This window comes from Chanodichthys erythropterus, chromosome 12 (genome assembly GCF_024489055.1).
Source record: "Chanodichthys erythropterus isolate Z2021 chromosome 12, ASM2448905v1, whole genome shotgun sequence".
Lineage (NCBI taxonomy): Eukaryota > Metazoa > Chordata > Actinopteri > Cypriniformes > Xenocyprididae > Chanodichthys > Chanodichthys erythropterus.
In genome coordinates, this window is record NC_090232.1 from 48,059,061 (window position 1) to 48,165,354 (window position 106,294).

At 40.3% G+C, this 106,294-nt stretch overlaps 2 protein-coding genes across 6 annotated transcripts in view; one reads left to right on the forward strand and one right to left on the reverse strand.

Annotated features, from left to right (window-relative positions):
• The first annotated feature begins 3,538 nt into the window (after positions 1-3,538).
• On the forward strand, positions 3,539-68,902 carry LOC137031495 (complement C3-like). 2 transcript variants are annotated; one of them, XM_067402482.1, is made up of 41 exons: positions 3,539-3,619; positions 3,693-3,888; positions 3,974-4,142; positions 4,325-4,398; positions 4,575-4,663; positions 4,855-4,934; positions 6,171-6,258; positions 17,934-18,036; positions 21,580-21,700; positions 21,821-21,936; positions 22,042-22,188; positions 22,329-22,532; positions 22,673-22,864; positions 22,989-23,099; positions 24,105-24,257; positions 24,329-24,458; positions 24,609-24,653; positions 27,246-27,348; positions 27,587-27,675; positions 27,781-27,920; positions 28,134-28,346; positions 28,478-28,538; positions 29,613-29,696; positions 31,218-31,421; positions 39,425-39,500; positions 40,694-40,853; positions 41,323-41,418; positions 57,801-57,957; positions 58,148-58,311; positions 58,389-58,547; positions 58,724-58,783; positions 58,861-58,951; positions 59,049-59,097; positions 59,675-59,765; positions 59,980-60,069; positions 67,216-67,321; positions 67,507-67,593; positions 67,828-67,908; positions 67,993-68,076; positions 68,186-68,324; positions 68,578-68,902. In XM_067402482.1, exons 1-41 carry the CDS (start codon positions 3,549-3,551, stop codon positions 68,717-68,719), a joined length of 4,815 nt encoding a protein of 1,604 aa, XP_067258583.1. In that variant the 5' UTR covers positions 3,539-3,548; the 3' UTR covers positions 68,720-68,902. The 2 variants fall into 2 exon arrangements, with proteins under 2 accessions (XP_067258583.1, XP_067258584.1); XM_067402483.1 differs by lacking the exon at positions 22,989-23,099.
• A 28,386-nt stretch (positions 68,903-97,288) lies between these two features.
• gcgrb (glucagon receptor b) overlaps positions 97,289-106,294 on the reverse strand; it is a 65,042-nt gene continuing 56,036 nt past the window's right edge. For all 4 annotated transcript variants that reach the window (XM_067403082.1, XM_067403083.1, XM_067403084.1 and 1 more), the window contains 6 exons: positions 103,743-103,812; positions 101,656-101,744; positions 101,438-101,582; positions 101,271-101,312; positions 100,504-100,825; positions 97,289-99,649 (listed from right to left, as the gene is read on the reverse strand). In XM_067403082.1, coding sequence (XP_067259183.1) covers positions 99,531-99,649; positions 100,504-100,825; positions 101,271-101,312; positions 101,438-101,582; positions 101,656-101,744; positions 103,743-103,812 — 787 coding nt within the window. In that variant the 3' untranslated portion in view covers positions 97,289-99,530. The remainder of the gene's footprint in view (positions 99,650-100,503; positions 100,826-101,270; positions 101,313-101,437; positions 101,583-101,655; positions 101,745-103,742; positions 103,813-106,294) is intronic.

The window sequence follows — 106,294 nt, forward strand, 5'->3', positions numbered from 1 at the left end:
GACATTGTACGACGTCGACAAAAACTTTAGACGCATTTGTTATTGAATTGGCTGACATCGACTGAAATTCAAAAAACATTAAATACACTTACTTCTTCTGGAGGTGACGTTGGATCGCGAACAGTAGGCAACGATCCACACTTGAGGATTAACTTTGAAGCAAGACCTGCTTTGAATTGACCCTCGTTCTCAAAACAGTCAGTCAAAAAATGATTCACGCAAACATAAACGCATTTTGGAATTTTGAGTGGCGCCTTTCCTTCGTAAATAAAATCCATCCACTGCGTTTTCAGTGGCTCTGATGTCGGAAGTAAGTGAAAACTACTATGTTCATTATTACATCCCACAACAGAACACTTATTTTTCTTAGGAGACATTACCGGCTGTCGTTGAAACAATGGAGGATGGTTGACAGATCACCGACGGCGGGGTCTATGCCAAAGCCAGATTGTCAATCAAACCACGTGGGTGGGGCTTAGCGCAATTCTACGTCACAGTGAGAGCAATCTTAGAACAGGGTGTTCTGAGACAGTGCTTATGAATTATTGAGATTGTAAAAAAAACACTGGGTGGATTTTTCTCATTCTAGGGTGGTTTTGCTCACACACTACCAACACACATTTATGGTCAAACACCATGTAAAAGTGAATTTTGCATAATAGGTGCTCTTTAAAACCTCTGACTCAAACTAAATAAACAACTTCTGTGACTTCCATTGAGATCACACAGACAGACATCTGCGTGCGTGACTGCGTTAATGTTCATACGAACACCGTGATTATAAACGCACGCTGTTATCTGTTTTTATTTAGTTTTTTATTCTAATTGATTTTATCTAATCTATAATTTGATCATTTGATCTAATTGTATCTATCTAATAATGTATCTATTTTATCTATCTATCCTTCTTAAAGAACAAACATGTCAAGAATATTTTGCAGGCTGGTTAAGTGACTTGATTGGTGAAAAAAAAAATTACAAATTAGGTTAATAGTCACTGCTGACATATTTTATTGTCCGTACTGATTTTAGCCTTTAAAAATGGCTCATATTCACACTGAACCATGACAATGTATTAATCATTATTTTATCTTTTTTTTTTCTCCCCAAAGCTCCAAGCTGACAAATGATGACAGCAAAATAAAAAATAAAAATTCCTAGGTAATTGTGGTCTCCTACCTTTCTCATGAATGTCCAGTACACTACATAGTTATTGATCCAGTGTGTGGAACTAGATTTTAGGAATATATGCTGCTACCAATGCCAAATAAAATGCATGTACACATACAAGAGTGACATTATCCTTTATTAAAGGATAGGCTAAAAAACAAACTGCAATAATATATATATATTCTTCAGACCTCTGACAGCAATATGAACAGCAGTCTTCATAATAACAGTAAAATAACAGTAGCCATAATTAGATGAATGGAAATATAGTATTTTAATGCAAGATAATTAAACTGATGCAACATATTTACAGAAGACCATGGAGTGACTGTAAAAACAAAAACAAACAAAAAAAACAACAACATTAATTTCTAGATTGACAGTGGAACTAACTGATAAATCACTAAGATTAATCTTGGATCAGAATAAATCTCCATAGTAACTTAATATGGCTTAATTTAGCCTGCCCTCATGCAACTGAGTTAAGGCTAAATTCTGTCAGGATAATGTTCACTGAGGATTTTTCTGTATGTTGTACATTTCAGCATCTATCTGGTGGATCCAAAATGGTCAATATTCATGCATTTTATTCATATTTATCAATATTACTTTTGATATTCTCCTACTCCATATATTAATTCTCATCATATTTTCAAGTATTGTACCCTTTATGGTTATTCTTCTTTTATATTTAAGAGTATGTATGCTTGTTCAGTTGTTCTTCAAGTGTTCCAATGTGACTGGACTCCAAAAACTGGACGCCTGCCAAGTACTGCAGAAGCGATGGTGTTTTCAGAATTAGTTGCTCATTTGAATTTGATGTACCTTTTATATCAAAGTATGTCTGTTTCCATTTCTTCAGACATGTGATAATGCAAGATCTGCAAAATTCCGTAAAGGTTGTCAAAACAACCCCTATATCTATTTTTTTGACATTTGACCAGTCTATGAAGTAATGCATAAGTCCATTTGACCTTTTCTTATTAGAGGCCTGGGTCTTTGATTGTTTAGTTTTCCTTTGCTTTTCTTTTCTTTGCTTTGCTCTTTTTGTTTCTCACATCTCTTCTGCATCTTCATCTTCTGCTTCTTCTCTTCTATCTCTCATTTCATTCTGCAAATATCTTAATTTTGTTCCTTCTTTCTGTATATTCTGATCTATTAGATACAACACTCTGGATTTTACAATACTCTAGATTTTGTGATTAACTATTAATTACTTAATGCATTTTTTTGTTTCTATAATTTTTAATTAATACATTTGTTATTCCTTATTCAATTTTTCTCTCGGACATAATTATTGCTGGACTGCCTGGATCTCATTTTCTCAAGTTTTTGCATCACTATCCAAACAGAGTTTTATACCTGTAAATGTTATTATTTTAATTTATTTTACATGCAAAGATGAAAAAGTCGGCAATAGTTTTTATTTTATATAATTATTCTACAAGTATCTGTATTTTATGTCTGTATCAAAGAGCAGCTCAAGTGTCTCAGTGGGAAACACAGTCTCCTCACAACAAGAAGGTCTCTGGTTCGAGTCTCAGCTGAGCCAGAAATCTTTCCTTCAGATCTGGTTTCTCTCACAATCCACAGTTGTGTGAATTACAGATGCTGAGCTGTTTAGGCTAAAGGTGTGAACTTGTTTTTTTTACTGCCTATGGATGGATCCGTGGCTGAGGTTTTTATTTATTGTATTTTATTTTTTCTGGACATAACTTTGCTTAGTGGGTTGTAGCATCTCTATTCCTTGCAATCAAATACCACACATCGACGGCATCTGGTTTTGTGGCTGTCATATCCAGCCTGGAAACCCGTTTTGAAAAAGTGAAAGGGGGGCTTGAGCCCCTCCTCTTTAATTGTGAAAGTGAAAGTATCCTTTTCGGTAGTATCGTGACCCCCTTCCGGAACACGATTTCGCTCCTGCCCCCGCGGAGGTCTGCGCACGCCACTGTTTGGTGTCCTATTCCCGATATGATCAGGGCACAGCATCCCATCACTGACATCCCTACAGTGCACTGACCAGGGCTGCGTTTCCCAAAAGCATCGTAAGCTTAAGTTGATCGTAGCTCCATTGGTTTCAATTGAGATTGTATTGGGTCTCTCTGCTGTTTGTCACTGGAGTAATTAATAACAATAGGACTAACCAATTTTTGGGGAGGGAGAGGAGATATTTTGGAAAACGTCTTTAAATTGCATGTTTTTTGTGGTTTTCATTAAACTCAGACATACTATGTGTGATTTCCAGTAAAACCAAATGCAAACAAAAAAAGCAAACAAAGAGAAATAGCAGTTTGGACTCTGAGGGTCACAGAGGCGGGTATAAATCTGAGCTGCTGCAGGTTCACAGACACTCACAGGAAGAGACACAGACAGACAGGATGGACGTGAAGCTGCTGTGGCTGACTGTTGTTCTTCTCTCCTCACCCCTCCTCACACTGTGTGACCCGCTGTGAGTATTAAACACACCGTTTGCTCATAGAGTTTCTTATAGATCTGTTTTTGATCTGATTTGTTCTCCTCAGGTTTGTTCTGTCAGCTCCTAATTTGCTGGGAGTGGGTTCCTCAGAGAACGTGTTTGTGGAGGCTCAGGATTATTCTGGAGGAGCTTTTGATGTAAAGATCACAGTGAAGAAGCACCCAAAGAAAGACAAGGAGATACTGTCCAAATCAGTGACACTGACTGCAGACAACAATTACCAGATCCTTACAGATATAAAGGTGAGAGCTCCATAGACAGTTATGTCTCATTCTCATTATTCTGTTATCAGCTATCATTCAGATTGACTGATTATCTGTTATTCAGATTCCTGATGATCAGAACTTCTTCTCTGATGATCCTCTGGAGAAGCATTATGTGGTTCTTCAAGCTCAATTTCCATCCAAAACTCTGGAGAAAGTGGTCATGGTCTCATTCCAGTCTGGATATATATTTGTACAGACAGACAAGCCCATCTACACGCCTGCTAGCACAGGTATGATTCAGTGAAAACGTGAAAATATATAACACACAATGTGAATTTTAATCAACATGTTATCAGCATGACATAACCTTGTTAATTATTAAACTGCTATCAGTGCTGCATGTATCAGGGTTTGAATCTGAGGGAAAACATCTGAACTCATGTAGCAGTTTTCACTTTGATTTCTTTTGCAGTTTATTACAGGATTTTCTCTCTGACGCCCAACATGAAACCACTCAGTCAGACTGGAATCACGGTGGAAATCATGGTACACACTTATAATAGAGCACACTATTATAATATATTATTATATAATACTTTTATAATATAATAGTATAATATATTATACTATTATACATTTATGACATTCCAGCTGTAATCAGCATCATTACACTGTTGATCTCAGCAAACACAGTGTTAATGCTGATTTCTGTGTTTCTCAAGAATCCACAAGGCATCACAGTTTCATCAGAGAAGATATATCCACGGAAAGGGATGAGGTCTGGAAGATACAGCATTCCTGAGATTGCCAGGTGACGACTGAACCTGCTCAACCTGAGTGAACTGGATTTAATGATTCATGATGTCATCATCAGGATAATAACTATCTACACACAACACGGCTAATACTCATAGATGTGATCTGTGTTATAAGATTGATTTGATCTGTTGTATGATGCTTATTTATAATTTGTTTAAATGTTTTGAAATGTTTTTGTTTCAGTCCTGGGATGTGGAAGGTGGTCACTCGGTACACAAACACTCCTCAGAAGACGTTTACAGACTTTGAGGTCAAAGAATATGGTAAGATGTGTGTCAACAAACTGTATGTTGTGTAAATGCAATAAAAACTATGATGTATGAATTAGGGATGTCCAGATCCGATCACGTGATCGGAAATCGGGCCCGATCATGTGGTTTCAGACTCGATTGGAATCGGACATTACCTCCCGATCAGGACTCGAATATATATGTATTAGAGGTGCAACGGTTATCGGTAAAAAAATCAAACCATGCGGTTCTCCACTTACGGTTCGGTACGCACTGCACCGCGGTCCATCTCGAATGACGACGCATTGGTTAATATGTTTTATTTAAAATAGCAATGTGGAAAACAGACAGAGTTCAGATAATGTATGTTTCAGTCGATGGATGCACAAAACGTTACAACAACGATAATCAGAAAGCATGGACAAAACAGTCACTCTTTTGTAAACTGTTAACTGCGAGTGCCATCTGCTCTAATGTCCAGTCATTTACGACGTCATCACCCAGGTGTTGATAGCGCGCGAGCGCAGGTGAGACCTGAACAGCACACGTTGCTGTCTGTGTTTAAACTAACTCATTTAAGCCTTGCTGATTTAAACCTTAAAGAACAAGACGCGAAAGAGAACTTGCACGCACTGAGATTAAGCGCTGACTTATTCCAGTCAGCGCGCAAATACTGAGTTCTCTTTCAAGTCTTGCGCTTCGGCGGCCACATTCATACAAAAATTATGTCAACATGCCCGTCCTAGCGAGTATCCTAGCAAACATAGTCTGTTATGTCTTAAGTGAACGTATAATAATCGAGAAAGACAGCGCATGTGGAACAGTATATGTACTGGATCGTGCATGTCTTAAAGGGAAAACAAATATTCCTGTTGCCTGTATTTAATGTTAAATCAAACAATAAATAACAAAGAAATTACTCACTGCTCTTGACTGAATAGTTTTTGTAACTTCAATAATGATTAATCTTTATTTATTTTACACAGTAAAGATAATATGCAGTGATAGGCTATTTTATATTTGATTACTATTTGATTACTGTTAGATACCTGAAAAACCTTAAAAGCACTGTTCCTGGATCTGTTTTTTCGCTCCTCTTTATTTCTTTTTTATGTATAGGCTATTATAGAAGTATCGGATCGGGACTCGGTATCGGCAGATACTCAAAATCAAATGACTCGGACTCGAGGGCAAAAAAACGTGATCGGGACATCCCTAGTATGAATATATTTATTTATTTGTGTGTCTTTTCTCTGGTTTGGTTTATAGTGCCTTCAACATTGGAAGTGAAATTAAAACCCAGTAAGTCGTTCTTCTATGTGGATGATCAGAGTCTGACAGTCGACATTGAAGCCAAGTAAGACAACATATGTTCTGCTTCACTGTATTGGAAATTAATGTGTCAACACACTGATTTAAAACAGATTTGTATGTAAACTACAAAATAATGTACAGTGAGCAACCAAAACTTTTCATGAGTGTTTGAGATAATATAATAGTATAACTTCTAAAGTAACAAAGACATTTATCTTAGTCTCAAAAGGTATATTTTTTTTATTATCTATTTTACTGGTAGTATGAATATTATTTCAGTTCTGTCAGTCCCTTCTCAATAGATTTGCCCTACATAATATGTGGTTACACTTCAAATAATTAATAAATTATGGTTAACATTTAAATGGTTTTGTAGGAGCCATTTATAGTATTGTAAAGTTTTTGTTGTCCACTGATTGGCGCTGTGACGTCTTATAATTAGAGCACCTGGGTAACAAGAAGTGTGTGCAATGAAGTATGAGAGGCATATTTCAGACTTTCCTCTTACACTCACTATCAAAGCTGACACACTATCAAACTTCAAGGAAGTGACATCTTTGTTCCTTGGACGTTTCTGGTTTAGTTGTCGAGTGCATTTAAAACATCTGCGGGAGGCACTTGATGCACAGTTGGATTGTGATCATTTATTTCTGCTATTAAAAATGTCAAATATCAAAAGGGGAGCAAAAGATGTTGCTCACTGGTTAGATGCTCCCTCAGTCCAGGAACTAACCTACACTGGGAAATTAAAGTGATGAGATATCTAAAAAAAAGACATGACTCCTGCATTAAAGCAGTGAAGTGATAGGGCTGGATATCAACTAGCAACTCTTTGAAATGCAGCAAACATTTTGTGAATAAGGTTTTTTTTACTATCAAATTATTTGTATTTCTTTATTTTAACTGTTTAGGTATGAAGTAACATAATTTGAGCTAGCAATGTGGCTCTGTCATTGTTTAAATATATAGCAGCTATCTACTTAGTGTTTTGGTATGCGAGAGAGAGAATAGGGAGGCTACTGTGTCAAAATGATTGATGGTGACCTTTTGAACTATGTCCCATGGGGGACCACCCATGATGTTACCCCTCCCTTCACGTTGACCGTTCAATCACCCTTGACCTTTGACACTGGAGATATCCTCAGGCAATATAACTGACAGTGTATGTTTGAATAACGATGTTGTCCTGTGGAGTTTGGTTGTCTTCTGGGTGTATAAATTGTAGATGGGTTGTTTATAAACTTGACAGCTGGTATTTGAAGTCTTGGGTGGGTAATGGGTGTAGCAGATGTGTCAGCATCCGTATTCCATTTCATGTTTGTATAAATAGTGAGCGTGGTGTTCTGTGCAAACAGAAAAGAGTTGTGAAACATAGCTAGTTCATACTCACCTAAAACCCCCGAGATGGAATGGGATGAAGACATGATGAAAAGTCTGACTCTGGCTCCGAAAAAAAAAAGAGCGCTGGCATGTCTATTTGACAAATTTTCTCCACGAGAATAAGGAGTATGTGAGAGACGAATTTAGGTTGAATAGTAAACGTCTATTCGGTTACATATTCCATAAACCGTCTCGAGTTGTCACACTCTACACCGCTGACAGCGCCGGTGAATTTACACCGGAAAGAGACCCCTGTCTGGTATTTCCTGAAAAGGACTGGACTTTATTCCACACGTGTGTGGAAAGATCTGGATGACTATGGAGAAAGGCCTTTGTACATCGCGGAGTGGGGCGGAGTAACACCGAATTTCCGGTACCAAGTGGTGGGTGATCACTCTAATAAGAATCCGGATGAGTGCATTTACATATTCTGCTGTAAAGACAAGACGAAGCTCAGCGATGTCTCAGGAGTAATCGTACAAAATGATCATCTCGACATGTACGAAATGCAATTTTTGTTCAAGTGGTGCGATCGGGATCTGCTGAGTTGTCTTTTTTCAATCATAAACAAAATGTTCAAATGGTGTGACATGCGTGATGGCTACAATAAAGTTAAAATGCAGCTGTTCCACCCTGAGAGATGCGCGTGCAGTGGCACATACTCTCTGCCGTCCCCGCCCATTCACTACAGCCATAAAAAGTGCTGCAAGCCAGTCCCACCCCGCACAACAGCTTTATAAGCCATGTCTCAACACGATGCTCCAGGCTGCAGCTACAATCCTTCTTTCGACCATGGTCCTGACCCACCTGATGACAACGATGGTGATAATATTCAGCCAGACGAACCCGGAACATCTGCTGCCAGTAAAAAATGGTTAGATAAATTCTGCAAAGAACTTGGACATCACAACCTGAGTTACCTATCTGGTCTGTCTGACACACCCTCTACCTCAACCGACAAGGAGATCGATGCCCCAGACGGATGCTTCACCGACCTCGGATTCAAAATCATCAAAGCTCTGATTGCTGTACTCCTGCAACAACTCATCGATGAAAAGCTGAAGGAGGACTGTGAAGGCTGTGCGATAAATCATCCCAGCCAACTGCAACATTCATGCCTGTTTGAACCACCCACCTACTTTTTCGACTCTCACTTTGACGAGCTGACCTGCAAACTGTTTAAACCTGATCTCCGAACCATCATAGCCTATGCCCTACACCGGTCTGGTTTAAAGTCTCATCCTCAGAGAATTCAAGGAGCAGCCGGAGCTATTCTGCACAAATTAAAAGACGAACCATTCATAGCTGCAAAGCTACAAGAAATCAGAGAGAAACTTCTGGACAAATCCTATGAGAAAGTGGTGCACGACACCGTCAATCTCTGGAAAGGTTTCTCACTTGTGAATGGAGAGTGAGCCAGACTCCTCCACCACCACCGCCACCATGGGTGCTGTATGTAGCCAAAGGAGCATCATAGAATTTCTGTTTAAAAGTCATTACTGGAAAAGATGATCCAAGATGCACCCGATTCAGATGAAGATGAAGATGATATTGATGATGATGATGAGGATGTGAATCAAATCTCAAGAAATACATGTGTCATATAAGAGGACTGGCAGATTCATGGGAAGATTTGACAAACATATGTGTTAAAGGAACCCAACCACATTGTGAGATGATACGAAATGTTCTGGATGTGATGACTCAATGTAGCGAAGAGTTTCGCCACAGTGACATCCTCTGTATCTTTACCTATGTAACAGATGTTTGTGTTGAAGTGACTAGAAAACGTGGTGTTGATGCTTTCACCATGCGTGATATTATTGAAACAACGGTCAACTATGTCCTAGACCGTGATTTGAAGGCATGCCGAGATTTTCTTTTCTGGCTAGACTACATGTAATGTCATTATAACACTTTACTTACTTAGTATGTATTTCCATTCTATTCTATTCTTATTTAGTGCATGCAGTCCTTATGTAATCGCATTTCAATTTATTCTTGTATTCCTGATTATTTAGATCATACGATCATTATGTAACCCCCATTTCAATTTATACATATTTAGATCATACGGTCATCATGTATCTTGTTTTAAATATTTTCTTTTATCATCTGTAACGTCATTACATTGAATTTTAATAAATGATTGATTCACTCCAGTTGTATGTCTTATTGTTTGCATAGGTTGAAACAACAACATGTCGGAGCTTATGAAAAAAGTTTATTACACGCTGTCCAACCCCGGTTCTTTAGGAGGTAAAAAACGATTAAAAGATGCCATCTTAAAGGAATGCGGAGTGCATCTAAAGCCGAGTTCAGACTGCACGATTTTAGCCCCGATTTTGGCTCGCCGACAGGTTTTGAGAAATCGCCGTCAAATGCCCGAAATCACAGGCAAATCGGTGCTCGTTCACGCGAGTGACAATCACGCAGTGTGAATGAGCAAAGACGCGATCTGATAGAATCGCCGACGATTCGCCGACGCCTGTGAGATATTTGGCATGCTAAATATCTGGACCTTTCAAAATCCTGCTGTGTGAAAAGTGTTCTGACTGAAAACTACATCGGCGATGACCGACAGCCAATGAGAGAGCAAGATACAGAGCACCGGGGAGTTCGGGGAGGAGTTATAGACCACAATATCAGCAAGCATGGCTTCGTACACATAAACATTACAATTCTATCAAACAGAAACAAAGCACAAACATTTGCTTGACCATCCGCAACAGCAGCACATTGAAAAGTTATGTATTTAGCTCCAACTGTCGTTGCAGAACACACAATCCTTGTACTTTGCGTCTCCCCAAACATTTCCTCCGTATTCTTCTTTTCTTTGTATTGTTTTCGCTGCAAATCAGCGCACAGGCAATTCGTATTTCAAGCTTCATGCGGGCTACTATTTTTAATAATAATCCCACCGTGTGTCTCAATCAGCTCCCTAGTTCAGTAGTCAGGGCACTGATCAGGGTATCAGCCACATTCACTTTCATTATGTACTGATTCACTACCTAGGGAGCTAGGGAGCTGATTGAGACGCAGGGCCAGTCTCACGTGAGAACTCTGGTCTTGCGCACGTTGTTTCCTTGTCAAGTCTCGCGTGTGTTTGGTTGTGAAACGTAGTTTGCGTGCCAGACAGAGTTGTCGGCGATTCTTCCTATTGTAAAGTCATGCAGTGTGAAACCTTCTGTCGCCGATCCATCGTGCAGTTTGAACACAGCAGCGACTGAATGCTGGCCAAGATAGTCATGCAGTGTGAAAAGAACAGTGACCAGACTACTTTGAAAATCGTGCAGTCTGAACTTAAGCGATAAGCAGGTTTCAGATTGGTTGGCCGGGGAGGATGCTTACACATTACACAGAACCGCTCCTATAAAATACATACGTAATAGAGTTGTAGTGTACGGAGTGGATACCCAGTTCCAAGCGGATCTCGTTGACATGTCGGCATATTCCAAGGAAAATTATGATAAAAAATATATGTTAACATGTATTGATGTTTTTAGCAAGTACGCCTGGGCTCGTGTGCTAAAAAATAAAAGTGGACTCGAGGTTACTAAAGCGTTTAAGTCTATTCTCAAAGAGGGTCGCGTACCGCAGAAATTGCAGACGGATCAGGGGAAGGAATTTTTCAACAAACATTTTCAAGATGTAATGAAAAAGCATGACATTAATCATTTCGCACCTGCTACGGATTTGAAAGCCAGCGTTGTGGAACGTTTTAATAGAACGCTAAAAAGTCGAATGTGGAGATTTTTAACAGCTACAAATTCTTGGCGATATATAGATGTTTTACAAGATATTATGCAGGGATACAACACCAGTTATCATCGAAGTATTAGGATGAGACCGGTGGACGTCAACAAAGAAAATGAGGCTCTGGTGTTTCAAAATCTGTACGGAGATGTAAAGAAAAATTAAAAACCTGTATTTAAATATAAAGTCGGAGACGTTGTTCGAATTTCTAAAGTGTGAGGTCCATTTGCCAAAGGATATGAACAGAACTACACAGAAGAATTTTTCACTATTGCCTCATGTATCCCGCGTCAACCGCCCGTATACAGACTGTCTGATTATGACGGGGAGGTAATCGACTGAGTTTTTTATGAAAAAGAGTTACAAAAAATAATTGTGAGTGAAAACAAAGCATTCAAGGTAGAAAAGATTTTAGGGGAGAAAAAACAGGGGAGATCCACGCTTGTATTAGTGAAATGGTTAGGATGGCCTTCAAAATTTAATAGCTATATAGACAAACGCCTTAAAACACATCAACCACACACGATAAGATCATTTTAGTAAAAGGGGTTACCATGGACGACAATGGTTTCTATGTTACGCTACTGTGCAACGCTTCTTTGTCAGTTTATCCTGAAAACTGTATATCTAGTTACAAAACAAGGTTAGCGAGCCCTATCAGCTTGAAAGGTAAATGGGAAGTCGCTCTCGTTGAAATTTAATATACTAGAAGTTGGTACACCTTTAACGACAATGATGGACTTTTTATCCTACACGCTGCCCCCTTACCACACACAAACAAATCCGGTGAAAAGGTATTTAAAGAGATATTAATGTTTACTGTATCAAGGAATATACAAATAGATGGCGGGTACTACAATAACCTTTGTGAGGTGACCCGTACAATAAATAATGCTCTCGGATCATCGGGTGTATTGACTCACGACACTTTAAAAAAGAAAGTGTATCTGCTTGCGAAACCTAACATCACTTTATCCTTCTTTGGGAAACTGGCCACTATTTTAGGTGTGAAACCGGATGATCCTTTTGGACGTTCGGCCTACCATAAAGATGCTGATTTTACAAGGAGTACAATTACGTACGCTCAACCGATATCAGAGCAGGTTTCTATACGATGTACGTATACACCGACATTATCCAATATCAATCGGTCGGTGATTCGTATGTCCCCCTTTTGAGATGCATACATATAACGAGTGAAAACAACAATATTGTCAGTGTTAGATACGGCAAACCCCATTACGCATCGATCAACAAGGAGTTCATCACAGACATTACCATAGAACTGAAGGACGACCAAAACCGTGAAATACCATTTTCTTACGGGAACGTCATTGTAAAACTTCACTTTAAACCGGTGAAACAATCTATTTTTTAACAAAATGTCATATTATAACCCACGCGGGATGGATGCTACGGAATATGTTAACTATTACCAAAATCAGGCCGGAGCGGGGCTACCCGGATATGCAGGAGGGGGTGTTATGTATGGGGCGGGGCTCTGTGGACTTTTCAGAGGATTGTTTAGGATGGCCATACCTTTGTTGAAAAGGGGATTCAGTATTGCCCACCTAAAATCGGCCGCTAAAAATATAGTAACCGATGTCGTCGCAAACGCGTTGTCAAAATCATATAACGATAACACCAAACCTCAAGACGGCTCGGGTCTAATGATCATGACCCGTAATAGAATGTCTAAACCGCCGGGTATAAGGAGGCGTGGTCATTCAATAAAGAAAACAAAGCGTAGACCTAAGAAGCACTCAGTCGTGCACAGAAAGCGTAAGAAGAGTGTAAAGCGAAACGTATCAATTAAGAGAACCATATTCTAACATGGCCTTACTTCACCGCATGTCAGCAGAATGTATCAAGTCCGAGTTGGATTTATTTACGGTTCCTCTGACGCAAACAGTTATTGAGAGAAACGGGTATTTAGAAGTACCCCCTTTATCGGCTATATCTGATTCTTCACCTTTGGAGTTTTTTATAGCTGGAACCGGAGAAGATTACATCGATCTAAATAACACATTGTTGTACCTACGTCTTAAAATCACAAGACCTAATGGTGCAGATTTAGCAAATGATGCAAAGGTCGGACTGATAAATTACCCAGGGGCTACTATATTTTCACAAGTCGATGTGAGTCTCGGTGATCGATTGATATCTCAGAGTTCAAGCACATATGCTTATCGATGTATCATCGAGAGTCTCATCAACTACAGTAAAGATGCGCTGGAATCGCTTTTCTCCGCAGGGCTGTTTTACAAAGACACAGCCGGTCATATGGATGAGACCGACCCTGGCGGTGATAACCAGGGATTGACAAAGAGGGCTTCTTACACAGCTAACAGTCGAATGGTGGAACTGTTGGCGCCTATACACAGCGATATATTCTTTCAGGAAAAGTTAATGTTGAATGGTGTGGACATTAAAATACGTATGATCAGAGCCAAAGACGAATTCTGCCTTCTGAGAGGCGGTGATGCGGTGTACAAATTAAATATTCAGTCAGCGAGCCTATTCGTCAAGAAAGTCACTATATCACCGCCTGTGAGACTGGGACATGCCCAGGCATTACTCTCGAGCACAGCCAAGTATCCGATAGATCGGGTTTGCTTGAAAAATTTCTCCATACCGGCTGGATGAATATATTCTTTAAAAAAAAAAAAAAATTCTTATTCATATATTATTTCTTAATTTTCATCCGTTTAAAGAGAAGAAATATCATTTGATTCAGTCATTTTATGAAATTATTGATTAATATAAGACCATAAGATTAACTAGGAATGTTTAAGTGTAAAAATACCTTTGCACTCGCAATGTTTAAAATGAGTTGTTTTATTAATATATTTGTTTTTCACATTTGTTAACAGTTTTAATCTTTTTTTGTTTATTCTTTTTCACATGATACAATTTTAAACAGTGACCGCTAGATGTCCTCCGAGTTCCACGTGCGTGACAGAGCACACCATCTGTTTTGGGTGTGTTTTTGTATGAGTACATAAGCTTGTCAAAAAGACACGGCTTAATTTATGACATTTTTTCCCAAGGGAGTAATTTTATCTTTTGCGCGTGAAAAACATGTTTTTTTCCTACTGAAAACACTATATTGACAAAACTTGACTTGATATTTTACGACCGGAGAAAAGCAGTGACAAATTTAGTTTTTTCGAGGATAATTTATTTTTTAAAACTGTTCAGAAACGGAATGTCGCGGAAATCTGATATTCTAAGGTAAATAACCATGAATGTTTTTTTCTCTCTGCCTTTCTGAGATTGTCTTAATGTGTGTGTGTTATCTGAACAAACGAATTGAAAGATGATTATATAATATCCGTTCTCATTTATGTAATCTATGTTTGTATCATTGAAAATGTAGCGCTATATGTAGATTAAAGATCAGACCATTGAATAATCATAATTTGAGTTACATAATCACATGCGTTATTGATAGTTTTATACCACAGTTTTAGTGGTATTTAAAGATAAGAAATATACATGATATGAAAAATATCAATTGTGAAAGAAAAAATGTTTAAATGTGAAATAATTCGTAATGTTTAACATTGAGAGTTTGTTCAACATTGTTTAACATTGAGAGTTTTAATTGACATTTGTTTTCTCTGTGACCGCTAGATGTCTTCCGAGTTCCGCTCGCGTGTGACAGAGTGCAGCATCTGTTTCGGAGATCAAATGCGTGAACATATAGGTTGACATTTTTCCCAAGGGGGTTATTTTATCTTTTGCGCATGAAAATATGTGTTTTTACCTACTGATAAACAACAGTTATTTAGGACCGGAGAAAAGCAGTGACAATTTTGTTTTTTCGAGGATAATTTATTTTTTTAAAACTGTTCAGAAACGGAATGTCGCGGAGATCTGATATTCTAAGGTAAATAACCACAAATGTTCTCTGTCTCTTTGAGATTTTCTTTATGTGTGTGTGTGTGTGTGTGTGTGTTATCTCATCAAATGCATTGACGGATGATTAAACTATTTTATTAGATTATATACCCATTCTCATTTATGTAATCTATGTTTGTATCATTGAAAACGTAGCGCTATATGTAGATTAAAGATCAGTCCGTTGAATAATCTCATACTTTGAGTTACATTCATGCATAATCACTTGTGTCATAGATAATCAAACACTGATTGGAACCCAATACAGAAATAAGATATAAAAGTTTATGGTTGAAATATTTTTATCTATTAAAATACACACGTGTTGGAAAAAAATGTCCTCTTCTCTGAACCAGTTTCACCAAGTTGTGAGAAGAGCTGCACTTTAAGAGCTTTAAACTTTAAGCATTTTTTTAATTATTATTATTTTAAACATTTCCTTGACTCAGTAGAACTCATGCGGTCACGCAAGTCTCTTTTCTCCATGAGAAAAATGTAAAAAGGTTTTATACACTCAGGTAAAAACTTTTACATTGTTTTATTTCATTTGTGATCAAGTAGTTTATTTTAAACCAATTTATAGATCATTGATTTTACTCTCTCTCTCTCTCTGTTTCTCCTCTTACAACCAGAGGTGTGAAATCTGAGACTGCTTGTGCATGGGGGTGGGATGGCGGGCTGTGTGTGTGTGTGTGTGTGTGTGTGGGGTGGGTGGGTGTGAGAGAGAGACTGACTGTCTAGCTCTACACTAATAATGATGTTTATTGTTTGTCATATCATGATCATCCTGATTATAATTTATCCATTTTTCACACATGTGGTCAACAGATCAGTCGGGTTCAAATAACAACTATATAAATACAACCTGACAGTTCAATATCAATCATTCTGCAAAACCAACCCCCATAGGAATATTCATACCGGACACAATAAAAAAATGATTTATTATGACAGGTGCCATTAATCATTTTGACACAATAGCCTCCCTATTCTCTCTCTTATGCATTTAGTGGAGAAAGCTTTATTTGCATTTCATTTCTAAATATTCTGTAGGCTATAGTTAGGAAAGTAGCAGTTCTCAGTAGGTGTTTAGCCATCTAGTCAGCTGAAAAATGCAATTAGTAACACGTTACAGTAGCGTTGTACTGTGTAACATTAGCTAACTGCATTAGTTTACTAAAGATAATGGTAAACATTTGTATCACTTATTAAGCTTGGCTACAATTAGCCAACGATGCACTAAACAATAACAGTAAGGTTATTATGCGTTAAATTTTTTATTCTGTTAATATTTTTTCTGTTGAAAGACAAACATAGATATTGATGTCACAGATGTATATTTACTCAGTAATCCACTATTTTGTAGAGGGGGGTCAAAATGACCATTTTCATCTGAGATTTGGAGCAAATCTACACTGGTGTAAAAATGACTTTACAAAGATGGCAGCAGCATTATTTTATTTTTACACACACATTGGTAGGTCTATTAGTAAAATCTGTTGACTTTAGTGATCTCTGTTTCATTATATGTCAACAGTCACAGTTCAAAAAGGGCAAAAAGCACTTCTTGTGAGTTTGCTGTAACTCAAGAAGTATTAAAGATATGTTCATATCCTTTTAGATTCTGGTTCTTAACAAACTTTCCTTTTAGTATCTTCATTTTAAAGTCCCTTGATGATCCAATCCCAGAGACATGGAGATCTTAATGTGGCTCCATGAGTAAATTGGTCAATTGTACACATTTTCAGTGGTCAAAAACCAAATGTGGTTCACTTTGCATACAGCTGATACTTATTTTTTTTTGTTTTAAAGAGGAATAGAGGCCATTAAAGTCCACCATAAGGAGAATAATCCTGGAATGCTTTCATCAAAAACTTTTTTTTTTTTTCTACTGAAGAAAGAAAGACATGAACATCTTGGATGACATGGGAGTGAGTAAATTATCAGGAAAAGTTTATTTGAAAGTGAACTAATCCTTTAAGAAGGTCTATAGGAGTCTAGAGCTAGTGCACATGAGAATGAACCTTATTCAAGGCTCGAAGCTAAGGAATTTGTCTGCTGGCCCGGTCGGCCAGTGGATCAGATTTTTACTTGCCCTGCCAACAATTTCACTGGCCCCACAATGATGTGTGAGTTGATGAATGTTTATGTGAATAAATTCAATTCAAGTGATCAATTCCTTGAATGAACTTTTTGAAGCGTCAGCATTTCTGTTGCAAAGGCAGTCTATGGAGGGACAGAATTTCATCAAAAAGATCTTCATTTGTGTTCTGAAGATGAACAAAAGTATTACGGGTTTGGAATAACATGAGGGTGAGTAATTAATGACAGCATTTTCATTTTTGGGAGAATTAACCCTTTAATCTGACAACAAAAGCAAATGGGGGGAAAAAATCACTCATTGCTCTTGACTAATAACTACTGTAATATGTTTAATTTGCCACTCTTTGACTTTGAAAACCTCTGGGTTACACCAGCAAAAGTAAATTCTGTCAGAACAGAAAAAAGGCTCCTTAATAGTTCAAAATAGTCAAAAAAATTTAAATTAAACCCCCTCATGTCATTTAAAACATGTATGACTGTCAAAAAAGAGGTAATTAGACAAACGTTCAAGATGTTTTTTTATGTAATGAACAGTAACAGTCGTCGTCACCATTCAGTTTGTATGTGTTTTTATAGGTACCTGTTTGGACAGAAGGTAGAAGGAAATGCATTTGTGATGTTTGGTTTGATGGACGGTGAGAAGAAAACAAGTATTCCTGCATCTCTTCAAAAAGTTCAGGTGAGAGAAATTAAACAGTTTACAGGTTGGGATCAATTTAATTTCTCTTCACCTACACAGCAAAAGCTGCAGTGTTAAATTAACTCTCCTGGGAGTACATGTGAGACTATGGCTGGGCGATATATCGAATGCTTTTGTCACGCGCATTTCGTCAGTAAAGCCGGTTCCCTGATTGCCGCTAAATCGCCATCACCTGCTTTCAAATGAAGCGTCATTTAATAGACAGAGCCGTAGTTCGCCGATAAGCCACACAATATCGTGTTCAATATCGACGGCGATTCATATCGATATTGAACGCGATATGGCGTGGCTTATCAGTGAACTACGGCTCTGTCTATTAAATGCCACTTCATTTGAAAGCAGTTGATGGTGATTTAGCGGCAATCAGGGAGCCGGCTTTACTGACGAAATGCGCGTGACAAAAGCATTCGATATATCACCCAGCCCTATGTGAGACAATACTCAAGAGTGTTAAAGTGTTAAAATAAGAGTGTTAAATGAACACTGAAGCTGTGTTAACCTCTTAACTGTCACGATCCCGTTGGCGGGACGCCTCTCAGCCAGCACACCCATGTAGGGCCCACATGGTTTAGCCCAGATGAAATGAACATTGTTCAGAGTGCACACTACAGGCTGTTAAATGTAACACTGAATCAGTGTTGGATTTAATGAGATAATTAAGTAATTATTTAAGTGATGATTGATAATTATTGAAGATAGCTGCTGTTAACAAGAAGAATGAATGAAAGAAAGAGAAACAACAAGAACAGAAAACAATTGAAACACTAGAACTACAACTGACTTCAGCCACAGCCTTAGATGAAATCAACTGAAGATAAAAGAAGAGATTAAATCGCTCCAGATCTCAGCAGAGGATTAAACAACTCCATATACAGAAGCTCTTATTGAGAATTAAGAGACTGTTGTTGATGTTTTATTGAATTTTTTTTTTTTATGTTACCATCATGGTGATCAAAGTTTACTTTAGGTGAGTAGTTTGACTTGTTTTTAATAATGTCAGGGTTTCTCTGGCTGCTGTAATTGAATTAGTTATGGCAAGAAAAACAAGAGAAAACTTAATCTGATGTTGTGACTGCTTCATGTTAAGAATATAATCACTGCGCAGTGGCTTGATTCACTGATCTTATAACTGAGTTTAATATGAGCAATATCTTACTAACTGTGTTTTAATGTGATTCATGTAAAGATCCAGCACAGATTTAATCAAAAAATCTGAATTATTTTAAAACAGATTGTACATTAAACACTTTGATCTACGGTGAGATTTACTCACAAACATACATCAAGAATCAGCGCATGAATCTCAACAATGGTGACATGCTTAATGCTGCAATGCATTCTGGGGTCCATGGATGAGTGTTGCATGATGCACCCAGAATGCATTGTGGCATGAAGCATGTCACCATTGTTGAGATTCATACGCTGATTGTAGATGTCTGTGTGTGAGGAAGTTTTGCTGGAGTTTAAAGTGTTTAGTGTACAATGCGTTTTAAAATTCATTCAGCTTTTCTGACTAAAACAGTTTTATCATTTTATTTCTAGAAAAGTCAACACAAACTTAACATTTTATTCATATAAAGCTCAGCCATTAAATGAGTGAAAAAAGCCACTACATGACAGTTATGTTCTTATCATAAAGCAGCTGATCATATTTTCTCCTGTCAATGTTGCTATAACAAACAGCTATAAAAAACACAGTAAAACTAACACTAAAACAGTCAAGAGTAAAACTGCCTAACTAAAGCAATGACTGACCTCGATCATGGTGACATCAAACAAAACTATTATTTTCAACAAATCTTCAAAATCTAAACCTCTGGTAATTCTCAATAAGAGCTTCTGTAGATGTATGTCAGAAATAAAGTCAGTCTGGTTAGTAATAAGTGAAGCTGGTAATGCTGTTTGTGGAGTTGTTTGATCAGATCTTCATAGATTTAATGTCTTTTATCTTCAGTTGATTTCATCTAAGGCTGTGGCTGAAGTCATAGTTCTTCAGTGATTCTCCTCGTTATCACCTAATTATCTCATTAACTCCAAGACCAATTCAGTGTTACATTTAACAGCCTGTAGTGTTCACACTGAGTAGTGTTCATTTCATCTGGGCTAAACCATGTGCTAAACAAGGGTGTGCTGGTTGGGAGGCGCCCGACCAGTGGGACTGTGACAGTTAAGGGGTTAAAGTCAAGGAGTTAATTAAGTGATTAACAGTGATGATTGACCATTATTGAAGATACCTGATGATAACAAGCAGAATCACCAAAGGAGAAAAATACTATTTTTAAGCCACCATCATGGAGATCGGCGTTTGCTTTAGGTGGGCTCATGACCCTTGACTTTTCAAAATAAAATGTTGTTTGGGCTGTTTTAACTGAGTTATAACATCCAGACAAACAAATGGAAAAGATGGTCAAATGGTGTTGGTTATGTTTTCGCATTATCATTAATTGATCTGAATCACTGAACTCATTTAGAGCTCAATCTCTGAGTTAGATTTACATTATTGATTACAGCAGCACTGTGATTCTACAGCACAAGATCAGCTTATACAATAGAATCTGAAGGATTTCTCAAAAATTGTTTTATTTAAAAAAAAAAAAAAAAACAGCTCTGTTAGGCACACACAGACGTCAAGAAGCAGCCTGTGAATCTCAACAACGGTGACAAGAAACATATTCTGATCAACAGAACAACTCTGAACATTAGAAAACAAGCTACTAAAAAGTCACATAAACAGAACAAAATAAAATATGAGAATAAAAGAAATTTCTAAAACAATTCAGCTCATAATTTATTCATGCAGCAATGCATGATGGGAGCCATGGATGAATTTTGATTGGTGGCTCCCAGAATGCACTGCAACATGATTTATTATTCTCACCACTGTTGAGATTCACAGGCTGATTCTTGATGTCTGTGTGTGACTAAAAGAAAGATTTCTTTTTTTTTTAAAATCAAAACAACTTTGATAAATCCTTCAATTATATTGACAAAGCTGATCTTCTGCTGTAGAATCACAGTGCTGCTATAATCAATAATCTAAATCTGACTCAGAGATTGGGCTCTAAATGAGTTCAGTGATTCAGGTCAAATAATGATTATGTGAAAACATAACCAACACCACCTGATCATCTTTTCTGTTTGGTTGTCTGGATGTTATAACTCAGTTAAAACAGCCCAAACAAAATTTTATTTTAAAAAGTCAAGGTTCAAGAGCCCAACTAAAGCAAACGCCGATCTCCATGATGGTGGCTTGAAAATTGTGATTTTCTTCTTTGGTGATTCTGCTTGTTATCATCAGGTATCTTCAATAATGGTCAATCATCACTGTTAATCACGTAATTAACTCATTAACTTTAACACCGCTTCAGTGTTCATTTAACACTCTTGAGTATGGTCTCACACGTACTCCCAGGAGAGTTCACTGCAGTTTTTGCTGTGTAGAGGATGATGTAAATAAAACATTAAATAGATTTTTACTGCGTCTTATAGACTGATGTTAATGTCTTTCTCATATATAAATAGATAATGAGAGGTGAAGGTACTGCAGAACTGACCAGGGAGATGATCACTAAGACCTTTCCAAACATTAACCAGCTGGTTGGACGATCAATCTATGTTTCAGTCAGTGTTTTAACAGAGAGTGGTAAGACTCAACAGATACTGTACATCTGTATACACATTTACATGCATGTGTGTGAGTGTATGAGACGCTGATCGTGCGTGTGTGTGTGTGTGTGTGTGTGTGTGTGTGTGTGTGTTTCAGGCAGTGAAATGGTGGAAGCAGAAAGGAGAGGCATTCAGATTGTGATGTCACCGTACACCATCCACTTCAAAAAAACACCACAATTCTTCAAACCTGGAATGACCTTCAGTGTTTCGGTATAAAGCATTGAATAGAAAGCAGGGGTGTGTTTAAACTATACATGTATATATATCTTTTTCTTCTTTTTTTTTTGGGGGGGGGGGGGGGGTCCTCTATAACAGGTCTATGTAACAAATCCTGACCAGACACCTGCTGAAAATGTGGAAGTGGAGGTCAATCCTGGAGCGGTCAGAAGTCTAACAAGAGCCAATGGCATTGTGAAGCTTACTGTCAACACTCCAGGAGGATCTTCCACACTGGAGATCACTGTAAGACCTGCAAACTCAACTAATGTTCAGTCAGATTCACTGGTGAACTATTGGAAAATAGATCAGTTAACAGATGTTGAACAAGCAGTGGAGTATATTGTACGCAGCACATCAGAAAACAGTGTATTTGTTCTTTACAGGCAAAGACTAAAGATCCACAATTAAGAGATGGACAGCAGGCAGTGAAGAAGATGACGGCTCAGGCTTATGTTCCCAAAGACAACTCTAAGAACTACCTGCACATCGGCATTGATGCACCAGAGTTTCAGATCGGTGATCATATGACAGTCAGTCTGAACACTGGACAAAGTCCAGGAGTCAAAGATCAAGATTTCACCTACATGGTAAAGATTATGGTTATTTCTTATTCAGCTGCACCACAAATATATTAATTTATTTTGTAAATATTTGATTATTACCACAGCTTGTGTTTGAAACCATATGAATGTCATAAATACTGTTAACTCGTCTGCCTCATTTTCAGATCTTGAGTAAAGGTCAGATCATTCAAGCAGAAAGGTTTAAGAGGAGAGGACAAGCTCTAGTGGCTCTGTCTCTACCTGTAACCAAAGACATGGTGCCGTCCTTCCGCTTCGTGGCTTATTACCATGTGGGCTCGTCTGAGGTGGTGTCTGATTCAGTCTGGGTCGACGTGAAGGACACATGCATGGGAACGGTGGGTTAACTATCACAAGAAATGCCTGATGTGCTGATCAACTACACTGTCAAAAAGGATGTGTTAATTAATAACACATTTTTTGTGTTATGGCTATTTTAACACATTTTTGTGTCAATTTAAGTTGATCATGTGCAGAGAGAGAGAGAGAGAAACAACACTGTGTCCAACACAACATGTGTTAACTATCATCCAATCACATTGCTGCTACGTCACTCCACAAGCCGTTAAGCAAGTTTGTGCCTCTTTCTTCATCGGTGGATGACTTGTGTTCATTTTGACACATTCATTGTGTTATGATTTTAACACAATGAATGTGTCAGGAAGGTGATCTGCTGTTAACAAGCAGAATAAAAGGAGAAATTCACAATTTTAAGTCACCATCATGGAGATGAGTGTTTGCTTTAGTTGAGTTCTTGACCCTTGACTTTTTAATAATAGATTTTGTTTGGGCTGCTGTAACTGAGTTATAACAGTTATTATTATTATTATTTTTTTTTTAAATAAGAACAACTTTTAAGAAATTCGTCAGATTATATTGATAAACCTGATCTTGTGCTTTAGAATCACAGTGCTGCTGTAATCAATAATGTAAATCTAACTCAGAGATTGGGCTCTAAATGAGTTCAAAACAAATAATGATTATGTGCAAACATAACCAACACCACCCAATCATCTTTTCTCTTTGCTTGACTAGCTGTTAAAACAGCCAAAACAAAATCTTATATTAAAAAGTCAAGAGCCCAACTAAAGCAAACACTCATCTCCATGATGGTGACTTAAAATGTGATTTTCTCCTTTGATTCTGCTTGTTAACAGCAAATCACCTTCCTGACACATTTACTGTGTTAAAATCATTGACTCAGTGAATGTGTCAGAATTAACACAAGTGTCGTCCCTAAACTCACACACTGATGTGTAAGAATTTAACACATTTTGAGTCAGTTTTAACACATCCTTTCTAAGAGTGTGTATTGCATTAATTTTAACTGGTCAAAAATAGCACATCTATGACACAAATTGTGTGATTTATGAAACATTAGTGTGTTAAATATTTTAACAATGCCTGTGTTAAGAAAAAATAACACACTGGTTGAGTTAAAATTAACACGAAATGTGTTGTCCTTAACTAGACACACAGGTGTGTTAAAATATAACACAGGTTGTGTTGTTTTTAACACATCTGTTTTAAGAGTGTAAGTCTGTTTTACTGACACATCATCTCTCCTTTTAATGACAGCTCAAGCTTCAGGTCAAGGACAAGATGTATACCTATGGCCCAGGAGATAAGGTCAAGCTGCAGATAACTGGAGATCCTGGAGCTCAAGTTGGGCTGGTGGCGGTGGATAAAGCTTTGAATGTCCTTAACAAGAACAGACTCACTCAGATGAAGGTGAAGGACCTTCTTCAGACAGCAGATGTTTCTGGCATAAAACTTACATAATTGGTCTTTTTTCCCTCTAGATCTGGGACAGAATAGAGAAACATGACACCGGCTGTACGGCAGGAGGTGGAAGGGACAGTATGGGGGTTTTCAGTGATGCAGGTCTGATGTTTGAGTCCAGCACTGCAGGAGGAACAAACACCAGGACAAGTATTTATCTATATTTGTAATTTTTCTTTCAGTTTTATGTTTGTATGATTGGCGCTGGAATAGCACTGCACCAAGTTTAATTGTAGTGAATTTCCCCCTCACACATTAGAGTGTCATATGTTGATTTGTTTCTAATGAACTTTCCTCTAGTGCCGGAGTGTCCCTCCCTTTCAAAAAGAAGACGGAGATCACTGGGTGAGAAACTGCACTTATGATTCAACCCTTATAAAGATTAAACATGTTTTTAGAGCTCTGCTTTAAGATATGTTGTTTATTTAGGCTCGAGCACCAATGGTGTGCCCTATAGTGTGAGGACCCTATAGTAACAGCTTGGCCAATTCTTCTCCGAAATGAATCGCATTTTTGAGGGGCTAAACATGCTTGAAAACTCATGAAACTTTGCGCACGCATCAGAAGTGGTGAAAATATTTGTATGATATGGGTTTCAGAATTAGGTGTGGCAAAATGGCTCGATAGCGCCACCTACAAAATTTCAATTAAGCGCCCTTTGTGTGTAAGCCTATGTGTGCAAAATCTGTAAACCCAACAGGAAGTGAGATATTTTGAATTTTCTCTGCAAAATGTTGGCAGTTTTTGCCATTTCCAGACGTTGTACATTAACAAACTCCTCCTAGAGCTTTAATTAGATCAAGTCATATTAGGTCAGTCTAATCTAAAGGCCGTTGTGATGTTAAATTGCGAAGATTTAGAGTTTTCGTTGAAGGGCGTGACCGTGGCGGCATGACGTCTGATGTTTCGCCATGAAAGGGGAATCACATTTTTGAAGGCCTAAACATGCTTGAAAACTAATGAAACTTTCCAGATGCGTCAGAAGTGGTGACAATTTACATCTGATATGGGTTTCAAAATTAGGTGTGGCAAAATGGCTTGATAGCGCCACCTACAAAAATTCAACGAAGTGCCCCTTAAGTTTCACATACAGGTATGAAATTCAGAACAAACACGTAACAGCCCGTTACCTACAAAAAAGTCTCTTGGAGTGAAATCTGAAAAACCAACAGGAAGTGAGATCCTGAATTTTCTTTGCAAAATTTGTGCAGTTTTTGCCATTTCCAGACGTTGTACTTTAACGAACTCCTCCTAGAGCTTTAATCAGATCAACATCATATTTGGTCAGTCTAATCTAAAGGCCTTTGTGATGTTTTCGCTGCAGGGCGTATATGTGGCGGCCTGACAAAGTCTGATGTTTCACCATAAAAGAGGAGGCTGTTGTAACTCAGGCATACAATGTCGGATCTGCTCCAAAAGAGTCCTGGCCTAAAGACATTGATATGCCAATATTCAGTTAGTCAGAGCGTCACCTTCTGGCAACAGGAAATGGCATGCCTTACACTGTAATTCACTCCCAGATTCACATTTCAATATGCCATGAAGTACCAAACATGCTAGAAACACGTTAAATCATGCAACACTTGGCTGAGTGCTAATGTATGCGATTAACGCCACGAAGCAGGACGTTGTAGTAACTCAGGCATACAGTGTCCGATCTGCTCCAAACTTCACGTTTGATAACAGTCCTGGCCTGAAGACATCAACATGTCAATATTGAGTTTCAGGCAAAGCGCCACCTGTTGGCAGCAGTAAGTGTGCCACTTTAAAATGACTTTGTCATATTTCTCCTCTATTTATTCACTTAAATGAATATCAGCCACTGTTCACTGTTTTCCTGATGCCAGCGGGTGGGGTGAGCCCAGGTGCGAGGGCCCTTTCATCGCTGCTTGCAGCTTTAATCTATTTTAAATCTATACAGGGTCCATTCAAGCCACAATAGATAGAGTACCTCAGGGATGACATGTTTTTGTAGGCAAAACCCAGAAGGGGGTTAGCATTTTAAGACTTCCGATTCCATTTCCTCTGAAGTCAATGGGTTTTTGCTAAATCGCCTGAAATAAGGTCTGTGGTTAACAAAGCCTCTACATATTTTCACGTTTTGATCTATGACATAAAACACACCAGTTATAACCCCACTTGTGATTTTTTTTAAAACCTTTATTGTGTCTTAAAAATGGCGTTTTTTCCTTTGGTGGGGACTTTAGACGTCATCATTAAAAACCGGCCATTTGGACAGTATTTCTCATGAAAAAGTGGAAAAGTATTCATACACAGCACAGATCATAATCAGCGAGCATGTTTTTAAATAAAGATGTTTTCTAAATAAAGTTTGAGGACGCTTGGTGGTGGTGACGTTGATCCGCGACCATGGTGTGCTGTAGTCCGTTTATAGCCTACTGTTAGCTTTTTATATCTGACCACTTTATTTAGGCTTCAAAATGTATAAATGTTGTGTTAACTTGTAAAGATTATCTTGATAGACGAAATGTGTAAGCGTCATAACCCTTTGTTAAACACAGAGCTTATTTTTTGCAATTTTCCAAAAGTCTATGGGAAAAACCCGTGCACTTCTAACTTCTGGGTTGGCCTACAAAAACACGTCATCCCTGAGGTACTCTATAGCTATAACGTAAGCATAATCTTGAGGATCATCAGAATATGCTAGTAATGATCCAGCTATGATGTCTACAGAGCCTCTAAAGGCGCATGGTGGAAGAAAATTAATAAATCAATGCTTTTGTGTTCTGTCACGAATGTTTTTCTTCCTCTGATAAACTCTCAGAAAAAAAAAAAAAAAAATTGGTAATAGGGTTTTAGGACCATATGGACTTGGACCTCTAATACATTTTTACTTGACTTGATTATTTTGTCCTTTTACTCTATTAGGTCTTTTGTCACATTTTTTTTATTTTTTTTTATTATCTGTTACAACAGGTGACGATGACGACAAGTATTATACAGACTCTGATGAGATTGTGTCACGTACTCAGTTCCATGAGAGTTGGCTTTGGAGGGAGATTGAACTATGTGAGAATTGGTTAGTAGGAAACTTTTAGACAAAAGCTGTACGTTGAGCCTCGTTCACATCCCTAGTGACTCTTAACAAATGATTGACAATCTTATTCATCGTGAGCTGTTGGTGACACAGTGTGTGTGTGTGTGTGTGTGTGTGTGTGTGTGTGTGTGTGTGTGTGTGTGTGTGTGAGAGAGTCTGATGGTAAACAAACATTAGAAGAGTACTGCAACAGTTTTCTTGTATTTTCCTCATATTACAGTCCAGCACCAGTCAGAGATAAAATGCTCTACCTGAAAGACTCTATTACTACATGGCAGATCTTGGCTGTCAGTCTGTCACCAACACTTGGTAAGATGAAGCTGTAAACGCAGAATACATGGTCTGAAAAACATCATCATCCTGGAGTTGCTGCGTTAAAACCTTCTGTGTGTGTGTCTGTGTTCCCCCTCAAAGGCATCTGTGTGGCAGAACCTGAGGAGATTGTCGTTTTTAAACAACTTTCTATTGACCTCAAGATGCCTTATTCAGCTGTGCGCAGAGAACAACTGGAAATCAAGGCCATTATTCACAACTATACACCAAACAAGCAGAAGGTAGATCAGATCTGATATTAAAAATACAGTCATTATTTATGGTATATTAAAACATTGTTTATCATAGTAACTATTTCTGCTGAAGTAAATCATAGAAATATCAGAAATATACTGTCATCACACATTTCATATTCAGTTCAAATGGATTTACTTCGGAGGAAGTTTCCTCTAGATATTGAAGTGATTTGTGTCTCGGTCTCCTGTTTTCTCCAGGTGCGAGTGGAGTTTATGGAGACAAAAGATGTTTGCAGCTCTGCCAGTAAGAAAGGCAAATACAGAACAATAGTAAACATTGACAAAGACTCCAGCATAGCGGTTTCATATGTGATTATTCCCATGACACTGGGAGATCACATGATTGAGGTGAAAGCTGCAACATTTGATTCTGTTCACACTGATGGAGTGAGAAAGAGCCTGAAGGTGGTGGTATGTCTGATGAGACTTCTGTCACTTTTCATTTGATTTGGTCATTCATTGATATAATAATCAATAGATGTTTGTCATAATTTGAATAATATATAATGATATCTCTCTCTCTCTCTCTCTCTCTCTCTCAGTTGGAGGGTGTGCTGGTTCCATTACATACCCAAAATGTGGACCTCAATCCTGTTAAGAATGGTGAGATTTACTTCAATATTATTCCTTAAAACGTGACTCTTCTGTAGTTACATCGTGTACTAAGACTGACGGAAAATAAAAAATTTTCTAGGTCAATATGGCTAGGAACTATACTCTCATTCCGGCGTAATAATCAAGGAACTTTGCAGCCGTACCATTGGTGCAGCAGGCGCAATGAAAATTTTCATTTTCCGTCAGTCTTAGTACACGATGTAACTACAGAAGAGTCACGTTTTAAGGAAAAATATTGAAACTCTTTGGTCATTTTTTAGTGAGATGCTAACGGTCTAATCAGATTCAATGAACTATGCTAAGCTATGCTAAAAGTGGTACCGCCAGACCCGGAGATCGGCTGAATGGATTCGGAAATGGTAAAACTCAACTATTTAACTCTAGGGGAGATGGAAAATGAGCCCATTTTCAAAAAAAGTGGAGTGTTCCTTTAACCCTAGGATTATTCAGGTAGGGTAAGGTTAGTCAAATCTAGCCTAGTCCATCAAGTACTCACCCGCCAGCAGGTTGAAGTCCTTCAGGAATGACGTAGAAGACTCCCTTGTGTTTTTTGAGGCTGTTTGTAGTTATAAGTGTCTCACAGAAGGCAATTGTATTGTAATTAATAAAATAAGTATTTGTGTTGTTACAAAGCAGTTATTGCCAAATAAATTAAAAACCTAAAATCAGCTAAAAAGCTCAATAATCTAGCCTTTAATCAGCAATAGTGGAGATGTAGTTCAGAGCTCCTTGTTAGAGTGTCAGGTGTCCTTCACGATTAATGCAGGCAGCATCTGAGGAAGCCTTTCACTCTTCAGACTTTTATACTACTTTTTGTGAAATTCACACTTCAAATTACTCATCAATTGATCAATGCTCTGTATGCAAGCAAATAACAACATTAAAACGATTCAATAGCAATATCAATCTTAATATCCAAAAAATATCATTATAGTTCCAGGCCAGGCAATCAAGAGATCAGGATGAACTCCTACTCTTTTTTTGTTGCTCCTACAAAATCTGATCAGCACATGACTCATGACTCTTCCATCATCTTCCTGTTCTTCATCCCAAATGAAACAGGGGAAAAACCTATAGTTTTTAAAGCTAAAATACCAGCTGACCGGGTTCCAGACACACCTGCTAACACCTACATCACGATTACTGGTAAGAAAAATACAGTTTCAAGCATATATAGTGATTATTTCTTTAAAGTTATATGCATGGTTTGCTTAAAGAGAGATGAAAACTTCCATCTGTTTCTACTCCTCCAGGAGTTTTTGTAGTACTTGTATGAAGATTGTACCGCAGTACTTAATGCTCGGTCTGGTTTGTAAAAATAGAAATTACGTCCAGTTAAAATGCACTGAGGATATTTCTTACAAGCTTTTATTTTCTGCTTTGGTGGTTTAAGTTGCATTCACACAAAGGCCGCTTTTAGCACTTGAGTAAAAATCAGTTGTAAATGAAACCAAGATGCTTTGTGATCAGTGAAACTACATTCTGGACAGACTTAATACACACAAATATCTCATGAATTACAGTATTCCAACACTCGGGTGGCTCTGAAGAAGAAAATATTTTGTTAAAGGTGCCCTAGAATTGAAAATTTAATTTACCTCGGCATAGTTAAATAATTACAGTTCTGCACATGGAAATGACATACAGTGAGTCTCAAACATCATTGTTTCCTCCTTCTAATGTAAATTTAATTTGTGCAGAAGACCTCTGAAGAACAGGCGAATCTCAACATAACACCGACTGTACGCAACAGTCGGGATCATTAATATGCACGCCCCCAATATTTGCATATGCCAGCTCATGTTCAAGGCATTAGACAAGCCAGTATTAACATCTGGATCTGTGCACAGCTGAATCAACAGACTTTATGCAGGTAAGCAAGCAAGGGCAATAGCGAAAAATGGCAGATGGAGCAATAATAACTGACATGATCCATGCTATCATGATATTTTTAGTGATATTTTTAAATTGTCTATCTAAATGTGGTTAAAGTTACCATTGTTTCTTACTGTATTCACTGAGTCCAAAGCCATGTCATTATTTTCATTTTTAAACACTTACAGTCTGTATAATTCATAAATGCATCTTCATTCTTTATAAATCTCTCCAACAGTGTGTAATGTTAGCTTTAGCCGCAGCATTAGCTACTATCAAACTCATTCAGAATCAAATGTAAACATCCAAATAAATACTATACTTACATAATCAGTTATGCTGCATGACGAACACTTTGTAAAGATCCATTTTGAGGGTTATATTAGCTGTGTGAACTTTGTTTATGCAATGTATTATAGAGTCGCGAGCTTGGGGGCGGGGAGCACGAGCATTTAAAGGTCCACATTTTTAATTATGTCCAAAAAAAGGCAGTTAAAAAATTGAATAATAAAAAAATCTATAGGGTATTTTGAGCTGAAACTTCACAGACACATTCAGGGGACACCTTAAACATATATTACATCTTGTGAAAAAGGGTTCTAGGGCACCTTTAACAGATCCTGTAATAATACAAAAATGTCATTTACAGTTTTAGCTGTCAACTTAAAGAATTTGAAACTGTCCAGGCACAAAACCAAATAGTGTTGAGGATGTTTCATACAAAATATTCTTTCATAACAAAGATAATAAAGACTGAATTCTTAGCCTGCGTTCTCTCTGTTATTCCTCCAGGTGAAGAGATCTCTCAGACAGTCGAGCAGACCATCAGTGGAGACTTCATGGGTCGTCTTATTGTCCAGCCCACTGGTGATGGAGAGGCGAACATGATCAGTATGACTCTACCTCTCACTGTCACTCATTATCTGGACAACACCAATCAGTGGGATGCTGTTGGCATGGAGCGCCGTAATGAAGCCATTAAACATATCAGCACAGGTCAGCAGGCTACAACAGATATACAGAATTTCTCTCTTTAAAGAAAGAAAATATATTTTCCTGTATATTAATGATCAACATATTAACTGATATAACAGTATATTTTAAAGGGGTCATATAATGACACTTAAACAAGATGTGATAAAAGTATCTGGTGTCCCCAGTGTGTATGTGAAGTTTTAGCTCAAAATAGCCCACAGATAATTTATTATAGCATGTTAAATTTGTCACTTTTTGAGGATGAGCAAAACGCTCTGTTTTTGTGTGTGTCACTTTAAATGCAAATGAGCTGCTGCTCTCAAGAAGAGGGCGCAGTTTCAAAGCTTGTGTTAGCAGCGCCGATTACCTCACACAGAAATTGTTCAGCCTTTTATTCTCAAACCGGAGTTGGACAATGATGGAGAAACTCAAGAAGAAGTGACAACACATTTCTGAATGGTTAATTGATGAATTTATGTAGCTGATGTGGAGTTAACTATCTTAAAGTCATTGATAAGCATATTCTGTCATGATTATCTTGTGTGGGAACTGTTGTAAGATTCTACAGAGCCAGAGAATATATGCTGTATGAAGATAGAACAGGTATAGTTTAGTTATAACTTGTCATGTTGTTTTCTTGCTTTTATGAACTGCTATTGCATTTGTGTTACGTACTGTAATGCAATAACATGGCCTCACCCTCTTTGTTGTCAGGGGCGGGGTTTATGTAAATTTTAGGATTAGTGATGTCTCTAACCCAGGAAGAAGCTTGTTGTAGTCCCTACCAGCCATTTGTTGTAGTCCTTAAACAGTGATTTCTGTAAAAGAAAATATATCCCTTTGCATTGAACTTTGAGCATTGTAACTTTGCAGATGTTGTTTGATCAAACAGCAACATTACACACTAACTAAAGTTAAAAAAGTGAAATCATAATCAAGGACCCCTTTATAATAATGTATTGTATAAATATATTACAATATATTGAATAATACATAAGCAATTGCAGCTATTCATATATTTACAAATATATTATAATGTATGTAAATTTATATTCAGTAGTACAGTATAAACACACACACACATATATATATATATATATATATATATATATATATATATATATATATATATATATATATATATATATATATACACTACCGTTCAAAAGTTTAGGATCGGTAAGATTTTTAATATTTTTAAAAGAAGTTTTGTCTGCTGTTACAACAGAGACACGGAGGCAGAGGTAAAAGCAATCCAGGTAAGTTTATTAACAAACAGCAGAGCAAAGGGTGATGGTAAGCAGTTATGCAGTTCTTGAATGATGGTGAGTATAATACTGTCCTGATGTTGTCTTGCAGATGCAGATGGAGAGATTTGTTGGAAGGAGATGGCGGAGACACTCACACACACAGGCAGGTAGGCACACGAGGAGAACAGGAGACGAGGGAGATGGAGGAGATAACTGGAGCAGGTAAGTATGGCGTTTTGGAGTCCTTAAGGTAAGCATACAGGAGTTTTAGTGCAAACGAGACCGGACAAAGACTGTGTGTGAGTGTAGTGGTTTTGTAGTGGTGGTGATTGCGGTGCTGATGAGTCACAGGTGGCGGTGATCAGTATGCTGGTGATTGAGTGCGTGGGTAAGGAAGTGAGGTGGAACCTGACGTGTCTGTGACAGTACCCCCCCTCCCACGGCCTGCTCCTGAGGGCCGCGGACCCCGACGTTGTGGTGGTCGTCCTTTAGGGCGTGGGGCAGGTCTGTCTGGGTGGTTGGTGTGGAAGGTCTATAACAGGATAGGATCAAGGATATCATGCTTGGGAACCCATGAGTGTTCTTCGGGGCCATAGCCTTCCCAGTCGACTAGGTATTCAAGTTGACCACCAAGGCGCCGGGAATCCAGGATCTCGTGAACCACGTAGGCTGTGCCATCCTCCAGGATGAGTGGAAGGGGGGGCTCGGCGGCTGCCACGTCAGGTTCTGTGGAGGGAACAACAGAAGGGTGGTGAGGTTTTAGCAGTGATACATGGAATGTAGGATGGATTCTACTGTACTGTGCAGGGAGTTGGAGACGGTAGGTGACAGGGTTGATCTGCCGGACGATGGTGAACGGGCCAATGAAGCGGGGACTCATCAGGATGCATCTGCCCTGCAATAAGCTGTCCCTGGTGGACAGCCAGACCTTCTGCCCCGGTTTATAGACAGGAGCGTCGGAGCGCCGAAGGTCGGCTGTCATCTTGCATCTGCGCAGGGCTCTCTGCAGTTGGTGGTGAGCTGAGTCCCAAACCCTCTCGCTCTCCCGGAACCAGTAGTCGACTGCAGGAACGTTGGAGGGTTCCCCATCCCAGGGGAACAGTGGGGGTTGGTAGCCGAGTACGCACTGGAAGGGTGTTGTCGGAGGGAGTTCTGTGCGTACTCGGCCCAACCCAGGTACTGGTTCCAGGAGTTCTGGTGGCCGTGACAGAAGGTACGCAGGAAGCGGCCTATCTCCTGGATCTTCCGTTCCGTCTGCCCATTCGACTGAGGATGGTATCCAGATGACAGGCTGATGGTCACACCCAGGAGGGAGAAGAAGGCCTTCCAGACGTGGGAGACGAATTGGGGTCCTCTGTCGGAGACTATGTCTTCAGGTATTCCATAATGACGAAAAACATGATTAAACATCAGTTCTGCAGTGGCCATGGCGGTAGGTAGACCCTCCAGGGGTATCAGATGGCAGGACTTTGAGAAGTGGTCTACCACCACCAGGATGCACGTGTGACCGTCAGACTCAGGGAGATCGGTGACGAAGTCCACTCCCAGGTGTGACCAGGGTCTCTCAGGAACGGGCAGAAGATGGAGCTTGCCGGTGGGAAGATGGCGTGGGCTCTTGGAGATGGCGCACTCCCTGCAGCCCTGCACGTACCTTCTGACATCGTTGGCCATGTTGGGCCACCAGAAGCGTTGTTTGAGCAATGAAAGGGTCTCATTGACCCCCGGGTGTCCAGTGCCAAGTGAAGAGTGGGTATTGTGCAGGAGTGGAGTGTGACGTGCCCGTGTGACGTATTGCAAGCCTTGGGGGCAACCCGGCGGAGTGCGTGTGGAGGCATTGGAGGAGGGAATGGTTTCTTTGGACCACTGGATGGGGTTCACGAAGATGGACTCCGGCAGGATTGTTTCAGGGTCTTCAGGCTTTTCCTCAGGGGCATGGAGGCGAGACAGGGCGTCAGCGAGCTTGGCGAGGGTTGAGTCTTTTGGCAGCCTTCAGATATTCAAGGTTTTTATGATCAGTGAGAACTTGAAATGGATGAGTAGCCCCCTCCAACCAATGCCTCCACTCCTCGAGGGCAAGCTTGACAGCCAGGAGTTCGCGGTCACCGATATCATAATTGACCTCCGCCGGGTTGAGCTTGCGGGAGAAGAAGGCGCATGGATGGAGTCTACTTGGTGTCCCCTGCTGCTGCGAGAGGACCGCTCCCACTCCGGTGGTGGAGGCGTCCACTTCCATGATGAATGGGAGATCCGGATTAGGGTGGACGAGGAGGGGAGCGGTGGTGAAGGCTCTCTTAAGGGTCTCGAAGGCATTGGTGGCTTGTTGGGACCAGGACAGAGACTTGGGCTGGTGACGGAGTAAGTTGGTGAGTGGACTGACGATGGTACTGTAATTCTTGATAAAACGGCTGTACAAATTGGAGAAACCTAGAAAGCATTGGAGTTCTTTGATTGTTGATAGAGTGGACCAGGACTGGATAGCAGAGACCTTCCCCTCGTCCATCCGAATGCCACTGTGATCAATTATGTACCCCAGGAACTGGACAGAGGGTTGGTGAAAGGAGCACTTTTCAGCTTTGAGGAAGAGATGGAATTGCCGTAAGCGTTGGAGGACCTCCGCAACGTGGTGGCGATGTTCGGCCAAGCTCCGGGAGTAGATGAGGATGTCGTCAATATACACTAGAACGAACTTGTGGAGAAACTCCCGGAGCACCTCGTGTATGAAATCCTGGAATACGGAGGGGGCGTTGACCAGGCCATACGGCATGACAAGATATTCGTAGTGTCCGTTGGGCTTGACAAAGGCGGTCTTCCACTCATCCACCTCACGTATCCGGATGAGGTTGTACGCGCTGCGGAGGTCCAACTTAGTGAACACAGTGGCACCGCTGAGATGTTCCAGGGCCGCTGGGACGAGGGGAAGTGGGTAGCGGAACTTGACAGTGATTGTTGAGGGCACGGTAATTGATGCAGGGCCTCAATCCTCCGTCCTTCTTAGCCACAAAAAAGAAGCTTGAAGCAGCAGGGGAAGTAGACGGGCGGATGTAACCTTGGTTGAGGGCCTCTTTGATGTATTCCTCCATGGCCTTCTCCTCCGGTATAGACAGGGGGTAGATACGTCCCCTGGGCACTGGCTCATCCGGTAACAGATCGATGGCACAGTCCCATGGCTGGTGTGGAGGAAGCTTGGAGGCGCGTTGCAGGCAGAAAACGTCACTGAAGGGGGCGTAGTCCGGGGGAACATCCACGGAGTGCTTCTCTACAGGACTTTCGATGGATGTGGCATTGATGGAAAGAGACTTGGAGAGTGGAGATTTCGGAACAGGAAGCGCTGGGAAGCAATCAGGAAAGCAGTGGTCGCCTGACTTCAGGACTTCGCCCGTGTGCCAGGAGATGGTGGGATTATGTTGTTCAAGCCATGGGTGCCCTAGAGCCACGGCAGCGGTGGACTCCTCCAGAACCAGCAGATGTATCTTTTTCTGCCAACACAGAGTTGAAGTGGTCCCACACAATGACGGATGTTCTTACGGCTCAGGGGTTTGCCCGTGATGGAGTGGATTTGATAGTTAATCGGAGACGGGGAGATCTTGAGCTTGAGTTGTCGACAGAGGGCGCCTGAGATGAAGTTTCCTGCTGAGTCGAGGAGCGCCACCACTGGAACAGAGGTATTTTCAGCAGTAAGGATTACAATAGTAGTGAGTGGTTTCATTTTCTGAATGGAGGGAATAATTGCACTCACCACGGGCCGAGGAGGACGGGTTGGGCATGTGGAGATGACATGCCCCGGAGATCCACAATATAAGCACAAGTTCAGGGTCAGCCTTCTCTGTCTTTCATTAGAGGTGAGACGTGAATGATCGATCTGCATAGGTTCGGTGGCTGGTTCTGGAGAGCTGACGGGTTCGGACCGACGGAGGAGGTTGGTGGTAGATGACTGGCCCTGGTGCTCAAGGAGACATGACTGCATACGAGAACCCACGCGGATGGCGAGTTGGATGAAACGTTCAAGTCCCATGGAGTCCTCGTATGCAGCGAGATGCAGCCGCACATTGGGTTCCAACCCCTGACGGAATGTGGTGATGAGGGCTTGTTCATTCCATCCGCTGGTGACGGCTAGCGTTCGGAACTGCAAGGCATATTCGTTAACAGAGAGATTTCCTTGTTTCAGATTATAGAGTTTCTCACCAGTCGATGAATCCGCCAGAGGTTTCCCGAAGACCTCATGGAAGTGAGAGACAAACGCCGAATATGATTTGACAACAGGGCCTTTTTGGGTCCACAGGGAGTCTGCCCATTGCAGGGCCTTACCTTGCAGTTGCGAAACGCTATTTTAGCCGTGTCGGTGGTGTAGAGGTGCGGCTGCATCTCCAGAACCAGTTCGCATTGGAGAAGTAATCCGCTGCATTCCTCCGCCGATCCAGAGTAGGGCGCCGGTTTGGCCATGGGACTGGCTGTGAACGCTGGAGAAGAAGCGGTGATGGTGGGTGCGGAAGCTGCAGCGTTGGTGGGTGACGGTGAGGATGGTTGTGGAGTGAGTGCTCGGCGTAATACGTCCACGAGCTCTTGAAACGGGTCGTTGGTGCTCATGCTGTGAAGTTGTTAAGGTCTGGTCTTCTGTTACAACAGAGACACGGAGGCAGAGGTAAAAGCAATCCAGGTAAGTTTATTAACAAACAGCAGAGCAAAGGGTGATGGTAAGCAGTTATGCAGTTCTTGAATGATGGTGAGAGTATAATACTGTCCTGATGATGTCTTGCAGATGCAGATGGAGAGATTTGTTGGAAGGAGATGGCGGAGACACTCACACACACAGGCAGGTAGGCACACGAGGAGAACAGGAGACGAGGGAGATGGAGGAGATAACTGGAGCAGGTAAGTATGGCATTTTGGAGTCCTTAAGGTAAGCATACAGGAGTTGTAGTGCAAACAAGACCGGACAAAGACTGTGTGTGAGTGTAGTGGTTTTGTAGTGGTGGTGATTGCGGTGCTGATGAGTCACAGGTGGCGGTGATCAGTATGCTGGTGATTGAGTGCGTGGGTAAGGAAGTGAGGTTGAACCTGACGTGTCTGTGACATCTGCTCACCAAGATTGCATTCATTTAATTAAAAATACAGTAAAAACAGTAATATTGTGAAATATTATTACAATTTAAAATAACTGTTTTCTATTGGAATATATTTTAAAATGTAATTTATTCCTGTGATGCAAAGCTGAAATTTCAGCATCATTACTCCAGTCTTCAGTGTCACATGATCCTTCAGAAATCATTCTAATATGCTGATTTGCTGCTCAAGAAACATTTCTGATGATTATCAATGTTAAAAACAGTTGTGTATTTTTTTTTTTTTTTTCAGGATTCCTTGATGAATAGAAAGTTCAAAAGAACAGCATTTATTTGAAATACAAAGCTTCTGTAGCATTATACACTACCGTTTAAAAGTTTGGGGTCAGTAAGAATTTTTATTTTTTTGAGAAGAATTTAAAGAAATTAATAATTTTATTCAGCAAGGATGCATTAAATCAATCAAAAGTGTCAGTAAAGACATTTATAATGTTACAAAAGATTAGATTTCAGATAAACACTGTTCTTTTGAACTTTCTATTCATCAAATAATCCTGAATTATTTTGTACAATTATACACATTAAATGTTTCTTGAGCAGCAGATCAGCATATTAGAATGATTTCTGAAGGATCATGTGACACTGAAGACTGGAGTAATGATGCTGAAAATTCAGCTTTGACATCACAGGAATAAATTACTTTGTATAAATATATTTAAATAGAAAACAATTATTTTAAATTGTAATGATATTTCACAATATTACATTTTTTATTTTATTTTTAATTAAATAAATGCAGCCTTGGTGAGCAGACGAGACTTCTTTTAAAGACATTTAAAATCTTACCGATCCCAAACTTTTGAACGGTAGTGTGTGTGTGTGTATATATATATATATATATAATTAGAGAGAGAGAGAGAAATATATAATGTAATATTTCATATATTTTTTAATAAATAACATTATAAACATTTCATATTTTCAAGCTAGTTAACAACAGCACAAGCACATCTGCATGTATTAAAGTATTTATCAAAGAGACTATCACTGTGCTGAAGGAAGCACAGCCATTATTTAAAAAAAAAAAAAAAAAAAAAAAAAAAAAGTCATATACAATCTTGATGATATTTGGCCAATCATCAGCTAACCACAGGCTCTACTCTTCAACACAATGATAACCCCAAAAACTCAAACACAAGAGAACAGTTTAATTTCCAAAATAATAGAACATTAAACACATTAAACAGATATTGGGCAAAACACGTGAAATAACACTTAATTTAACATTTATTCCCCTTTAACAGTCAGAAGCAAAGCATGCTGGGAACAAGAAAACTCACTCATTCCGTGAATCTGTATGTGTACATACATTCACATTTATATTGGAACATGTATGTGCAATATATTCACACGATAAAGGAAAAAAAACTTTATGAATATTACTTTTTTTTTTTTGGTCTTCATTTCTAAATATTTTAAATGTATCAATATATAGCCATACATGGCATACAATGCATATATTGGAGTATATTGAAAAATATAAGCACTAGTATCCCATATATGGAAATGTATTATGTAATATATTGCATTATTTTTTGCAGTATATTCCCATATATATTTGTTCTGTAAGGCTCTCCTGACAACATTTGATCAAAAGCATAAAATATAGGTAATAAACAAATAAATATTCTTTCTTTATCTTTTTTATATTAAGGTTATCAGCGGCAGCTGAGCTTCCGTAAACCAGATGGATCTTACACTGCCTTTATACAGAGGCCAAGCAGCACATGGTAAAGTCTTTTTTTTGTGTGTTTGTTTTGTTTCATGCCTGATTTCAGAGGTGTAAAGTCCAGGGGTCAGAAAGTAAAAGTCCTGCCATATTTTGTATTCCACCCACTGAAGCAGTGTTAAAGTTAATAAGATAATAAGTGATAAATTGAGTGATGATTGTCCATTATTGAAGACACCTGATGATAACAAGCAGAATCACCAAAGGAGAAAATCACAATTTTTAAGCCACCATCATGGAGATGAGTGTTTGCTTTAGTTGAGCTCTTGACCCTTGACTTTTTAACCTTTGACCCTTGACCCTTGACAAGCAAAGAAAAAAAAAAAAAAAGATGATGTTTTCACATAATCATCATTTGATTTGAATAACTGAATTCATTTAGAGTCCAATCTCTGAGTTAGATTTACATTATTGATTACTGCAGCACTGTGATTCTACAGCAGAAGATCAGCTTTTAAAATATAATCTCAAGGATTTCTCAAAATTTGTTCTGATCCAAAAAAAAAAAGAACTTTCTTTCAGGCACACACAGACATCAAGAATGTTTTGACATCAAGTGCTTTTTGATGGTCACCACTGTTGAGATTCACAGGTTGATTCTTGATGTCTGTGTCTCTAAATGAAAGGTTTTTTCTTTTTATATTCAGAACAATTTTTAAGAAATGTTTCAGATTATATTGAAAAAGCTGATCTTCTGCTGCTGTAATCAATAATGTAAATCTAACTCAGTGTTTCAGGTCACATAATGATTATGTGAAACCATAATCCAAATCACACAATCATTGTTTCTCTTTGCATGTCTAGCTGTTATGATTCAGTTGCAATAACCCAAACAAAATCTAATGTTAAAAAGTCAAGGGCCAAGAGCTCAACTAAAGCAAACACTCATCTCCACGATGGTGGCTTAAAAATTTTGATTTTCTCCTTTGGTGATTCTGCTTGTTATCATCAGGTGTCTTCAATAATGGTCAATCATCACTAAATTTATCACTTCATTATCTCATTAACTTTAACACTGCTTCAGTGGGTGGAATAAAACATATGGCAGGAATTCTACTTTCTGACCCCTGGACTTTACACCTCTGTCTGATTTTTATTATCTTACATATTTAATTTAGTATTGTTTTTAATAGAAAATTTTACATGTATATGTATAACTTTTTTATTTGATATCCTTCTGTTTGTCTGTTAAAGGCTGACTGCATATGTGGCTAAAGTCTTCACCATGGCCAGTGAATGCATAGCTATAGAGGATAATGTGATCTGCAGCGCCCTCAAGTGGCTGGTTCTCCACAAACAACTGGCAGACGGCTCCTTTAAAGAGGATTCAGATGTAATTCATGGAGAGATGGTGGTAAGTTGAATGTGGTCTGTTTGTGTTCAGAAAAGAATGATGCACAGAGCAGATGAAATGATCCAGAACCAGAGATTTATTTCTCTGTGGTTGCTAGTAGTTATGGATAAAATAATAACTACAGTCAACTAAAGTAACTTCACAGCCATGATAAAATGATAGCAGTTCAACCAGCATCTTAAATATATTTTTAGTTTTAAATTCAAAGGCAGTGAAAAATTTTAGACAGCAGAATAAAAAATATTAGACATCCATTTCTTTTCTTTTTCTTCTTTTTTATTAATGATTTTTCATAAGGGGTTGTGATTTTTCAACATTTCTGGTACTCCTAGAAGCAAAATTCACACCAGGATTTTGTGAGACCAGCAATGTTCATTATTTTATATAAATATGCAAATTGTTATTAAATGATTAAAACACACATGATCTGATTGTTTTTTGCAGTCTGTTTCTTTGTGCTTTATTCCAGGGTGATGTACGAGGTAAAGATGCCGATGCCTCTCTGACGGCCTTTGTTGTGATTGCCATGCAAGAGGGCAGAGAGATCTGTGCTGGAGCAGTTCAGGTAAGTGAATTTGTTTCACCTCCAGTGGCGGCTCGATATACTTTGATACAGTCAACCTCTTTATCAGGGTGTTGTTTTCATGCATCAACTAGTTCAGACCAGACACGCCAGACATGGATTTCTTCACATGTAAACTGATTAGGTTGTGGGTCATTTTGATGACACATGTGAAAAAGTTTTTTAGTACACTTCTTAAACCCTAACCAAATAAAGTTAAACCCAGTAAACTTGAAATTGTGACTTGTGACATTAGAACAAAACATATTAATATGATAACATATGTATAACACTAAATTGAACAATACTGTGTTATACAGTGGGTACGGAAAGTATTCAGACCCCCTTAAATTTTTCACTCTTTGTTATATTGCAGCCATTTGCTAAAATTAAGTTATTTTTTTTTTCCTCATTAATGTACACACAGCACCCCATATTGACAGAAAAAGACAGAATTGTTGACATTTTTGCAGATTTATTAAAAAAGAAAAACTGAAATATCACATGGTCCTAAGTATTCAGACCCTTTGCTGTGACACTCATATATGTAACTCAGGTGCTGTCCATTTCTTCTGATCATGCTTGAGATGGTTCTACACCTTCATTTGAGTCCAGCTGTGTTTGATTATACTGATTGGACTTGATTAGGAAAGCCACACACCTGTCTATATAAGACCTTACAGCTCACAGTGCATGTCAGAGCAAATGAGAATCATGAGGTCAAAGGAACTGCCTGAAGAGCTCAGAGACAGAATTGTGGCAAGGCACAGATCTGGCCAACGTTACAAAAAAAATTCTGCTGCACTTAAGGTTCCTAAGAGCACAGTGGCCTCCATAATCCTTAAATGGAAGATGTTTGGGATGACCAGAACCCTTACTAGAGCTGGCCGTCCGGCCAAACTGAGCTATCGGGGAGAAGAGCCTTGGTGAGAGAGGTAAAGAAAAACCCAAAGATCACTGTGGCTGAGCTCCAGAGATGCAGTCAGGAGATGGGAGAAAGTTGTAGAAAGTCAACCATCACTGCAGCCCTCCACCAGTCGGGGCTTTATGGCAGAGTGGCCCGACGGAAGCCTCCCCTCAGTGAAAACACCTGAAAAAAACACCTGAAGGACTCCAAGATAGTGAGAAATAAGATTCTCTGGTCTGATGAGACCAAGACAGAACTTTTTGGCCTTAATTCTAAGCGGTATGTGTGGAGAAAACCAGGCACTGCTCATCACCTGTCCAATACAGTCCCAACAGTGAAGCATGGTGGTGGCAGCATCATGCTGTGGGGGTGTTTTTCAGCTGCAGGGACTGGACTAAAACCTTCTCCAGAGTGCTCAGGACCTCAGACTGGGCCGAAGGTTTACCTCCCAACAAGACAATGACCCTAAGCACACAGCTAAAATAACGAAGGAGTGGCTTCACAACAACTCTGTGACTGTTCTTGAATGGCCCAGCCAGAGCCCTGACTTAAACCCAATTGAGCATCTCTGGAGAGACCTAAAAATGGCTGTCCACCAACGTTTACCATCCAACCTGACAGAACTGGAGAGGATCTGCAAGGAGGAATGGCAGAGGATCCCCAAATCCAGGTGTGAAAAACTTGTTGCATCTTTCCCAAAAAGACTCATGGCTGTATTAGATCAAAAGGGTGCTTCTACTAAATACTGAGCAAAGGGTCTGAATACTTAGGACCATGTGATATTTCAGTTTTTCTTTTTTAATAAATCTGCAAAAATGTCAACAATTCTGTGTTTTTCTGTCAATATGGGGTGCTGTGTGTACATTAATGAGGGAAAAAAAATTAACTTGATGCTTGATGATTTTAGGAAATGGCTGCAATATAACAAAGAGTGAAAAATTTAAGGGGGTCTGAATACTTTCCATACCTACTGTGTATGTTTTTTAATTCATTAATTATTTTATTTCAATTAACGATTGTATTAAACACCGACCATTACTTTATTCATTATTTCTGCTATGCAGGCTTATTTTGTAAATGTAATCATTTTAAATTTTACAAACATGGTGCTTTATGAAAATGTAACTGGACACATTTTCAAATTGTGATTGTGTTTACCCATCTATGCAAATGTTTGTTTATGTAGAGACGAAATAATTAGGTTAATCATTTTCTGTTTCCATCAGTTTAGTGTAGTGATTGTGTGTGCAGTTGTGATGACAATGATGAAAGATACACTACACTTTTAGTTTTATTGTTCACCAAAAAAGTGCCAAATGATTTCTAATTTAAAAAAAAAAAATATTTTAGATAAATTTTATATTTTCTAATTATTTATATAGAAACAAATAAACTTTACATTAAATAAATATAAAAGTTACTATACTACTTGCGTAAAAAAAAATCATTAAAAGAGTTTGAAATTCAGTTTTTGCTGTGGTATCAAAACTGATATTGATAATTGTGAAAACATATATTGTTACTGTGAAGTAAAATTAAGATTTTGGTCATATTACCCATCCCTATTCTTTGCTATATAGCAGAAAAATTTCCCCCACTTTTACAGTTTTTTTTAGTAGTGTTCAGCATAAGTAATTATTTGTAATTACCAGCAAGGAAGCAAGCACTTAAGAAAGAAAAAGAGAGAGAGAATGACAGAGAGAGCAGAAATGAGGTAAGGAATTAAAAGTCAGTAGGCCTATGTAGGTTCTTAATTCACAGTGACTATTTATAATTAGCTTAACAAATTATATATAACATTCAGTGTCTAAATGAGAGATTAGTGTTTTGTTCTTGTCCCATAACTTTTCTATGAACTGTTCTATTTAAAAATCTAAATTGGAATGTCAGTCTGTCACATTGGCTTATAATGATGGTGATAAAACATAATAAAAGTTAAAAATTAGTTTGTTTTTTTTGTTGTTTTTTTATTTCCTGCAGGGCAGGGGAAGGGAAGAGGTATGTAAAATTAAAACGAAAGTTTCTAAGTACTCGCACACATCTAAATGCTTTTTGGCATTCAGAATAGGCCCAGATAGATTTCAGCCTAATAGGGATACCTGCACTGAATCTTCAATTTCACATGTATTTTGTGTATTTTCAAAATACAAAATACTGTATTTGTATTTAAATACATTTTCCCACACAGTATTTTGTATTTGTATTTTAAATACATTTCCATGTATTTATGCCCATCTCTGGGAACATTATACCTTATAAAAACGTTCCTGTAACATCAAGAAAACTGGACATTTTTAACGTTCCCAGAACCAACACCGAATATTTAGAGAACGTTCTTATAACAAAATTCTGTTAGCTGGGAAGGAAGTTGTTTTACTGTTATTTAAGTTGTTTTGATAAATGCATTGTCATGGGAGTGATGACAGCCTGATGTTAAAGGACAAAGATAAAGATCACTTTCCTCAGCGGACATTCAAACTGATTTTGTCATCAGAATCAGAATCAGAATCAGAAAGAGCTTTATTGCCAGGTATGTTGTTTACACATACTAGGAATTTGTTTTAGTGGCAGAAGCTCCACAGTGCAACAGAGTGACAGCGACAAGACAAGACACATAATAAAAAGAATAAAATAATAATATACAAATTTACAAGATAGACAAAGTGCAAAAAAAAACAAAAAACGTCTCGGTTACGTATGTAACCCTCGTTCCCTGAAGGAGGGAACGGAGACGTACGTCAGTAGTGACCGACGAATTGGGATATCGCTAGAGAGCCCCTATCAGCTTCGAGAAAACTAAAACAAGCCAATGAACATTGGCGTGCGATATTTGCATAACGCACCCCTCCCCATCCGGGGCATATAAAAGGGGGAGGAGATGCAATCGCACTCTGTTTTTCGCTGAGGAGACAACTGGTGTCCGCACTGCAGCGAGGGTACAGAAACTGTGGCGACGGGACGTACGTCTCCGTTCCCTCCTTCAGGGAACGAGGGTTACATACGTAACCGAGACGTTCCCTTTCAGTCGGTCACGTTCGACGTACGCCAGTAGTGACCGACGAATTGGGATCCCAAATAAAACGCCACAGTTACGAACCCCTTCCAGTGCCCAGCGCAAGCTCTAGCCACCCGTCGCACCAGGGGGATGGAGAAGGGGGCGAGCTTACGCCGGGAAGTCTACTGCTGTTCCGAAATACCCACTAAGTAAACTAGACTACACTGGGAAAGCGAACCCAAAGGGGACGCTGCGGAGCCACTACCCACCCAGAGGGGAAGGAATTTACGTGGAACATATGGCCTGGCCCGAAGGGCAGAACGCATACATGTCCCTGGGATGGCCCCACCTAAGTAGGGGGAGACTCATCTGACAGGTGACAGCAGAACTCTGCTAAGGGAAGACACGGACTCACCGTAGGGAGTAACCGTGGACCATACACATATGGAATCACTCGCTTAGAGGGATTACAACATATGGAACCCAACCAACAGACAACACCGAAGGTGGATGCTGGTCGGGCATCAGACACTCCGCAATGTCCGAGCCGAAGGGGAGGCGGAGGAACTCAACAGGGTTCACCGATCGGGGAACACGACTGGAGTCAAAAATGCACGTATCCAGCCCAGAGAGCGGGAATGGCATTGCAAGCCGACACAGAGAACAGGTTCAACGCGTCTACCGGCTAGTGGAAGCGAGTACACGGGAAGAAACCGGTTCCACACGTAAGCTATAAAACCTAGCAAACGTGTTTGGTGTCGCCCAGCCCGCAGCTCTACAGATATCTGTCAGCGAGGCGCCCTGAGCCAACGCCCAGGAAGAGGCCACTCCTCTGGTGGAGTGGGCTCTCAACCCGAACGGGCAAGGCACGCCCTGGGAATCATAAGCCAGGGCGATGGCATCCACAATCCAGTGGGCCATCCTCTGCTTGGAGACAGCCTTCCCTTTCTGCTGGCCTCCATAACAGACAAAGAGCTGATCTGAGGTCCTAAAGCTTCGAGTTCTATCCACGTAAACGCGCAGAGCGCGGACTGGACAGAGCAAAGCCAGGGCTGGGTCTGCCTCCTCCGAAGGCAGCGCTTGCAGGTTCACTACCTGATCTCTGAAGGGAGTGGTAGGAACCTTGGGCACATATCCAGGCCGGGGTCTCAGGATAACGTGAGAGTCACCAGGCCCGAATTCCAGGCACGATTCGTCGACCGAAAATGCGTGCAGGTCCCCTACCCTCGAGCGAGGCCAATGCAACCAGGAGGACGGTCTTAAGGGACAGTACTTTTAACTCAACTGATTGCAAGGGCTCGAAGGGATGAAAGAACTACGGAAAGATCCCAAGAGGGTATGGAGGGGGGACGAGGCGGATTCAGTCTCCTCGCTCCCCTCAGGAACCTGACGACCAGATCGTGCTTCCCCAAGGACTTCCCATCAACTGCATTGTGATGGCGGCAACATACACTTTGAGGGTGGAGGGAGACAGCCTTCGCTCCAGACCCTCCTGCAGAAAGGAAAGCACGGATCTGACCGAGCATGATCGGGGGTCTTCTCGGAGAGAAGAGCACCACTCAACGAACAGGTTCCACTTCAACGCATAGAGGCTCCTAGTGGAAGGAGCTCTAGCGGAAGTGATAGTGTCTACAACCACCTGCGGGAGATCATTTAGAACCTCCGCATCCCGTCCAGGGACCACACGTGGAGGTTCCACAGGTCGGGATGCGGGTGCCAGAGGGTGCCCCCTCTCTGAGTCAGAAGATCCTTCCTCAGAGGAATGGGCCAGGGAGGGGCTGCCGTGAGGAGCATGAGGTCCGAAAACCATGTCCGGGTGGGCCAATAAGGGGCCACCAACAAGACCTGCTCCCCATCCTCCCTGACTTTGCACAAGAGTTGAGCAAGAAGGCTCACTGGGGGAAACGCATACTTGCGAAGACCCCGGGGCCAACTGTGTGCCAGTGCATCCGTGCCGAGAGTACCTGCGGTCAGGGAATAGAACCACTGGCACTGAGCATTCTCCTGGGAGGCAAACAGATCTATCTGAGCCTCGCCGAAGTAATGCCAAATCAGCTAGACTACCTGGGGATGGAGTCTCCATTCGCCCGCAAGTGGAGGCTGCCGTGAAAGCTCGTCGGCTGCACGGTTGAGCACACCTGGGACATGACTGGCACGAAGCAACCTCAGATGCTTCTGACTCCATAACAAGAGATGGCGGGCGAGTTGCGACATGCGGCGGGAGCGTAGACCACCTTGATGATTGATGTACGCTACGGTCGCGATGCTGTCTGAGCGGACTAGAACGTGCTTGCCTGTCAACAGCTCCTTGAAGCGGCCCAGCGCAAGACGAACTGCCAGCAACTCGAGGCAATTGATATGCCAATGCAGCTGAGGCCCCGTCCAAAGACCTGAGGCTGCATGCCCGTTGTACGTGGCGCCCCACCCTAAGGGCGAGGCATCTGTGTGAACCACAGCGTGCCTGGACACCTGTTCGAGGGGAACTCCTGCCCGCAGGAACGAGGGGTCTGACCATCGAGTGAGGGCACGGCGACAGCTCGGTGTCACAGGAACACGGAACGTGCCGCGTTGCCACGCCCATCTCGGGACCCGGCCATGGAGCCAGTGTTGGAGCGGCCTCATATGAAGCAATCCGAGCGGCGTGACCGCGGCTGCGGATGCCATATGCCCCAGGAGCCTCTGAAACATTTTCAGTGGGGCCGCTGTCCTGCACTTGAGCGTACTCAGGCAGTTCAACACCGACTGGACGCGCTCCTCTGTGAGTTGCGCAGTCAGGGCGACCGAGTCCAGTTCCATACCGAGATAAGAGATCCTCTGCCCGGGGGAGAGTTTGCTCTTGTCCCAGTTGACCCGAAGACCCAACCGGCTGAGGTGTGCCAACACCAGATCCCTGTGTTCGCACAACTGCTCCCGCGAACTGGCTAGAATAAGCCAGTCGTCGAGATAGTTGAGAATACGAACGCCTTGTTCCTTGAGGGGAACAATGGCCGCCTCCGCAACCTTCGTAAAGACACGGGGAGACAGGGCCAGCCCGAAGGGCAGGACTTTGTACTGATATGCCCGACCCTCGAACGCAAACCGTAGGAAGGGTCTGTGACGAGGCAGAATCAAGACATGAAAGTACGCGTCCTTCAGGTCTATAGCTGCGAACCAATCTTGGGGACGGATGCATTGAAAAATGCGTTTCTGCGTCAACATCTTGAATGGCAGCCTGTGAAGGGACCGATTCAGGACTCGCAGATCCAAGATTGGCCATAACCCACCTCCTTTCTTCGGTACAATGAAGTAGGGACTGTAAAACCCTGACTTCATATCAGCTGGAGGGACCGGCTCGATTGCATCCTTCGCCAGGAGGACAGCAATCTCCGCCCGAAGAACAGGAGCACTGTCCAGTGACACCTGAGTGTAGTGGACACCTCTGAACACCGGGGGACGCCGGGCGAACTGAATCGCATAGCCGAGCCTGATAGTGCGGATGAGCCAGCGGGACGGGCTGGGAAGCGTTAACCAGGCTTCCAGACGCCGAACGAGCGGGACCAAGGGCACCACAGGCGCACCGGGAGTGGGGCAGCGAGGCAGAATACTGGGACTCGACTCGGACAGCACAGCGGCCCGAAGTGGAGTCAAATTCTGCGGGGTGACAGCAACGATGGGAGACGGTACACGTGGTACGGCCTGCACCATCGGGGCGCCCCCTACTGGCGAAATGAGAGGGGGCTGCGGACACCAAGGCAGAGCCCCGGGTCCTGACAACCGCGCCCTCTTGTGACCTGGAGGATGAAGGGGAAACAGCTCTTTCTGTGAAAAGGTGGGTACCGCTGGACTCCGGAGAGCCAGCGGCGGAACACATACAACAAGTTTCTCCCGGCCCTCCCCCGGGAGTGGAGGGGCAGATGGAATCCCCCCCTGAAGAGCTGCTACTTCCTCCTCCAGGTCGCCCGCTTCAGGATCGCGACTTCCTCGACCTCTTACCACCTGGCTTGGCTTGAGCGGGCTGGGCGCCCCGGCCGGCGCCGGCTCCCTGCTGTTTGGCTGGTGGAGGCTGCTGCTTGGCCAACTTAGCGGGAGCGGAGGACGACGCGGCCGGGCGCCCTCGGCGATGAGCAGGCTGAGGTTGCGCCGCCGGCGGGGTGGAGGCAGCAGCGGGCCGGCGGGGCAAGACATGTTTAATGGCCTCAGCCTGCTTCTGGGCAGCAGAGAACTGTTGGGCGAAGCTCTCTACTGCGTCGCCGAATAGGCCAGCCTGGGACACGGGGGAGTCCAGGAACCGATATTTATCGGTCTCCCTCATGTCAGCCAGGTTTAGCCATAGATGGCGCTGCTGGACTACCATAGTAGCCATCGCTTGACCAACGGAGCGTGCTGTCACTTTAGTCGCCCGTAGGGCGAGATCGGTGGCAGCTCGCAACTCCCCCAACAGATGCTGGTCAAGACCACCCTGTGGCATTTCCGATAACGCTTTTGCCTGATACACTTGCAAAAGGGCCATGGCATGCAGGGCGGAGGCGGCCTGCCCACAAGCTCTATAAGCCTTCTCCGTCAGAGAGGAAGAAAACTTACAGGCTCGGGACGGAAGGCGCGGGTCACCACGCCAGCCGGCGGCCGTAGGGCACAACTGCATCGCTACAGACCGTTCGACTGGAGGGATTCCCGTATAGCCTTTAGCCTCTCCGCCATCCAGGGTGGTGAAGGCGGACGAGGGGCCTGGCCTCGAACGAACACTATACGGCGTCCGCCAAGACCTGGTCACCTCGTCGTGCACCTCCGGGAAGAAAGGCATCGGGGCGGGACGCTGAGGACCAGCGCGACCCGCCCCGAGGTACCAATCGTCAAGCCGAGAGGGGCCGGGACAGGGTGGAGGGTTCCACACGAGCCCGACGCTCTCGGCAGCCCGGGAAAGCACAGCCATCAACTCAGGATCCGACTCGGCCACAGCCGCCACCCCGTGAGACGGGGGCTCAGCCGAGTCATCCTCTCCCGAGGACTCATGCTCGCCTTCCGATACCGTGATCGACATCTGGTCCTCCGCAGGTGCACCGAAGGACAATACCGGACGCTCCGAAGAGGGCCCGGCGTGACACGGCGGTAACACCACTGGCTGCAGTGCTGCAGAGGCGGCAGGAGCCCGCGGAGCAACACTCGGCGGGGAAGCCCTAACCGTGACCCTCAAGTCACCCTGCCTACACGCCGACGAACCGTCACCCCGACCGGAGCCAGAGAAAACGGCCGCACGGGGCATAGGGGAGGGGACCCCCGCTCCCTGAGAACCAAGGAACGAGAGTCTCGACCACAGCACCGCGATAGTCATGTTCCCACAATGAGAACATGAACCATCTACAAACGCGGCCTCAGCGTGCTGAACGCCCGAGCACGTGATACAGCGATTGTGCCCATCAGCAGGGACCAGGGAACGACCACACCCAGTAGCGCACAGACGAAATGCCATCTCCCCAGATGCAGGGTTCGTCTGTAAAGTCTAATAGAGGGGGAAACTCACAGCTCTTTTGTGAATGAGACACACAGGGAGTGTCACGAAGTGTGGTAAACACACACACACGGGACCCGGCCAAATCGCAGACCAAACAATTGGAATTACAGCGGAACGCTGTTTCACAGCCGATGTTGCCGCCCGGACCCGGAAGCTCGTGGACTCGCTGCAGTGTCGTTGCGCCAAACACGGTAAGAACGCTGTTTCTTCTTGTTTTAAAGATCTTCTTAGCTGTAGGACACCAAAGCTTGGCTCCGAAACGAAAGACAGAGTGCGATTGCATCTCCTCCCCCTTTTATATGCCCCGGATGGGGAGGGGTGCGTTATGCAAATATCGCACGCCAATGTTCATTGGCTTGTTTTAGTTTTCTCGAAGCTGATAGGGGCTCTCTAGTGATATCCCAATTCGTCGGTCACTACTGACGTACGTCGAACGTGACCGACTGAAAGGGAACTATATATATTATAGACAATCGTATGTACAATTATGTGTGCAAATTGAGATATAAATAAGTGTTTTAAGTAAATAAAGTGTAATCGTGTTGTGTGTTCCGTGTTTGTCAAGTGTTCATGAGATGGATTGCTTGAGGGAAGAAACTGTTCCTGTGTCTGGTCGTTCTGGTGCTCAGGGCTCTGTAGCGTCGACCAGATGGCAACAGTTCAAAGAGGGAGTGTGCTGGATGTGAGGGGTACAGAGTGATCTTCTTTGCCCTTTTTCTCACTCTGGATAAGTACAGTTCTTGGAAAGTGGGGAGGATTGTGCCAATGATTCGCTCAGCAGACCGGACTACCCTCTGTAGTCTTCTGAGGTCAGATTTGGTAGCTGAGCTGAACCAGATGGTAATTGAAGTGCAGAGGATGGATTCGATGATGGAAGAGTAGAACTGTTTTAGCAGCTCCTGTGGCAGGTTGAACTTCCTCAGCTGGCGAAGGAAGTACAGTCTCTGCTGGGCCTTTTTCACAATGGACTCGATGTGGTTGTATCACTTCAGGTCCTGGGAGATGGTGGTGCCCAGGAACCTGAATGACTCCACTGCAGTCACAGGGCTGTTCATGATGGTGAGTGTGTGTGTGTGTGTGTGGGGGGGGGGGTTTCTTGAAGTCCACAGTCATATCTCCAATGTCTCGAGTGTGTTGAGCTCCAGGTTGTTAAGACTGCAGCAGACTCGTCACCGTCCTGGATGAGGCTGATCAGTGTGGCGTCATCTGCAAACTTCAGGAGCTTGACAGAGGGGTCTTTAGAGGTGCAGTCTGTTGGTGTACAGGAAGAAGAGCAGTGGGGAGAGAACACAGCCCTGAGGGGTGCCGGTGCTGATGGTGAGGGTGCTGCTGGATGAAAATTTTCCCAGCCTCACTAGCTGCTGCCTGTCTGTCAGGAAGCTGGTGATCCACTGACAGACAGAGGTGGGCACGGAGAGCTGAGTTAGAGCTGAAGTCCACAAACAGGATCCTCACATAAGACCCTGGTCTGTCCAGATGCTGGAGAACATAATGCAGTCCCATATTGACTGCATCATCCACAGACCTGTTTCCTCGGTAAGCAAACTGCAGGGGGTCCAGTAAGGGTCCACTGATGTCCTTCAGATAAGCCAGAACCAGTCTTTCAAATGACTTCATGGCCACAAACGTTAGAGCCACAGGTCTGTAGTCATTTAGTCCAGTAATTTTGGGTTTCTTTGGGACGGGGATGATGGTGGAGTGTTTGAAGCATGAGGGGACTTCGCACAGCTCCAGTGATCTGTTGAAGATCTGTGTGAAGATGGGGGCCAGCTGGTAAGCGCAGGTTTTCAGACAGGCTGGTGAAACGCTGTCTGGGCCTGGTGCCTTTCTTCTCTTGTTCTTTCTGAAGACCTGGCGCACGTCATCTTCACTGAACTGAATTGCAGGTGTGGGGAAGAGGGGGGTTGTTGGAGGTGTTAATGGTGTTTTTTCAAACCTGCAATAAAATTGTTCAGATCGTCTGCCAGTTGTTGATTCTCCACAGAGCTGGGGGATGGTGTCTTGTGGTTGGTGATGTCTTTCAGACCTTTCCACAGTGAAGCTGTGTCATTAGAAGAAAACTGATTCTGAAGTTTATCAGAATAATTCCTCTTCGCCACTCTGATCTCCTTTTCAAGTGTGTATTTGGCCTGTTTGTACAAGACTCTGTCCCCTTTTCTGCAAGCATCTTCTTTAGCCTGACGGAGATGGCTGAGTTTTGCAGTGAACCAGGGTTTGTCGTTGTTGTAAGATAAATGAGTCTTTGTAGGAATGCACAGATCCTCACAGAAACTGATATATGAAGAAGCAGTCTCTGTGAGCTCGTCCAGATCGGTGGCAGCAGCTTCAAAAACACTCCAATCAGTCCATTCGAAACAGGCTTGTAAAGCCCGCTCTGTTTAAGTGGTCCATCTCTTTACAGTCTTTGCTACAGGTTAAGCTGATTTCAGTTTCTGCCTGTAGGTCGGTATGAGATGAACTAAACAGTGATCAGAGAGCCCCAAAGCTGCCCATGGGACAGAGTGATATGCATCCTTTATTGCTGTGTAACAGTCAATCCAGTGTATTACTGTCTCTGGTGGGACAAGTAACATGCTGTCTGTATTTGGGCAGTTCACGTGAGAGAGATTAAAACAGAGTCCAGGTGTTGTTGCTCGCTCTCTGTGATCATATCAGTGAGTAACTGTAAAGCCGAGCTCACGTGCGCTTGCGGAGGAATGTAGACGCTCACCAGAATGAACGAGCAAAACTCCCGTGGTGAATAGAACGGTTTGCAGTTAATGAAGAGTGTTTCAAGATCTGGACAGCACATCTTCTTTAACACCGTTACATCTGAACACCACCTTTCGTTGATGTAAAAGCACGTCCCGCCACCGCGTGATTTCCCGTTGATTCTGCGTCGCGATCTGATCTAAACAGCTGAAAGCCCGGCAGACTTAACACGCAGTCCGGAATGGCGTCGTTCAGCCAGGTTTCCGTGAAGCACAGAGCAGCCGAGTTCGAAAAATCCTTATTTGTCTGTCAGAGCAGACGGAGTTCGTCCATTTTGTTGGGCAGAGAGCGGAGATTCGCCAGATGGATGCTAGGCAGCGGCGTTCTTAATCCGCGCTGTCTGAGCTTCACGAGGGCGCCGGCGCGCTTTCCCCGTCTGCGCGTCCTGAAGCGTCTAAACAGCGCTGCCGCTCCGCCGACTACAACATTCAACAAAACGTCTGAATAATCGAAATCCGGTAAAAGATTTTGTGGTGTGTACTGCCGAATGTTCAGCAGTTCATCCCTGGTAAAACTGATGGTGTTTGAAAAACAGAAAACAGGAAAAACTAACGAAAACAGAACAAACACTGAAGAGCGAAGCACTGTGGCTGCCATGCGCGGCGCCATCTTGATCAGGATATGAATATGAAGAATATAAGCTAGATGCAGGTAATACACTCGCTCAGGCGATCTCTCTCTCATAATACTCTACATATTACAATGAGTTTCAATGAAACAGCTTCCTTCGTTACTAGTTCATAGTGATATTTTAGAATTAGGCTTGGGCTCAACTGATAACTGTGACTTGAGATTTGAATCCTTGGCTGTAGGAAGTAGTTCCTCACAAAAGAGGCTTTTAAAGACAGTTGTTGTTACTTATTTATTTACACATTTATGCCGTCAAACTGTTGTATAAATGCAATATCACACGAGTAGCTGTGCAATATGGCTGTTAATCAGCATGCTGTGATTACACTATAAAAAGAAATGATTAGAAAAAAAGACATATTATGTGTAGCACTCTAGTTTACACATTTTGTGTCAATATTGCATAAAATGTGTTGGAAGAATTCAATTGTTTTACACATATTATGTGTAGTTTTAAAATGAACACAACCTCTGTATTTGTTCACAGCATCAACACAATCTGTGCAGCCAAGAATACCTGTAATGTGTTAATATTACACATTTACACAACTTTGTGTTCATTTCAGAGGTGAAGATCAGACCTCCAAAACCAAGACCATTCAAGACCAGAGATGTGGTCGAGACTAGGTCGAGACCGTATTTATCAAGCTTCTCAAAGTGCCATTTAAAAAAAAAAAATGTTTTGCCTACTTTCAAACTTTAGAATCACTCTTTCTCTCCCAGTTATTAAAGTCAGCTCTGACGAGCAGTTAATCAAACGGTATCGTTTGGACAGAGCAGGCATCATCTTTGTCAGCACTGATTATGTTGGGCTCAATTGTTTGACTAAAGGGCCGTTCACATATCGCTTTTGCCCGCACAAATTCATTATTTTAAATACAGGCGCACGGCAAGAGTGCTAATAATAGAAGCGATGCGCATGCGATGCGGCGCCCTAGTTTTTTCCAGGCGCGCCCATGCCGCAGCGATATGAAAACATCTCAACCTTTCAGAATGCCACAAGTGCAACGCAGGTCATGTTATAAGAACCAACAGATCAGCTTCAGCCCTTTTTTTTTTCGGCCACAAGCACTTGTGGAAAGGAGGAGAAAGTGGCGTGGCCACGCTTTCCACATGTTTTTAGGCGCAATATGTGAACAGCCCCATTCATCAAGCAGTAACGCTTCTTCCTTGCACCAGTTCGGTTTTCTTTTGGAGCCAATGGTGGCTGATTATATCATAAAATCTAGGCTATGTATAGGCAGGTCAGTTAACAGCCCACTGGTTTAAAATTTGTGATTAAAACATGGTGGAAAACTTGTTTATCTTCCATTTACAATGTGTATATCATCATGTATTCTCTTGAAAATTCTTTATTGTCAAATGTGTGTTGAATGTAAACTTCGCTTAGGAATTTCACCATTCAATGTGAATTTATCCTGGAATATTCTTAAATAAGGAAATCTATTCAGTCCTGTTTGTGGCACAGCAAAGTGTTGTGAATAATCTCTAAAACTGACACTTAAGATTTAGCCCTACACTTCCTAAAATTACAACTGAGATGCTTGATAACTAACTTTTAAGCGCAGCTTTGAGCCTAGAATTTTTTTTTATTCTTAAGTCAATTCTTAGCAGTTTATTGTGAGTAATTCTCAGAGGCTTGATAAATACGGGCCCCAACCCTCCAAGACCATTGAAGACCAGAAGTGTGGTCGAGACCAGACATTCCAAGACCAAAACAAGTCCATTCAATCAAAACAATTAATTGATTGTGTGACTATTGAAAATTAATGATGAGCACCTGCTGTTAACAAGCAGGATCACCAAAGGAGAAAATCACAATGTAAATCTAACTCAGAGATTGGGCTTTAAATGAGTTCAGTGATTCAGATCAAATAATGATTATGTGAAAACATAACCAACACCACCTGATCAACTTTTCTCTTTGCGTGTCTGGCAGTTATAATTAAAATTACAACAGTCCAAACAAAATATAATTAAAAAAGTCAAGGGTCAAGAGCCCAGCTAAAACAAACCCCGATCTCCATGATGGTGACTTACATTGTGATTTTCTTTGGTGATTCTGCTTGTTAACATCAGATCACCTTCCTGGCACATTTACTGTGTTAAAATCATCAAACAAAGAATATGTCAAAATTAACACAACAAGTGTTGTCCCTAAACTCACACACTGATGTGTAAGAATTTATATCAATTTGAGTCAGTTTTACAGTCACATCCTGTAGGGCTGGTCCAAGCACCATTTTTTTGAGCTTCGAAGCTCGGTAGTAATCAGAATATTTGAAGCTTCATCAGGAGGGGGCTGAAGATATTCTTCTCTCTTTTAAAGGCATGTGTAACGAGAAGAAATATAGTGTGAGCGTGAGCTGGAAGCGGTGCGCCTCACACAGGCAGGGCTTAAATGCTCCGAGGATGGACACTGAACTATAAAACACAGGTCTGTTAAGAGCAATACTTTTAATAAAGTAGCCTAACATTTTTCTGACAAACAAGTCACTCCCAAATCAGAAATTAGCAGCACAGTAATTACTGACACAGTAAAGGGTAGGCTATTTAAATAAAAGAAGAGCGAAAAATAAACAAACAAACAAACAGTACTAAAGAACACGCTGTCCCAGAAACATCTCACATTTGAGTTTTAACAAGCTCCTATATTTCGCAGTAGATTCATTTAGACTGATAATAATGGGTAAAAAGCTAATATATTTTGTTTCTATGACAAAGCAGTGCAGCTTAACCCAAAATACGAGCTCATGCAGTTCAGACTGCGTCCGACAGAGAATACTCCAGTTGCAGGGAACACATTAGTTGGCTAAGAAGCAAATATATTTATTAAGTATAACAAAAGTTGGGTTCCTTGAACTTTCCATCATATTAAAAAACGGCTAGGTTATGTAAGATAATTGTAAGAAAAGAGCATTGTATTTCACATTTTATATTGTAAACATTTAAGCACGAATGAGAACCGTTTCGTTACGGGGATGCCAGATGTGCAAAAAAACAAACAAACAAACAAACAAACAAAAAATACCCACAAAATTTGAATCCCAAAATTGAAAATCAAATACCAAATATTGCTTATATATATATATATATATATATATATATATATATATATATATATATATATATATATATATATATATATATATATAGTTAATAAAGTCCAAAAATTGACTCCATAATAAAGTGACTCCTCTTTATAATAATTAGTGGACAAGGCAACACTTGGAGGCAACAAGACACAAAGGATGATTTAGTTAAAATTGACATAACAAATTTTTGGTTGCTAATATTACTTTGTTCAAAAATAATTAATACTAAAGGGGTTAAATTATTCAAATTCATGGTTCTTCTTCACAACAGTGAGTGAGTCTGTGGCCAGAATCAAGGCAAAACAAATGTATATGTATGGCTTCATTACTGTCTAAAACCTTTTTTCTGACATTTGACTAAATAATTTATGGACCCTTATGACAAAGTTAATCTAAAGAATTGTGACTGGTGAAATCATACAGGTAACAACATTTACCTTTACCAGTTAGTCAATTATGGTGTACTGTATGTTGTATATAAATGTAAGAACATTTATCCTCTCTCACACACTTTTATAGAGTCTGGATGAAAGTATCAGGAAGGCTGTTGTCTTCTTAGAAGGTCGACTTCCACACCTGACCAATCCTTACGCTGTTGCGATGACGTCCTACGCCCTGGCCAATGCTGACAAACTCAATAAAGACATCTTGATGAAACATTCCACCCAAGGAGAAGGTCAGTGACAAGTCATCAAAAAGTGTTGTGCTTTAATTCTAACCCAAACCCAAGCGTAAATAATGGAAGAATTATCAAAGTATTGTGGTGTAATGATAGCTGCCTATTGGTGTCAATAACAGTAATAGAACGAATAGAGAGGCAACAGCAACACACTCCTGTTTCTATTCCTGATTTGTGTTTGAATCAGCCGGCAGGTTTTGGAATGTCGCTGGACAGCATTATCACTCTCTAGAGGCGACGGCCTATGCTGTGCTGGCGCTTGTGAAGGCCAAAGACTTCGATAAAGCAGGAGAGGCAGTGCACTGGCTGGGCAGACAACAGTCTCATTATGGTGGTTCTGGCACCACACAGGTACACTAACATCTCATCATTTTACCGTGGTAAACAGGTGTAGATCTTGTCTTTGAAAGCTCTTCTGTGCTTTCTAGGCGACCATCATGGTGTTCCAGGCCGTGGCAGAGTATCGCACACAAGTGAAGGACCAACAAAACTTCAATCTGGACGTGGAGCTGGCAGTGGCAGGAAGACAACAATCTGTCAGATTTACTATTAATAGAGGAAATGCACATCTTACACGATCATACAAGGTGACGAATAACTCATCTACCTGCTTCAAATTGTGTGCTGCTCATGTCAGTTGGATTATTGTGTTGTATTTGGGGAGTTTTGTTATTCATCATCTATCATTTATTGTCTATGTTGATAGTTTTGTGTTTACTCTTACATCATGGATTTGATTATTCTGATGATATTCACTCAACAGGTGGAGATCAACGAGGACTTCAATGTGACGGCTAGAGGAACTGGATCAGCCACTCTCTCTGTGAGTGTTCATGAGTGTTTTTACGGTCAACAGCGAGATTAAAACAAGCATATATACATCTATTGTGCTGTTTTCAGGTTTTGACGCTGTACTACGCCAGACCTGTTGAGAAGAAGTCTGACTGTAGATTATTTGATCTGACTGTTAAGATGGAAAAAGACCCTGAAAGTAAGATTGACAAAGAGTTCATGCTAAAATGAAATCTGCAAAATACCCAAATGTGTGTTGTTGTTTTTGAATTTTAATTATCTTTTTTTCACTTTAGCAAAACAAGAAGGAGCCCTTGAAACTTACAGGCTCACTATGGATTTCTTGTATGTGAACTAATTTCCAGTAATACTATTTTACAGTGTCATTGTTACATGTGTTACATGAAGTTACTATATTAATAACTATAAATTATTCATAATTACATGCAACTAACCCTAAACCAAAAAAAAAAAAAAACCCTACACCTGACCCTATAGTAAGTTCATGTAGTTAATTAATATTACTCTGTACTTAAATTTATACGTACAGTGTAACAAAGACACCTTAAAATAAAGTGTAACCACATTTCCTAATATATTTATTTTTATGTCAAGAAACTATTTTTATTTGAAATTAATCAGCATGTGCTCATTTAGGCTGTTTTCACACTTGGTTTGTTTGATCCTGCGCCACATTTTCCCACAGTGCAGATGCAACTTGTTCTTCAAAGACAGATCATTCAGAGACAAGCAGCTCTGCGTTATACTACAATATAATAATTCTGACATCAAATGGACTCGGGTTCGCACCAAGAACTCTAGTGTGAAAACAGCCTTAAACGCAGAATCAGTAGATGAAGCAAACCTGAAGACCTACAAAACCTGTTAATAAAATCTGCTCTTGATCTGTCTATTTTTACAGCTACAAAAGAGATGAAACCGATGCCACCATGACTATTCTGGACATTGGCATACCGACGGGATTTAGGGTGGAAAGCGAAGATCTTGTAGAGGTATCATGATGATAAACTGATGAAGTGTTACCTCACATTTACAGTATTTAGCAATGAATAAATTATTCCATTCTAGAAACAAAAACTCACAAGCCTTGTGGAGCGTCTCAGTTCTAGTAGCATAAATGTAAATAGAAGAGGAATCTAATAAACATCTACAGACATTTTGATCATATCATGTATTGATTTTTACTTCTTGTTTTCTTGTCCTCAGTTGTCCACAGGGAAGGAGAGATACATTCAGAAATTTGAGCTGGACAAAGTGCTGTCAGAGCGAGGATCCCTCATCCTCTACTTAGATAAGGTATTTCAACAGACTGAGTTGACTGATCATTTCATCTCATTTTCTTTTGACCTGCTGAAAACCATGAGCTTTGCTTTATATATGCGGATCAGACAAGTCATTTGGTGATGTCACTTTGTAGGAGAGACTAAGTGTCAAGTTTGGTCCTAGAGAGCCACTGTAGCTCCAACCTTAATCAAACACACCTGAACAAGCTCTTCAGGATCTCTACAGGCAGGTGAAGGTTTTTTTCAGGGTTGAAGCTAAACTCTGCAGGACAGCGGCTCTCTAGGACTGAACTTGCCTACCCCGCTATAGACTAAACACGTAAATGAACGGCAAGAACGCATTAAAAGTCTTCTGTTTTCAGTTAAAATGGTGTCATTTAAGCGGCCCCTAAGTTAATAATTAACGATTTTTACAACGGAAGTGATTCAATCAAAAACTTACTTTAGCTCAATAATAACTTTTTCCTAGAGCTGCTGTAAAGCAAAAACAATGTCTGTCCATTAATTTTACTATTATTACTGTGAAGCTGCTTTGAAACAATCATTAAAAAGCACTATATAAATGAAGATGACTTGACTTGACTTGACTATAGTACATTTTTGTAAATGGAATGGACAAAAACGGGCACAATTGCATCATTTAGGTCTAATCGGGAGAATTTTTTTTTTTTTTTTTTTCAGGTACAAAACGTTTTTTTTGTACCTGCATCAGCAAATTTTAAGCAAACAAGTTTAAGTTTGCTTGTTGTTTATTTACTCATTTATTTAACATTTTATTAACACAGGAAATGGCATGCACAATTTGTGAATCAGTGTCCATCATTTTGTGAGCAACTGGAGATAAAAAAAAAAAATGCCACGTTGCAATACTGAAAATATTTCCATTTTAAACCATGAAGGCGAGCCAGTTGATATCACACAAACAATGTGCAAACTTTGCGTGAGAGTTATGCGGGTAAAGAAGTCTCAAACTCCAGTCAATTAGGCCTATTCACTAGATAAACTGAAAGTAAACTGACTGAGCTTTCGCTATATGATGCTGCATTAACGTTGCATATTCTCTTAGAGGTAATAAGAGATTATTCTAATTTATTTACTTAATATTTCTCTTAATATTGGCCCATAGTGAGAATAAATAATGTTTTTGTGAATTGAGAAGTATTTCGTGTTAAACAAGTTGTTCTTTAAATGAGGAGTAAGCTATCTAACTAATATTTTATTGTCCTCGCAGTGCGTCGGTTATGCGGTGATTCGCTGATATAGCGGGGCTGTGGGGCAAATTAATTGCAATATTGTTGTGTATTTACGTCATGCAAATTGACTTTTCTATTTTAAATGGGAAACCAGTACGGATACAGGTGGACACAGGAGCTGCGGTATCACTGGTGTCAGTGACAACATTGAAAGAAACGTTGCCGCATCTCACACCTCAGCCATCCAACATTACACTAAAGACCTACACAGGTGAGATAGTTCCTGTTAAAGGGGTAATTGAGGTGACAGTTGAACTAAATAGGCAGAAGAAGAAACTACTGCTGTATGTTATCGAAGGCAATCACCCAGCTTTGTTAGGAAGAACTTGGCTGGAAAGGATGAAGCTGGATTGGCAAGAGGTCCATCTGGTCAGCGAAAACACAAAACTCCAAGGGATTCTAAATAAGTATTCGGATGTGTTCAGTGATGAACTAGGAAGTATGAAGGACATTGCAGTAAAACTGATGGTGAAACCAGGCAGTCAAAGAAGTGTTTGAAAAACAGATCGGTGGCATATGCCATTAAACCCAAGGTTGAAGCTGAATTAGAGAGACTAGTAAAGGCTGGAGTTCTGCGACCAGTACGCACAAGTGAGTGGACAACACCAATTGTGCCGGTCTTAAAAAAAGATGGTTCCCTTCGTCTGTGTGGAGATTTTAAGGTCACCATAAATCCGGTTCTAACCCCAGAACAGTATCCCCTGCCTCTTATTGAGGATCTTTTTTCCAATCTCGCTGGGGGCCAACAGTTCAGTAAAATAGATTTGTGCCAGGCATACTTGCAAATGCACGTGGACCCAAATTCATAAGAACTTATGACCATCGTGACCCATAAAGGGATGTATCAATATCAGAGGCTTCCTTTTGGGATTACCTATGCACCGGCTCTGTTTCAAAGAGCAATGGATCAGATTCTCAGTGGGCTGACCGGGGTGCAGTGTTATCTTGATGATTTGCTGATCACCGGAAAGGATGAGCAAGAGCATTTGAGTAACCTTGAAGCCACCTTGCGGAGATTGCAGAATTTTGGACTGAGGGTCAGAAAGGACAAGTGTGAGTTTTTCTGCCCTTCAGTTGAATATTTGGGCCATGTGATTGATAGTTCTGGACTTCACAAGGCACCCTCAAAGGTGAAGGCGATAGTGGAAGCGCCAGCTCCGCAAAACATGAGTCAGCTTCGGTCTTTTTTGGGCCTGTTGACATATTATGCGAAATTTGTGCCAAATCTAGCTAACAGGCTGAAACCGTTGCATGACCTGCTGAACAAATCAAAAAAGTGGGAATGGACCAAACAATGTGAAGAATCCTTCAATGAAGTAAAAATAGCCTTAGCCCAGTCTGAAGCTCTCACTCATTTCAACCCCGCTCTGCCAGTGCAGTTGGCATGTGACGCATCGCCCTATGGCGTGGGGGCGGTGGTGTCACACATCATGCCATCGGGTGAGGAAAATCCCATCGCTTTTGCGTCACGAACTTTGAGTAAGGCAGAATGTAACTATGCCCAAATCGAGCGTGAGGCACTCGCTATTGTGTTTGGGGTGAAGAAATTTCATCAGTTCTTATTTGGAAGACGATTTACGCTTCTAACTGATCACAGACCTCTCACCTCCATTTTCGGCCCACATTCAGGTATTCCTTCACTTGCAGCTGCAAGAATGCAGCGGTGGGGCCTTCTTCTGTCTGCACATCAGTATGAGATAAAATACAGAAGATTGGAACATCATGCTAATGCTGATGGGCTCTCCCGACTTCCGTTGCCCACTTCACACCCAAAACCAGCAAAGGCAGAAATTTTCTACTTCAAAGAGGTGGACAATTCCCCTGTAACGGCAGCTCAGGTAAAAAGGCACACATGTACTGACCCAGTGATGTCCAAGGTTTTGGATCTTGTGCTCAGAGGGGAAGTAGGAGAAATGTCACCACTCCTAAGGCCTTATGTAACCAGGAAAAATGAGCTAACAGTAGAATCTGGATGTCTACTATGGGGCTCGAGGGTCATTATTCCTTTTGGGATTACCTCGTTTCAAAGAGCAATGGATCAGATTCTCAGTGGGCTGACCGGGGTGCAGTGTTATCTTGATGATTTGCTGATCACTGGAAAGGATGAGCAAGAGCATTTGAGTAACCTTGAAGCCACCTTGCGGAGATTGCAGAATTTTGGACTGAGGGTCAGAAAGGACAAGTGTGAGTTTTTCTGCCCTTCAGTTGAATATTTGGGACATGTGATTGATAGTTCTGGACTTCACAAGGCACCCTCAAAGGTGAAGGCAATAGTGGAAGCGCCAGCTCCGCAAAACGTGAGTCAGCTTCGGTCTTTTTTTTTTTTTTTTTCGGTCATTATTCCACCACCTTTGAGACAACAAATACTGGAGGAACTTCATTCGGGACACTGTGGAGTACTTAGGATGAAGGAAATCGCCCGTAGCTACCTTTGGTGGCCAGGTGTGGACTCGGAGATTGAGGATAAAGCAAAAACATGCAGTTCATGTCAAAAGCTGAGAAATACTCCTCAACCAGCCCCGTTACACCCCTGGCAATGGCCTGAGAAACCGTGGATGCGAGTCCATATTGATTTTGCAGGGCCATTGGAAGACCATATGTTTTTAGTTGTTCTTGATGCCCACAGCAAATGGCCAGAGGTTGAGGTAATGAAAGGCACATCATCATTGAAAACTGTGGAAGCCCTTCGTTCAATTCTTGGTCGTTTTGGCTTGCCACAGCAACTTGTCAGTGACAATGGGCCTCAGCTGATCTTGGAGGAGTTTGAAGCTTTCATGAAGGTCAACGGGATTCAGCACATTCGATCAGCACCTTATCATCCATCAACTAACGGTCTTGCTGAGTGGTTTGTCCAGACAATGAAGCAGGCTCTCAAGTCAACCCAGGGTAAAGGATCACTGAATCAGCGCCTCAACACTTTTCTACTTTCCTATAGAAACACCCCCCATGCCACCACTAAAGTATCTCCTGCCACCGCTATGTTCAAAAGACAACTTCGCACTCGTCTGGATTTGTTGAAACCCCTGAAAACAAAACAGACTGTTCAAGCACAACAAAAACTGGATGGAACAACGTCTAAAAACAAAACATCGTTGTTTCAGACCGGGAGACAAAGTGCTAGCTCGTAACTATGGGAAAGGTGTCAAATGGCTACCAGCAGTAGTGATCGCACAAACAGGGCCAGTGTCTTACACTGTTGAACTTGCTGATGATCATCTCATCTGAAAAAGGCATGTAGACCAGTTGCTAGCTGCAAATTCATGTGACAACTCAGGAGCACAGGTGACAAAAGATCCTCACCTGGATATTGCTCCAGAATACCATCATCTGTCTGAGAATTTGTCCACACCAACTCCTGAAAATGCACAGACGGAGATTCCGCCTAGTCAGGTGAAAGAGACTGTTCCAGGTAAAAGTCAGTCAGTGCCCTTGTCAAAGCAAATCCCGGCTAAAGAAACTATAACTGTGGATGTACCTACAGTTTGGCCATATTCTAAAAGAGAACGTCGACCTCCCAATAGACTGACACTCTAGATCAGGGGTTCTCAAACTTTTTTCCCAGTGGTCCGCACAATGGTCCAAGTGCAGGTCTCACGGTCCGCATATAATTTGCATATGACGTCACCAATGCAAACCAATCAGATTTAATGTTATGGTATTAGCAGATAATACTATTATTATACTAAGATGTTGCACACAATAAATAACAAATAAAAACTAACTTACTGACATTAGCTTTACAATAATAATCAGTAATGCTCAATGAACACACAAACTGTATATACAATCACTTTAAGTTGCTATTTAATTCTGTATAACTTTATGACTCTTTTCAACAGCATCGCAATAGTCACCAAACAATCACATAAACGCCTTAATAAGCAAATGTTACTCAGCTCTTTTTACAAACAACACTGAGCGCACTGTAGGCTAATTACAATCTCTGACGATATCAAGCATTCTGTCACGTCGCAATCCCTCGCGCAGCATCGAATCCGCGAGCGCGCGCAGAGTTGGGCTCATCCAGCCGCGGGTGCGCTGATGCGGTTATTTTACTGATTTAAAATACATCAAACAAACACATCAAATTCACAGTTCAGTCTTCTGAAATTGTAGGTTTTGCTTGTCAAGTACTTTACTACAGAGCAAACAGGAAGGCTGCCCATCTCGCTCATTAGGCCTAACAGCAAACTGATTCTTCCATTCTTCTTACCTTTGCTGCTGATGCTGCGACTCTTCTTGTGTCATGTCATTTTATCTTCCACATTTAGCTTTTCTCCTTTAATAACAAATTTGACCATTTTGAGGCTTAAATTTACAAAATTAGCCTAACTACTGTTTGAATTCTTCCAAAGCGCGCACTTGTGTTTGTTTCGTTAACTGAGTGATTGAGTCATTAGCCTACGTTGCCTGATGTCTGAAAATAATAAATGCTCACCAAAATTATTTTATATGACAAATAAAGCATTATAGCTCATTTATATTTATTTAATTCACTTTAATTTAAATTTTAAAACAAAAATAAATTGTATGCTATTTTTGTTTATTATTATTATTGTGGTCGGCATATCGCGGGCAGCATTTACATTTGTGACGGGCCGCAGGCTGAGAACCACTGCTCCACACCCATTCAAACGCTCGCTGCGTTGCGCGACTCATATCCAATTACATCAAAAGTATATGCTCACTGGATGTCATGGCAACCGAATCACGGAGGAAAACTTTAAATATCTCGCCTTCGCTTTAATTTCGGACCATCTCCAAAAAGACATAAAACACTAAACAAATGATTTTGACATGCGTTTTTCAAAGTAAGAAATCCAGATTTTTAATCCCTTACACACAGTTACTGCTGTTGAAATACGAAATGGAGGCGGGTCCGGATTGAATTCCCTCCGGGTCCGGATCCGGACCGGAGTCCGGACTTTGAGAAGTGCTGCTCTAGATAGTTACAAACCCACAACAATGGGGCAGAATAATCCCCAGGGTTATGTCTGGGAATAGAGGTAGTCTACCCTCTTTCCCTAGCTAGCAAAAAAATAAAAAAAAGTTATCTTTTGAATAATGTATGTTGATATGTACATCTGAAATTTAAGAGAAGTGTGTTTAAAAGAATGTTACAGTTGATTTAATCATTTTTTTCTTTATTACTTTGAATTTTAGTGGGGAGGAATATGTTATGTATTTATGTCATGCAAATTGACCTTTCCGTATACCTTCCCTGTGTTACGTGATACTATTGTGAATACTGAGTTACGTACTGTGTTATGCAGAAATTAAAAATGCACGCACCAGTTTATGCTCACTCCTGTCTCTCGTGTATTTCTGAGAAAATATACAGAAAATATACAACAAATATTGATTTAATAATAAAAGTAGCATGATAATAATAAAAATAATTTAATAACTCTGCATGCCCGTCTGCTATACGCCACTGTGAAGGGATAAACAGCATTCAGGCACGGCATCAAATCGATTAACTGTTTTATCCAAATCCACATGCATGGACCGTTCAGAGTTCAGTACTGCAATGTCCGAGTCTCTCCTGTCTCATGATGTTTCTCTCATGAAGCATCATGCTTAAGGAAAATATTTGTCAAGGTGGATAAAAAAAAAAAACTACTTTCAAGATGTATTATATTAATTTTTGCTTCTCAAATAAACTTAGAATAATTAAATCAAGTTTAGGTATTTTTTACAGGTAAAAATTAAGAAATTATTTTTGTACAGTAGGCCAATATTTTCTTTTTGTATTAGTTCTTTTGGCCAAGAAGCAGGTTACTTAAAGGCACAGTAAGTTTTTTTAATCCATATTATTTGTTGCTTGTGCAAATGTTAACACAGGCCGTTTCCAGTGTACAATACGATATGCAATCATAAATTTGCCTTGGTTTCTGTATTTTTAGGTTTCACATAGAGAATCAGAAAGAATTGTCTTCAGAATGCACAAGTTGTTTAATGTGGGTCTGCTTCAACCTGCTGCAGTCACAATATATGAATATTACTCACCCAGTAAGCTATTGCTGCACGTGCACAAACACATACAAACACTTCTGTTTCATTAAACTAGAGCTCTCAAATTAACATGGTCATTTAGTGTTTTTAATGATGGCAGACACTAATTATTAATTATGACAGTGATTATCTGTTAATGATATTGCAGCCATCTTTTGTTAAACGTGTGTGTGTTTCTGAAGCTCGCTGTACAAAGTTCTTCCACCCTGAAAGGAGAGATGGCGCTCTATACAGACTGTGTGAGGGAGATTTGTGCCTCTGTGCAGAAGGTATGGTGTTATTACCTGTACGTTTATTCCTCCCACAGATATCTTTTTCCAAAGCAGCTTATAAATGAGAAACATCACAAGCAGTTGACCAAAAGAGCCAAAAGGTTTTTAATGAAACAGTTTAAATTGTCTTTTACTTCATTCTCTGATCAAATGCACATCTGGAGAATTTTTATGATTGTTTTATGAAAACTTGTTGTTGGGTCTGTTATGAATGTGTGTGTCTCAACACAGAAAACTGCAGTATCCAGAAGAAGCATCAGGTCATAGACGAGGAGCGTTTGAATAGAGCCTGTGAACCTGACATAGATTATGGTAAACACATGTTCTCTATCCTCATCCATTTAGATCCAGTCTCACAGCTGATGCTGATAACAATATAACATGTATCTTTGACAGTTTTTAAAGTCACAGTATTGGATATGGATGTGGTACAGGACTCTGCTATCTACGACATGAAGGTGGAGCAGGTGCTGAAAGAAGGTACGGTTCATTATTCCCTTGTGTCCATCAAAGTATATTGAAATACACTCATAAACTGTGGCTGACGTTTGGATGTATTAGAATAATTGATTCCTGTTCTGTCCTGTAGGCACTGATGATAAGAAAGTTGAGGGTAAAGTCAGACCATTTGTGGCTCGTACCAGTTGCAGAGAGCGTTTGGGATTGGAACAAGGCAAGTCGTACCTCATCATGGGCAAATCCTCTGACCTGTCACGGCTAGGAGGAAGGTAAGTGTTTGATTCTGCTTTGCACAGAAGGACACACTACCCAGTAAATTTAGGATGCAACACGTAACATCATACAGACGAGTGTGTGATATTATCTAGAGCTCTGTCACTCATTTCTCTCACTATACGAGGAAAGACTGATTTTCATTCACACAGAATTTCTGTACGAGTCATTTGTGCATGTTAGTGTCACATTTATGTATTTAATGCATTTAATTTTATGTATTTTTGAAAGTGTTTTCTGTTGTTTTAGTCTGCAGTACATCTTTGGAGAGCAGACCTGGGTTGAATACTGGCCAACAACAGAGGAAAGCCAAACTCCACAATACAGAGATCAGTACATCGGCATCTCTGCTCTCCAGAATAGGCCCTCGAAAGAAATCTGCGCTACATAATTAATTGATTGTGCTCAAAAGTTTACACACACCTTAAATAATTTGCAAAAATGTTAATAACTTTACCAAAATAAGAGGAATCATAAACAAATTGCATGTTATTTTTTTTAGTACTGTCCTGAATAATCTATTTCAGTAAGTTGTTACTCAGTTGTTTTCTCTTTTGAACATTAAAATGTCAACATATACATCACTCATGTGAGATCTGGTTTTTTTTAAACCACATTCAACACCATAAAAATGAAATAACTTTTACATTTCAGAAAGAAATGTGGAAAATGAAAAACATGTTAAAAAACAAATACATGAAATCAAAATTGACTCTTTTTTGAGTGACTATTGCAGTATTTATTATAAATGGTTTATTTGTGCACATCATTATTGTTATTAAATTCATGTGCCTCATAAATAACTTCCCTCCCTCTTGCAGCGACATCTCTTTCTCTGATGAGGTGTTTACTGGCAAAACCTGTCGCTCACATAAGATCGACCAATAGAAAACCACAACAATCCATGTCCCGCCCTACATTTTTTCAAGACATTTTACTATGGATATACATCACAACAGGGAGTGAAGAGTATTAACCAGCTAAGAACAGCTGTCCTGTTAAAACAAGATGTATAAAAAACGAAATACCTTTCATTAATATTGATAAGTTCAAACACATTTATATAAACACTTTGTTCTTCACTAAAGTATTCCAAATAAATAATTTTTAAATGTTAATCATGTTGTATAATACATTTTTAAAACTGGAATGGACAAAAAAGGGCACAGTTGCATTATTTAGGTCTAATCGTCTCACTTCACAAAAATTGGACTATTACGATTTCAGCAGAGTTGACAAATAGTGCATGTAAACACAGTGACATGGTTCACAATGACTAACTTGACAACAAATTTCCATCAGCTCAGTAAATATTTTAATCATTATATTACACCAAATTCATGTTAATGTTTATTTTAGAAATGACTTGGCTTCATGTTGGGTGATGTTCTCCACAGCTGACTGCTCCATCATCTCCAGACATCCTTTTACTTTTACAGAGTGATTAAACACTTAAGTCAAAAAAAAAAAAAAAAAAAAAAAAATATTAACTATATAAATATATTTAATAATGTTTAAGAATGTTTCAATTTACTTATTTTTAAGTGAATATAATTAAGCCTTATGTTTAAGGAAAATTTACCTCAATATACCTGTACAAATATACCACCATCTATGGGTGTTTGTTGAAAGTTATAACATAGTTTAAAAAAAAAAAAAAATACTGTTCGTGTTTTTTGTTTGTTCCCCAAAAATCATATATATTGTCCCTTTAAAGTAACTCCTGAAAGACCACTTAGTCACAACGTAAGCACATTTTGCTTTTGTTTTATTAATAAACATGGATTAAATTTTCACAATTTGAAGATAAATTAAGGTCCAAATTGTTGGAAGCAACATGTAGGCTAATTAAAAGATAAAGAGCTACTCACCTGTCTGAAAAACACTGTGCACACACCTCCACAATATCACAACATCCAGAAAAACTGTCACTACATATTTCACACATCTCACACACGTCCAGCACGTTGCGTTGGTGACCTTGATGACAGAGGCATGTGCATTCATTATTACAATTGTCCTTGCAGTTCTCACATCCTTCTTTGCTGTAATCACAACCCATAACTTGTCTCGTAAGATTAAATGATCAGTTGATGTGGAAATGTTCTCGAATCTTTGTGTATTCAGATTTGAATGTAGGAGCATGAGCACGTGAGGCAGCACAGTCCAGCCAATCGACTGGTCTCATGCAATGAACTTTTGCATAAAATGTGTGTCCACCCAAACTGTATGCAAAAGCAGCAACTTAAAGGGATACTCCACCGTTTTTTCATAGTAAACTATGTTATTCCCTTAACTAAGACAAGTTGATACATACCTATCTCGCCTCAGTGTGTGCACTAAATCGCTCTGTCTCGTGGCGAAACTTTGTTAGCACTTAGCTTAGCCCAGTTCATTCAATAGGGGCCAAGCAGAGAAGCTACCAAACACCTCCACGTTTTCCCTATTTAAATACAGTTAAAAGTCCTCGTGAAAAGTCCTCTCACCGGCCCCCGCTCCCTCTCCTCCTCCCTCTCATTTCCGTCAATAGAACCAACGTGACCTGCACCAGTAGTAATAGTTTGAGCAGAGTTGACAAAGTATCAGGTTGTAGGAAGATAGTTTGTGGACAATCATGGTTATAACGTGCATCGTAAAGGGTTGTGATAACAAGGAGAAGGTATATAGTGCCGTCATGTTTCACAGAATTCCAACTCACCACATACAGCGGAGAGCTTGGTTAGCTGCTTTGAACAAGAATCCAAAAACACCGTTGATGACTCTGAAGAAGTGGCGTGTTTGCTCCGAGCATTTCACACCAGAGGACTAACATTATACCTGTTTGCCTGTGTTCTTTCGCCGGCTCCGGTCTGTTCTGGTTCGTATCTTTTTTCCCTCTCACGGTCCATAAGAGCTAATTCCTCCTCCGTGTACTCGGGTTCAAACAGATATGGCTCTGGGTCTGCTACAAACAAGTCATAATCATCTACAAAGTGCGCCATTGCAAATGATCTCTTGCAGTTTGCTAATAGCACAGGTGGTAAAAGTCACGTTGGTTCTATTGACGGAAATGAGAGGGAGGAGGAGAGGGAGCGGGGGCCGGTGAGAGGACTTTTCACGAGTGAAGATATTACTGCGCCAAGTCAAAGTGCTCCTGAGCACTTGCTATGGTATTCCGCCATACAATATAGTTATCAATTTTACACGCTTAGAAAAGCGCAACGTTTTGTTTTGTGTCACCGTCCTAGGTCGACTTACACTACTCGAGTAACTGTATTTAAATAGGGAAAACGTGGAGGTGTTTGGTAGCTTCTCTGCTTGGCCCCTATTGAATGAACTGGGCTAAGCTAAGTGCTAATAAAGTTTCGCCGCAAGACAGAGCGATTTAGTGCACGCACTGAGACGAGAGAGGTATGTATCAACTTGTCTTAGTTAAGGGAATAACATATAATAATATAATATAATAACAAGTTTAATATGAAAAAACGGTGGAGTATCCCTTTAAATATATTGAAAAACAATACATTGCATTAATATATTACAATATACTGAATAATACATTATTCAATATAATTTTGAATAATTTCATATATTGAAAAAAGGGACAATAAATTTACTATCTTTCTTTCTTTCTTTCTTTCTAAAGCACTTTCACACAACTACTAGTTGATCCAAAGTGCTGTACAATACAAGTAAAATAAAATGAATAAGAAACAACAAAACATTGAAACATCACATAACAATACATCATAATACGATTAAACATGGCTAGATAAAAGCTATTGACAAAATGATTTTTAAGCTGGAATTTAAATACAGACAGAGATGGTGCAGCTCTAATAGAAGCTGGTAAATTGTTCCATAGATTAGGACCAGCAAAAGCGAAGGCTCGATCACCTCTGCAATGGAGCCTAGATCTAGGAACAGTGAGGAGACCAAGATTACTGGATCTTAGGGACCTATTTGGTTTATAGATAGAGATTGCATCGGAGAGATAAGGTGGGGCTTGATTATGCAAGGATTTGTAAACAAAAGTTAAAATTTTAAAACTAATTCTAAATTTTACTGGTAACCAATTTAGTGTAATAAGAATGTGTGAGATGTGGTCGAACCTTCGTCTGCCTGAAATCAGTCTCGCAGCAGCATTTTGGACCATCTGTAAGCGCACTATAGAAGACTGACTTATACCATAGTCAAGTGAGTTACAGTAATCTAGACGAGATAGAACAAACAAGTGAATAATCTGTTCAAACTGTTTAACAAAGTGTACAGATTTGATTTTTGATAAAAGTGGAAGAAACATGATTTGACCACTGCACTAATTTGTTTCTCAAAACCCAAGTTGCAATCAAAAAGGACACCAAGATTTTTGGCACAAGGTGTAAAGTAGGAAGAGAGATGACCGAAGTGAGGGGCAAAGTCTTCATATGACTTGGAGCCAAACAGCATGATTTCAGTTTTGCCCGTGATTCTGAGAGAATCACGGGCAAAGAGATTCTGCTTCAACCATGTTTGTAATATCGATTCACTTTCTGAGTTGATTCGCTTTCTGAATAAACATACTATGTTACTCTAAAGTGTATTCACATGAGTTACTTTCACTCATTAACTCTTATTTCTGATACACAAAGTATTTGAGTTGAGTTTACGAGGAAAATTGTGTTGGTTACTTAAGGGTGTTGAAAACAAAACTAATTTGTTTGACCAATTCAACTTGACGAGTTCAAAATACTCAAATTTCTGATTCAAATGGTTGCCTCAATTATTTTTGAGTTAAATCAAGGCAATATTTTTACAGATTTCCTTAAGTATATCAAGTATGTTTTACTTAAAGTTGTTAATACAAAGACATACAATAGAGTGTTGGGACAACATAGAACATTTCATTTTAAGTCAGCAGTATGGTGATCAGTGTTTGTTTTAGTTGGTCTCTTGACCCTTGACTTTTAATGTTAGCTTTAAGTAGAATAGTATACAATAACAGGTCTGTCTCAATAGATTATATGGGTTGACGAAGCAGAATGACCTGCGTCCTATGAGCTCCTCAAATACTGTGATTAATGCAGGATCTTTCCGTTTAATTCACCTCACTCTTTTACTCTTACATCTTTTTTGGGATTGTGCCATCATTAATCATTAAATCTTTATTAAGAAGTCAGTCAAGTCTTTTTAAAATGCATAAGGTCAGGTTGAGAGTTAATAAACGAACAAAGATGTCAATCGATTCGCTTTCTGAAGATCACTGGTCGACCAAACCAAAACCAATCGCATAGGCAGAAACACATTGCCTCCACTGTCTCTCTGCAGGGTCTTTCTTTTCACTTTGGTTTTAGTTTAAATTAGTTTAAATTAAAGGGTTGGTAACACTTTATAATAACGTTCAGTTATAAGTCATTTGTGACTTATTAGTTAATGATTAACAAATAATTTACAAAACATGAATATACATTTATAAATGATTTATAAGTTATATACTAATACTTTATTAATGTTTTATTCATTCAGTTATAAGTCATTTATAAATTATTTGTTAACTATGAACAAATCATTTACAAAACATGGCTATACATTCATAAATGATTAATAAGTTATATGTTAACATTTTATGAATGTTTAATTAATTCAGTTATGAGACATTTATAAGTTATTAGTTAATGATGAACAAATCATTTACAAAACATTATAATATACGTTCATAAATCATTAATACATGTTATGCTAACAATTTACAAATCTTGTTAAATAAATCAAACAGATCATTAGTAGATAGTTTATAAGTTATTAGTTAAGACATTATTTATCACATTGAAGTATTTATGACAATTGTTTTAGTATCATCATCTCAATAAACAATTGTTAATCATGAACAAATGTTGAACAAATCATTAGTAAATGATCAGAATATGATTTATTGATGAAGTTGTTAGCTGGTCTGTGTTCAAAAGCACAAACATTCAGGTATGCTAAAGCACAACTTTTAAGAAGAGTAATTTATTTGTTTTGAAGTGGATGAACATTTATTAATGCCTTACAGCCAGGTGATTCCAGTGGATTATATTAAATCCTTTCACTCATCAGCACAGGCTTGTGTTATTTGTGGAGTGTTTGGGGTCTAGTGATGAAGTCATCCTCTGATCCGGATTTACCTTCCACTGAAGCTCACATCAGGTGCACAGAGTTAAACACTCCATATGTGTCAGAGAAGACAGCTGTCTATACCCTCACCAGTCAGCACTTACACTGCAGTACACACTACAAAGTGTTCAACACCTGTTATAGATGATGTGTAAATGCATGAATAAATCATTTGCAAAGCTTTCTGCATACCCTATTCTAAAGTGTAAACTATTCATCACTTATAAATGTGTTACACATCATTTGTAGACCTTTCTTACCTGTTACAAATTATTTGTATATGTATACAAGTCATTTATAACACTTTCTGCATACCCTATTCTAAAGTGTAAACTATTCATCACTTATAAATGTCTTACATATCATTTGTAGCTGTTACATGATCCATCTCATTCCATCACTTTACCCAAGCCTAAACTTTACATTATTAAAAAAACAAACAAAAAAAAACACGGTCACTCTGCCACCGTTTAACCAACACTTAATCATTTAATTTTTATTTTGTTTTTAATGGAACAGCTCCTCACCATAACATGAAAACGCACCATAAACCGATAATAAACGTAGTCCATTATTTTGTGCACTTTTTTTAGTCTTCAGAAGTCAAACGATGCAATTGTGTAAGGAAAAGATTCTTATAAAGTAATATAACCATTATACATTAATCGTATCAATCCGCCGTTTCATAACTTTCAAAATTGGCGCTTCTCACAATACGACACAGTTTGCGGCAGTGACGTCAAACCTTGCTCCTTATTGGCTGTCACCGGCTGTCACATGTGATTTGTGACTACCATAGAGTGTTTGCGACATGCCGAATTTCAGTTGCTGTGTTATTCACATTATTCAGCGCGACGGTTAAAAGGATGAAATCCAGATCAGAGGAATGTTTGCAGCGATTAAACACTTTAATTTCATTTTGTAACTCACACAAATTTATGATTTGCTGTCATTTCGCTGGTAATGTAGCACATACTTAGTTTTGTCTGATTTGTATAACGTTACTGTTTTTTGTAATGTTTTAAATAAATGATTGTGACTAACATACATTTATCTGCCTGTTATACTACTTATATTGTCAAAATGGTTATGCTTAAGGTTATAGGGTGGAGTAGGGAGCTTAAAATTATTCTTTTTATACAACAGTATATCAACTAAGATAACAGTCACTGTAAATATATCAATATTGCGTTTTTATTTTTGTGAAGTGGCTAAATGTGGTCATGTTTAGATATAAGAGGTGAGTTAGGGGCTCAAAGATATCTATATAATAGTAAAATATATTTGCATAAAAATATTATAATTTTATATAAAAATATATAATTTAAATATTGGGATTCGTATAGACTTTTAGATCCTGTAACTGAAAGGTATACTTTGCATATGGCAAATAAATGGTAAATTTACAGATTTTAGTTTGTATATAATTTATAAAGAAGATCTGCAAATGATATGTAAGACATTTATAAGTGATGAATAGTTTACACTTTAGAATAGGGTATGCAGAAAGTGTTATAAATTACTTGTATACATATCCAAATAATTTGTAACAGGTAAGAAAGGTCTACAAATGATGTGTAACACATTTATAAGTGATGAATAGTTTACACTTTAGAATAGGGTATGCAGAAAGCTTTGCAAATGATTTATTCATGCATTTACACATCATCTATAACAGGTGTTGAACACTTTGTAGTGTGTACTGCAGTGTAAGTGCTGACTGGTGAGGGTATAGACAGCTGTCTTCTCTGACACATATGGAGTGTTTAACTCTGTGCACCTGATGTGAGCTTCAGTGGAAGGTAAATCCGGATCAGAGGATGACTTCATCACTAGACCCCCAAACACTCCACACATAACACAAGCCTGTGCTGATGAGTGAAAGGATTTAATATAATCCACTGGAATCACCTGGCTGTAAGGCATTAATAAATGTTCATCCACTTCAAAACAAATAAATTACACTTCTTAAAAGTTGTGCTTTAGCATACCTGAATGTTTGTGCTTTTGAACACAGACCAGCTAACAACTTCATCAATAAATCATATTCTGATCATTTACAAATGATTTGTTCAACATTTGTTCAAATACTTCAATGTGATAAATAATGTCTTAACTAATAACTTATAAACTATCTACTAATGATCTGTTTGATTTATTTAACAAGATTTGTAAATTGTTAGCATAACATGTATTAATGATTTATGAACGTATATAATGTTTTGTAAATGATTTGTTCATCATTAACTAGTAACTTATAAATGTCTCATAACTGAATTAATTAAACATTCATAAAATGTTAACATATCACTTATTAATCATTTATGAATGTATAGCCATGTTTTGTAAATGATTTGTTCAGAGTTAACAAATAATTTATAAATGACTTATAACTGAATGAATAAAACATTAATAAAGTATTAGTATATAACTTATAAATCATTTATAAATGTATATTCATGTTTTGTAAATTATTTGTTAATCATTAACTAATAAGTCACAAATGACTTATAACTGAACGTTATTATAAAGTGTTACCAAATAAAAGGTGTTTTGGGGGATTATTCACATTTATCTGACATGATAATACAGCAAGTCCAATGCAATGGTAATATTACTGCAATGCACATATTACGCATGACTGGGCAAAGGCCTGAGAGGGTGGATCAAATTACATTATCATTTTTGCTGTTTATTGCATTTCTCATCTCTGACTCTCATATTCAGTGGAAAGTCAGACACTGGTTCCTTAAGTTAGCTAAAGATCAAACTAAACTTTTAAAATGTATCAATTCATGAAATTCATGTGTTGTTTTATGAATGAAATGTACTGGAGTAATGTGAGATTACAGGAGATCAGTAACATAGTTATTTATTTAATGGTCAGACCATAAATATTTTTAGATCGTTTTGCCAACAGCATTAAAAAAGATCTGATTTGATCTGAACACACACTCTACAGTGTTGAGGTTGGTGTTGTGAACTTCCTTCAGAACTGAAATGGTTCGTGTGAGGGTTAGATTTAGTGCAAATATAAAAACAATCAATGCCAATGGAAAATCCCACTATATAAAAGCGTATATGTGTTTGAGTTAATAAGATGACTGCAGTGCAGTTATGGGTTTGAATGGGAAAATAATTCAATCAACAAAGAAAATTCACTCATTATTATTTAATGCATTCACAACCAGCCCCTACACACACACACACACACACACACACACACACACCCTTGTGTATACTACTTTGTGGGGTCCAAGTGACAAGATAGTAAGATCAGGAATTTATGACGTTGTGGGGTCCATCAGTCAGACCCCACAAAGACAACATATTAAAAATCATATATAAGAATATTGTCACTATAGTATGGCCCTTCTGCACATTAGACCTACACATCACAGCAGCCAAACAAAATCTAATATTAAAAAGTCAAGGGTCAAGAGCTCAACTAAGACAAATACTGACCACCATAATGGTGACTTACTGTTATTTTCTCCTTTGGTGATTCTGCTTATCATCAGGTGTCTTCAATAATGGTCAATCATCACTCAATTAATCACTTAATTATCTTGTTATCTTGTTAACTTGTTAGGGAATGACGATAGTAGGACACTCCTTCACACTCCTTCACACACACACACACGCACACACACACACAAACAAAAGAGCTTTAATAAATGCTTGTGTCAGAAGTGTATATTTTAGAAATCACTTAAGTATAAAAGTCTGAATTCTTGAGTAAATGGCTGGTCTATCTGAGAGATGCTTCAGGACATTTGACTCACCTTAAACAAGCATAACTGAAGGAGTTGATGAAGAGTGTCTGTAGTTACTGCTGTAAAAACACAAAACTTTGACCTTTCTGTGAGCCAAGACACATTTTGGCATTTTTGAAGGGTGACTGTGTGCTAAAGGTCTAAAGCTCACTGAACATATACATATAATACATATATACAAATAACTAAATCATACAGCTATACATTTGTGACGAGCAGGGCGGGCGAGAGCCGTGAGGGAACGGCGCGAAGCCGGTGACGCGAGTGATAATGAGCGTCACCTGCGAGGCGTGCCGGCCTCGAGTCTCTCACGGAGGAGCTCCGGAGGCATAAAAGGAGGAGCGACTACAATGAAGGACGAGAGAAGACCAGGCCTGGACTTTATTTTATGTTTTATTATGTTTGTGTGGCCGGCAGACGTCCGCGGGGGTCTGCCGGCATTACTTTCGTTTTGTTCTTTGTTTATTTTATATTGAACTTTGTTTGAACGTTCGCCGGTTCCCGCCTCCTTCCCACAACTACTAACCGTGTTACATTGGTGCCGAAACCCGGGAGGAAGGAGGGACATGCTGTCGGAGAGCCCTCGCTGCTGAGGGGGATCGCGGTGCTGCGGAGTTCGGGCAGCGCGGAAGTGAAGACCGCGAGAGGCTGCCCGAGGCGGTGGTGCTGGAGCCTTGTGAACGGTGGGACGGAGACCCGGATGCCGTGCTCCTGGGACAAGGTGGGGTGGCTGCCGTCCAGGAGGGAGCGGAGGAGTCGCCGCCGTCCGCCGTGGGCCGGAGCCTGCTGCCGTCCGCCATGAAGGGGAGGAGCAGGGGACGGGGGACTCGCTGCCGGCTGCCCTCAGCCGGAGGAGCCATCGCCGGCCGCCAGGAGGCGGTCGAGGATCGGGCCGTCCACCAAGCGTCCAGTGCCATCGCATGTGGCACCGCGGGGAAGAGCCTCTTGGCAGGCTGAGGACCAAGCGGCAGTATGTTGGGGAACCGGACCAAGAATTTTTTTTTTCTCTCTTTTTCCTCTCTCCCCTCTCTCGTCCTGTCGCTCCCCTTGCTTCCGTCTCCTTTTTCTCGTCTCGTCTGTCCTTACCCCCAGGTGCTGCGGCCGCCGAGACAGGCCCCGGGGGGGGAGTAAGCGCAGTCGCAGGAGTACCCCCCGGCCTGCGAGGGGCGTTGGGGGTATGTGACAAGCAGGGCGGGCAAGAGCCGTGAGGGAACGGCGCGAGGCCGGTGACGCCAGTGATAATGAGCATCACCTGCGAGGTGTGCCGGCCTCGAGTCTCTCACGGAGGAGCTCCGGAGGCATAAAAGGAGGAGCGACTACAATGAAGGACGAGAGAAGACCAGGCCTGGACTTTATTTTATGTTTTATTATGTTTGTGTGGCCGGCAGACGTCCGCGAGGGTCTGCCGGGATTACTTTCGTTTTATTCTTTGTTTATTTTATATTAAACTTTGTTTGAACGTTCGCCGGTTCCCGCCTCCTTCCCACAACTACTAACCGTGTTACAACATTTACTTGGTAAGTTTAACTAATGATTTTTGGACTGTTTTGATGAGGTATGTCTCATGATCTTTTTCCGAGGAGGACTGTCTAATCCACTGAGTTCCATCATGCCGTTTCACGATCCCAGTTGGACGTTGGAACAATATATACACCTAGCATTGCAACTGAGTGGCTCTAGTTTTACTGTGGGTGTCGCGGAAGAACACGAAACCACGCTGAATCATGTAAAGGCTGCTGCTAAAGAGAACACTCTTAAAATGGCAGTCACAACAACAACACAAAGTCAAGTTGCAGTAGATCTTCATGAGCCAAGACAAGTCACTGCTGATCGCCCAGACTCATGTCACGTCACTGGTCCTGTTTCGAGAGCGGAGAGGATTGCGTTCCAGTGCGGCTGACCCACCGCTGTCTTCAGCACGAGCGGCTGGCATTCCTAAAACTCCACTGGCCGCGTCGCACCCAAGCCAGCCAGCCGGCCGCGTCGCGTCGCTCTCAAGCAAGGCGGCCACTTCGCACTCAAGCTCGTCAGATGCTTCGCATGCAAGTTCGTCTGTTGCAATGCGCTCAAATTCTCCAGTTGCAACGCACCCAAGTTCGAGTCTGCCGGTTGCTACGCACTCAAGTTCGAGTCTGCCGGTTGCTACGCACTCAAGCTCGAGTCCGCCGGTTGATACACCCTCAGGTTCGAGTCCGCCGGTTGATACACCCTCAGGTTCGAGTCCGCCGGTTGATACACCCTCAGGTTCGAGTCCGTGGGTTGCTATGCACTCAAGCTCTATGGATGCGATGGACGAGATGGCCATTTTGCCAGTGCCCACAGGCAAGATGGCCGCCCCTTCAGTGTCTGGGGAAAAAAAGGGGTCATTCCAGCCATTAAGTCCGCTCCAGAGCCCAAACTGCTCGCACTGCCTGCGGCACTCAAGCGCCTTGCTCTGCCGGCGCCACCCAAGCTCCTTGCCCATGAACCCGTCAAGGCCTCCGTTGATTTCCCCAAGAAATTTTTTTGGGGGGGCAGTATACCTAGGGGTGGGGAGCTTGTGGGCTCTGCCCGGCCACTGCAGTCATCGGCCTTTGAACTATTATGGCCATTTATGGACCCTAACCTGCCGTGGTTTCCCAAGCCACCTAACCTCCCTAGCTTTTCCTTGTACGCCACGAGGACGTGCCTTCCGGGAGGGGGGCGCTATGTCACGTTCACCGTCTGCTTCTGTCAGTTCCTGGACTACACTTCCCACAAACCTCCCTGCCAGTCACATGTTCACCTGTTGCCGCATACAGCCTAGCACACTACACTAATCACCACACCCAGCTGCAGCTCATTACCAGAACTATAAAGGACTTCCACATACACCACCTCACCGCGAAGTCTTGCTAACATTGTTACAATTCCGAGCGTTTACTATCCTGTCTGCCTGTCTGTTACCGTTCCTGCCTGTTACCTGTTATTGACCCGTTGCTGCCTGTCCTGACCTTTGCCTTGTCTGCTGTTCTGTGAATCATATCTGCCTGCCTCGATCTACTGCCTGTACCCTGACTACGACTCTGCCTGTCCCTTGCTGTTCCTGTTTGCTCCTGATCGACCCTGCCTGTACAACCACGCTCACTTTTAATAAAAGCTCGAAATTGGATCCCTGCCTGAGTCCCCATTTATCACACACACATACACACACAAAATCATTCACTTAACTTTCATGTCATTGCAAATCTGACACCCTTGGTTTCCTGAGATAACAGGAATAAACACTGCGTGAATCATGCTTAGTTGAGGAACTCTGTTTTCTCGAAACACCTAAACTGTGGAACAACCTTCCTAGCATTGTTCGGGATGCAGACACACTCTGTCAGTTTAAATCTAGACTAAAAACGCATCTCTTTAACCTGGCATACACATAACACATTATATATTTATATTTTCAAACCCGTTAAAGGATTATTAGGCTGCATAAATTAGTTCAGCCGGAACCGGGAACACTTCCTATAACACCAGATGTACTTGTTACATAAGAAAAAGAATGGCATCTACGCTAATATTAGTCTTTCTGTTTATCCCGAGGTTTACCGTAGTCAACCGGATTCGGGGCCGTTTCCAGATGAGACTGAGGACCGGTGCCTTGACATGACCACAACGCAGCCCTGAAGTATCAGCAGAGATCGAGTCGACTAGATCATCCATTGTGAAGACATCATCAACACGACAGCCAGTGCCACAGTTTCCTCAAAATTATAATCACGATTATTAATCATGTTTATTCTATCAAAAGAGTAATGTAACTATGGCTATTTTGCAAGTTCTTTACCAACCTACACTTCACCCAAAAGGCCTGTAGGTGGCACAAAGACTTAAATTTAACCAACTATGATAACTTCGTTAGATGGTAAATCAATACAAAACATGGTTTTGGTGAGCGCTTTGTAATATGTATTCACATTAGATTTTAAAGCAACACAATTCGTTTGCAATAAGACAAATCAGATTCAAATTGCCCGGCAAATTCGTAAAACAAAGAAAAATCATTTCTAGCTGATCAACATTATGAAAACTGGTAAAACTTTTAGGAACTTCAAAAGATAAAACAGCGAAATTCCTAATATTACTTCCAATATTTCCAAATTATGTTCATTTTCATAGAGCGGGCCAATATCGTGACGATTATTTAAAATCAATCGAGAGAAGCAGATATCGTTATCGTGATAAAATACGATTAATCGTGCAGCCCTAATTTAATTTAATTTGACTTGACATTTTGTAACACCTATCCAGTTAACTTTTACTTGAGTGCTACATAAAATAAGGGACCAACCAGACCAATTTCACTCATGATTAAAATGTATTAAACATAGTCACACAAAACATTCATTATTCAGCAGGACACCAATTTCTGACATCAAACAGTTGGTACCAGAGATTAAGAAATACAGTCCATCACATAAAGCACAGTCCTTGTTTCTCATCAACTAGGACCATAAGCTTTGCTCCGTCTTTGTTGCCAATGAATAGAGAAAACAGTACTTAAATGGCAAGATGATCCACAGCAGAGTTCAATCGACAGAGAAACGTTGTCATGTAACAGGTAACAGTCAAGTATTGAACGGAAATCAACTCTTAGTTCCAATCTTCTCAGTTGCTGAAGCCCCCAAGTAATCCACATACATTCAGAACCCAAACCCTCTGTAAACAGAATTCAAACAAACAAACCATAACCATGTGCTATGTACATGAATTGTTAAACCAAAATAGAAACAATAACAGCTACTTACAGATGAGCTTAGAACTCTAAAGTTCCTCAACCAGGGCAAAAAGGCCACAACCACCATGAGGCAAGCCTCTCCTTACAGGTAGAGAACCAACTTCCTCCCATTTCTCCTTCTTTGTTTCCCTAAATAGGCCAACTCACACACCTCAAATAGAGCGCCCCCTAATGCTCAGGTGAGTAATAGTAAATAGACTGGAGAACTCTACTGGTACTTACATTAGTAACAGAAAAACTGTTACAATTTGATATTCAACAGTATCCTTGACATTTATTCAACAGTGCTTTTGATCTGCCTGCATTGACACTATTCTTTAAAAGGAAAAATTATATACCAATTATCAATGTAAAGCTGCTTTGACACCATCTGCATTGTAAAAAGCGCTATATAAATGAAGGTGACTTGACTTGACTTATCTGGAGGGCAGAAGCGCTGAGAGAGAGAGCGTCTTTCCTCTGCTGAGGCTCTTCTATGGCAAGTAGCAGAGTCCAGTGAGGAGTGTGTATTCAGCACAGACTTATTTAGCAGTTGGCCCTGCCCGTTTTGGTGGGCTGAAATGCCATAGGATTGTGCAGCAAACGTTAACCAAACAGGCTTCAAAAAAAAAAAAAAAAAAAATCAGCATTTGCTTGAAAAAAAAAAAAAAAAAGTTCTTTCTGTATGCACGCTTTAATGCTTTGGCATTGAGAGTTTTTGTCATGCCAGTAATACGGTACACACTATATTTGAAGGATTAGTTCATGTCTTTCTCTCTTCAGTCGAAAAGAAATTAAGGTTTTTGATGAAAACATTCCAGGATTATTCTCCTTATAGTGGACGTCAATGGCCTCCAGACGGTTGAAGGTCAAAATTACAGTTTCAGTGCAGCTTCAAAGCGTTCTACATGATCCCAGGCAAGGAATAATCTTATCTAGAGAAACCATTGCTCATTTTCCTAAATAAATAAATAAATAAATAAATAAATATATATATATATATATATATATATATATATATATATATATATATATATATATATATATATATATATATATATTGTTGAAGCCATTTCTATGGAATTAATAATATTTTTTGGTTTATTTTGTAAAATCTGAGAAAAACCTGTGTTGCAAATGAAACGTAGAAATTGGAACGTAAGCATAGCCAGTGATTTAGTATAATGTAATTTGATTGGCTGTTAGATTTAGTATAAAAGAAATAGAACCCTGTGAAACAGTCAGAAGCCACTGGACTTTGGAGCAACACAGTCTTTTGACCTGCACGGAACTGCAGTTAATTTGTTAGAAAAGTAAAGATCCTAAGTTTTTATTTCTTTTTATGTTTTGAGATTCATAATTAAACAGTCAAACGAAGAACTTTGGATTCAAGACTTTTATTCACTGACGTTTTGTGTTGAGTACAAAAGAACTTTGAAGTCCTACGCTAGTGAGTAAGCTTGTTGCACTCACATCCAAAGTCAAAAGACTGCTCGACATAGTCAAAATATCGAGTAAGTTCAGAAGATCGCTCGACAAAGCCGAAAGACGAGCCGCGTGAGAAGATCGCTAAAGAAAAAGACACTCGTGATGACGGCGATCTAATCGACTGGGCGAATCTGAGGGAAACACGCTAGCGGCTGCTAACAACAGACAAGGGACAAATTCGGACGAAAAGTACGTCGCAGCAAAAGAATACAGAAAGAAAGCCAGAGGTAGCCTATCTTGAGAGTGAGTCGTTGGCTGAATGAAACTTTCCCTGGAACAGTTATTCTGATATTTTCTTCATGACTCTATTAGCCAACGTCTAAAAGTGAAAGTAAGTGTTCACTGGATATTTCATTCTTAAAGTCATAGAGCTTGACATAAATCCTGCACATCAGTGACTCTTTTAAACGAGTGTTTATAAGAAGATTAAAAGCTGTGGAAAATATTAAGAATTGTGACAGTTTTGCGTGAAGATTTTTAAAGTGACATGACATGGCAGATGAAAGCGCAGCTGCGTGTCTTGACCAAAAGAGGGCGCCAAAGCCCACAGAAAAGGCTGTAGAGGAGAAACTACACAGGCTGAAAGGAGAACGCAAGGGAAAGTTGGCACAATTAACCAAACAGAAGAATGATTTAGCCAAATTGAAGGAAAATGAACACAATGTTAATTTCATTAAAGATGAAGAATTGCTACGTTTCGAAAGATGCTTAAGACAGTATGAACGGATTAATGAAGAGTTGTGTGAGTTAATAGATGAAGATGATAAGAAAGCGGATCAAGATGCTTATCAGAACAGATATTCAGAATTTCAGCGGTTTATAGAAGACACAAACAAATGGATTGCAGATGTCCTAAAAGATGAGGAAGATGATATTAGGCCACATGATAGTGTATCCAAAGCTAACTCCGTGGTAAGCCATACTTCCAGTACGACTTCTGCAATGCTGAGAATTAAAGCTGAACGCGAAGCACTGTTGGCAAGAGCTGCAGCAATGAAAAAGAGAGAAGCAATAGAACAGGAAGAAATTCGCTTGAGAATTAAAAAAGAGCAATTGGAGCTTGAAACTGAGCTTGCTGCTTCAGACGCCAAACTGAAGGTGTACGAAGATTTTGAAGATGCTCATGAATCTAAATATGATTTATCAGAGCTACCTTCAGGACCCAGATTTGAACCCCTGATGTGTAGACAAGAAAAACACAATGTAGATGATTATGTGTGTCGTGGAGCTGGTAAGATATCCCTTACATTCGATCCAAAGCCAGTCACTCAAGTTGGTGCTTCAGATAGAAGAAAGTCATCGTCAAGGTTTGATGCTGTCAGCAGCACGCCACATCTTAATCATCATGATCACACTGATTTTTCTACAGATAGCCTGCACGAAGTGTTACAGCGTCAAAACGAAGTCACAGAGATGCTAATTAAACAACAGAGTTTGTCTCAACTCCCTCAAAGAGACATACCCACGTTTACAGGAGATCCTCTGACTTACAGATCATTCATAAGGGCATTCGAGCATGCTATCGACAGTAAAACAGACAGTCATCAGGACCGGCTGTACTACCTCGAACAGTTCACGAGCGGAGAGCCACTTGATCTCATTCGGAGCTGTGAGCACATGAAACCCGACAGAGCTTATAAAGAAGCCAGAGAACTGCTTGATCGTCACTATGGAGATGAAATGACCATCGCTACAGCTTATATCAAGAAGGCCATGGAATGGCCTCAGATAAGGCCAGAAGACAGAAAAGGATTGAATGCTTTTGCTTTGTTCTTAGTTGGATGTTGTAACACAGTGAATGATGTGGACTACATGGAAGAAATGAACAATCCTACCAACATGAAGTCCATTTTATCCAAACTTCCATTCAAACTGAAAGAAAGATGGAGAAGTTATGCTTATGACATACAAGAAAGAACAAGAAAAAGAGCCAGATTTCCTGATTTAGTGGAATATGTGTATCGACAAGCAAAGGTTGCCAATGACCCGCTGTTTGGAGATATCCTGGACTCCACTTCAAGTGATCAGACCAGCTCAAAAAAGAAACCAAGCATTAGAAAAAGTGAGTCTAAAAGAAGCAGTTTTGCTGTGAATGTATCTGCTACTGAAAATAATGTCAGTAAAAGCCAACCTGAGAAGAAACCTTTTGCAGCCAAGTCAGCAAGTGTTTTTCAAAGTCCCTGTCTTTACTGCCAGAAGAACCATGCACTGAATGCATGCAACAAGATTCGAGAACAGCCTCTAAAAGAAAGAATTCAGTTCTTGAAAATGAACGGCCTTTGTTTTGGGTGTCTGACGGCAGGTCATATGTCCAAGGACTGTAAAAAAAGGGCCTCTTGTCCAGATTGTTCATTCAAGCACCCAGCTATCTTGCATGTTGTTAAAGAAGATGCTTCATCAAAGAACAACAGTGCAGACGACAAGTTACAAAGCACGAGTGAGGTCACAAGTGCTCTTGCTAGGAAAGGTGACCATACTGGGGCCGGGAACAGTGAGTGTATTCTTCCCATCGTACCTGTGCAGATAAAACACAAGAAAGACACAAAGATAATCAAGACCTATGCTTTCCTGGATCAAGGAAGCTCAGCGACTTTCTGCACTGAAGAATTGGCGAAGAAGTTGAATATGCGGGGCAGAAAGACAGAGTTCCTGCTTCGTACTATAGCGCAAGAACAGAAAGTGAATAGCTATGAACTTACCGATCTGGAGGTGTGTGGTTTAGAGGAGCAAGATTACATTCAGCTTCCCAATGTGTATACTCAGCCGGATATACCTGCAAAAAAGGCCAACATCCCACAGAAGAAAGATTTAGAGAAGTGGTCTTACCTGAGTCGAGTCCATCTCCCAAAACTTGAAGCAGAAGTTGGTCTGCTCATCGGTGTCAACGCGTACAAAGCCATGGAGCCATGGGAGATCATTAATAGCCAGAACGACGGACCATACGCTGTGAAGACAGCTCTTGGCTGGGTCGTCAATGGGCCAATCAGCAGATGCCAAGAGAAGGAATCAGATGATGGCAAAAGACAAAGTTTCCTTGTCAACCGTATTTCTGTGATAAGCGTTGAAGACATGCTTATGAAGCACTACAATGCAGATTTTCCAGAAAGAAGATGTGACGATAGACGAGAACAGTCGCAACATGACAAACAGTTCATGCATACGGTGACAACATCAGCTCAGCTCGTGGATGGACACTTCTGCATCAAGTTGCCTCTGAAGGATGACAAGGTGAAGATGCCATGCAACCGTGGTATTGCTGAACAGAGGCTTAACTCTTTGAAGAGGAAGTTCAGTAGGAATACAGACTTCTTTCAAGAGTACAAGGCTTTTATGGACAACATACTGGTAAAAGGCTACGCAGTAAAGATTCCAGAAGAACAGTTGATTCGCAGTGATGGAAGAGTATGGTTCATTCCACACCATGGGGTTTACCATCCAAAAAAGAGGAAACTCAGAGTCGTCTTTGACTGTGCGGCAACTTACCAAGGTGTGTCGCTAAATGACCAGTTGTTGCAAGGGCCTGACTTAACTAACACCCTCATCGGAGTATTGTTGAGATTTAGACAGGAGCCTGTAGCCATGATGGCAGATATAGAGTCCATGTTTTACCAGGTGTGGATTCCAGACACAGACGCAGATATGCTGCGCTTTCTCTGGTGGCCAGGTGGTAATCTGAATGTGGAAGCAGAAGAGTACAGAATGTGTGTGCATTTGTTCGGTGCTACATCATCTCCTAGTTGTGCGTCATATGCATTAAGAAGAACAGCGGAAGATGCAGCATCAAAGAGTACCCCAGAAGCCACACAGACAGTCCTCAAGAACTTCTACGTGGACGACTGTTTGAAGTCAGTAGCCACAGAAGATAAAGCCGTTGCTCTTGCAAGGGAACTGATGACATTGTGTGCCAGTGGTGGTTTCCATTTGACCAAGTGGGTCAGCAACAGCAGAGCCCTGCTGAGCTCCATTCCTGACCACGAACGAGCGGCTGAAGTGAAAGATCTTGATTTGGAGCATGATGAGTTACCAGTGGAACGGGCATTAGGCATGCAGTGGTGCACAAGTTCTGACAGCTTCAGGTTCAAAATACATTTGCCGGACAAGCCATGCACAAGACGGGGCATTTTATCTGTAGTCAGTTCGGTGTATGACCCAATGGGTTTTTTGGCACCACTCCTACTACCCATCAAACTCATTTTAAGAGATCTCTGCCAAGAGAAGAAAGGTTGGGACGAAGAGATCCACGAAAAGGAATGCCGGACATGGATGAAGTGGCTAACAGACTTAGACAAGCTTTCAGAACTCTGTCTGAACAGATGTTTCAAACCCCCTGCATTTGGGCCCACAAAAGCTGCTCAAATTCACAATTTCTCAGACGCTAGTCGAGACGGATATGGCGTTGTGTCGTATCTCTTGCTGACAAATGACCGAGGTGAGAAACACGTATCATTTTTGATGGGAAAGTCTAGAGTCGCTCCGCTCAAACAGATCACGATCCCGAGAATGGAGTTGACGGCAGCAATGATTGCAGTCAAGATCGATCGGATGTTGAAAGAAGAACTTGAAGTTCCCCTGATGGAGTCGGTCTTCTGGACGGATAGTACAACGGTACTAAAGTACATTGAAAATGATGCCCTTCGTTTCAAGACATTTGTAGCCAACCGTGTCTCTTTCATTAGAGAAGCGACTACATCTTCTCAGTGGAAGTATGTCAACACCACACAAAACCCAGCAGATCAGGCTTCCAGAGGTTTGAAGATCCAGAGCTTCATGGAAAGTAAGAGCTGGTTTCAGGGGCCTAGTTTTCTGCGAAAAGAAGTTGAATGGCCAAAACAACCTGAACAGTGTCCTTACCTGACTGAAGATGATGTTGAGGTGAAGACATCTGCTGCAGTGTCATGCACAAACTCAAACGAGTGCACAGATCCACTGAATCAGCTCGTTGAGTATTACTCCAGTTGGCATAAGCTGAAAAAGGCGGCAGCCTGGATTTTGCACTTGAGAAGGATGTTGCGGCACCTGAGCGAGAAGAGAAAAGAGTTTGAGCAGAACATACAGCAGAATGAAAATGATCTAGAGAAATGCAGATCTATAGTTGAACAGCAAATGGTGATGTGCAAGAAAAACCTAGAAAAAAGAATACTTACCGTGGAAGATCTATCCAGAGCTGAAATTGAACTGGTTAAATACAGTCAGAGACAAACTTACATGGAGGAGATAGAAGCCTTGCAGCTGGCAGGCTCCCGTGTGAAAAAGAACAGTTCTATCTTCAAACTGGATCCATACTTGCAAGAGGATGTGTTGAGAGTAGGAGGACGTTTGAACAGATCGGCGATGCCTGAGGAGGCTAAGCATCCTGCCATTCTGCATAAAAAGCACAGAATAGCTCACCTCATTCTCCACCACATCCATCAAGAGTATGGACATGGAGGTAGAAACCACGTCTTAGCCATATTGCGACAACGGTATTGGATACCAAGAGCCAATGCAGCAGCAAGAAAAGTGATTTCAGAGTGCAACCTCTGCAGAAGAATGCATGCAAAGGCAGGAGAGCAGAAAATGGCAGATCTGCCACAAGACCGTCTGCTCCCCGACAAACCACCCTTCACCAACACGGGTGTAGATTATTTCGGACCTTTCGAGGTCAGAAGAGGACGTGCAAAGGTTAAGCGTTATGGAGTGCTCTTCACATGTTTAACTGTCAGGGCAGTACATATAGAAGTAGCCCATTCTCTTGACACTGATTCATGCATTAATGCCATACGGCGTTTTCAGGCCAGAAGAGGTCAAGTGTCAATTATTCGTTCCGACAATGGCACCAACTTTGTCGGTGCTGAACGAGAGCTGCGCGAGGCATTGGCAGAGCTGGATCAGTCTCGCATTAATGAAGTCATGATGAGGAAGGGTGTGCAATGGATTTTTAACCCGCCTGCTGCGTCTCACCACGGCGGTATCTGGGAGCGCCAAATCCGTACGGTGAGAAAAGTGCTGAGCTCTGTTGTGAAACAACAGCTCTTAGAAGATGAAGGACTACACACTCTTTTATGCGAAGTTGAGAGCATCATCAATGGGAGACCTTTAACCACGAACACAGATCATCCCAATGACCTCGAGCCGCTGACGCCGAATCATCTGCTCGCGTTGAAAACACAGCCTAGTTTTCCACCTGGTGTGTTCACTAAGGATGATGTCTACGCCCGCCGGCGCTGGAGACAAATACAATATATGGCGGATCTTTTCTGGCGAAGGTGGACTCACGAATACCTACCGCTTCTGCAAGAACGGCAAAAATGGCTCAGCTTAAAGAGAAGTTTCAAGGTTGGAGATGTTGTCCTCGTCGCAGATTCGTTTCTGCCAAGAAACTCCTGGATGTTAGGCAGAATCATGAGGGTATTGCCTGATTCCAAAGGCATTGTCCGAAGTGCTGAAGTTCGGACGAAGACCAGCATCATTCATAGACCCATAACTAAACTTTGTTTGTTGCAGGGAGAAGACTGAAGATGGAAGAGAAAGATTTGAATAGAATAGAAATTACCAGTTAATGTTTACCTTTAAACACTTTCCTGTGAAGAGAAGAAGATTCTTGCTAAAAGAAATAGAAAAAGTGTTAAATGTAAGTGTAAATGACTTCAGTTTAAATTTAAGTTGATAATTGATATGTTAAGGCCTAGTCAATTAGGGACCGGGATATGTTGAAGCCATTTCTATGGAATTAATAATATTTTTTGGTTTATTTTGTAAAATCTGAGAAAAACCTGTGTTGCAAATGAAACGTAGAAATTGGAACGTAAGCATAGCCAGTGATTTAGTATAATGTAATTTGATTGGCTGTTAGATTTAGTATAAAAGAAATAGAACCCTGTGAAACAGTCAGAAGCCACTGGACTTTGGAGCAACACAGTCTTTTGACCTGCACGGAACTGCAGTTAATTTGTTAGAAAAGTAAAGATCCTAAGTTTTTATTTCTTTTTATGTTTTGAGATTCATAATTAAACAGTCAAACGAAGAACTTTGGATTCAAGACTTTTATTCACTGACGTTTTGTGTTGAGTACAAAAGAACTTTGAAGTCCTACGCTAGTGAGTTATCTTGTTGCACTCACATCAATATATATATATATATATATATATATATATATATATATATATATATAGAAATAAAATAAAAATTATATATGTTTTAACCATAAATGCTCATCTTGAACTAGCTCTTCTTCTCTATTAGAATTCCGGCAGTGTAAACACTGCTAAGTGTATTGCTGCCCTCCACAGGTCAAAGTTTGAACTAACTGTTATATACTTGCACTAGCATATTTTATATGACAATTTAGTTCAAACTTTGACCTGTGGAGGGCAGCAATACACTTAGCAGTGTCTACACTGCCGGAATTCTAATAGAGAAGAAGAAGAAGAGAGCTAGTTCAAGATGAGCATTTATGGTTAAAATGTATACAATTTTATTTTTATTTTTTTTTAGAAAATGAGTGATGATTTCTCTAGATAAGACTCTTATTTCTCGCATGGGATGGTGTTGAACGCTTTGAATCTGCAATGAAACTAATTTTGACCTTCAACCATTTGGAGGCCATTGAAGTCCACTATAAAGGAGAATAATATTGGAATGTTTTCATCAAAAACATTCATTTATTTTCGACTGAAGAGAGAAAGACATGAACATCTTGGATGACATGGGGGTGAGTAAATTATCAGGACATTTTAATTTGAAAGTGAACTAATCCTTTAAATGAAAATTGAAATCCGTATGGGCTAAATCACAGACATTCATTAAAAAGCAGCCGTGCATTCTGAATAAAAAATAAATAAATAAAATAACAATAACCTGTATTTTTCAAGTAGCATTTCCATGCATGTCGTTGCTTTCTCATCCGTTTCTAGCACTTTCTTTCTCTCTCTCTCTCTCTGAGTGAGTTGGTTATGTGTGTGATGGGAACAGGGATGCAGAGTGTCTGAATGACTTTAAATCACAGTCATTACATGTCTAAGGAGAGAGAAAAGAGTGATAAAAGCTTATTTGAGAACGAGCGCTGGAGGCAGCGAGCAGCCATAAGATTTGACTATACTATTTTATGTTAATGTAAAAATAAATTATAAAAATATTAGTGCTGTATTGTTATCCTTGTTGTAGTACCGTGCTGTAATTTACCATGCTAATCCACACATACTACAAATCGTGTGATTTATGAGGTAGGATGCTCCCTTAGAAAGGCAGCTGTCTATCTAGCCAGTACACAACAAGGCAACTCACTGGGGTTCATTCACCGAGCAGACGAGATAAATGAAGACGGATACTTCACTTAAAACCTCTGACTCAAACTAAATAAACAACTTCTGTGACTTCCGTTGAGATCACACAGACAGACATCTGCGCGCGTGACTGCGTTAATGTTCATACGAACACTGTGATTATAAACGCATGCATGCACACAAGCGTCATTACACAAGTTTGCTTGATTATGTGGAGCCACAGGCCAAACAAACTGTTTGTCATCAATTAAACACAGCATAAACATTGACAGATCGTTGAGCAAACACGAGGGAAATGGGAGTCATTTGGAGTTTGTTTATGCAGCTCTGTGCAGATGGACGATATGATCTGGACAATACATTGGCAGTTAAAGATCAGATATTTTTGTCACATACACACGTACTGACCTCTGTATATGAGGCCATCCTACAGACTTTTGTTGCTTATATTAAAAGCTAATTATAATAGCCTACAGTACCAGGCTTCACATAAAAAGGAAACGTGCTCTACTCACATTCAGACGTGAAGTGTAGGTGTCCAAGGATGAATCCAGATGGTCATGTGACCCCTCACGAGGCGACCTGCGCTCAGTGTAAAATAAACCCATTTTTATTAGACTACTGTTATTCATTTGAAACAGATTTCTCAAAGGCACTACTAGCCTATTAACTTCTTCAAGAACCCTTTTATAATAAAATCAAATGAATTAGATTTTTATCGAGCCTAAATTGGTTTTGTCAGATTTAGATCTGTAGTTTGTTTTGATCATTGGTGTTATCATCACATCTTTCATTGTTTACAGTCTAATTTGAGGATGTGATAGCATAAAATCCTCAAAGAGAAATCTATCGTTGTGAGGTAGAATTATTTTAAAGCATTACTGTTCATGACAATGAAACTAAGAGAGGTTTTACTGATGTTGTTGGAAGTTACAAAACCGTTTTTTGATGTTAAGAACATTTCAAATGTTAAACTGTACAGAAATGTGCTGTTAAACTGTACAGTGTAGCTTATTGTAAGATCAGGTGAGCTGATGTCAAGCACTCCAGTAAATGAACTGAAGGATCTGGTCTGTGTCTGACTGCAAGTAGAATCTTTTGTAAATGACACACAATTACAATTCTAGAGTCATTCACAGGCAAATTATCCATTCAGTTGTAAATCAGGACCGTAAAAGAAATGCTGTGGAAATTACGACGACGGCTGGTGAAATTTGAGGCAGAATGTGAGGTCAGGCTCTGTGATGGGAGAGGTATTTGATCAGATGATCAGACCATATGCTCGAGCAGCACTGAAACATACATACTAAAATGGTTCCTCATTAACAGAAATTACTGCATCATAAAGAGAGAGAGAATGTGCTTCCAGTAAATGACCTGAGAACAGAATTAATGAAGGGGGAATAATAGGTACATCCCTTGATTACATACAAAATGTGTGTGTGTGTGTGTGTGTGTGTGTGTGTGTGTGTGTGTGTGTGTACAGTGGGTACGGAAAGTATTCAGACCCCCTTAAATTTTTCACTCTTTGTTATATTGCAGCCATTTGCTAAAATCATTTAAGTTTATTTTTGTTTTCCTCATTAATGTACACACAGCACCCCATATTGACAGAAAAACACAGAATTGTTGACATTTTTGCAGATTTATTAAAAAAGAAAAACTGAAATATCACATGGTCCTAAGTATTCAGACCCTTTGCTGTGACACTCATATATTTAACTCAGGTGCTGTCCATTTCTTCTGATCATCCTTGAGATGGTTCTACACCTTCATTTGAGCCCAGCTGTGTTTGATTATACTGATTGGACTTGATTAGGAAAGCCACACACCTGTCTATATAAGACCTTACAGCTCACAGTGCATGTCAGAGCAAATGAGGATCATGAGGTAAAGGGAACTGCCTGAAGAGCTCAGAGACAGAATTGTGGCAAGGCACAGATCTGGCCAAGGTTACAAAAAAAAAAAAAAAAATTCTGCTGCACTCAAGGTTCCTAAGAGCACAGTGGCCTCCATAATCCTTAAATGGAAGACGTTTGGGACGACCAAAACCCTTCCTAGAGCTGGCCGTCCGGCCAAACTGAGCTATCAGGTGAGAAGAGCCTTGGTGAGAGAGGTAAAGAAAAACCCAAAGATCACTGTGGCTGAGCTCCAGAGATGCAGTCGAGAGATGGGAGAAAGTTGTAGAAAGTCAACCATCACTGCAGCCCTCCACCAGTCGGGGCTTTATGGCAGAGTGGCCCGGCAGAAGCCTCTCCTCAGTGCAAGACACATGAAAGCCTGCCTGAAGGACTCCAAGATGGTGAGAAATAAGATTCTCTGGTCTGATGAGACCAAGATAGAACTTTTTGGCCTTAATTCTAAGCGGTATGTGTGGAGAAAACCAGGCACTGCTCATCACCGGTCCAATACAGTCCCAACAGTGAAGCATGGTGGTGGCAGCATCATGCTGTGGGGGTGTTTTTCAGCTGCAGGGACAGGACAACTGGTTGCAATCGAGGGAAAGATGAATGCGGCCAAGTACAGGGATATCCTGGACGAAAACCTTCTCCAGAGTGCTCAGGACCTCAGACTGGGCTGAAGGTTTACCTTCCAACAAGACAATGACCCTAAGCACACAGCTAAAACAATGAAGGAGTGGCTTCATAACAACTCTGTTACTGTTTTGAATGGCCCAGCCAGAGCCCTGACTTAAACCCAACTGAGCATCTCTGGAGAGACCTAAACATGGCTGTCCACCAACGTTTACCATCCAACCTGACAGAACTGGAGAGGATCTGCAAGGAGGAATAGCAGAGGATCCCCAAATCCAGGTGTGGAAAACTTGTTGCATCTTTCCCAAAAAGACTCATGGCTGTATTAGATCAAAAGGGTGCTTCTACTGATGAATACTTCTGAATACTTAGGACCATGTGATATTTCATTTTTTTCTTTTTTAATAAATTTGCAAAAATGTCAACAATTCTGTGTTTTTCTGTCAATATGGGGTGCTGTGTGTACATTAATGAGGGGGAAAAAATGAACTTATATGATTTCAGCAAATGGCTGCAATATAACAAAGAATGAAAAATTTAAGGGGGTCTAAATACTTTCCGTACCCACTGTGTATATATATATATATATATATATATATATATATATATATATATATATATATAGACACACACACACACAGACACCTTTTAGTGGATAGGATATATTAGGCAGCAAGTGAATATTTTGTCCTCAAAGTTGATGCGTTGAAAGCAGGAAAAATGGGCAAGCGTAAGGATTTGAGTTTGACAAGGGCCAAATTGTGATGGCTAAGATGACTGGGTCAGAGCATCTGCAAAACTGCAGCTCTTGTGGGGTGTTCCCGGTCTGCAGTGGTCAGTATCTATCAAAAGTGCTCCAAGGAAGGAACAGTGGTGAACCGGTGACAGGGTCATGGGTGGGGAGCAAAGGCTGGCCCGTGTTGTTTGATCCAATAGATGAGCTGCTGTAGCTCAAATTGCTCAAGAAGTTAATGCTGGTTCTGATAGAAAGGTGGTGTTGCATATGTGGCTGCATAACCTCAGACCAGTCAGGGTGCCCATGCTGACCCCTGTCCACCGCCGAAAGAGCCAACAGTGGACATGTGAGCATCAGAACTGGACCACGGAAGAAGGTGGCCTGATCTGATGAATCACGTTTTCTTTTACATCACGTGGATGGCCGGGTGCGTCGCTTACCTGGGGAACACATAGCACCAGGATGCATTATGAGAAGAAGGCAAGCTGGTGGAGGCAGTTTGATGCTTTGGACAATGTTCTGCTGGGAAAACATGGGTCCTGCCATCCATGTGGATATTATTTTGAGACGTACCACCTACCTAAGCATTGTCGCAGACCATGTACACCATTTCTTGGAAACGGTATTTCCTGGTGGCTCTGGTCTCTTTCAGCAGGATAATGCTCCTGCCACAAAGCAAAAATGGTTCAGGAATGGTTTGAGGAGCACAACGAGTTTGAGGTGTTGACTTGGCCTCGATGGGTCAGGGCTGGTTTGGCTGCAAAATGGGGACCAACACAATATTAAAGGTGGTCATAATGTTATGCCTGATCAGTGTATATACTATATATAATGACATGGGTATGACATAGGTATTACAAAAAGAGGTGACTTATGAGGACATTACCCCATGTCCCCACTTTTCAAAAGGCTTATAAATCATATAGAATGAGTTTTTGTGAGAAAGTAAAAATGTGCACAGTTTCTTGTGATGGGTAGTTTTAGGGGTAGGGGTAGTGTAGGGGGATAAAAAATACAGTTTGTACAGTATAAAAAAAACATTACGCCTATGGAATGTCCCCACAATTCACAAAAACGAACGTGTGTGTGTAAATGTGTGGATTTAGATCAAAATGTAAATGTATATTTTCAACTACAATATTGTTGTTGAAGACAAAACTTCTAACTTCCAATAGTATATTATATAATTCCAGATCAAACAGGTTTGCATAAAGTGTAAGTCCTTGTCTAATCGATGCATTTCGATTGGATGGTATTTCGAGTACTTACGGCAGCGTGTGTGTTTGAGTGATTTATGGAGCAGAAGTTCACAGTGGCTTCAACTGTTCCCAGAGATCTCCAAATGAAACAGTAAATCAAACCCATCCACAACAGACTATACAAGCAGGCTCAGGGAGTTTTATTATAACAACTTTCCTTTCGATTTCTGCTTCTTTTTTGCTCCCTCTTTAGTTGTTCTTGCAGGCAATAACAAAAGTGATTTACACATGTACCATAATTCAACTCTTCCATACAAATTCTTTCCACAAAGCACAAAAAGACATTAAAAGGAAGCAGATGCATGAGCTCACAATCACATGACGTCCAGGACTCCACACAAAGCTCCGTGTTTATGCTGCATTATTCACACATTACTGAAGCTTTATGGTAAGATACATAGTTATTTGAGATTTAGCTTTTAACTAAACAAATCTCATCTTTTCAATGTGGATAATGTAAATAATTAGCAGTATCTTTAAATGTTTGGCTTCTGACTGGTTAATACAGCGCTCCAGTGTTAAATCATAAATCAGAAACAGCTATGACACAAAACACTTGCTCATCACTATTCATTTCTGCTTATTTTTGGTGCATAGCAACATTCTGTTATTTAGGGACTAAATCTTCAAGCAGAAGGATGGCATTTGACACTAAACTAGGGTTTTGCAGCTTTTTTTATGTAGTATTGGTTTTATAAAAGCATTACTACAACTACAGGTTGTTTAATATATTGAATACACTGTGTGCTGCTCATAGTAAATATAAATTAAGATTAATAAATGCTATAGTAATAAATATGAATAAATGCTGTAATGCATTTTTAGTTCATGTTAACTATTCAAAATATTCATAAAAACTACAATAGTTTCTCAATGATGCTAAAATTACTCTTGGGTCACCAATCCAGTCCAATCTAAAACTGGGTTTCTGAAGCAAAATCATTTGAGAACGGCTGCTTTAGATCACATGTAGCTGTGATTTTAATTGATGTATATTCATAAATATTTATATTAATAATATTATAACCACTCATACCTTATCGCTTCAGTAAATAATGCATCATGAACAGGGAGAGTGTTTTAGTCTTGCAAGTAAAAATATACTGTTTTCTCCCAAATACGGAATGGTTTTTCCAAGTAATGGTCTTGAGATCTATTACAATCCCAGAAGTCTCACAAGGGAGCTGTAAAGAGCATTCCCAAGCTCTCAACTGAGCTGCTTTTTTTTTCCCAATGAATTGTGGGTAGTCTGTAAGAATGGCACTCCAGTGAAGTGTGCGGATGGACATATAGCATGTAAACACAGGAACTTTACACCACTTCCAATGAGGATCTGCTTGAATTTGACACCGTTTATTAAAGCATCTGTTCACGATACCAAGCGAACAGCCCGTGTGAAACATCAAACTCAGGTTTACTGATGCAGAGCGACTGATGATCTCTGATTGACATGTTTCAGTGTCTTTTGACCATGGTTAGTGGAACAGAACTGAATTCTGGGTGGTGTGTGAGTGTTTTGGTGATGAAAGTGGTTTTAACTCCTGAGTGGGTAAATAACCAAGTGTTTTCACTGGTATCGAATGAGCAGTGCCTTGCTGTTCCTTTACAATGAGGCACAAAGTGGCTTTCCAGACCCTTCACCCTCTCTGCTCCGAGCCACCAACCTCCACTGAAATGCACAAACCATCACAACTTTTAAGAAGCAGAATCTTTTCTCTTCCCTGAATTTCTCTTCTGCTCTGGCTTGTTTCCTAATCAAAGATTCTAATAAACGTGCCATTGTATACTGTGAATATTGGGCCTCATTCATGAAACCTTCGTAAATATGAGTACATTCTCAGTAATTTGCGTGTAAAACGGACCTTCCCGAAAACTCCTCCGGATTCACAAATGCTTCGGAAACATTAGATTTGATAGTTAAATGTGTATGCTAATGAATTTCAATCATTCGTAAATAGGGCGCACGTGCACGCTCATTCACAATTAGCTATAATCCCTGCATCTGAATTACTGCTATGCAATTTATGTGTCCAGAAATGCTGTGGAATCTTCTGGACTCCCTTCTCGGTATATTGTATAAATGCAAAAGAGACTAAAAGGCCATCAAAGCGTTTTTAGCCAGCTGAAAAAAATGCCAGGTGCTTTTCTGAAAACGGCCAGCTGGTGGCGCTTGAGAGCGCTTTGGGACGCAGCATTTTTCCAGCTAAAGCGCTTTGGTTGCTATGATGATATGGAATATTCCAGGCAGTAATTTGTTATTAGTATCTCATTTTGAAGAATATTATTGAATATAAAAATGCAGTAATCAGCAACTTGTCCACTGTTGTTTAGACGTTGTACAAGTAGGATGTTTGGTTGGTGTAGTATTTGTCCTGCCCCTCCTCCACTGTGATTGGACAGCTGGGTAAAAAGTGACAGTGACGACTGCAAAAAAAAAAAAAAAAGAAAAGCCAAATGTACTCATGAAATGTTATGGCAATATTATTTAGTGTCATCACTTCGCCTAAAAGAACACAAAACTTTCACGTTTCACGCACCATTTACATGTGGTAGGGAGCAGGTGTACATTTCTTTAGTACCAACTAACATTTTGAAAGTACAAACATTTTCATGAATCTGAAAATTCACATCAGAACAGCTTTACGAACAATCCTACACAAATATTCATCCTGCTCGTGTTTCATGAATGAGGCCCATTGTTGGCTCTGTGGCGAACTGCTTATGCTCTATTGCAGTGTTTACCAACCACATTCCTGGAGGCCCACCAACACTGCACATTTTGCATGTCTCCTCAATTAAACACACCCGATTAGGGTTATCAGCTCATTAGTAGTGACTCAAAGATCTAAAATGGTTGTGTCAGACAAAGGAGACATGCAAAATGTCCAGTGTTGGTGGGCCTCCAGGAATGTGGTGCTCTATTGTAAGTCACTTTAGATAAAAGCATCTGCTGAATACATAAATGTAATGTAAATGTAATCAGTATTTCCGACACCAAATTGGATGGTTTCTAGATGGTTGCTCGGCCAAAAGAGAAATAACCCATAACCCTCAAGTATGAGCTATAAAAATACTGCTGCTTGCCTTAGAAAGCACCAATAACTAATACTGTTTAGTTATTTACCAACTCAGGAGACAGCTGCGGTTTGTTTTTAAAGGACCCACATCTTCCTGCGCTGGAATGTACCGTCATTTCCATTGATCCATGAGTGTTAAAAACAGCCGTCAGCATCTTGTTCCTCAAACGTTAGTTTCTGCCACCATCGCTGAGCACTCACTGTTGAGGGGACGCTCTTCCAGACAAATGTCTTCCGTCAGAGAGCTGCAGTTACTGGCGCCCTCCTGTGGCTCGGAGGCCAACTGCAGCCTGGCGCGGCCTCTGCTCCGGCTCACCCCGTTCTGAAGGCCCGTCACCAGACGCTGTGACTCCGCCGAGGCCGTGGTCGCCGGTTCTGGGGTGTCGGGGCATTCGTGGGTCATCGCCGGGACCATGCTGCCACTTTTGGCATGGGGCGTCTGGCTGTGGGTGTGACGGTACTCTTCCTCAATGTCCTTGCCCAGTTTCCACCGCTTCCACTTCTTTAGCATCTCGCTCTGGACCTGGAGAGCCAGAGAAACAGTATATTGGACTATTCAGAGTGATATAACAAAATACAAAAACAAATCAATGGTGAAAAATGACATTAAATGCAATATAAATGAACACAAAGAGTCGAATGTTCATGCTCAGCATGAAGGGCTCCACAAATATATAGATTTTCAATACAATTAGCAAAAAAAACCTAGATTAGCATATAAAGTGGTTGCCAACTAGTTGGTCTAAATGCAAAAAAACACAAGCAACTAACAATAAAATTGTATTTAGTTAGGATAGTAAAATAAACAGGCTTATAAAGGTTTAAAAACTTGTATAAATAAAACAATAATAGTACCTTAATTATTAAAAAGATTAAGTTTAATGGAAAAAAAGGTTTCTGATGTAAAATCAGTTGAGAACCGCTGCTTTCTAAGTGATGATTTTGAGAAAGAGGGAAAAATGTCTTACTTCTTTGTTGACAAAGCAGTACAGGATGGCCACGAGCAAACCCTACAATTACAGAAAACATCACACATGAACCTCATCCATCTGCACTCATCTCACAGCAGATACAATCAATCCCTGTTTGAAATGATCTGATGCCAACGGTGGGCGGGCGACCTTTGCCCTCTGACCTGGAAGGAGCTGAACAGGAGGTCATAGAAGAGGCGGATCAGCCTCAGAAGAGACTCCTTCGGCACGGACTCGTCGATGACGAAGGTGAAGAGGATGGCGTGAATTCCCAGCAGAGGGATCAGTGTGAGCGTGGACTTCGCCAGCCTGAGGAGATAGATGAACACTTTCAATGAGGCCATGACGTCTGTTTGAATGAAAGAAAGGTGACGTTCTTTACCTGAACTTATAGTCGGTGTATCTCATCTGATGCGCCTTCAGCTTGGACATCAGAATCTTTATTATGCGAATGAATATGATGAAATTAATCTAATCCAGAAGGAAAGAAAGAGAGAGGTTAAAATCATGAGTCATGTGATGTGTGTCATTCAAACGACCCCAATATCTCCGTTTTATTACCGTACATGAAACACGTCAATGCATTATCACACCCTCCACATACACATCAATGTGACCTTATTAATATTCACAAAAAGGTTTGGTCTTCAGCACACATACAGTCCTATATGTTTGAAGCCTACAATATCAACATAATGAAGGAAACTGTCCTCCAAAAAAAACACGACCCTATAGGTCGTTTTTCAAGCACCTTATTATGACCTGTATTTACGTTTTAAAGTCATGCGCAACAAAATCTGTATTTTATCTGGTCAGTATTGAAAAGTCATTAATCCGTCGTTTATTCTGTCATGTTTTCTCCCTTTCTTTCCAAAACGCAACAAACACCAGTCTCCTTTTTCTGCAGAACACGATATATACGCTCAACCAATCACAGCGCACCATTCCACGCTCTGTAAACATTGAAGGCTTTTTTTAAAAAGCCGTTTTTAATACCAATGTACTCGGCAAATGTGTTTATTTAAGTGTGCGGTGGCACCAGATACTCTTTAATCGGTAACGACAAATAATTTATAACATTAACAAGATGACCCATTGAATTCATTTTGGGAGCGACGGCTGAATATTTTTAGTCAAATGCCTGTATATAAGATTAGTACTGACAAAGTTCAGACTCTGTCATATATGTGAATCAACTTACTTCGTTGTGTATTTTCAGTTTGAAAAATAACTTTTATATTGATGGATTAATTGCATTTTGAAAAAAAAAAAAAAAAAGTTTCATGGATTTATTGCATTTTGGGGAAAAATAATACGTTTTTATAATAAACTTTTTAAAATCAAAATGTAGATTTGAATTTTTGATGTTTTTTTATAACCAAAAGATGCTATGTGAAAGTTTAAAACAGAAAACTGCAGTTAAATTTATACAAATTAATGAATAATAAATAGCAAATATAAATAATACATACATTAATTTCTAAATAAAATGCAATGAATTTCTGCCAATTTCAGTTTGGACCAGTCGTCAGATGATTTGTAAAGATTTAACTTTATTTGTCATGCACGTTAATCTTTAAACCTTTGCAGTCCTTTTACATTCACAGACAGCTGTATTACACATCATGGAAGGTACAATCTGAAAAAAGTGCATTTTTTTTTTAAAGTTATACTTTAAATATATATATATATATATATATATATATTTAACGTAACAGTAACGAGCATCGACCTATAATTACGGCTTAAACCCACCAAAACAACATCAAAATAATAACTAAAGATATAAAGTACACAATGCACTTAATTCTGCATCAAACATGATGAATGTTCCATATATATATATATATATATATATATATATATATATATATATATATATATATATATATATATATATCGTTTTCCAACTAATTTTCAGTAACTGAAATCGTGTTACAATAGCAACAATCAGTATCAAGCTCTACAGCCACTGCCGTATATCACATACCGCCATCCTCAGATTCACATATCGCTTTAAAAAAGTTTTCTGCTGGTGTACGGGGCTATTTTTTTATGTACTTTTTATTAATTCAAAACATGGTACTACTGCAGTACGAACAGGACTCGTGAAATAAATCATTTATGTTGTATAGAACCAACATTTCTGTTGTGATTGTCTTTGTTACTTTGTAAAACCCCCGGAGCATTTTTATACGAGTTGATGAGCGCACCGAACAAACACTCAGTGACACGCAGAGTTCATAAAGCGTTCCTGAGCCCGAGGCGTTCGATGAGCGAGTCCTCGGATAATATCAGAGAGACTGTGTGTGTGTGAATGCAGAGACCGCTTGAATCTCAATACTTCAGCGCATACATATGCAGAGCAGATCTTCTGCATAGAAACATGACGAATGCGGAGCTGCGGTTCTTTTGGTTTGAATGAGATTTGATAAGATCAGATGGTAAGTGTGTGTGCGAGTCTCTTACCAGATACGCGAACAGAATGGGAGAACGGATTATCCACCAGAAGCCCATGTTGATATTCCTTTCCCAGCATCTGCATATGACAACACATCATAATTCATTGATTTAAAAGCAGAAAAATGCTAATTCATAATTCAGTTTTCATAAAACTGGTGACAACAGAAAGGCAGTTTTGCATATTAAAAGTCAACCTGCAGCTCACTTTTCATTTACACACAGCAAAATCCCCAGAGTTAAATCAACTCTGCTCAAATTACATATGGTCCCTCTCTATATAGTGTTAAGTAAAACTGAAGCAGAGTTAAAGTTAATGAGATAATTAAGTGATTAAGTTATGATTGAGCATTAGTGATGAACACCTGCTGTTAACAAGCATAATCACTTCCAGCCACAGCCTTAGATGAAATGAACTTAAGATAAAAGACATTAAATCTCTCAAGATCTGATTGAACAACTCCACAAGCAGCATATTATCTCATAAACTTTAACTCTGCATCAGTGTTATTTTAACTCCATGTAGAGAGGGACCATATGTTTTCTGAGCAGAGTTGATTTAACTCGGGGGATTTTGCTGTGCAGGCAGAGTTCAGTCTAAGAAGAAAAGACTGAATGGGGTGTCTTTGTTACACTGTAATTATACATTTAAGTACTGACTAATATTAATTAACTACATGTACATACTATAGGTTTAAAATTAGGGTTTGGTTTGGTTTAGGGTTAGTTGCATGTAATTATGCATTATTTGTAGTTATTATAATAGTAACAATGACACTGTAAAATGAAGTGTTACCAAAGCTTATCTTTTAAGAGTGATGTGACATATTTCAGAATGAAACTGCATATTTAATGAGAAAAAACAGAAATCTGAGGTGAAGAACTTTATTTTATCAGGAACTGATTGGATGGTGCAGACCAAGTTTGATTATATTTTGATGAAAAATTGCTTAAAGTATTTATTTTAGAATACCAATCCCTGATAAATAAGCCAAGAAACTAATAAACAGAAATAGTGGAGATGTTGAATTGACTTTAAGGTGTGTGTGTGTGTGTGTGTGTGTGTGTGTGTGTGTGTGTGTGTGTGTGTGTGTGTGTGTGTGTGTATTGGCTTCTGTTCCTGCATCTGAGCACTGATTACACTTCTAAGTAAAATAAGCAGGTGTCTTTAGCGGTCTGGTTCATTGTTATCTGAACAGGAGTTTTTTCCTCAGTGAATTAAATGTTTCTAATAAATCCCACTCATACACCTGTGAACAGGGAGATCATTAGGTTTCATAGGTATTTTCATGTATAAACTTCTAAATCCTCTAGAAGTGTCTGAATTGCAACCGTTGTGAGCTTTCAATCCTCAAACACAAGCCCACAACGGGACTCTTTTATCTGCAAACAGAAAAATGTTGTCTGAGAAATGGCAAATTAATTTAGAAGTCAAATCCAGACTGGATTTATAATGGTAAATTAAGTCATTTAAGAGTCTTTGTGTACAGCAGAACTCCATGTATTTTCAATATTCTTTCTAAAGCATTTATGTTGACTCCCGTTAAAAACAACTTTTGTATGCATTGTATTTTTGTTGATTGTACATCACTTTGGTGAAGCATTTGCCATTTTTTTTTTTTTTTTTTTTTACAAACTGGAATGGAGATTTTCTGTGTGTGTGATTTAAAAGCAGAAATGCAATTTTTAACTTTTTATTAACTTGCATTAAGCACAGAATATTCCTTGAACTGTTGTACTTCATTCATAAACAAGGCCTTGAGTTGCAATAGTACACAACAAAGAAGAAAACCGACAATGAAAATAAAAAGACCCAAACTTATACCTCAGTGTCACCACACCACCCACTGATGAATCAAATTCAAAACAATAAACAGAAAGACAAATAAAAGAGGGTGAGTTATCACTCTTTATACCTGACAACCAATGACAACAGCAGCTGTCTAAAGTCACCAGATGTTCATCAGGTCTCCAAACGCTCACACTGATCCAGAATCAGGCGGCATGAGACACTATCAATACACTGCTTTTGTGTACATCAGTATGTTCTGTGTATCCAACTGCACTTTAAGCACAAACAGCTATGCGTACTAATGAGATCACGCTGGTTCACACACATATAGGAGTGTCTCATATCAGTGTATATTATTTAAGAGCAATGGGCCGCTTTACGACTCTTTTCACCTGCGTTCAGACTGTTAGAGGAGATCGACCGTGTGAACGGCTCATAAAGAGCTGATAGTCTGATTGGTATATCCACTTATATCTGTGCAATCCCACACAAACTCATTTCATATCTGACAGGACATCAGGATTTACTGTACAGCTCCTGCAGGGCTTCATGTGACAGATGCGTTTTAGGGATAAATTCACTATTCTTGTTTTTATAGGTATTGAAAAAAGAACATTGTTTTAAAGGACAACACTGGGATAAATGAATGAATGAATGAATGAATGAATGAATGAATGAAAATGTATATATATATATATATATATATATATATATATATATATATATATATATATATATATATATATATATATATATATATATATGCATG

What these genes read in the sequence shown, in the direction of transcription:
- LOC137031495 (XM_067402482.1), top strand. Translation starts at nt 3,549, where the DNA reads ATGGACGTGAAGCTGCTGTGGCTGACTGTTGTTCTTCTCTCCTCACCC. An exon ending in CAGTGTTTTAACAGAGAGTG is followed by an intron (nt 21,701 to 21,820) that starts GTAAGACTCAAC and finishes TGTGTGTTTCAG; the next exon opens with GCAGTGAAATGGTGGAAGCA. An exon ending in AGGAACAAACACCAGGACAA is followed by an intron (nt 24,459 to 24,608) that starts GTATTTATCTAT and finishes ACTTTCCTCTAG; the next exon opens with TGCCGGAGTGTCCCTCCCTT.